Raw genomic sequence first — 144,179 nt, forward strand, 5'->3', positions numbered from 1 at the left:
TGAAAGCTGAGAGTTCGTAAATGTTGTTGTGCCGTGTACCTTTACCAATGAGCTTTCCTTGAAGATCCAAGATCTGTGTACCATTCTTATCGAATTGAACTTTGAGGTCTCGATCCGTGATAACAAAAATGGACAACAAGTTCCTCTTGATATCTGGCATATACAGAACATCAGACAACTGTTTTACAATTCCATCTGACTTGAGAGCAATCATACCTTTTCCTTTTGCTAGACATTTTGCATCATTGCTGACTCCTACCAGGATGTCATTCCCTACCGGCTGTAGAGAGGTATACCAATCCTTCCGACTGGTCATGTGGCATGATGCACCACTGTCAATGATCCAAGGTTCATTCGCAGGTACATGAACTGCCTCTGTGAAAACCTCCTCAATTGCTACGAACAGCTCTATTGGTGCTACCTGCACACTGTTGCTAGACTCTTTCTTCATTCTGCTCTTCTCATCTGCAATCTTCTTACAGCACTCATTCTGCTTGTGCCCTGCCTTGTTGCAATAGAAGCACTTGATCTTCTTCTTTCTCTTTTTATCATCAAAAGAAGATGGGTTACCAGAGTCCTTACCCTTACCTTTCTTTGATCCGGTCCAGAAAGCCGAATCTTCTCTAGTCCTCATCTTTTGATGCATCTCCTCCTTCAGAAGCATCGCGCTAAAATCCTCAAAGTTAAGGGGCAAATTTCTATTCTGCATATTCAACGCCATAACAAGACCATCGTACTTTGGTGGGAGAATCCGTATCCATCTTCGTGCTAGATTCTCACTGGTGATGGTGATGCCAATCGCAGTCATCTGATCGCGTAGATTCTTCACCCTGGTGATGAACTTCTCTACCGCTTCAGACTTAGACAACTTCTCATTCACGAGTTCAGTCTCCAGATTTTGAATCCGCATCTGATTCGTGGTCTCGTACTGATTTTTCAAGATCGTCCATGCCTCCTCCACTATGGTGACATGTTGAATTACTGCCATGATGGAATCACTAACACTGCAGACAATAGAACATAGTGCATCTGCATTTCTTCTTGTCCACACGAGAATCTCATCTGTAGTTGGTACTATCTGTTGTCGTGCATTGGCTGGATCTAGTCTCGCAACCGGCCTCACGTCCACCCCAATAGTAGTGTCCCAAAGCTCATATGCACTTAGGATGGTCTTCATCTTGAACTTCCAGAGTGGATAGTTAGAGCCGTCCAACTTTCCGCTTTCGCTGAACAGTGGGATTCGTAGTCTTGTGGCTTGGGCCATCTCTCACAATCTACTCGCAAATAGAAACACACTACCAAAACTTCTTGCTAGAGTCCAGGCTCTGATACCATGTAAGAAAATAATAATACATCTATGCTCAATAGATAACAGGATCTCATACGCAAGAGAGAAAACAAGAAAGTATGGAGAATCAAAAATTTGATTACTATAGAACTAATACAATAGATGGCGCTGCCTCCCAACCGTGCGCTCCTGTGAAAGAAGCTTCAATGGCATGCTGGAAACAGGAGAAGACGGAGGCTGGATGCTAAGGAATCAGGGTTGCTGTAGCCAGTGATGAAATGGGCTTCACAGGCTTGCTCTTATATAGCCACCAATTGTAGTCGATTAGGCTCAATCGGGTGATTGACCCACTCCGCCCAAAATGGTCGATTGGGGGTCGGTCCTAAAATAGGCCACTGACCATACGATAGAACCGGTGTGCAAAACAGAGTAACTTACCTACGGTAATCGTTCGGCCCAGAGCCATCCGGGATCATCTGAGGCTCCAAATGGGCCCCGCAACTCGAGAGTGGGCTGCCCCGAGAAATGCTCTATCTACCCTCGGTGTGGTCAGTCAAGGGATGCCTTCCCACACTTGCATGTAGCCTAGTTGGTGGTGTGCCAACTCTATCTGAAGCCGTCCAGCCATCAGGCCACACATGGCCTCCATCTGGTGTGCAAACTAGGACCTACCGAATAACCAAGCTACTCAAATGCCTTCTCCTCATATGGGGGGCTTACAAGTAGAGTTAGCTAGTTCCCACGTAGTTACACGAGAGTGGAGCATTGATATCTAACACTCTCTTGGTTGGTCCTCACAACTTTAGTGTCAGCTAAGTCCATTAAATACCTCATGGTACCCTTGGCATGATTTATGCATGGTTGCAAGGATGATGCCATTGTGAAATAAAAATAACTAAAAAACCTAATAAGAAAAACGTCAAAGAACATGAGTGACATGTACATTGAAAAAATTTATCATCACATGGTAGTAAAATTGCAATTGTTGCTCAGAAATGAAAGTAGCACTGTACAGTTAAAACAACTAAAATGTCCAAAGTTGCGGATGCATGTTAAAGAAAATGAAACATACAAAAATATTTAATGTAATAAAAAATACAACTTGAATGCTATAAAACTATAAAAATGTGTACAACTTGGAGAATTTAGAAAACACACATCTTAAAGAGAACTTTTACAAATTTAGTCACAGGCACATGATGTGAAGTCAAGATGGAAAATTTCACAAACATTTCTTAATCGCCTCTATAGGTTGCATTACTATGTCTTCATTAACATGGTGAGTGTGTCATCATGTTAGCATAGCCTCCATTGCAGATCTTTCTTTAGGACTCATCTTACATAGATTACATTAATAATCCATCTTACATAGATTATGTTGATAATCCATCAAAAGCTTGTGCAGAATCCCTTGCATGTGTGAGTGTCATGTGATGCATCTGCACAATCTACGAGGAAGTTGGCCATTTTGCCAAAAAACCAACCCACAACGTAGTACTAACATTTGTGACCATGTGCCCTTATGTTTTGGATGTGCAACAAATCTTGCATATGCCTTAAGGGCAAACCAAGGAAATCTTCCAGGCATTTAAATTTGTGTGTGTGAAACCTTGCTCGTGCATTGCTCTCAATGCACTTACAATAGCAACACCAATTTCCAAAGAATTATGGAGAAAAAATTAGATCATAACTTGGTGAGCGTATCATGCCATTGGAAGTGTGATTCTTCACGAGGATTAGGTCTTCTTATTCATCTGGCATATTGTCCAAAGAAAGGAGGGAGACACATGAACATGTCATGGATACAAACTCATTAGAGAAGGAGTTGGCCAACCAAAGCTGCCTATCGTGTGAATAACCTATTGCTTGAGACATGACTCTACACATCACAATCAAGACTAGATTTGTCTTGAATGACCATGTGCTTATGTGTTTTCATATTTAAGCCCCTTGCTAGCATATGATGCAGATGGTCTCAGACTTGGCACACCTTGAATTTTGACATGATATACCCTTCCTTCCACTCTCCTTCCCAATTCTTCATAATATGTAATGGCTGCTAATGGAAATTGCATAGTGGAAGAACACATAAAAAACAAAACCTACATATATAGTTCAATCTACACCCTACATATAGGATCTACAAGATTAGTAGTGCTTGGCTGTGTCTCACTAGCCATATGAGAATAACGGGTGCTAGTTGTTTCTTTTCCTATTTACCCTTTCTCTCTTTGCTTTTTCCTGCAAATAGAAGAGCAAAATTCCTTCCATTATATTGTTGACCAAATATCTAACTTATGTTCTCCAAGATGAAATTCATTACTCTAGTTAATATTATCAATTGCCCTTTTATATCCCCTAATGCTTGGTGAAAGTAACTATTCCACGATCTCATGCACCTTCAAACTTGACAATTTTCCATGCACTGGGCTAGGTGATATAAAGATTTCAAATATTTGCATAATTTGTCATTTAAAACAAGATAGTATCGAGAATCAAAAATTTGATTACTGTACAACTAATACAATAGATGGCGCTGCCTCCCAACCGTGCGCTCCTGTGAAAGAAGCTTTGATGGTGTGCTGGAAGCTGTAGCTAGTGATGAAATGGGCTTCACGGGCTTGCTCTTATATAGCCACCAGTTGTAGTCAGTTAGGCTCAATTGGGTGACCGACCTAGTTCGCCTAAAACAGTCGACTGGGGGTTGGTCCCGAAATAGGCCACTGACCATACGATAGAACCGGTGCACAAAACAGAGCAACTCACCTATGGTGTCCATTCGGCCCAGAGCCATCCGGGATCATCTGAGGCTCCAAATGGGCCCCGCAATTCGAGAGTGGGCTGCCCCGAGAAATGCTCTGTCTACCCTCGGTGTGGTCAGTCAAGGGATGCCTTCCCGCACTTGCATGTAGCCTAGTTGGCGGTGTGCCAACTCTATCTGAAGCCGTCTAGCCATCAGGCCACACATGGGACCCATCTGGTGTGCAAACTAGGACCTACCGAATAACCGAGCTACTCAAATGCCTTCTCCTCATATGGGGGGCTAGCAAGTAGAGTTAGCTAGTTCTTGCATAGTTACATGAGAGTGGAGCATTGATATCTAACACTCTCTTGGTTGGTCCTCACAACTTTAGTGTCAGCTAAGTCCATTAAATACCTCATGGTACCCTTGGCATGATTTATGCATGGTTGCAAGGATGATGCCATTGTGAAATAAAAAGTACTAAAAAACCTAATAAGAAAAACGTCAAAGAACATGAGTGACATGTACATTGAAAAAATTTATCATCACATGGTAGTAAAATTGCAATTGTTGCTCAAAAATGAAAGTAGCACTGTACAGTTAAAACAACTAAAATGTCCAAAGTTGCGGATGCATGTTAAAGAAAATGAGACATACAAAAATATTTAATGTAATAAAAAATACATCTTGAATGCTATAAAACTATTAAAATGTGTACAACTTGGAGAATTTAAAAAACACACATCTTAAAGAGAACTTTTACAAATTTAGTCAGAATCGTAGGCACATGATGTGAAGTCAAAATGGAAAATTTCACAAACATTTCTTAATCTCCTCTATAGGTTGCATTACTATGTCTTCATTAACATGGTGAGTGTGTAATCATGTTAGCATAGCCTCCATTGCAGATCTTTCTTTAGGACTCATCTTACATAGATTACATTAATAATCCATCTTACATAGATTATGTTGATAATCCATCAAAAGCTTGTGTAGAATCCCTTGCATGTGTGAGTGTCATCTGATGCATCTGCACAATCTACGAGGAAGTTGGCCATTTTGCCAAAAAACCAACCCACAACATAGTACTAACATTTGTGACCATGTGCCCTTATGTTTTGGATGTGCAACAAATCTTGCATATGCCTTAAGGGCAAACCAAGGAAATCTTTCAGGCATTTAAATTTGTGTGTGTGAAACCTTGCTCATGCATTGCTCTCAATGCACTTACAATAGCGACACCAATTTCCAAAGAATTATGGAGAAAAAATTAGATCATAACTTGGTGAGTGTATCATGCCATTGGAAGTGTGATTCTTCACACGAGGATTAGGTCTTCTTATTCATCTGGCATATTGTCCAAAGAAAGGAGGGAGACACATGAACATGTCATGGATACAAACTCATTAGAGAAGGAGTTGGCCAACCAAAGCTGCCTATCATGTGAATAACCTATTGCTTCAGACATGACTCTACACATCACAATCAAGACCAAATTTGTCTTGAATGACCATGCGCTTATGTGTTTTCATATTTAAGCCCCTTGCTAGCATATGACACAAATGGTCTCAGACTCGGCACACCCTGAATTTTGACATGATATATCCTTTCTTCCACTCTCCTTCCCAATTCTTCATAATATGTAACTGCTGCTAATGGAAATTGCATAGTGGAAGAACACATAAAAAACCTACATATATAGTTCAATCTACACCCTACATATAGGCTCTACAGGATTAGTAGTGCTTGGCTGTGTCTCACTAGCCATATGAGAATAACGGGTGCTAGTTGTTTCTTTTCCTATTTACCCTTTCTCTCTTTGGTTTTTCCTGCAAATAGAAGAGCAAAATTCTTTCCATTCGGTTGCTGACCCCATATATAACTTATGTTCTCCAAGATGAAATTCATTACTCTATTTAATATTATCAATTGCCATTTTACATCCCCCAATGCTTGGTGAAAGTAACTATTCCACGATCTCATGCACCTTCAAATTTGACAATTTTCAATGCACTGGGCCAGGCGATATAAAGATTTCAAATATTTGCATAATTTGTCATTTGGTCTAACAAATATTTGGTGGTTGTGACAGCCCTAATCTCCTTGTTGGTCAATCCTACAATATGTTAGATTAATAGTTGATGGACAAGCATCTAAATCTCACACTTCAGCTCCCCCCCCCCCTCTCTCTCTCTCTCTCTCTCTCTCTCTCTCTCTCTCTCTCTCTCTCTCTCCCCCTCCCTCTCCCTCTCTCTCTCTCTCTCTCTCTCTCTCTCTCTCTCTCCCTCTCTCCTCTCTCTCTCTCTCTCTCTCTCTCTCTCTCTCTCTCTCTCTCTCTCTCTCTCTCTCTCTCTCTCTCTCTCTCCCCCCCCCTCCCTCCAAGGGGGTTGTCATGATGAATGGGTGTGTAATGATCTAAACCACACAACAATCATTATGTTAGGAGACCTGTGATCCCATATGTTGGTGTTACATGTTGAACCAACAAAATGAACAAACACTATTCATATAAATTCTCCACAATGAGGCATGGATAGTATTCTAGACTAGGTCACAAAGAGGATACCTATAAGATTCCAAACCAGGTCACAAGGAGGAGACCTATGAAATCCGGATACTGTTTCAAACTAGGCCACAAATAGGAGACCTATGACTTCACAAAGAGAAGTAAGAAGAAAGTGTACAATGTAGCAAAAAAGTTAACCTAGACCAAGAAACCACCGGTTGATAACCATTGAGTTATGTTTGACCATAGCAAAAGGAAAGGCTGTAAATGGAGCTTCCACTTTGAAATCAATGCTCCTCAACTTGTGGTTGCAATAAAACAGTTATACCTACCTACAACAAGCATGTATATTTATGATCCATCATAAACAAAATATTTAAATGATAAAGAGGCTTTATTTGATGATGATCTAGTAAAAATCATGAATAAGACATTGGTACTTATGTATGAGGAGCTTCCTTAGGAAAAGTAGGGTAAGCTCTTCTACATCTTCTTTGTCTTGAATCCTCCCAAGCACCATTGGGGGAGTTTGGTCTGCTATTGGTGGTGGTACTGGATGGATATCCTGGTCCTGGTTGTCTAGGAAGGAAGCATCCTCCTCCAATTGATTACTATAGAACTGATACAATAGATGGCACTGCCTCCCAACCATGCGCTCCTATGAAAGAAGCTTCGATGGCATGCTAGAAACAGTAGAAGATAGAGGCTAGATGCTAAGGAATCAGGGTTGATGTAGCCAGTGATGAAATGGGCTTCACGGGCTTGCTCTTATATAGCCACCAGGCATAGTTGGTTAGGCTCAATTGAGTGATCGACCCAGTCTACCCAAAACGGTCGACTGGGGGTCGGTCCCGAAATAGGCCACCGACCATACGATAGAACCTGTGTGCAAAACAGAACAACTACCCTACGGTATCCATTCGGCCCAGAGCCATTCGAGATCATCTAAGGCTCCAAACAGGCCCCGCAACCCAAGAGTGGGGCTGCCCTGGGAAATGCTCCATCTACCCTCAATGCGGTCAGTCATGGGACGCCTTCTCGCACTTGCATGTAGCCTAGTTGGCGTGTGCCAACTCTATCTGAAGCCGTCCAGCCATCAGGCCACACATGGCCCCCATTTGGTGCCCAAACCAGGACCTACCGGATAACCCAGCTACTCAAATACCTTCTCCTCATATGGGGGGCTTACAAGTAGAGTTAGCTGGTTCCTGTGTAGTTACACGAGAGTGGAGCATTGATATCTAATACACCCCCTCAATGTCCACCTGCAAGTGAACTTACTTTTTCAGCCCAATGCCAAGTCGATGAAGATGCCTCTCTAGCAAGTCTCTTCCAAGAGCCTTCGTGAAGATGTTTGCAACATTCTCTGTAGTTGGACAATACACCAAGTCGACCTCTCCATCCATGATGAGCTTGTGTACAAAGTGATATTGAATCTCAATGTGTTTTGTGCGAGCGTGGAACACCGGATTCTTTGCAATCACCATGCAACTCTGATTGTCACATGATAACTACGTAGGCTTGTTCTGCACTGTACTTATGTCCCCCAAAATCCTCCTCAACCACCCTGCCTCGCAAGAAGAAAAGCATGCAGATTTGTACTCGGCCTCGGTAGAAGAAAGAGCAACTGTGGGTTGCTTCTTGCTAACCCATGACACAACTCTAGAGCCAAGTGAGAAACAGTACCCTATCACTGATCTCTTGCTGTCCATGTCTCCTGACTGATCCGAGTCATAGAATCCAGTCAAGATGTTGCCCTTGGTATAGGTGATGCCATAATCAAGTGTGCCTTTGATGTATTTCAGCACCCACATCCCTGCCCTCCAATGGTTCTCCCGGGGCTTATTGGAAAACCTGCTTAGTACATCAGTCACATAATTGATTTCCGACTGTGTGTTGCACAGGTAAATCAAGCTACTCACAAGCCTTCTGTACTTCGCTTCGTCCACCAGTGGTGATGAATCCTCCTTTGAGAGCTTTGCGTCAACCTCCATAGGGGTACCAACTGTCTTGCACTCAGCCATGCCAAATGCCTTCAATATCTCTCCAGCATATTTCAGCTGTGAAATGAAGATTTTTTTAGCTCCTGCCAAACTTCAAAACCCAAACAGAAATGCATTAGTCCAAGGTCATTTCAAACTCTCTTCCTAGCAAATGCTTCGTCTACGAGATCTTCTCTTCATGGTTCCCTGTTATGACAAGGTCATCCACATAAAGGACCATGATGATACACCTGCCTCCTTCTTTGAAGATATACAAATTTGCATTAGATCGACTCCTCCTGAACCCTTTTTGCAGAAAGTAGGCATCAATTCATTGGTACCACGCGCGTGGGGACTATTTCAGCCCATAAAGTGCCTTCTTCAGTTTGCAGACTTTAACTTCTAAACCGGGGATCTCAAAACCTAGTGGTTGTTCCATGTATACCTCCTCCTTGAGATCTCCATTCAGAAAGGTGGATTTCATATCCATCTGAAACACGAGCCAACTTCCCTGGGTAGCTAAAGCCAAAACACTACAAATTGTGGTTAGTAGAGCTGTGGGAGCAAAAGTATCTTGATAATCAGTCAGACTTGTACTTGGTCTTGTATACACACTTGGTTCCGATTACCTTGCATTTTGGTGGTCGATTCACAAGGTCCCAAGCATTGTTCTTCATTATGGAGCCATACTCCGATTGCATAGCCTCCATCCACCTATCATCGCCCTGTGCCTCTTCAAGACACTTGGGGTCATTAGCACGGATCACTTCTATCATCAAAGCATAGTTGACCAAGTGTTCCTGTGCCCTTCTTTGCTCCTCTAATCTCTTGGACCGGCAGTGTTCAGATGGTTCCTCCTCAATGGCTGGAGGTTCTTTGCCATCCAAAAGCTGCTTTACCCACTTCGAGAATGGGCATTGCCGTTGTGGTTCTGCAAGCTCTTCTTCATCTTCTTTGTCTTGAATCCTCCCAAGCACCATTGGGGGAGATTGGTCTGCTATTGGTGGTGGTACTGGATGGATATCCTGGTCCTGGTTGTCTAGGAAGGAAGCATCCCCCTCCAATTGATGTGGCTGTTTTGAGAAGACCACATCACGACTTACAATTACCTTCTTGGTAACAGGGTTATAGAGATGGTAACCCTTTGCCTCTTCACTATAGCCCAAGAAAATACACTTCCGGCTCTTCGGTTCCCATTTGGTCCTGGTAGCATCAGGGACATGCACAAAATAGTGACATCCAAAATCTCTGAAATATGCATTTGAAGGTTTCTTACTAGAAAAGTCTTGTAGTGGAGTCATCCCACCATTCACAGCCTTCGTGTAGCTACGATTCAGGATGTAACCTACAGTTTACATGCTTCAGCCCAGAAAGACTTTGGCAAATCTTTCCCTTTCATCATACTCTGGCCCATTCCACAGATGACACGCATCTTGCAATCTGCTGCTACATTTTGCTGTGATGTATGTGGCGGGGGTTTCTGCCTCTTGATTCCGTGACTTTTGTAGTAACTCTCAAATTTAGTTGATATGAACTCTCTACCTCTGTCTGATCACAACTTCTTCACCTTCCTCCTCGTTTCTTTCTCGACCATTACATGCCATTCCTTGAACCTATTTAAAGCCTCGTCTTTAGTCTTCAGGAAGTATATCCATATCCTTTTACTGTAGTCGTCGATCAGCGTCATGAAGTAGTAGGAACCACCCAAAGCTTCCGTCTCCATCTTTCCACAGAGGTCCATTTGAATGAGCTCTAGAGGATCCTTTGCTCTTGGGAGCCTTTGCTCTGCTGGCCTCTGTAGGAAAGGGATGCCGATGCTGCTTGCCCATCATGCAAGCTTCACATACATCAGGCAGATCTGAAATTTCTGGTAGGTCTACAATCATTCCACTTTTATGCATCTCCTTCAAAGAACTAAGGTTTAGATGACCAAACCTCTCATGCCTCAGCTTAGTGTTCTTCACATCTGCTCAAGCACTGAAAGCTGAGAGTTCGTAAATGTTGTTGTGCCGTGTACCTTTACCAACAACCTTTCCTTGAAGATCCAGGATCTGTGTACCATTCTTATCGAATTGAACTTTGAGGTCCTGATCCGTGATCGCAGAAACGGACAAAAAGTTTCTCTTTATATCTGGCACAGAAACAACATTGGACAACTATTTTACAACTCCATCTAACTTGAGAGCAATCGGACCTTTTCCTTTTGCGGGACTTTTTGCATCATTGCCGACTGCTACCAGGATGTCATTCCCTATGGGTTGTAGAGAGGTATACCAATACTTCCGACTGGTCATGTGGCACGATGAATCACTGTCAATGATCCAAGGTTCATTCACAGGTACATGAAATGCCTCCATCCAAATCTCCTCAATTGCTATGAACAGCTCTATTGGTGCTACCTGTGTGCTGTTGCTAGACTCTTTCTTTACTTCATTCTTCTCATCTACAATCTTCTTTCGGCACTCATTCTGCTTGTGCCCTGCCTTGTTGCAATAGAAGCACTTGATCTTCTTCTTTCTCTTTTTATCATCATAAGGAGATGGGTTACCAGAGTCCTTACCCTTACCTTTCTTTGATCGAGCGTAGAAAGCTGAATCTTCTCTAGTCCTTGTCTTTTGATGCATCTCCTCCTCTAAAAGCGTTGTGCTGAAATCCTCAAAGTTGAGGGGTAGATTTTTGTTCTGTGTATTTAGCGCCATAACACGAGCATCGTACTTTGGTGGGAGAATCCGTATGCACCTTCGTGCTAGATTCTCGCTAGTGATGGTGATGCCAATGGCAGTCATCTGATCGCACAGATTCTTCACCCTGGTGATGAACTTCTCTACTGCTTCAGACTCTGACAACTTCTCATTTGTGAGTTGAGTCTCCAAATTTTGAATCCGTGTCTGATGATTCGTGGTCTCGTACTGATTTTTCAAGACCATCCATGCCTCCTCCATTGTGGTGACATGTTGAATTACTGCCATGACGAATCACTAACACTGCAGACAATAGAACATAGCGCATCTGCATTTCTTCTTATCCACACGAGAATCTCATCTGTAGTTGGTACTATCTGTTGTCCTGCATTGGCTGGATTCGTGGTCTTGCAACCGGCCTCATGTCCACCCCAGTAGCAGTGTGCCAAAGCTCATATGCACTTAGGATGGTCTTCATCTTGAACTTCCAGAGTGGATAGTTAGAGCCGTCTAACTTTCTGGTTTCCCCGAACGGTGGGATTCACAGTCTTGCAGGCTGGGCCATCTCTTATAATTTGCTCGCAAACAGAAACACACTACCAAATCTTTTTGCTAGAGTTCAGGCTCTAATACCATGTAAGAAAATAATACAACATCTGTGCTCAATAGATAACAGGATCTCGTACGCAAGAGAGGAAACAAGATAGTATGGAGAATCAAAAATTTGATTACTGTAGAATTGATACAATAGATGGCGTTGCCTCCCAACCGTGCGCTCCTGTGAAAGAAGCTTCAATGGCATGCTGGAAAGAGTAGAAGACAGAGGCTGGATGCTAAGGAATCAGGGTTGCTATAGCCAGTGAGGAAATGGGCTTCACGGGCTTGCTCTTATATAGCCAACAGGCATAGTCGGTTAGGCTCAATTGATCAGCCGCCAACTCAAACATATCCACAACGAGAAAATGTCTAGTGTCCACACTGCCTAGAAAATCATACATCAAATGAGTGCCTAGCCCTAAGAGCTAGGATCACTGTACAAGCAAATCCACCGCCAAGGTTGTGGTTCCATATCTGTGTCGTTGGCGGCCATGATGAGCACAGTTGAATCTTCAATATGCGCAACAACCCGCCTCGACCTCAACAATAACAAGCGACACCCATGCTAGTGTACAGGCAACTGACACTTGCACAAGTGTCCCTAGCTCCAAGGCTAAATCCTGTACCAGTTTTGGACACAAGTCCCATAACTACTCAGGAATCCAAATCCACGACCATATCCAAGAGCACCAAACCCAACTCCTCAAGCAGTTCTAATACATCAATTACAAGTCGAGGATGTAGACTCACTATTTGAGTATGAAGCAGAGTACCCAGTGTACTATGTAGAGGGTGTAGAGGGTCTAATACCTATGTATGCAAATCAAGTACGTCCCATAACATATTGCACACCAATCAAGTGCTACGGATGTGGAGAAAATTACCCGACCCAATCCACCCAAAACGGTCGACTGGGGGTCGGTCCCAAAATAGGCCACTGACCATACGATAGAACCGGTGCGCAAAATAAAGCAACTAACCTATGGTATCCATTCGGCCCAGAGCCATCCGGGATCATCTGAGGCTCCAAACGGGTCCCGCAACCCAAGAGTGGGCTGCCTCGAGAAATGCTCTGTCTACCCTCAGTGCAATTAGTCAAGGGATGCCTTCCCGCACTTGCATGTAGCCTAATTGGCGGTGTGCTAACTCTATCTGAAGCCGTCCAGCCATCAGGCCACACATGGCCCCCATCTGGTGTCCAAACCAGGACCTACCGGATAACCGAGCTACTCAAATGCCTTCTCCTCATATGGGGGGGCTACAAGTAGAGTTAGCTGGTTCCCACGTAGTTACATGAGAGTGGAGCATTGATATCTAACAAGACCCTCACACAACTCATACTACTATAGACCTATGAACCCTCTTTCATATTGAAGAAAGAAATCAACTGACAATGTGACAAACTGATACACACTACATCATATAAATCAAAATTTATAAATGTATTATGGATTGTAAACATTATTAAATGATAGAAATGTATGATAAAAAACAATGGACATTAACATTACATAATCAGATACAAGAGCTTTCATCCTCTAAGCATTGCAAAAATCTCCCATATAAGCACATCCTCATAATGCATCAATCAACATCCATAACTAGGATCTAATGAGTGAAGAGATGCACCCAATAGATGGTGTCTCTTAATATTTGAAACTAGTTTTGAACTATCTCCAAATGATTATCGAAGCAGTACTCACATATTTAGTTGTGTATCATTGGCACACCTTATGGATAGGAGCTTGGAACAAGTTTCTAACCTAAAACCACCTTTAAGTCTTTCCAAAAAATTTTATAGTGGAATAGAGGTAAACTCCCTTCATGAGGCAACATTTTCCCAATCCATCACTATGCTGGAATATAGCATGAAGAGCTTGGTGTAGTACCAAGGTTCAAGCTACTGCCATACACAGTTGTGTACAACTAGCCAAAAGAAATCCGCAAAACTAGGATTTATTAAAATTTAAAAACGAGACAAAAAGTAAAACTAATAGTTTTAAGCTTAAAGGAGTGATTTGTTATTGAGAGTAATCCATTGTATTTAAAAACACAATTTGAAATTTCAGCTTTGTCTACACTGAAATTTGATTGCTCCCTAAGAAACCATTCAAGTTGTAGGATTCTTAGGAATAGGAATGGTATTTGTCCAAAGAGTATTCACTGGTAATGCATCTGTCTTCTCAGTGGGTAAAATAGTGTAACATCTATTTTAGGTACGTAACATTGGTACCCGTTTTCAAATTTCCTCAAAAATTCATTATAATTATAACTTTTTAAAAAAAAGCTATATTTGTGTAGTCAAAAACTAAAAACTTACAGAATTCATACAGTTTTCAAACATCATGCCTATAAATTAAAAAGAGGCTCCACTATATTGCAAAATATCTTTTAATTTTCTATATTCTCAAAGTCTTAAAGATTTTCCCTTCCCATTCCCTTTGTATTTTTATCAAAAAATAACTTTTATTATCTTAACTTGTTGCATCTTATAGTATGTTCTACTCATTATTGTCCAAACAAGACTTTCACCCACTTTTTAAATCACATAAAGAAAGAATGGAAAACTTTTATTTGAGTGAGCCAAAACCTTTAAATTATTTGAGGAAAAAAAGTAAAATTTTTATACATTCATATTTTGGTACTTTTGACATCATAATGATCTCGAAAGGCCCTAAAACCCTGAAAACAATTGCAAACATGGATATCTTCCAATGATTTTTTGAAAATCCCAGATGAGAAAGCATACACCCAGGCCTCAGTCGATGATATCATCGTCTTGGTCGACGATATCATCGACCAAACGCGTGCGAGGTCGATGATATCATCGAACTAAAACATGGGCGCGTGCTTTTTCCTCTCGGCTTTTTCAAAAAATCATCAGAAGGTATCCATATTTGCAGTCTTTTTTAGGGTTTTGGGGCATTTAAATCTCATTTCTGATGTCAAAAGTAGCAAAATATGTATCTACCAAAAGTTTAAATTTTTTCCCAAATAATTTAGAGCTTTCAAGGATTTTGGCTCATTCGATCAATGATATCATTGACCAAGCATATAGCTTGGTTGAATAAAGCAAGCAAGGTAGAGATTGGTAGATGATATCATTAACTGAGCAATTGGGTTAGATATTTTGGTATATGCATTTCAATTGAGACAAGCAGGGCAATTGCCAAAGGTGACACAATACATAACATTATTCCAAAAGATTCCAAAGACATTGATTGGATGCAGTGCACAAGTTAAATCCAAGACACGCTATGCAAGAAAGAGGGTGGCATCTCAACTTGGCTAGGTTGACTCAGACAATGTTCTAGTGGATAGTTTGGAGGAGGAAGGATCTCACAACTTTTACCCCACAAAGCCTTAGCTCTAGTGCATTTGAAGGTATAGGATCTGAGTATGAGCACTACTCTTTGTAGAATCAATGTCATGTACATTTGTGAAGCAATGTAATTTCTAGCATGTTAGACTTTTGAAATATGTCATGCCATGGCCCTTTTATTTGTTGGATGCATAGGTCCATATTGTAATGATTTTGAGACATTATTGCATTTTATGTGGATTTTGTATTCTAAGTAAAGGTTTTCATGCATGTTTTTTGAAATACCGTTGTTGAGAATTTTTCAAAAAAACATGAATTTTATGTCTTTTGTCAAAAGACATTGTGCAAAATGGCCATCTTTTTTAAAAATATGTAAAAGTCACATGAAAAGAAGGGAATCTTTGAAAGATTCCCTAAGAATTCTCATTTTGAGGTTACAGTTCTCGAATTAGATGTTACACTATTGTAAGCAAATTCAGGTTTGATGCTATAAAATCATCAGCTTATTTTGTTGAATTATCAGTCACTTTCTCTATCAGAGTTTCCTTGGTATCTGAAATAACCACCTTCTCCACCTTCCCACACACTTTATCTCTATTAAGGCATCTAACATCTTCTCCTCTAACACCTTCTCACACACTTTATCTATTAAGGCATCTAACACCTTCTCCTCTTCCTTTTAAAAAATAATAAACTCTTCTATATCTTTGTTTTATTGATTGTTTGATATTGTTAACTCTTCAAACAACCATTTCTTCCATATTTTCATCTCCCTTAGAATCAGTCGTGATGGGAAAGAGACATGACATCTTATTTTTTGCATCATTTGCTATGATAGAATTTGTATGAGAAACATTAGGAATAGATTTATGATCCCTAGAACTTACCACTTCTTACTCTTGTGGAGCTTTCTCATCCTCTGTAAAATGAAATTTGCCCAATTTTGAAATAGAAATAGAGTCCATACGAACTTGGCTATCTACACATCATAAAGTTTTTTTTGCAATACTTCCAATTTTTCCTGTAGCATGGTAATCCTTAGTGATTCTTCAATCTTTAAGTAGTGTTTGAACCAATGAGTAAGGTTTTTTTATATTTTCTCCTTATCTATCACCACATAACATTCATGTAGGAATTAACTTGCCTTTGCATGTCTTGCACCTCTTGGTTGCTTACAAACTTACCTTCCACGTCAACTGTATCATCATCCATCATGAATTTAATATGAGCTTCCACTGCCTCAAAGCGTTTATTTTGTCTTACAATAATAGATTTTGAGTCTTCAATTCTACATTCTCTGCCATCATCTGGTCTAACTATTTAGAAAGGCTATTCTTCAAATTTGTCAGCCAATTTTACACATCATTCCCCATGCTACTTCTAGTAGTCAACAATTTCTCCAATTACTAGATTTTCTCTTCTCACCTAGTAAGAGCTATTAAGCTCTAGATGCAACCTGTGTGACAACAAAACAAGGGCAAGAGTGTCTTTAAATTTGATTTAGACATGCATGAGCACATCTTGGGGTGTCTTGGAGTGGTGGATGAGGACAAAAAATGAAGTCTCATTGCAAGGAAACAATATTCCACTTATCCTAGAAAATGGAAAATGTACTTTAGACTACACTTCTTTTAGCAAATCCCAAAAGATAATTCCCACACTTGCCTTTATTATATCCCAAACAACCATCACACTTGTTTTAGTATCCCATATCTAATCTACAAATCCTAAATGAATGAATTATATGCCATTTATTCATCTTGTAATAATAGAAGCAAACCACCATGTTGGTGGTGGCAGTTAATATCCTAGTGTGCAACCAACCACCATGTTGGCAACCACTTATCATGTAGCTACTGCCATGCTATCCTAAAATTATTACAAAGTGCTATGCTAAAACAATCCCCTTTAGGCTGGTTCTCTTTATCTATTGTCAAATTTTAGCCACCAGGTTTGTGACCACAAATCCTAAATGAATGAATTGTATCCCATTCATATTGTAATAATATACACAAACCACTATGCTGGTGGTAGTTAATATCCTACTGTGCAACCAACTACCACTTATCCTACACTACCGCCATGCTGCAGCATCTACTTTATTGCTTCTGATAAAGAGCTATAGCAGGTAGGCACATGCTAATGAATGAAAATATAATTTTCTACTTAAAACTCAAATTCTATTGAAAAGCACACTGTATTAGAGGGGTGGTCAACCCCTAAAAAAGACCCGGGTAGTATATATATATAATATTTATTGTTATACAAAAAAATAGAGTAGCTGAAGTTCCAAGCGATCAAGTTCACGCTCTTTGAAGAACTTTATATTTATGCAAGGCTTCCAAGATAGTGGCTCCGAATGACACTCTCAGGTCAATGTTGTGGAATACTAAGTTGCTCCTCCAATAGATTGTACAACGATCTTTGGTTGTTGAGGGACCCATTACAAAATGCCTTAATCTTCTATAGGATAGGCTGAAGAAATATCATTGCTGCCATGCCTTTCCATCTTTGTTCCTTCATTGTTCCTTCATTGGTTTGTATTGAAGAGCATGCAAATTTTAGTGATCTTTTCTACAACATCACTTTGATCACTTTGGAAATATTTATAATATTTGATCACTCCGATCACTTTGGAGCCTATTACAACATCACTTCGAAGCCTATTACAACATCACTTCGGAGCCTATTACAACATCACTTTGATCACTTTGAAAATATCTATAATATTGGATATATACAAACATCATCATAGCAACATCTCTTCCTCTCTCATTAGCATTATCCAACCACTTTATTTCAAACCTTCAACTCAGTTTAATCGAAATCTTTCGTCTCACATTATGGTCCTTGGCCTGTCAAAGGACACTATCTAGTCACATAGCTGAGAAAATATCACATTAATCACTTTAGAAATGTTTTAATATTGGATATATACAAACATCAAGATATATGTAGATATTTGGAATCTTTTGTATGACATTAAAGGACACTATCCAGACTCAAAGCATTCTCCTACCGTACTATGTGCTATCGATCATCAGAGCGACATCTCTTCCTCTCTCCCATGATCCAACCACTTTATTTCAAATCTTCAACTTAGTTTAATTGAAATATTTTGCCTAACATTATGGTCCTTGGCCTGTCAAAGGACACTATCTAGTTACATAGCTAAGAAAATATCACTTCAATCCCTTTAGAAATATTTTAATATTGGATATATATATATATATCTTAACAACCGCAATTACATTGAGAAATATGAAATAAAGAAATAAAGCAAGATACATGAAGAAGTGTAAAGAATGAATTTACATTGAGAAATATTATACTATGCCAATGCTCTCTAAACACATGGTTGGTGGAGACTAGTTAGGAGGTATGTATACAAAATTTTCACCGAATTCCCTTTCAAAAATTGAATGGGGCTTGTTTTGTAAATCCTAATTGATAAATCCCACAATTGTTTTTAGTATATCCCAAACAACCACTGCAATGGTGGTAGTTAATATCCTAGTGTATAACCAACGACTGTGTTGGTGACCACTTATCCTACACTACTACCATGCTATCCTAAAATTGTTGCAAAGTGCTATACTAAAACAATCCCCTTTAGGCTGGCTCTCTTTATCTATTTTCAAATTTCAGCCATCGGGCTGGTGACCACAAATTCTAAATGAATGAATTGTATGCCATTCATCTTGTAATAATAGAAGCAAACTATCGTGCTATTGGTAGTTAATATCCTAGTGTGAAACCAACCTTCAAGTTGCAACAACCAACTAGTGCTATACTAAAACAAATCGCATTGTTGCAAAGTGCTATCCTAAAACAAATACATTCTCTAGGTAAATTTTAGAGAACATTAATAACTCAATAGGTTACATACATATAACATCTCAAAGTCTCCTTTCCTTATGGGGCTGGTTCCACATTGCTTTGCACAAGTCACCTTTTTGAGCTCCTTGATTGTAGGCTCGAGCCTCCTTGCTCCTTTCCTAAAGGAGGCTATTCCCTCCCTTTAGGGGCTGGTTCCACATTTCTTTGAGCAAGGCACCTTTTTTAGCTCCCTAATTACATGCTCAACCCTCCTTGCTCTTTTCCTGAAGGGGGCTGGTTCCTCCCTTCAGGGGCTAGTTCCACATTGCTTTGAGTAGGTTTCCTTTTTAAGCCCTTTGATTGCAAGCTTGGCCCTCCTTGCTTAGTTGATGGAGATGAAAATCTTTCCACTGGTAACATAGATCTATTCCAAGTTTTTACCAAGCTCAAGGAAAAGATAATTGGCTGAACAGTAGCTTTGCTATCCAACAACCTCACGGAGCACATGGTTGGTGAAAGAGAACTTGTCGAGCAACCAATCACATTACTTAGCTTGGTTTGGAGCATTTAATTCCATAACCAAGATAAGAGATCAATTTGTGAACTAAGGAAGATCCTCGAATAATAATTGTAAGTGCACACCTACTCCATGACCTGCTCCAAGCACTCAAGGATTTATTTATATAATATAAGGATGTGTTTACATGGAGTTAAATAGACATATGTTGAGTGCCATCAAAAGTATATCAACACTAGATACCCCTAGTTCCAGATGCCAAGCCCATTTGACAATTGGTATTGAATGAATCTTAACTATGCCAAATAGATCAAAGTTGAGCTAGATATGTTGATTCAAGCAAGGTTTATTTATGCTATTGGTTGGAGTAATTGGCTATTTTTGATAGGTGTGGTGCCAAAGAAGAATGGCAAGCTCTAAGCTCGTGTGGACTGCTAAAATCTCAATGCCCAAACAATGCCATATCTATTTCCAATAGACCGGATCCTTTACCAAGTTACAAGACATGAGATGTACTCATTCATGGATGGCTACAATGGTTATAACTAGATATCTATTGCTACGGAATATCAATCTAAAAGAGCATTCATTATAGAATGGGGTGCTTATGCCACAAAAGTCAGAAGTTTTGGGTTGCAAACTACACCTTTTACATCTCACAAGTTCATGGGTATATAATTCCTATCGTTGGAAAAGCTATTTAAAGATTCTTATGCTAGATGTTCCAAGTGCGATGTGTGCTAGTGAATAGGCTGACTGCTTCCTAAAGATCACTTGCCTTTTCAACCAAGCCCCTTAACCATTCCCACCTTGGGAAGCTTTCCAAAGATGGGGATTAGATTTAATGACTCAATATATGCAAAACAAGTATGTATTGGTGGTGGCTACAAATTTTGCCAAGTGGGTTGAAGCCAAGGTAATGAGAGACAAACCTCCTAAAAAGAAGACCTCCCAAGTGCAAGCTAATGCACCAATGCAACTAAAGATGCAGAACCCATTAGTAACCAAATTTACTGGCAAAGATAAAGAAGACCCTGACAGTCATGTTGGATAGTTTGAGACAAGATGGATAGCCAGTGGATTTGGATAGTTGCCAGATGCTACCAAGAAAGAACGATTTGCAGCTACCTTCAATGGTAAAGCAATGAACTAGTTTATGTAGTACGGTGTTGCTCATTTTGCTGACTATGACAGATTAAAAGTAGCATTGAATAGTTTTAGAAAATAGAAAACTCTAAAGGATATCCTCAAGAAACTGAGAACTATGAAAACAAAAGATCTTATGGTTGAAGATTATTCTCAGATGTTTCGAAACCTCAACAGTAGACTAACAGCAAACCAACAACCCACCCAAGAGCAACTAGGGGATTATTTTTGCAAAGGATCAAACAAAGAATTGAGAGAACTGCAATAGCCAGCCAAAACTAGCTTGGAGGAGCCAATGACTTTAATAATATGGTAGAAGCTGTGAAGATAGTGGGAGAGAAGGAAGGAGTCTCACTTGCGGCTTTCTCACATATACAATGGGGGAATACACACAAAGGTGGAGGCTAAAAATAGTTTTCCTCTTCTTAGTTGTGAAAGCCAAAAGAACTCTAGTACAAAGAAATTGAAGAACCCTATATGTGGGTCTCAAACCAAACTCAACTAACTAAGGTGGCATACTAACTGAGCCACAAACTAGAGTACATAAGGATATCTGTCATCCAGCTATTATTCATGGGTGGCATCGTAGCTAACAAGTCGATGACATAAATGCACAACGGTCACCCTCGCATATCACGAGTGGAGCTCGATATCTCAACACTCCCCCTTGAGCTCAATTCCAACTCCTTGACACCAAGTAGGTCTCTAAACTTGTGTAGCTTCTCTGTGCCCAATGCCTTTGTAAATATGTCAACTACCTGATCCTCTGTGCTAACATAAACTAGATCAACAAGACCTAGTTAAACCTTCTCCCGCACATAGTGATAATGCACCTCAATGTGCTTTGTTCTAGCATGATAGACTGGGTTATTTGCCAAGTGTATACTGCTCATGTTGTCATAATAAATGACAACCGGCCCATCTAATGCATATCATAAAGTAGCTTATGCAACCAAGCTACCTCACATGCAGCCATTGCTGCACCCCTGTACTCAGCCTTTGTGCTCGACAAGGCAACTGTAGACTGTTTCTTGCCGCTCCAAGTGACTGCAGCACTCCCAAAAGAGAACACATATCCATTGGTAGATCGTCTATCAGAAATACTACCAGCCCAATCAGCATCAGTGTATCCATGCAACTATATCTGAACCCCAGTCTCATAAAATAGTCCATACTGCAATGTGGACTTCACATACTTAAGTATGCGTCTAGCCAGATCCAAATGTGATTTCCTTGGAGCTTGCATAAACTAACTTACTAATCCAACAGCATAGCTCAAATCTGGCCTAGTAATAGTCATATAGATCAAACTTCCTACTATGCATCTGTACACAGTAGGGTCCTCTAGAAGCTAACCTGCATCTGCGCTCAGCTTCACACTCTACTCCAAAGGAACTGAAATAGGCTTATAGCCTGTCATCCCATATTTGGACAGCATGTCCAATCCATACTATCTCTGCAAGAGCCATATCCCACTTGGTGATCTGATCACCTCAATGCCCAAGAAATAATACAGTTCTCCCAAATCCTTCATCTCAAACTTCTGCTTTAATAGCATTTTCACATGAAGGATATCTTCATCACTATCACCTGTGATAATCAAATCATCAACATAAATGACAAGCAACATAATACCTTTCTCTGTTTTTCTCACATAAAGTGAGAAATCTACCTTGGAAATCTGAAAGCCAATAGTGACAAGACAATGTCCAAACCATGCTCTAGGTGGTTGCTTTAAATTTGACCTGCAAGCCCTGCTCAACCATTTGACCAACAAAAACTAGGTTCTTGGTGATATTCGGGACATGAAATACATCAGACAAGCATTTCTTTTTCCCATCCTGCATAGACAAAGGAATTTTACCAATCTGCACAATAGGATGTGCAATATCATCACCAGTCTCCACAAATCCTGGGTTTTTAATTTTCCTTGCATCCTGCATCCATTCTGCATGACCTATCATGTGGTTTGATGCAACTGAGTCAACATACCACACATCATTGCTTTCTTCTGCACTTGTCACATAATTGGTCATGTGCTGCACCATAAACAGATGCTCATTTCTGTCATCACCCTGTCTACTAGAAGATGCATAATTCCCTTGCTGCAATTTTCCATTCATGATGTCATTCTGCTTTTTATAGCAATCTTTAGCCATATGACCCATTTTACCACAGTAGTAGCATTTTGGCCTCTCTGCCATCCACCACGACCTCTTTGGCTCCCCCTGCCTCTAGAGTTACCACGTCCTCCTCCATAGGACTGGTTTTCTTGAGTTTGCTACATATTTTGATTTCTACCACAGCCTCCAGATCGGCCTGCTCTACCTCTGCCCCTACCTCTTCTAGCATTTGAGTAGAAGACAATTTCTTTTGAAGTTCCTCCTGAAGAAGATGCACCATCATTTCTCTGCTCTTCAAAAATTAGAAGAGCAAACAACTCCTCAAAATCAGGAAATTTTTCACGGATGGCAATGGATGTCCGGAACTGTGCATAATCCCTTCCTAGACCATTCAAGGTCACAGAAACTAAAATCATCGTCTTCCACTGGCGACCCAATGGAAGCAAGTGCATCTGCAATTTTCTTCACCTTCATGTGGTAGTCATTGATGCTCATATTTTCTCTCTGCACATTGTGCAACTCCTGCCTGAGCTGCATTTTCCTAGCTTGCATATTTGTGCTGTACATTTTTGCTAAAGTATCCCATGCCTCCTTTGGTGTACTTACATCCTGATAGACAGCTAGTACATAACTTTTCTTGCTCTCTCATGCCATCCTTTAAATGCATGCATTTCCTGTTGGTTGGGAACATTAGGAAGAACTGGTTCTTCTTCATTTCCTGTAATGAACTCCCAATAGCCTTTTCCCATAAGGAAATTCGTCATTCTAAATTTCCATGCTTGGAAGTTATTCTTGTCAAGCTTTTTAGTGACAATCTGTGAAAGAGAATCAGACGCCATTATAGAACACTACAAAATATTCTGTCATTGCAAAAACCACAGCTTCTATCTCACAAGGGCAAATCTGCAAAACTGACGAAAGTGGTATTTGACCACACAGTCACTTCCTAATGACGATTTTGCATCAACAGGCAATAAGGATGATTATGTAACTCCCAATATCTCTACACATAGGCATACGATGCAATTTCTACGGTAACTTTTCATCGACCTACAGAGCAGTGGTCGCACAGCAAAAATAGGGCCTTTTTCTCAGTGCTTGCAAAGAAATTCCGCCTCTAAAACGGGCCTCAAAATGGCCTCGAATCAGAAAAATAAAGTCACCAAGGGCTTCGCCCGATCCCGAAGCATATACTGCCCTCTCACCACACCATGAAGGGTGTCTCAATCTAAGACAATGCACTCTTGCACTTTTCGGCTATGCTACGTGCAGAGATTTGCTCCCAAACTAGAAAAAGGAAAGCAACAATGGTCCTCTTACCAAGACACCGCGAACTTGGTTTGCTTTCTTGAGCTCCTTACCACGAACCAGGCTCTAATACCATGTGAAGATAGTGGGAAAGAGGGAAGGAGTCTCACTTGCGGCTTTCTCACATACACAATGGGGGAATACACACAGGTGGAGGCTGAAAACAGTTTTCCTCTTCTTAGTTGTGAAAGCCAAAAGAACTCTAGTACAAAGAAATAGAAGAACCCTATATGTGGGTCTCAAACCAAACTCAGCTAACTAAGGTGGCATACTAACTGAGCCACGAACTAGAGTACATAAGGATAGCTGTCATCCAGCTATTATTCATGGGCGGTGTACCAATCGCATCTGCAGCTAACAAGTCGGTGACATAAATGCACAATGGTCACCCTGGCATATCACGAGTGGAGCTTGATATCTCAACACATCTCGCCTAGGTACTCCTTGAATTTTATGATTTTGAAATTTGATCAATTGGCAGTACCTCAATTAATGTTGTCGATTCTTTAATGTTGAATGTTTCCATGGACAATCACATTGTGCCTTGTAAATATTTTGTAGCTCATGCAAGTACCTTAACGGAAGCCGCAATTCGTGGTACACATTGGATCCAAGACACTTACAAAGGGTTTGTTTGGTGATGAATCAACCCATCAAGTGCTACCAAATAGGCCACATTCAAGCATTAGCATCAACATCAACTTCCACCTCTCAACCTCTGCAACAAGCACCTCACCAACAAAGAAGACAAAGAAGAAGAGAAACCAAGCAAGTGTGGGTCCAAAAGGATCTACTACAATCCCAAGGTACTTTAAAGGTTAATCATATATTTGGGTTCCGACAAAACCTCAACACCAAAAGCCACCCCATCATGTAACCAATAAACCTCGACATCACAGAACAAAATGACACCATCCAACAAGAAAGGCACAATACCATTTGGTTCCCACAAGATTACTAGAGACCCAAGGATATTACACTTGTACTTGGGTACCCAAGGTACTATGTGTAACAAGATCAACTCCATCATCTTCAAGCAACAACGCCAATGTGCTCAATAAACAACAAAAGAAAGAATGGAGGACAAAGCCTCTAAAATCATTATCAACAACAAATCAGAGGCAACCATCAAATTCAGGCTTACCAATTATGAAAAATTAAGGTCATGATTAGAGAGCAAAACCAAAAGAACCTATCTTGAAAAAGGAAGAGCCATAAGAACCTACTTGCATCGACAAGGGAAAAGCACCAATAAAGGAGGATCACACATAAATAACATCCTCTACCTCTTATTGAGTAGTTACACAAGAACTTGTCTCAAAATGGGGGACAATAAGAAAAGAACCTTTTTGCAAGGACAAGGGGAAAGTGCCAATAAAGGAGGATCACACAGAAAGAACATCCTCTTGCTCCTATTGTAGTTACCCAAGAACTTATCTCAAAATGGGAGATAGTAACACAAGAACCTACTTGACCACACCAATCTATCAAAACACCATTGAATTCACTACATCATCGTCAAGGCAAATGAGAGTTACACAAGAACTTGTCTCAAAAAAAGGGTCGGTAACACAAGAACCGGCCAAGACAAAAAGAGAATCTAATTTGGGAGCTATACAAGAACCTTCCTTAGTAAAAAATTGGCATCAATCATCATGGCAACTACACAAGAGCCTCTCCCACCAACCATGCCAGACACAGTGGAAGTCATACAATAACCTTCCATGTGAATGATGAATTATTTTCACCTACAACTTTTTCAAAAGCAGCTTGGGCTCAACAAAAATAGAATATCATCTCTAAGACATTGTGGTCCTACTCACAATTGCTACAAAGAACATATATTAGTTTATTACAGTGATACAATGGAAGCGGAATGAGGGAGAGGATTTCCTATTTCCTTAATAAATGCATAAAAAAGTTGGGATCCCGAAGGAACTACTGCAAGCTCAAGGATATTACAATAACAATGTGGATTCTTAAGTGTAATCATCACAACAGCCCACCTTCCCTTGCTTACATCACGAGCAACTTCACCCCCCTATGGCAATAACAATGAGGGTGGAGACCCTAAAAAAGTTAGAGCCTACAACCCCGACACCAAAGAATAGATTAGTGGTAGCTACACAACAACTTGCTCTTAAAAATGGAGTAGTGACACAAGAACCTTCTACAAGGTTTGCAAAGGACAAGGAAACTATAGTTCAAGGCCTTAATGGGCTTTCCCATGTTCCCATGAAAAAATACAAAACCATTCGTTCTATGTAGTATTTAGTCCAACTCCATAGCAGTATACCCACAAGAACCTACCCCTAAATATGGGGTAAATCCACAAGAACCAACTGCCAATGGAAGATATCTATGACCTTAACAAAGAAACTCCTCACCACCAAAGGTCAGCACCCTATTCACTTCATCAAGGTCTAGAACCCATCAAACTCAAACACATATCAACCACTCATCCACATATGGAACAACAGGTCCTACACCAACAACTACAAGGGATGCATTTTGAGAGAGCTCTCAATGGAAGTAGAACAGAAGATAGTGAGAGAGAGGGAGAGCCACACAAGTTTGGTGGGTGCAAAACACCCTAATCTTCTATGTCATCCATATATTGTACATAACCCAGGTTAAGGTACAATGGCCTTTAACCCCCACAACCTCCCACTTAAAAGCCAATGTGCCTTTAAGGGAGAACAACCAATGGACATACTATCCAATGCCCATCAATACACGACAATACTCAAACCCCTAACTAGGTAGACTCTTCCTCGGCATATATATAGGGAGGGTTATCATCTGTATGAGCCTTGAAAAGCTCTATGCACTTGTCCTTAAGTACCTCCCTGATGAAATGATACCTGACCTTAATGTGTTTGGTCTTTTCATGAAAGATTAGATTCCATGCTAGTAGCTGAATAGCACTCATGGAATCAGTACGCAATGCCTTTAAGGGAGAACAACCAATGGACATGCTATCCAATGCCCATCAATACACGACAATACTCAAACCCCTAACTAGGTAGACTCTTCCTCAACATATTTGTAGGGTTATCATTTGTATGAACCTGGACAAGTTCTATGCGCTTGTCCTCAAGTACCTCCCTGATGAAATGGTACCTGACCTCAATGTGTTTGGTCTTTTCTTTTCATGAAAGATTGGATTCCGTGCTAGTAGCTGAATAGCACTCATGGAATCACTACGCAATGTCGGTATATCTGTATGAATCCCCAAATCTCCCACTAGTCAATCAAGCTGTATAGCCTCCTTGCAACCCTGCAACATACTCGGCCTTTGTGGTAGACAAAGAAATGCACTTCTGTGCATGAGACATCCACGACATAGCACCACCTACAAAGGTGAACACCTAACCAGAAGTGGATCTCTTGCTATCCACATGCCCTGCATAGTCTGACTCTGTATACCAGCCCAAGTACACGCATCTCTCCTCTGCGAAAGCAAATACACATCTTCTTGGTACCCTTCATGTACCTCATGATGCACTTAACTACCTCCCAACACCTCTTTCCTGGATTAGCCATATACTCGCTAACAACTCCCACTGCAAATGCAATGTCAGGTCTAGTAGCTATCATAGCATACATAAGACTCCCAACCGTTGATGAATAAGGAACCTTGGCCCTCTCCTCATCTGATTTGAGACTATCTACTTGACTCAGTTTCACATACGGAGGCAATGGAGTATTTAGTACCTTCCCCCCTCCATATTGAAATGTTGCAACACCTTTTTAACATACTCCTTCTGTGAAAGCCAAAGGAGTTTCCTATTCCGGTCACGCGTGATGTGCATACCAAGAATATGACCTATAGGTCCCAAATCCTTCATGTCAAAGGCCTCATGCAACTTGGCCTTCAATGCATCTAGCTCATAAGTGTTATTGCTAGCCAATAGCATATCATCCACATAAAGTGCTAGGAGTATCAAGCTATTATCCTTAGCCCTTTTAGTGTAGAGGCAGTGATCAATCTCTTCTTCTAACTTCTTCTCACTTCTTCTAACCCTGGGACTGAATGAAGGCATTAAACTTCTGATACCATTCTCTAGGTGCTTTCTTAAGGCCATAGAGACTCTTTTTCAGCTTGCAAACCAAATGCTCTTTGCCCTTTTCTTCAACCCTTCCAGTTGTACCATGTAAGTTTCTCATGCAAATCCCCATGCACGAAATTTGTCTTGACATCCATCTACATAAGCTCCATATCCTCTGCTGCCACAAGTCCAAGTACACATCTAAGTGTGGTCATCTTCACAACCAGAGAGAAGATCTTATCAAAGTCCACACTCTTCTCTTGCTTGAACCCTTTAGCAACCAAATGGGCCTTATACTTAGGCACATCATCACTTGTAGCCTTCATCTTGTAAAACCATTTACATGGCAATGCTTTCTTTCCATGTGGTAAAGAAACAAATTCCCAGGTCTTATTTTTCATGAGTGAATTAATCTCTGACTACACAGCACACTCCCACTTGCGCTGATCCACATGCATCATGCCTCTCTTTAGCAAGAAGGCTCCCTGCAATCAGTAATAAGCATCACATAGTCTGCCCCTATCACAAATCTCTCAGGCGGTCTAGACACTCTAGATGATCTTCTCAAGGCCATTTCAGCTTGTTGTCCCGCCTTCATATCAGGCCACATTTGGCTCATCATTTCCACTAATAGATGATCCATCATCTTCTCTTGATTGTGTAGCTGTGAGAGTACATGGTGGCACCATTTCTTGCACATTTGGTGCATGGACAACTTGCTATCTATTAACATATGCTAGTGGATTCACATCCTGGAAAGTGATTCAACTCATTTTCATATACCTCATGGGTGTCTTATGTATATTCTTCTCATTGAAGACCACATCATGGCTTGATATGATCTTCCCTGCTTCTAGATCCCAGAGACGATAGCCCATCTCTCCACTTTCACCATGACCCAAAAAGATGCATTTCTTAGACTTAGCATCTAGCTTCTTCCGAAGCTCTTTTGGCACATGTGCATATGCCTCACACCCAAATATACATAAATGAGAGTAAGAGGCTTCTTGCCACTCCATGCCTCTTCAAGAATACCACCATCCAAACTCTTACTACGTGATCTATTAATCACATGCACTGCAGTCTTCATTGCCTCATCCCAAAAACCACCAGAAAGACTTGCATTGGAAAGAATACATTGCAACCTTTCTTGAATAGTACGGTTCATCTGTTCTGCAACCAGATTTTGCTTTGGAGTACGAGGGGACATGAGCTCCCTCTTCATCCCACGTGTATCACAGAAATGCTGAAAGTCATGAGAGAGATACTCTCCACCATTGTCAGTGTCTGTAGGCATTTAAGCATTCTACCTGACTGATTTTCAACCAAAGCCAACCATTTTCATAAAAACATGGAACACATCGCTCTTCCTAGTTGCATCATCAATGAATGTCACAAAGTACATGGGATCCTCTTCCATGTCTGAAAAGGAGTTTTTTAGCATTTAAAAGTTTGATGGGACAAACTTTTCTTTGTGGAAAGAACAGATAAGGGATGTGCTTATTCAAAAGATGCAGATTAAACCCCTGGTGGGGATTGAAGCTAAGCCTGCAGACATGTCTGAGGATGATTGGAATGAGTTGGATGCATTAGCAAAGTCTACTGTTAGACTTCACCTTGTAGAGTTAGCTTATTTCACAATATTAAATGAGTAGACTACGGAAGACTTGTGGAAGAAAGTATGTGCCACTTATGAGAAGGAAACTGCCTCTAATAAAGTTTACCTCGTGAAGAGATTGTTTGAGCTACAGATCAAGGAAGGGGTTTCTACTCAATTTCCATTGCTTCTCACTTGAATGAATTTAATATTATTTTTAGCCAGCTTTAGCCTCAGAAGATGTGAAGACTAAGGCAATATTCCTCTTGTGTTCATTGCCATCCTCATGGGATACCTTCCGTTAGCTATCATTAGCTTTTGGAGTATTAAAGTTTGATGATGTTGTGGGTAGCTTGTTGGCCGAGCAGATTACATGGAAGTCTATGGATGGCAACAAGCTGGATGCAACCTTAAATGTGCAAAGGGGTAGATCATAGTTCGGGGGGAATCCCAAGAAAGAACAAAGTCTCGTAGCAAATCCAAGGCACAGAACATTGAGTGTTACTATTGTGGCAAGAAGGGCTGCATGAAAGAAGATTGCTACAAGCTGAAAAGAGAGAAGCTGAAAAGAGAGCAAAAGGATAAGAAAAAGAATGCAAATTGGGGTGCAAATAAGAAGGAAGAGAGTCCAAGGGAGGACAAAGGAAAAAATAAGATCGAGGAGATCAATGCAGTCACTAATAATGACATTCTCTTCATGTCTAGTCTACCCGCTACTACTGTAAACTTGCTTACCACTTCAGATGATGCATCTTCCCAGGATTGGATTTTGGATTCTCGTGCTTCATTCCATGTTACTCCCCAGAGGAAATGATTCTCCACTTATGATAATGGAAAGACAGGTTGTGTGCATCTTGGAAATAACTATGCATGTGACATAGTGGGAGTAGGTAACATAAAGTTTTCTTTTGCAAATGGGTCTACATTTGTTTTGAAAAATGTGAGACATGTGCCTAAGTTGACCAAGAGTCTTATTTCAACGGGTCGACTAGATGATGCTGGTTTTCAGACTACCTTTGGTTTTTCGATTTGGAAAATTCAGAAGGGCTCTACGGTTTTGGTATTTTGGTAAGAGGTGCCAAGTGTAGGACATTGTATCCCTTACATGTATCAGGGGTTTTTGATCATGTTGTTGCAATTTGTTGCTACCCACTTTTTAGCCTCCCAATGTAATCTCAGTTTTAACTTAGTGGACGTTCCTAGAATCCAAGATGCTATAAACCTCCTAAGGTCAATTTGATGCGCATGGTCCTTTTGGTGTATGGCCATTCTAAAAGAATTGAGTTATTCTTAGGTTGATTTGATACTCACACAATCTATGAGTTGGCATGAGATGCTCTAGTACTATATGAGAGCAAGTGTGTAGTAGTTGGTGTACTATAAGAGAGCAAGAGTGTGTGGTAGTTAGTGCTATATGAGAGTAAGGTGTTGTAGTGCTATATGAGAGCAAGAACGCATTGGTAGTCGATGTACTTAAAGAATTGTCGATTTGATGCCCATATTTTCTATCATTTATGGGAGTTTTTAAAAAATTAAAATTGAACTTAGGTTAATTTGATTCTCACAATCTTTGTGGTGTATGGGCATCCTTAAAGAATTGAACTCAAATAAAGCTCGAGATGGTGCCACAACCTTATTGGGCTCAAAAAACTTTTAAGCAAATTCTTCTATGTAATGTTATTCATAAAAATGGATTTCACAAGAGGACTTCCATGCAGAAAAGCAAGACAAATTGTCATGCGCAACTTCTCACTTACAAACATTGCATGTCAAAGACATAGTCTGATGAGAATCCAATATAAGTCTCACTCAAATCAAATATGGGCCTTCAGGAGGAGTATGATAATACACTGGTACTTACTCCACTAGCACTAACACCACTAGGATCTTACATCAACCCCTACTAACACCTTCTTCTTTCTAACTTATACCTTAGATTTTTCTTCTTCTTCTTCTTTCTTTGAAACATCACAAGTACTCAGCTTGGATCACTCCATCCAACGTCTAGCCAATGCAAAATTGCCCATGCCATGAGGTGCCAATTACAGTGGAATTGCTTGATCAATACTTCCAGTAGCAAGTCTAGAACACAAGATCCATTGAAGACCTATGAAGCACTACGAATGGAAAAAATTCACACAAGTGCAACAAGGAATGATCTTCATCGACAAAACTCCAACAGCCATGCCCTTTGCACGATCAGAACAAGAAGGGGGCCATGTTAACTACATTGATTCGCAATTTCATTTGATATATGATGGCAAGTCCGTAGAGCTAGGATTGTGCCTTGGAGCTGGATAGGCCCAAGATGATCGTAAAAGAATGAGGAAAGAGAGTGGTATAAGGAGTATAGGTTTGGCCCTCTTCAAAAGGTGGCATGTATAAAAAGCCAAATGGTTGACTTTGGTCTTCACTTGTTGGTTGCATACATTGGAATACAAGCTCTCTTTCTCCTTTATGGAGTTGTCTCTTATTCCCCTTTCGTGAATGCCATGTTCTCTTCTCGTCTTCCCTTCTTCTCCCCCTCTCCCTTCTCCACTTCCCTCTCCCCTCCCTCTTCTTCTCCTTATGGATCCACGATTGGATTCATGATTGCAACAAGCTGAGAGTCACTAGTGTGACACTAGTGGATGGCATTTGCATGAACCTAGAGTAGCTTGGAGGAGTACTACATCCACATTCTTGCAAGATCCCCACGACACGGGAATCACCGCCGAACTACACAAGTTCTTACAGCATTTCTCTCTGTTGATGAATGTTTTCTCTATTGATGAATGATCTCGATGCGAGGAAAGTTTTCTCTTTGTTGATGAATGTTCTCGATGTGAGGGAAGATTTGAAATCATCAACATTTCTCTCTGCTGATGAATATTCTCGATGTGAGGGAAGATTCGGAATCATCAATGAGTTCAAAGTAAGATCGAATAATCATTGTTTTTGCTAGAGTTTACAAATTCAAAACAAACATCATACTTTGGACAAATACATTCTTTATGTAACAATTTGGAATGGATGTTCAAAAAAAACAATGTTTAAACATTAGAAAATAGACATCAAATGAGATTTTTTTTCATCATCGTGTCAATTATCACGCACTTCGAAACTTGCAATCAAACGAATAGAGGTGACCTACATGTTTACATACTACTCATGTCTAGTAACCTCAGTACGACTCATGCGCATATTTGCATTCGACCTGGTCAAGAATTCTAGTTTTTTCTCGTTTTTGTGAGTCTTGTCTTCTACTCTGGTTTAGAGGTGGCCTATTTTGTCTGAGAGTAATAGGTAGAAGAAGAAGACGAGGTGCCTCCCCGCATGTGTTAGCAGGGCTATCCCAGCCCCACTAGCAGCTTACTTTCACGTCCCCATGAGGTTGGACTTCATTTATTGCTTGCTGGACTTAGCGTTTACCTGCCACTCCAGCCTTGCCGAAATTACCATCTCCAGCTGCGTGGTGATGGATGCTTAGTGGGCAGCCCTCAGGAGCGCGAGTGTGGGCGAGGGGTGGGTAGAAATCAACCAGGGTTGGGTTAGAGTCAAAGTGGAGGGTTGACTGGAGACCGGTTGAAGGGAGACGGTTGGAACGACCAAAGACTCTTCTTCTTCATGGCGTTGTTGGGCAATTTCTCATTTCCCTGGCCATCTTCTTCGTAGCTTACTATGTTCTTCATCGCCATAGCCATCTTCTTAGCTCACTGTCTCCTTCATCGCCATAGCCATTACCTCCTTAGTTCTTAGCCATCTCGCTGCCTTGCACGTGTACCTTTCCTCTTTTGCCGCTTTCCTCCCCCAATTTCCCACTTTCCTGACCTAGCCCGCTCGGGTCTCGCCTCCTTCATTGCCGCTTCCGCCGGGAAATTCTCGTCTCGCTGCGGACCATTTTACCCCCCAGCTAGCTCTTTTTCGTGGGCTCCTTGTCGCTTGGAAGTGAACTTTAAGTGGGAGAGACAGGCCGGAGACGGCTCACAACTTGCCTTGCATTTCTTCGCTAATAGCTCGCGCCTCCAAAGTATTTTCCAGATTCTCGAATTAGTGAACTTGTAGTCGTTGGAGCTACAGAACGATGGACAGCGGCCGTTGGAAGCTGTCCGACTTAGGCACATGGATGAATTTATGCCCTGATCTTTGTCGAAAGGATGATCGATTGTGACACGCTAGACGAGGTGGACATGGAGACCGGCCTGCCAGAAGCTGGTGACCGATCCAAAGACGAAACTTATTTTGGAGGAGCAGACGAGGGTGTACAACTAAGGAAAAGCTATCTAGACACAAAGTTTGGATCGGTGTCAGACAATCTGTTGGTCCAGGAAGATGAGACTAAACTCGATGAAGATCCTTCGTTACCAGCCATGAAGACAGAAGAGGCGAACGGGCAACAGCAGGATTATGGGTTCCAGTCACAGGAGAAGTCTTCCATTGAAGAGCTCATGGACGCGTCCAATGACAATAACGACTTGAAACAAGTATTGGGGACAGACAGAGAGAATGCGACCAAAGAGAAAATGAGTACCGAACGGATCTTTGAGAGGGATGACATGCTCCAAAGGAATGACGATGGCAGAGAGGAAATTGTTGAAGCTAATCGCGCTTCAACCGATGGTTTTGAAGCTCAGGGAGGCGGTGATGCCACAGAGAGCGAAAAGACCGATGGACTTCTAACAACACATTTTCCGAAACATCTAAGGGACCCTCTGATTTCCTATGTCCGGGTCAATGAAGGTCATGACACAGCGCTGCTCATACAAGGAATTCAGCAATCTTCTGCTTTGATCTCCTCCCCTTTGAGCTCGCTGCAGACTTCATCTTTAGCAAGTGATACTTGGTTACGGCATGTGGGCTCGAGCTCTTCCCAAAAGCTTGTGGAAGTAGTTGTAGATGAATCCATGCACTGTGGATACAGACCCGGAGATGGTTTTCTTAGAGATTCAATGGTTGACCCTAGACAAATTGGTGGCATCTTAGCTGTAGGTGTAACCAAGGAGGCGCTTCTATCTACAATGGACAGCTCTCTGCAAGAGCCCTGCCAAGTGCAAAGTTCTCATTTTGAGGGGTTGCATTCCATGGCTTATAAAGACTCTACCGATTTGATCGATTCAGCTGGCGGTCGGCAGTTCACATCACAAAACTTCCGAGCTGTTGGAATGGAGGATCCTGTTCATGAAAACAAGCCCCTGAACAACGATAATTCTCTACGGCGTGTTCTTTCAGATTCCTTCACGTAAGATTGTAATTTTCTCTCTTTGTATTTCGAGCTTCACCTGTTGCTTCCTTTTAATATTGTCACTGTATCACTTTGTATTTCTATGTATTTCAAGGTTGGCCTGTTGTCTTCTTTTCTCTCTTAATGCCATACTTCTGTAGATTGTGGATCGTTTGGCACATGCATTTAAAATGCATTTCTAAGCAATTGTGTTACTTCTTATTGAGAATTTTGATATCACTATACATGCTTCTATGTGCGGAGCAGAGCTTGTGAAAGGAAAGGTTTATTAATTCTATAAGATGGAGGTTCAGAATTTTTTAAAGATATAACAAGGTTACACTGTCGTACATTTTAGGCAGATTTACTGTGTGTAGAAAATTTATCCCTGTTAGAAGCGATACATGACTGGATAATTCACTAATCTTGCAAACTGTAGATGGATTATTTGATCTCTGCGAACTTGGAACTGAACTCCAAACAATTCAGTGATGAGGGCTAAATGGAAGTATATATTTTTGGAGTAAAAGACCTCACGTATGTCAGTTGTTATTAGAACCTGTGTACATAGAGTTTGATATTATAAGTTGTGTATAGAACATTGCTGTCTGAAAACCATTACTTTTTCATCTTGAAGAAAATTTCAGTTGCTTCACATCTTGGCAGGAAACCCTTAAATTCGTCAAGCGTCCAGGGCAATGAATCACCACCCTCCGAGGAGCCTTTCTGATCTGATCACTAGGAGGCCCAAACTCATGCGAATTCCTAGAGATCAAATTCCCCGATCATGTGGGTTCGCTGCTACACCCTGAGGTTTCTTTCCAGGATCACACAGCCTTTTAAGACGAATCGTCAAAGCTCATAGATGTGTTTTGAAAATCCCCAACCTTTACCAAATATGGGCTAGGCGTTCTATGTACAGCCTTTGCGAAATCTGGGCAGAAGCTCTCAGTTGCTAATGGGCCAAGCATAGGCTAATCTGCGGTCCACCATGCTTTCGTTCCACAATTATTCAGGCTCTTGAGCTGAATATGGAACACCTAGGAGTCAGCTTGATTTCCAGGTTTAGTTACAACTCCTCAGCAGCCAAGGCTACTCTTATCTACGGACAGGGTCAACCATCTGTAATCTACATATCCGCTCAAGCTCTAAAGGTTTTCAGGAATAAGCTTTTTAGACTCTTGTCTCTTCTTCAATAACGCTTCCTAGATTGCATATGCATTCACCAGATTCTCATTCGCTGGTTTTAGTTCCAATGTTATGTTCCATATCTGGAGTGACCATCTTGAGTAAGAATCTGACTATGCTGCTCCATAGCTTAAACACGCCTTGCCAGGACCTGCAGAGGAGAAGAAAACACAGCACATGAGTCCAACAATGAGAATTCCACCAACAGAGGATATGCTCTGTCACAAGAAACCATAAGGTGGAGGGTTAGCGCCTCACCACCCATTCATAGGTTTGAGATATGAGAACCACAACAGAACCTGAGGTCTAGACCACAACAAAGATAGTCCGTCTGAGGGTTAGGTCATGTGTCCCATACCACGTGCCCCAACCTCCAGTTTACTACTTCTAAGGCCAACTTGTCATACAGTATCTCGGAAATGCGTCTCCTAGCATTTTATGGTCTGAGCCCTTGGCTTGTATTGAGGCTTCCATCCAGATCCTCATTGCGCTGTGATAGCTCCAGAGGCAGTGCGGGATTGTCTCCAGAAAACCATCAGAGCAGCAGTGACACTGCCCCTCCACCCGCATCTGCTCCAGCCATGGGCCTATGGGCAACCCTCCGTGGGCGGCCAGCAAAAAGAAGTAGGAGATCTTAACTAGACCATAGACGCGTCCAAAATCTGGAATGGACCTCCTGGGGCACCCTCTGGGCTACCCAATGCCTCTTCCTCGAAGGGGTCCAAGTTGAAAAGGCCATCTGAAGCCTCCTGCCAGTCCAAGTGGTGTATGAAAAGAAGGGCAACTCGTCCCACCTACTTGGCGAGGCCAATCTTGGAACGCCAGAACCACTCTCCCGGATCCCACTGGACCTCCCTCAGGGGCCTGCCTTCCCAAAGCAAGAGGCGCCATCTAGGGGCATCTTGCTCTGGGATGCTGGGAGGATCAATGTGCCACTCCTTCCCAAATCGGCCCACCACTCTGATAATTTGCCAATGAATCCCATCCAGGCTCCCGTCCATCTCTGGGTCTCTCTCAGTGAGTGCCTGTAGTAGGCCGCCAGGCCCGACACGGAAGAAGCCAGGCTGCATGCTGCCTTGCTGAATCATCATCCTCAAGGGGACCCCAGTCCGAGAAAACACTGACCTAACCATCTGCTGTCCATCCACACGTGGAGTCCCTTATGCCAAGACTCAGGGATGGCTAGGTCAATCTCCCTCATCCGCCGCCCTGCCTCTCGTATATGTGCTATGCTCCAAGCCTCGCCTCTGCCTCCATGGGTAATCTGCTCTATCTGCCAAAGGAACATGCCAGGCCACTGTCCCATTGTGCCCATCCAATGTGAGTCCGCTGTCTGAGCATACGTAAATCCTGATCCTTGATCTTCGGGTGCCATATGAGGGGCTGGTGCTCGAACTCCTCTCTGCAACAGGCCTGAGCCCGGATGAGGCCCCCTGCGAATCTCTGCCAGACCCTATGGAGGCTTCTCATCATGGGGGAAGGTTCCCTGTAAGGGGGGCCTCTGAAAAGATCATTTGTGTGAATGTTGCCACTGCCGCCCAGTGCGTGGGGTGTTCCTGAGAAGCCCGAGTCGCTGCAAGAGTAGCTTCTAGGGCTCTGCGCCACCGGTGAGGCTGTGCACAGCCCAAGAGGGCTCTGCTCTGCATCTCCAGATCTATGATGCCCAAGCCTCCCAATGCCTGCGGCATGATCACCATCTGCCAAGCGACCCAAGCTCTGGTATTCCTTGTGCTATCTGATCCTGTCCAGAGGAAATTCTGAACTAAACGTCGGAGCTATCCAATGCACCCTCTGTGAAGCGATGTACGAGGCCGTGGCAAGAAGGACCTGGTTTGCCACTAAGGCACGGCCCGCTAGGGAGAGTTTGGCCGAGTTCCGGTAGAGAAGCTTGCGAACACTCTTGAGGACCGGGGCGATCTGTTGCTTTGTTGTAATATCAATACCCAAGTGGCATCCAAGGTATCTCGTTGTGTGGCCCCGCGGAATCCAGCGGAAGCTAAAGGCACTCGCCCACTCTCGAATCTCCTGTGTCTCCTCAGAGCCTGTGAAGAAACCAATGGATTTTGTCTAGTTGATCCGTGCGCCCGAGGCCTTGTTAGAATTATTGGCATATTCTAGGCAGTGACCAATGTAATCCATAAGTGAGTTAGGGGCACTTTCCCCTCACTAGAGGTTTTTCCCTCTAACCACGATTAGTGGGTTAGTGTGGTTTTGTCACTTAGACAAAACCACCTCCTCACTTGTAGACTCTCTATCTTATCTATTCAAGCATTCTACGTTTTGCTCTGCTCTCTTGCTTCTCACTCCCAATTCAACATTTGGTATCAGAGCCTTGTCAAGCTCCTGCCTCCAGTCCAAGCTCCTGACGTTCGAGCCTGCTGCTCGTGCTCGTGCTGCTGCTGCTGCTGTTTGTTCGTACACCTACAGCTTGACGTACAGCGTGTACGCTCGTCGAAAGAGAAATTGGGGCTTCTGAGTACTTTGCATGCACATTGCACCGGAGTGCTTTTGTGCAATTTTTGGTCAGACATTGCAAGCAGATTGTAGTTTGTCCAAAAATTTGGGGCTTTTGCAGGCAAAGTTCAATTTGTGCAACATTTGGGGCTTTTGGTCAATTTGCCCTCTTTCAGTTGCAATTTCTTGCAGGAATTTGGGGCTTTTGCATTTTGGATGTAATTTGGCAGTGGGCAGATAATTTGGGAGCTTTGCAAGCATTTTCGGACTCAGTTTGAGTCATATTGCAAACATTTGCCATTTTTTGCAGACAGATTTTGCAGATTTTGGGCATTTGCAGAGCATTTTGGTGCATTTTAAGCCTTTGATAGGCTGTGACAGCAAATTGTCATTTTGGGCAGATTTTTTGCAGACTTTGGTTGTGCATCTTACATCCCAGGAAGGGATTTCACGTGTTTGGTTTGCTGCATTTTTTGAGTTGTCATTATGTCAAACAACCTCCTGGATTTGAACTTTCGGGCAATGCACTTCAAGTTTGCAAGCTGAATAAAGCTTTATATGGGCTGAAACAAGCCCCACGTGCATGGTATGCCAAGATTGATGCCTTCCTGGGTGGCAAGTGAGGGGTTACACAATAGTCCCACAGAAAGCACCCTCTACATCAAGAAGGATGGGAGGGATATTTTGGTCATCATTCTTTATGTAGATGACATGCTGCTCACAGGGTCAAATGAGGACATAATTGCAGATTTCAAAGCTGAATTGAAAGCTGAATTTGACATGACAGATTTGAAATTTCTATCTAGGGATCGAGTTGTATTTGTTTCTTATTGGGCAAAGCTTGCATGTCTTGGCTAAGCAAGAAAAAATCTATAGTGGCTACTTCCTCATGTGAAGCTGAGTACAGGGCAGCTTTCACAGTGGCGGTCGAATGTGTTTGGCTGCATTGTGTGTTTGCTGATCTTCATCTCTTATTGGAGTGTCCTTCTCCAATTTTCACTGATAGTCAGAGTGCTATAGTAGTGGCAAAGAATCCTGTGTTTCATTTTTGCACGAAGGAATCTCCTGTGGATCGGTGTGCATAATGTCCTATGGATCCCATAAACGTTGCAACTGTGTGCCTGCCGATCGAGGTCCAGTGGTATGAAAGAACTGCTTCGTTATCCTGTCCCCCTGCTTTACCCAATGTGCCTGGGTGGAGTGGTAGGAGAACTCAGCCCGCCGAACCTCCATGTCATGGAGCTCAAGGGGCGCACTCTCATATCTGTCTCTAAGCCACTGGGATGCTAGGTCTTGCTCCCTGAGTCTCTCAATGGAGGCGAGGTCTCGTCGCAGTGCATGCTTGCGCTTCTGAAGAGCCCTCCTCCGTCCAAGGGCGTGAGACTGCAACTCCCCACTGCCCCTTTGAATCGCATCTACCACCCACGAAGCCCAACCCTCGTGAGGTGCTGACTTTGGCTGTTACCAAATCTCTGCCCTAACTTGCTGAATCTCTTCATCCTCACCCTGATCGTAGACCTCTGGGGCTACCGTCTGGGAGACCGAGATGCAGACCCCTCCGCTCCGTCCTACGGTAGAAGACCACACCTTCGGGCCTCTCCCAGGAAGAAGGTGATGGTGCTGTCAGATGTTTGATGCTGAGTATATGTGCTCCTGTATAAAAAGGAAGTCCACTACTCGCCCTACCATTGCCCTCTGCAAATCCTACTGAATGCAGCGGTTGACTACGTGCACGGTTGTGGAGCCCGTGCACGTTCCAACTCATTGGACGGGGAAACATGAAACAAGGCTCGCATGTGAGTGGGTGCCTATTCTAGAAAAACTGCCTTTTGTGACTTTGAGGGGGTTTGGAGGGTGAGTAGTCCGTGTCCGTGCGGCGGCGTACTACGGCGGACACCGGCTCTATGCCAATCTTCCGTGCCCACTGCAGCATGAAGGAGATGTCCACTCCAAACATCTCAACACACTTCTAGAGTGGCTAGTAATGTGCCAGATCAATCCTTGCCTCATGCGGCAATGTGATAACCTCTACTGTCAAACCATAGATCGGCTTCTCCCGCGTGAAGCTCAACCGGAAGTTCACTTCATCACCATGAGCGTGCCAAAGATCAAGTCCCAGTGGACCCATCCACTCGTCCATCATGCGTGAGATCTGATTCCCCATCATAGCATCAAATACCCTTGGGGTCCACGTCTCCAACCTTGTGGAGGCGAACTGGAATCGCCAATCTGGATGAGTCTGGGAGTGTACTACGCTGATCGAACCCCCTTTCCGGGAGCTGCAAGATCATGAGTGTCACCTCCAGTGGTAGAGGGTAGGAGTCCGAGATGTCCAGGTAGTTTCAGGGCCCCAATCTCCAAAGGTCTCTCGGGAGAGGGTGCCTAGTTTGAAGTTTGGGAGTTGCTGATCGGGAGGACAAGCCTCTTCCCTCTGAATCCCCCCCAGAATAGGATGGCTGAGAAGGGAGGGGGACATGCTACTGAGACCAAGAGGCAGAGGGGAATGCGGTTGTGCCCTTGTCTACTGGTAGGGGAGCCGAGGCAGGGCTGATAGGGGGGTGGGAGGGGGTGGAGGCTGAAGAAGCTGCTATTGGGGGGAGGCCGGGATTGGGGGGAGGGGGGGAGGTGAGGAGGCGGGGGGTGGATGGTGAGGATGACCATGGCAGGAGTGGTGAGGGGGGGGAGGAGGGGGAGGGGGGAGCTCGAAAGAAGGGGGAGGGCGTGGAGAGGAAGAGGGTTCCGGAGGGGGAAGGGGGCGGGAGGGAATAGGGGTAGTCTCAGGCCCTCCCTGTTGATCAGGCACACCTGAGCTCTGTGAGAGAAGAGGGAGCAGAATGCAAGAGTGAGCAAAACGTTTGAATAGATGAGTTGTGAAAATACAAGAGACAAAACCTTATCCTATCCACTAACCGTAGTTAGGGATCTAATTGTGGTTAGGGGGAAAAACCTTAATGAGGGAAAAGTGCTCTAACCTACTTGTTACATTACATAGTGGGGTAGAGCTTCTTATTTTTCAGTTGAATACGTAGAATTACCTTCGTAAATTACATTAAAAATTCTCTCACTCCACTATTTTTGCTTTTTGTAGCCATCTCATTGACATTGGAAAGCGACATAGGGCATTTGTGAATGTAGACAAACGAGCATGCAAGTTTCAACAGACATAAAGCGAGTGTTATCCAATTGAAAGAAAAAGAGAGAGATTATCCTATCAATTTTTGATATTTTGTTACTTCGGTTTCATGTAGTTACATCTTTGCATTGAATGCAATGTTTTTTTCCCAATAATTCAGATGCCCTTTTAAAAAAAGTCTCAAAGAAATAGAGAAAAAAAAAGCAAGAAGGGTAGCCAAATGAGTGCAAGCCGTAAAAAAGACACAGCAGCCTGCCCAGCTGACCTCCTCCTGCTGCAATCTGCTGCTGAACTGATCCTCCAATTGGATGATGTGAATGAGGCACTAGGCCTCCCTTTTATAGGTCCAAGGGCCCCCTGAAATACCCGACCAGTCTGCCCATAAATGGCCGACTTGATCAGGCCCACAACCGACCCCACTAGCTCCCTATTTGGAGTTGTGGGCTGCCCACTCTTGGGTTGTAGGCTGGCCGACCTGGTTGGCGAGCCGCCTAGCCTTCCGGGCCTTATATAAGGGCAGGGTGCTTCCCATTGCAGCCCCTCCGTTGCCTGCCACATTTTGCCCATTGCTGTGCTACTGCCAGGCCCTCCTGCAGCCTTTAAAAGTGTTTGAAATGCATAAACACATCTGTTTTTTTTTTCCAGTCCATAGACCCAAGTATAATTGGTGTAGTCATCTATGAATGTAACATAATAGAGATAACTACCAAAAGCAAGTGTCCTCATGAGACCGCAGATATCACTATGTATGAGCTGTAATTTACGAGTAGCTCTTACTGCACCATCCTTCTTAAAAGGAAATCTATGCATCTTGCCAAGGATGCATCCCTCACATGCATGAGGAGGAGGTGACTCCAAAGGAGGCAATGCATCAGCCATAGCATGCTTTTGAAGTATCATCAAGCTGCCATAGCTCATGTGCCCACATCTGGCATGCCATAACTCCGCATTCTGCATCGCAGCAGTGGGAGTGCTCATTGAAAGTGCAAGATTGGATCTTTTTTCATAAATGTCAAGCTAGAAAAGACCCTGATACAAAGTGCCAGACAACATCAAAGCATAGTCATTCTCTTTGTCCCGGACTGCATACTTAGCATCATCAAATATGACCTGAAATCCTCCTTGATTGAGAGAGAACACTGAAAGCAAATTCTTCTTTATACCTGGCACATAAAAAACATATGTAATTCTGAAATCTGTGCCATCCGTGGATGTGAGTATGACATCACCCACTCCATACACTGAATAAGAAGAATTGTTTGCACATGTCACCTTCTTTTTAGCAGGTGGTGCATGCAGAGATGCAAAAAGACTCTTCCTAGAAGTGATGTGCTTAGAATCACCACTATCAAAATACCAAGTGTTCAGTGTCTCATTGACATTGAAAAAGCATGCATCCTTTGAAGGGTCTGTTGGAATGGTCACCTCCCCATCTGTAAGCCCCCATATGAGGAGAGGGTGGGGGAGGGAGACCTAGGGCAGAAGATGCCCAGAGAGAAGAGAGGGAGGGGGCTGCCACATGGGCAGCACCTCACAACCAAGAGAGGAGGATCCTTGCAGGAACAGTATGGGACAGCATCGTGGCTGTAGGGACTGTGAAGATCCTTGGAGGCACTGACATCAGCAGGGTGTATGGAACTGTACGGCGCTGGAGAAGGGCTTGGAAGAGGCGCTTGATGGGGTCCTTGGCAAGGTATATGGGCAGGTCTATGGCCTGCAAGCAGGGCTGGCAGGTGGCAGGACAGCAGCAGCAAAGGGGCTGGGCCCTGCATGGAACAAAGGGCCAGCAAAGGGCCCTAAATAGGGCTGGATAGGCAGCCAACCAGCCAACCAACTGGTCGGTTGGTTAGGGCTGCTACAGACAGCCAGTCGGCCCATTTAGGGCTGGCTGGTCGGTTGGTTCAAGGGGGCCTTGAGCCCTATAAAAGGAGAGGCCTCAGGCCTCATTCCATATCCAACATCCAGCAAGTTTAGGAGCAGATAGGAGCAGCCAGAAGCCACTCCCGTGGGCCTCACACTGGGGGTGAAGGAGAGTGGAAGGTGAACTGCAGACTGAGTTCCTTAGAGGCTGGACCTTGGCTGTCTTCTAGGGCAGCAATGTGTTGTGATCATCATACCTTCTGGAGCAGCCATTCACAAGCAGGTTGGAGCAGTGGAACATCTATCTTGGGGCCTACATTCAGGAGGACCAAGGGGACCTGTGTGCTGCAGACAAAGCTTGGCAGGGGCTGCTCACCTAGGCTGATTCACAGGCAGTAAGGTGGAGAAGAACACACTAGACGGAAAGTCTACAGACGCTCTAGGTGGAGCATGCGGGCTCGAGTCTAGAGACAGCTAACAGATAGGAGAAGTACCTTGTGGTAAGATCAGAGGACCACACCATTGGTGGGGCTCTGGATCTATCTCTTTTGTATTGTGTCCATAGCTTTGGACATAAATATATTATTTTGGTGGTTTCTCTATCTGGCTGGTTCATTGTCTATTGATGAGTCTGCACATCTATTTTATGCACATAAGTTAAGAAGTTTGTGATTCCACAACCCACACCACACTGTGTGAGCTCCTAGGCATTACTATTAGTCTTCCGCTGTGTGTACCCTCTGTTGGGTAATTTCTAACAGGGTCATAGCTGCAAGTCAAGAAAGCATATGGGTCATCCTCAAGAGTGGCTGTAGTATCTGGACTAGCCACTGGAAATGTGAAATGCAAGATAAAAAGGCCTAGTGCTCTTCCACAAAGTTGGCTGTAACATCCCCTCCATCATGTGCATTAGAAGCTGATGCATCTGAGACAGCCATACCTGAATCCCTTTTCTTTTCCTTAGCTATTCGCTTCTTGCATTCATTAATGTAATGACCTGGCTTCTTGTAGTAATGACAAATGCCCTTCCTTTTAGGCTTATTTGCATCACGTTTAGCCTTATAAGAGGGCTGTCCTGAATCAGCTTTATGCGGATGTGTGGGCTGATTTCCATGTTGCTTTTGCTGTCCTTTCCCTTTGGGCTTGAACTTAGAAAGCATGGCCTGCGTGCCAGCCCGTGTTGCCATGTTCTTTCTTCTCTGCTCTTCCTGCAACAAGAGTCCTACCAACTCGTGAAAAGAGAGAGGATTGTTGCCCCCCCTCAATGACAAATTCAGCGAGGTGTGGAAACTGAGATAAGACTCAGGAAGAGAATTCAGAGTGGTGGTAATCATCTCTGAATCTGGAATAACCTCATCTATATTCAGCAACTGTTCTTTCAAATACTGAAGTTTTGTGAGGTGAGCATTCATGGAATCTCCCTCATGCATCTATGTATGAGATAGCTCTCTCTTCAGGAAGGAAACTGTGGCATCATTTCTTGCTGCAAACATGCTCTCTAAAATTTTTCGAGGTCTTATATGACCGAATGTGAGAAATAATAAACCTCTTAACAGAAAGAGAAATAAGTGAAAGAGCTTGTGCATCCCTAGAATCCCACCTTTTCTGTTCTGATGTGGGAGCCACTGGAGTAGCAAATGCTGCTCCAATCATTTGTCCTACATTTTGACCTCTACCCCTGCCTCCACTTGTAGGAGTGACAGGTGTAGCCACAGTTTTTGGCCTTGTCTCATCTCCATTGACATAATCCTAGAGATGTTTGCCAACCAAGATGTTGCGAACCATAAAACTCCACAAGGAGTAGTTGGTGCTATCCAACTTATCCTCCTGTGTGAGGACTCCAAACACCTCACCAAACACCTCATTGGGGTTGCTTTGAGCCATTTCTGCCAGAAAGCTAAAAAATGCAACAAACTAGACAAGTAAAATCCCTTTTTAGGATGTAAAATGCACAACCAAAGTCTGCTAAAAAATTCTGCCAACAATGACAAATGCTGTCACAGCCTATCAAAGGCTTGAGATGCACCACAATGCTCTGCAAATGCCCAAAAATCTGCAGAGTATATCTGCAAAAAGTGGCAAATGTCTGCAATATGACTCAAACTGAGTCCAAAACTGCTTGCAAAGCTCCCAAATGATCTTTCCACTGCCAAATTGCATCCGAAATGCAAAAGCCCCAAATTCTTGCAAGAAATTACACCTGAAAGGGGGCAAATCAACCAAAAGCCCCAAATTTTGCAATTATCTGCAAGACTGCAAGCAGAACAAAAAAAAGCTTGAGTCTGCTTTTTAGCCTATCAGGGTTGGAGGTCTTTTGATGCAGGGATCAGATTCAGAGTGGTTCCTCGACCCAGACCCCCGGCTACTCTCCACCGGGTCTTGGAGGCTTTGGCTCTACGGGGGAGTTCCCATTAGGTATTTGCAGTGGGACCCTGGAGAGTGGGAGTGGATTGACGCAGGGCAGCGAGAGAAGAGCCTCCCTTTCTTTCGTTACACGGTCAGTAATGCCAGGAGATTTCAGCTCAGTAGTAGAGGTTGGAGACCTTCTAGAGTTCCTCATTGGGAGACATTTGATATCACTGCGGATCTGCAGAGGTGCTTCTGAAGGAGACTCTGGAAAACCCACAGGAATAGAAAGATCACTCTCTTCTTTTGGCTTTCTATCCATGGTGGGATTGCAGTGAACCTTTGGAGATCCAGGTTCGGAGCCAACCCTACTTGCCCTCGTTGCCTCTCTGCTTCGGAGACTATTCAGCATTGTTTATGGGATTGCAGACATGCGAGGATGATTTGGATGGGGGTAGCCAGGATTTTCAGTCACTTGGCCCACTCCCCATTCTTTATGACATGGGGCTCAGTGGCTTAGCTTTCTCTTACAGGGCCTCAGGTATTCTATGAGAGACTTGACTCCTTTCGGGCCATTTTGGATAGACGTCATCAGATTGAGTCCTGTTCATTGGATGTGGTACCGCACCTTCCTTTTACAGATGTACATGCCTCTGTAGATACTTCTTGGGAGATTTTAGCGAGCATAGCATCGTGGCATATTTGGAGAGCCAGATGCACAGAGGCTATGGAGGGTACTCATGTTCATCCCTTGCACACTTTGGCTAGTATCTGGACAGACCCCGTACATACTTTGATGACCGTATGGATGAGTATATAGGGAGACTCCCGTGCACCCTCAGCTAGGAGGGCTTCTTTCTTCAGGGAATGGAAGGATTCTCCTTTCTTCTCTGAGACTCCTACAGGGTTGAGGTGGCACTTTCAGCCTCAGCCTTGGTTGTTCTCCACCTCACTTTGAGGGGGTTTTATTTATCCTCATGATTTCATGATGTTGTATTTCCGCTCAGAGCTTGCTCTGGCGAGTTTCTTTCTTACTTAATAGAAGTCTCTTTTTTGCCAAAAAAAAAAAGGAACAAAAAAAAGCACTAAAGTTGTGAAGCAGGTTTTGTAACCTGACTGCAATGCCTGCAAAAAAACAGGATGCCCCAAATGTGCTTCTAGAAAACTAAGCCAAACAATGGCTGTCTGCAAGAATGCGCCTTCCAAAGATCACCTGCAAAGAAAAACTACTCGAAGTATGGATGCCTTCAGACTATACGGAACTGACAGTACGGCAAGGCACAGTGTACGGCCTGTACGGACGGAATCCTTATACCCGTATGAAAATGTACGGCGTGGATGTACAAATCTGAGATGCAGTCAATGTACAGAATTAGTACAAGGTAATGACGATTGACGGATGTATGGCGAGCTGGTATAGATGGCACAAATGTACAAAACGACCTGTTAGCTGCAGATGTATGGCGAGCTGGTACGAATGGCGCCTGCTGTACGGCGACCTACAATAGTACGGTGACTTGCAGATGTACGACGACAGAAATCTGTACAATCGTACGGACTGTATGGACTAGTAAGAATGTGGGTTGGAGCTCGAGCTTGCAGGCAAGGAGCAGTATCGGGAGCAACTTGTTGTGATACCAAATGTGAGAGAAGAGGGAGAAGAATGCAAGAGTGAGTAAAACGTTTGAATAGATGAGTTGTGAAAATACAAGAGAGTGTGAGGTTTTGTCTAAGTGACAAAACCTTATCTTATTCACTAACCGTAGTTAGGGATCTAACTGCGGTTAGGGAGAAAAACCTCAATGAGGGAAAAGTGCCCCTAATCTACTTATTACATTACATTGGCCACTGCCTAGAATATACCAATAATTCTAACAAGCTCTGGGTCCCCTTCTCCTCGACTGCTGCCTGGCTACCCTCTGCAGCTTCTACCATCACAACGTTAGGGACTCCTGAGGGTCTCCAACCAGAGGCTCCTTCTGTTGCTCCTCCGTGGGTGCCTCTCGTCCTACTCCCTCTCTCTCCTTGCATCTAGCCCGTTGTTTGCGGCGCTTTTCAGCCAATTTGCTTCATTTCTTTTTCTTTTTCCCCACCTAAGTCCACTCTCCCTGTGAAGGTGTCACCCAGGGGGTTTGGGACTCATGCTGCTCCTGGTTGGAGGGGTGCCGGGCTCTGGCTTGCTGACTCTGCCTGTCTTGCGGGGGAGGGGAGAGGAGTCCATCCCTGACCACAAGGGCAGTTTTGGGCTAGATGGCCCATTTGCTTGCAACGAAGACGTTGTCTTGGTAAGCCGAAGATCTCTACTCTCTGATGAAGTGTACCCCCTTCGAGGGTCTTGAGGAGGATCAGCTCTAGGAGGGACCCTTGGCTCTCAACCACTAATCTGATCCTGGAGACCCCGTTGTCTGCTACCATTGAAGTTGCCGAATTTGGCGGGGACTTCAGCACCATGCCAAATGCTCTACCAATGGAGGAAAGGATGGCTCTGCATTCCTTTGGAAGCCTTGGGAAGTGGAGCATCACCGGGAATCGGGAGCCTTCTGACCGGACAAGTGTCACCACCAAGCTTACTTTCTCCGAGGTGTAAGCCAATTAACCCGAAGCTATGTAGAAGGAAGAGGAGGGGTGGAAAAAGGGGGAATAAGAAGGATTAAAGGGGGAGGAGGAAAATGAGGGGTGGGAGGGAGATGAGCTGGCGGGGGAGGAGAGGAGAGTTCATCCGCAGCGGCCCACGCGGGGGGGGGGGGGCAAAGGCAGAGGGGGGTTAGAGGTGGGAAGGGAGCAGGGCGGTGGATGGAGAAGGAGCGGGGGTGGAGGAGAAGGTGTGGGTGAGGGATGGCCGGAGGAGGAGAAGCATGGAGGTGGAAGAAAAGGTGCGGGGGGGGGGGGGGGTAGGAGGAGGAGCAGGGGCGGACGAGGAGGAGGTGGGGGGGTAGAAGGAGCTGCGGGTGGGGCAGAAGGAGGCGCGGGAGAGCGAAAGAGTGCGATGGGAGGAGTCGTCGCGGGGGTGCGGGCAAGGAGTGGCGAGGAAGGCAGAGGCGGGCTGGAGGGGAGCTAGAGAGGAGGCTATGGCGGAGCAGCTTCGGGAGTAGGGAGCAGCAGTCTTATGCTCAATTGTGGGCAGACCTCAGCTGTACTTGCTTGGGGAGGATGTTTTCTAAGGAACTCACACTTCAGATGGTGACTGAAGTACACAACCTGAGGGGTGCAAGGACAGAAGTAGGAGCAGTACATTGCTCACCAGAGAGCATCTAGGGTAGCAGATTGCTACATGTTTTGGGATCTTTGTGAGAGCGTTCGCTAAGAAGTGTTTGGCTCAGTTTTGTGCAATATACTTTGAGATATTTTGGATTGTTCTAATGTTGTCTATTCTCCACAATTCGTGCTTGTGAGCTCTCTCTTGTGGACACATCAAAGGATAAAGCATTCCCTTCACTGGTCTTGTGATTCTTCCATTGCATATGCCATATCCATTCCTATTTTCGCTGCAAGGAGAAACTAGCTAGGTAGTTCGGTTTCTTTTAACATGATATTACAGCTTAGTTGTCTATATGGAGAGCCATAGACGGGGGGGTGCTTGGAAGAGAAGTTCTAAGAGACTAGGGTTTCAAAGGATGGCAAAATCTGAAGTTAGGAGGTATATGCCTTGGTTATCAACCCATCCAGCTAGAGATTGACTTCTATAATAGAAAGTGGTAGGCTATTCAGATCAATAGAGGTTTGACAATAAGGTCGATGCGATTATAAGTACACAATGAACTATCTGATCTGGAAGATCAAGATTCAAAGTCACATGGTTGCACATAGATTGTGGAGATAATTGAAGGACGGGAATTAAATGAGAAGATTGAAAAGATGCATCAGGAAAGATAGCCTGACATGGCAAATCCAGGTGCCACCAAGAACGGATGGAGAAAGATATTGATGCATTATTAATGATGATCGGGACAACTGTAGATTCAAGGCTTCCACACATTCAACTGGCAGATACTTCGCCTGAGGCATGGATGATTCTTAAGGATGTTCTCGAGGCAGCAAATTCCAGTCGCTATTCATGCTGCAGTTGGAGGAAGATAGGTCAGTGATCATCGAGTCATTTTTAAAAGATCAACTGGCCGCTGTGGATCAGAGAGTGGACAACAATCAATTGGTCACTCTCGTGCTTGGTAAATTGCCAAGGAGCTTCACTGGGGTAGTGACAACCGTGATAGTTGGAGAGAGCTCAAAGCTGTTGATTTTCAAGTTTCTTGGTCCGTGTTCAATGTTGATACCAAAAATAAAGAACAGCAAGCAAGAGAAAGGCAAGCCCAGTAAGAAAAGCATGAACGTTTCTGTTACATAAAGAGAGAGTAGGAGAGTCAAAGAGCTGAACGTAAGTTTGCAATAGATGTGAGTAATACAAGGTTTTGTCTAAGTGACAAAACCTTATCCTTCACTAACCGTAGTTAGTGAACTAACTATGGTTAGGGGAAAAACCTCTAAAGAGGGAAAAGTGCCCCTAACCTACTTATTACATTACATTGGTCACTGCTAGAATATAATAATAATTCTAACACCCCCCTGCAGTGCCAATGTCATGTACAAGGAAATGATCAATCACCAAAAGGAGATAAGTTCAGGGCACTGCGAAATGCCTCAAACTTTTCACGTGGAAGTGCTTTGGTGAAGATGTCTGCAACATTGTCATGTGTTGACACATAGATCATACTGATCTCTCCTGTATGCAACTTCTCTTTGACATAGTGATCGTGAACCTCAATGTGCTTTGTGCGAGCATGAAACACAGGATTCTTTGCCACTGCTATAGCACTCAGACTATCAGTGAGAATCGGAGAAGGACCCTCCAATGAAAGATGAAGATCAGCAAACAAACGACGCAGCCAAACACATTCAACTGTCGTTGTGAAAGCTGCCCTGTACTCAGCTTCACATGAGGAGGTAGCCACTGTAGATTGTTTCTGGCTCAACCAAGAAATGCAAGCATGTCCTAGAAAGAAACAATTCCCAGTGGTGGACTGCCTAGTATCATAGTCTCCAGCCCAATCTGAGTCACTATAAGCATGCATCTGCAAGTCACCCCCCCTTGGAAACATCAAGCCAAAAGACTTTGTACCTTGCAAGTAACGGAAGATGCGTTTTACAGCCTGCCAATGCATAATCTTTGGGCTGTGCATATACTTGCTCACCTGAGAAACTGAAAACTGAATATCAGGTTGTGTATTGCAGAGATAAATGAGGCATCCAACAGCCTGGCTATAGAGTGTGACATCAATTGATTGTTGGTAAGCTGAAAGGAAAGGAAAGAGTGGACACAAACTCAGAATACTTGCATTACTTGCTTGTAGAATGAAGAAGAGTGAGGTCCTTAAGTAGGCACCTCATACATGCTCACTGACATCACTGATGACTTCAGAGCTCCACAATCATCTCCTCAATCTGCTCCTAGATTCTCTCAATCATCCTATGTGGCTCTCCACCAGCTCACTGTGCTTATGGGCACCTAACTGTGCCTCTAGCACTCACACATAGAAACCCAGGTGTGCCTGAGGCATACACCTTGAGATATCCCATCAAACCCCCCCTCAAGGGAATGCCTCAGGCTATGTCAAGGATACATCTAGTCTCATAGTTTCTCATGCCATCTCATGGTGGTCAAGGATAAATCTATGGCTAGGTTCTCGTGCTAGCAAGGGTTCCCTTGGATGTAAGGTAAACAAAAGGGATACAAAAAGACCTTCCAATGGTTATCTCCCCTGCATGTACATGCACACAATGTCTGCAGGAGGTACCATGGAGCAAAACATACACATGGCGTACATCATAAGGTGACCAGAGGTGTTTACAAAACACACAAAACACAATAGTTTATTTTCATTCATTTTGGAGGACTATCCAGGCTGAGTACCTTGACATAAAAAGAGAGATCTGGAGCATACATAGAAATGTTTTAGAATGCATAATCTTCAAAGGATGCCTCATCTTGTGGAGGCTCATTAACTGAAAGTAGATTTGCATTTTCTGTCTTTGCTTTGGCTTTGCAAAACTTCTCATTATGGTTGTTCTTGCCACAGTGCTTGCATGGATTAATTTTGAAGCAGTCCTTTGAAAGGTGATTTGTCTTTCCACAGTGATTGCAAGGGGTATACTTGCCCTTCTGGACTTTTACAGCATAAACAGTGTCATTGCCTTTCCTGAGCTCCATATGCCTTTCTTCTTCTTGGAGAGCAGAGATAATACCTTCAAGATTAGGATTAGGAAGATTTTTCAAAGTGCTAACTATGTGATCATAATCTTCAGGCATACTCTTAAGTAACACTGCCATAGCATCATCTGGAGTAATAGGAGAGTTGATAGAAGCTAATTGAGTCATAAGACTCCGCATATAGTTGACATGAGCTGCTAAAGTAGTACCACTAGCCATCTTCAATTCAAAGAAAGAGATTTTAAGTGATAGTTTAGAGATGTGAGAGCTAGCACCAAAAATCATGTCAAGCTTCTGCCAAGCTTCCGAAGGAGACTCCAAGTCAGAGATATGGTGAATATAATCATCTCCTAAAGCAAGAGCAATGATACCGTATGCTTTTTCTTCTCTGGCTGGATCCCTTGCCGGTCGTGTCGGAGTTGAGGATTCTCCAGCATTGGACGCCGTAGAAGAAGCGGTAGGAGTCGGTTTGACAAGTCCCCATAAGTTCTCCCTCATCAATGCAAATTTCACCTTCATCTGCCATGTGTGGAAGCCCTTTCCATTGAACTTCTCTAGATTCAATAGGGTAGCCATGAGAGGGTCTAACCCAGATATTGGGCAGTGTCTATCTCTCTTACAAGGCAAAAAATAATTGAAAGACTTCCAAAATATGAGCACTTGATGTAGCAAAGACTAGTGACCAATATTCAATCAATGATGCTTCTTCTTACATGCTTCATAGAAGTGGCTAAAATGAATACTTTCCAATCAAAATCAGGTCTAGTAATTCAAAACAAAACTGAAGCCACACTTGTACTAAAGTTATTGAAAGTTTCAAAAAACCAGAAATGCTAGAGTAGCATTTTATGTAGCATCATCTTCAAAAGCTTGTCCAAAACTGTCAAAACCAAAAGGCTGAACTTGGAGGGCTTGTAGCTCACTCTTCAAAGCAAGGAAAAGAGGGCTTTCTGAAGCAAAAGAAAGCTCATATACCAGAGAGGGTCCAGCACAGAGGTTGGACGAAATGGTGCGCACTTTTGCCCAGGAGAGTTGCTACAGGCTGAACCTGAGTTTTGACGATTTCTCCCTCGTTACTGAACCAAATGACCTGAAAAATGGCTCAAAATCTTCGTCTTGAGGTCGCCCATCTACTTCTAAGAGGGCTCAGGCAATGGCGGAGCAGGCAGGGAGTATTGAGCAGTAGAAGAAATGGCGAAAAATACGCTGTTTAGGGAATGGCAGCCACCACAGACGTTTTTTTTTTCAATTGCTTGCAGGTAGAAGTTCGCCCATACTAGAGGAGTTTCCAGCTCAGAGGGTTTGGGCAATGGTTGTTTGTAGGTGGAGAACCAAGCTCTCAAAGATTTTGGGAAGAAAGAGGAAAATGGAGAAGAAGAAGATGAAGAAGAAGATGATGATGTGGCAGAAATGGGCTCAAGGGGGATCAAAGGGCTCTGATACCATGTTGGTAAGCTGAAAGGAAAGGAAAGAGTGGACACAAACTCAGAATACTTGCATTACTTGCTTGTAGAATGAAGAAGAGTGAGGTCATTAAGTAGGCACCTCATACATGCTCACTGACATCACTGATGACTTCAGAGCTCCACAATCATCTCCTCAATCTGCTCCTAGATTCTCTCAATCATCCTATGTGGCTCTCCACCAGCTAACTGTGCTTATGGGCACCTAACTGTGCCTCTAGCACTCACACATAGAAACCAAGGTGTGCCTGAGGCATACACCTTGAGATATCCCATCATTGATTCACCCGCATCATGCATTGTAAGCTTCAGCCCCGGCTCCATGGGAGTGGACATAGGCTTGCAATCATGCATGTTGAATCTGTCCAAGAGCTTTTGAACATACTTGGACTGAGACATAACAATGCCACGTTTCTCTTGAATAAATTGGATCCCCAAAAAGAAATGTAACAAGCCCAAGTCTGACATATCAAATGTAGCTTTCAATTGGACTTTGAAATCTGCAATTACTTCCTCATTTGATCTGGTGAGCAGCATGTCATCTACATAAAGAATGATGACCAAAATATCCCACCCATCCTTCTTGATGTAGAGGGTGCTTTAGTTGGACTATTGTGCAGCCCCTTGCTGGTTAGAAAGGCATCAATTTTTGCATACCATGCACGTGGGGCTTGTTTCAGCCCATACAAAGCTTTATTCAGCTTGCATACCTGATGTGCATTTCCTGAAATTTCAAAGCCCGGAGGTTGTTCGACATAAATCTCTTCCAACAAGTCTCCATTAAGGAAAGCTGTTTTAATGTCCAACTGATGAACATTCCATTCAAAATTTGCAGCCATTGCTATAACTGACCTGATGGTGGTCATCCTGGATGTAGGAGCAAAAGTCTCCTCATAATCTATGCCCTTTTTCTGAGCATATCCTTTTGCAACCAGCCTTGCCTTGTACCGATCAATGGACTCATCTGGGTTTCTTTTAGACTTTGAAAACCCAACGTGTACCTATGGCATTCTTACCTGGTGGCAAATCCACGACATCCCAAGTCTGATTTTTATGAATGGACGGCAATTCATCGTGCATGGCATTCATCCAATGCACATTATCCTTTGCTTCTTCAAATGTCTCAGGTTCTTCCTCATCAAGAAGAGTACTTGCATAAGCTGATTCAACTGAAAGAGCCCCCCCTGTGTGCCTTACTGCACTACGAGTCCTGCCAGGCAATGGAGCCTCAAGCTTACTCTTCTTGAGAGTCTGAAGCAACCAATTCGGGACTGTTTTGGCTGCGTGTATCTCTTGAATTTCTTGCTTGACAACTTCATCCACACCCTGTACTAAATCAGCTGGAGGCTGAATCTGTACATGTGGATTTGGCGGAGGTTGCTGTAAATTCTGAGTTTCAGCGGGGGAACCAAATGCTATAGGAAGCATCCCCTCAAACACATTATTTGAAGAGGCTGGAATCTGAAATTCAGCATGTGTATGTGCAGAATTTTCAGAGAATATAACTTCTCTACTAACAAAAATCTTGCGTGTAGCAGGATTGTAGAGATGATAGCCTTTGCTTTGTGAACTATATCCCACAAAAATGCATTTAAGTGCCTTATCTGACAACTTGTGTCTGAACTCCACAGGCACGTGGGCATATGCAACACAACCAAAAACTCTTAAATGGTCCATTGAAGGCTTTCTCCCATGCCATGCCTCATAGGGAGTGATTGTCTTCAAAGCCTTTGTAGGAGCCCGATTTAAAATATAGTTGGCACACATGAGGCCTTCTAGCCAAAACTTGTGAGGCAACTTCTTACTTGTGAGCATGCATCTAGGCAGTGCGATTCTTCCGCTCAGCTTTGCCATTTTGTTGAGGTGTAAGCCTCACTATAAGCTGATGCATGGTGCCTTTTTCTTTCAAAAAAGTCTCAAATTCATGAGACATATACTCCCCCCCTCTATCTGTTCGAAGTGTCTGCACCTTGAGTCTTGTCTCATTCTCAACCATAGCCACAAAGTGTTTGAAATGCATAAACACTTTTGATTTTGCCTTGAGACCATAGACCCAAGTGTAGTTGGTAAAGTCATCTATGAATGTAACAAAATAGAGATAACCCCCAAAAGCAGGTGTCCTCATGGGACCGCAGACATCACTGTGAATAACCTGTAATTTTCGTGTAGCTTTCACTGCACCATTCTTTTTGAAGGGAAGTCTATGCATTTTGCTAAGAATGTAGCTTTCACATGCATGAGGAGGAGGCGACTCCAAAGGAGGCAATGCATCAACCATATCATGTCTTTGAAGTGTCACTAAGCTGCCATCGCTCATGTGCCCATATCTGGCATGCCATAACTCCGCATTTTGCATCGCAGCAGTGGGAGTGCTAATTGATAATGCAAGATGGGATCTTTTTTCATATAGATTAAGCTGAAAAAGACCCCAATACAAAGTGCGAGACAACATCAAAGCATAGTCATTCTCTTTGTCTCTGATTGCACACTTGTCATCATAAAAAACAATCTGAAATCCTCCTCTATTGAGTGAGGACACTAAAAGCAAATTCTTCTTTATCCCTGCCACATAGAGAACATCTGAAATTCTGAAATCTGTGCCATCAGTGGATGTGAGAATAATGTCTTCCACTCCACACACTGAATAAGAAGAATTATTTGCACAAGTTACCTTCTTTTTGGTGGGTGAAGAATGCAGAGTTACAAACAGGCTCTTCTTGGAAGTGATGTGCTTTGAAGCACCACTGTCAAAATAGCAAGTATGAAGTGCCTCATCAACGCTAAAAGTGTTGGAGGGACACGCAGCAAATGGCACGTGTCACCTCAAAAAACACGCCGGATGCAGGGGTCCCAAACCCCGTCCCATAGCCACGTGCAAGAAGCCTCTCTCTCCTCCCAAAAAGTCCCGGGAGGGATTAGAGAGAGGGGTTGAATCAAGGCATTATATACAAGGTTCTCCAAGGGCCACAAGTGATTATGGGATGGTTATCCCCCTTTTTTGTACACGTGTCAACAACGCGGGGTATTCCCCCTTTTTTCCACACATGCACATGAGGGTGAAGGCCATTACCTCCAACACTCCCCCATGGACGAACCCGAAGCATTAAATCTAAGCACACACAAAGGCTGACACGTTGCAAACAGCACGGGGGTAGACGCAAATCAAAGCTGCCCCAAAGTGCATTCAAAGCCCACGCGTCAAACCAAACCAGTCGACAGACAGACAGCCGCCGGTGCCAGTAGCAGCCACCCTACCGTAATAATGTCGCACTTTCAATATCCGCCATAGATCACGACACTCTGTAGCCGAGGTCCTATCAGAAAGGCGTAGTACTACTACGTGTCGCCACAGCACGCAGCAGCACCACCAAACCTGGCTCTGATACCATGTTGGAGGGACACGTAGCAAATGGCATGTGTCACCTCGAAAAACACGTCGGGTGCAGGGGTCCCAAACCCCGCCCCATAGCCACGTGCAAGAAGCCTCTCTCTCCTCCCAAAAAGTCCCAAGAGGGATTAGAGAGAGGGGTTGAATCAAGGCATTATATACAAGGTTTTCCAAGGGCCACAAGTGATTATGGGATGGTATCCCCCTTTTTTGTACACGTGTCAACAACGCGGGGTATTCCCCCTTTTTTCCACACATGCACATGAGGGTGAAGGCCATAACCTCCAACAAAAAGAGCATTCATCCTTTGAAGGATCATAACTGCAAGTCAAGAAAGCATATGGGTTATCATCATTAGTGGCTGTCATATCAGAACTACCCACAGAAAAATCTGAAGTGCAAGACAGAAAGGCATAGTGCTCTTCAACAAAGTTGGTTGCAACATCTCTTCCATCATGAGAATGTGGAATTGATGCATTTGACACAGCCATACTGGAATCCCTTTTCTATGCGCTTCTTGCACTCTACAATATAATGACCTCGCTTGTTGCAATAATGACAGATGCCCTTCTTTTTCTGCTTATTTGTATCACCCTTTGCCTTATAAGAAGGCTGTCCAGAATCAGCTTTATGCTGATGTGTGGGCTGATTGGCATGTGGCTTTTGCTGCCCTTTACCCTTGGGCTCGAACTTGGAGAGCATAGCATGCTCGCCAGCCCGGGTTGCCATATTTCAGCAGCAAGTTTGTTCCTCCTGCAACAGAAGTCCTACCAACTCGTGAAAGGAGAGAGGATTTCTACCCCCCCTCAATGACAAATTCAGCGAGGTGTGGAAACCGAGATAGGACTTAGGAAGAGAGTTTAGAATGGTGGTGATCATCTCTGAATCCGGAATGACTTCATCAATATTCAGCAATTGTTTTCTGAGGTCCTGAAGCTTTGTGAGGTGAGAATTCATGGAATCCTCCTCCTCCATATGTGTATGGGAAGTTCTCGCTTCAGAAAGGAAACCCTGGCATCATTTCTTGCTACAAACATACTCTCTAGTATCTCCCAAGCTGCCACAGATGTCTTGCATGACCGAATATGAGGTATAATGAACCTCTTGACAGGAAGAGAAATTACAGAAAGAGAAATTACTGCTTTGCTGTGGGAGCTCTTGGAGCGGCTGCTCGAACAACTTGTGCTGCATTTGTACCTCTACCCCTGCCTCCAGCTGTAGGAGTGACAGGTGTAGTCGCTGTATCTGGTCTTGCTTCATCTCCATTGACATAATCCCAAAGATGTCTGCCAACCAAGATATTGCAAACCATGAAACTCCAGGAGGAGTAGTTGGTGCCTTCCAACTTATCCTTCTGTGTGAGAACCCCGAACACCTCATTTGAGTTGTTCTGAGCCATTTTCACCAGATAATCTCAAAAAATACAGCAGAGTGACCAAGTGAAATCCCTTCCTGGGATAAAATGCACAAGTAAAATCTACAAAGAAAAATCTACCCACAGTGACAAACACTGTCACAGCCTGTCAAAGGCTCAGAATGCACTTCAATTATCCTACAAATGCTCTCCAATGTCACTCGAAAATACTTGCAACAGTCCCAAAATGCTTGTACACTGCCAAATTGCATCAGAATGCCAAAAGCCCCAATTTCTTCAGGGAAATTGCATCCAAAAGAGGGCAAATTGCCTGAAAGCCCCAAAAATGCAAGAAATTGCTGTGTAAAGCAGAAAGCCCCAAATTTTTGCAAGAAATTGCAACTCAAAAAGGGGCAAATTGTGTGAAAGCCCCAATTTGCAATTTATCTGCAAAGAAGTAAATTCTACTGCCAATGTGTCCAAATGAAAACTCCCAAGTGCTCAGATGTGACTCAAACTGAGTCCAAAAGAAACTGCAAAAATCCCAAGCTGCTTGTCAGATGACGTCAGGTGTCCTAAGGTTTGCTATCGTATGAGGTGGGCTCTTGCCTCTCTGCACTCGGTATCAAACCAAGGGTTTTGAGGCATCTTCCCATGTTGGACTCGTGTGGATTGGGGTTGTGGGAAAGGATCTGGTGGCAGTGTCCTGTACCACTGAAACAAGGCCGTCCGAGGTGCGTGTGAGGTCTATGTCATCATCGAGTAGGGTTGGGTGTGCCCTAGCTAAGTGACTCACGTACACTAGGTCGAGGGCATGATCAAAGTGGATCTGGACACGTTAGGCGTGATGGGGGCTCTCCTTGTGGCTAGCATAGTAGCAGAGACATGGAGGGCCAGGAATGAGTGGTCGGCTCCGAATGGGGGCGGGCGAGGGTACAATGAAATCGTGTATCCTTGAGACAAAGCCTAGTAGGTAGTCCACTGTACTTGACCCACCTTCCATGTGGGAAGGTGAGTCCTCCAGACAATGGCCATCTCTGAAGACCATTCTAGATGATCAAGCCATGGACTGCCCCAAGTCAAGTAGATGTGGTCCATATCTTGTCACTTGTGGGGCATCTGCAAAGTGTCTCAATATCCGTAGCTCAGTTGCATCTAGCTCTAGGACTTTGGGGGTCTCTGTCATCTGTGAAGTCAAGCAGACCCACCTGTCTATCTCCTGTCCGTGCATTGAAGTCCCCTAGGAGGAGGGTGTCTCCTTGTCTAGAGACCTCCGTGATGTCATCATGGATCGTCTCATATGGGCTGTGTCCCTCTGCGGAGAGAGAGAGAGAGTAGAAACAGTAATATATTCTTGTCCAAGGATGGACCAAAGCATATGGGACAGGGTGCCACCCTCTATCAGCAGGATGTGGAACCCTGTGACACCCAAGAACTGCTCTCATACCTCCTCGTGGCGCCTTCAAACACTCAACCTGCGTCGCTCTCCTAGAGCTTGTGTGGGCTTTTTAACGGTACCCTGCAAACACACCTTTTGCTGCTCCGATCCGCAGCACTCTGTAAGGCAAAGTTTACTCTGTTGGACCTTGACCTCCTTGCAGCTGTATAGGCAGCCCTTGGTGAGGCACAAGACTCCACTGATTTCGTCTTCCCTTGCTGCTGTGTAGGCAGCCTCTTGTGAAGACCTTTTGCTGTAGTTCTGGACCTCCCTGGCAGCGAAGTTGAGGCACCAGTGGTTTGGAAAACTGGAATAGTGAATGCTCCCTTTGGCGGCCGTTTATAGGCTGGAGTCTGTGGAAAGCTGCCGGGCACCTAGGCCCTAACTGCCACCTGGCAGATCTGCTACATGCGACTCTGATCTGCACTGGCCTGACCCTATCTGGGTGACCCGACCGGCTCTTGTAGCTCCCAGAAGCCTCTGCTACCTGTGCCTTTTGCTCCTGGCTGCTGTGCAGCCCTCTGCTCTGTTTGCTGCCTGCAGGCTAGCTCTAATCCATCCCAGAAACAGTTGCCTGACAGCCATGTGTCGGTCCAGTTCCAGCTGACTTCGTTCCGCATGATCTGACCTGATTTTTGTGGCCTGATCAGCTCTGCAGTGCTCTGGAAGGTACCTGTGTATTGCAGTCTTCCATTGCTTGCTGCAGCCTCCATTTCAGGTACTCCCATTTCTTTTTCTGAGCAACCTTTGCCGCTGTTCTGGTCACATGTTTCCCCCATGGTCCGGGCCCTTCTGGTGCACCTCCCCAATGCTCTCCACATGTGGGGTCTCACAGGTGGGGAGGTGACCTACCAAACTCCAATACTTAGAGACTATTTAGTTGTTATGGTGATCCTAGAACTCATCTACATCTTCTAGAGGGAAGTACCTATTCTCCCTCCGAGTGGTCTCCTAGACCATTTGGATTATATAGACATGGTGATATAATCTTTCCTTTTCTAGACACCCACCTACCCTCCCATCCACCCACCAACTGACACGCTCTTATGCGTGCACGTACATACACACACATATTGGTGCGTTGGAATGCTATAGCCCATATGAAATAAATGAAATTCAGCTACTTTTTAACCTTTTTTTTTTGGGGGGGGGGATCTCAAGATATGTTTGGCTCTTTGTCCTTATGATTTCTGTGCTCATCCTATGCGCGTTGGAATTGTAGGGGCCTACTCATGGATGATGCAGTGGTGGCTCAGTGTGGTCATTCGTTTGGCAAAAGTGGCCTTCATCGTGTGATGGAAACGGTTTGTACCAATGTGATAGTTACAGTCCTGTGCATTTGAGTGGTATAAAATTTTATCAATAAAAATAATCTCTTTGGATATGTGATATTTTCTTGGCAACAATAAATTTATCAATGAGACAACTTAACATAGCTCAAGAAAGCATTCTTGTAACTCTATAAATCTGTCCCAGATAGAATTGAATTATTCGGGTGAACTTTATAATGGTTAAGGTTGTTGGTTATGTTTGCATGTTTGAGTGCACATGGTTGTACAATGATATATAAACACCATAGGATTGTCACTGTAATGAAGTCAGAATCGGTGAAGACTAAACCCTTGTCTTGACAGCTGCAATGTTCGTTTTTGTTTACAAAATTGAGTTTGAGCATTTTTCATGAATAAGCTGGACGTCTTGTTAGCTCCATGGTATACACTACGGGAGTAGCCTACATCCCAAGCCTCCACAAAAACCCAAAAAATCATGAGGTGGGAGATAAAATCACTCTCAAACCCTCAATACATATCCCAAAAGCAAAAACCCAAAGCAAAAAAACTGCTCAAGCCTGTGAAAGGGGTGGGGGGGACCTGTTTCTTTCTAGGGGCAATGCCTACTTTCCTCCAACGAGAAAACCTGCACAAAAGCCTGAGATGAGGACCCATCTGGTAACTCGACCGTCGAACCTGCTTGGAGGGAGAAAAGGGAAGGGAGCGAACCAAATGCGGAAGAAAATGTATTTTGCAATGGAACCATGCACCCATGAAGCACTCCCCAAAGTCCACCCAATGTAATGACGAGAGTGGTGTGCCCTCCGTTGTCGCAGCCCAAGAGGGGCTGATTGGCTGGATCGAGACAGCAGCTTCAAGACTAGCGAGGGCTGACCAAATCATCTGATGAGCCAGGGCCTAGGAGAAAGGAAAAAAAGGGCTGGGGTGGTGGTGGTGCTCAGCAAGAAGCTCAACACTGCCCCAGCTTGAAGGAGAAGCTAAGAGGAGGCGGGCCGATGGTGCATGGTTAGGGTAGGGAGCGACGAGCAGTCACCCATACTCAGTTTGAAATAGACAATGAGATGTAGCAACCAAAAGATGAAGAAAAATGTCCACTGAGAGGACCAAAACATAGATACAAAGTGCACTCACAACCTACATAAACGTGACAAACTGCTGTCCAATCTTCCGCTCAATCATTCTGCTGCATGCCTCTCAAGTGAGGTCTTAAGTGAATTAAAGAGGAGCCCCAAAATGCCTAAGTCAGCCCCCCTGATCTGTTCACCGGATGATCTCTTCACATGAGCTGAAGGTTGCTGAATATGCTGGTGTCTTTGCTGTATCCTGCTGGGACTGCGCCTTTGGTCCCCCTTCTCTGGTATACTGTCTGACTAATGTGCCATTGCTGCTAACTAATCTGCCTTTTCTAGTGTGTTTCTGTGAGCTGGATTGCAGTCTGCAATGAGCAGTTCTGATGAGTTCCATCCCCACATGGGGGCCTTTTATAGGGCTGAAATACCCTCTGTTTTGGCCGACTGTCCCTGCTGCAGGCCGACCCAATTGGGTTTGGCCGACCTGTTATTGCCAACCTCTTTAGGGTTTGGCTAACCGCTCCTGCTGACTGCAGACCAGCCTTTGCTGGCTGACAAGGGTTATCAGACAGCTCACCTTTGGGGCTATACAAGCCCTCATATGGCAGCCCTATTTGCTGGGCTTCCCAGCCATATAGCCACTCCATGGGTGTCAGCTGAACAATGTCTCAGCCTATGACCCCTCCCTAGAGGCCCAATGGCAGCCCAAATGAAGGGCAGCCTCATGGCAGCCCGTTGAGGACAGTTGATCATCCTGTGGTGTTTCCAAACAAATGCAAGAAGGATTTCTGTTAACCGCCCATGTGACAGCCTGTGCTGCCCACATGGGAGCCTCTCTCCCCTCCATAGTCCCCCTATCCTGCTATAGGTGTCACTCGCCCATGGTTCCCTCAGTTAGGGGCTTAGAAGTGGGAGTTGACCCTTTTTTTCTGACAATCTCAAGGATTTGAACTCTATGTTGGAATTTGGAACTGCAGCTCTCTGTCTTTAGGGTTGTTTGTGCCATTGTTTTTCTTTTAGTCTTTTATTTGAAGTGTACTTTGCGCCAATGATGCAATTTGTCCTGATGTTTTTTTTTTTGGGGGGGGTGGGTGGGGTCGTTGCATTAGCCTCCCCAAGGGTCTCAGCAAGTTTCGTTGGGCTAGAGCTTTTTAATGGCATGTTTTTGAAAATTTAACGAAAATATTAATGCATATGCCCAGCATACACAAATGCAAGAAGCATTTAGAGAAAAAGTTTGCATCTTACAGCACACTTGTGAATGCAATCTTTCGAATATATCTAAATTGATGGTTTGATTATGACAAATTAGCCAATATGATTGTTTTCACAGAACCTGTGCTTGAGCTGTGGGGCGCCTGTACCTCCTGGGTCATTGATTCCAAACTATGGTATGCAGAATCATATCATATGCGTAGTAGTTGAAACAAATCATAATTAAGGTAGTCTTATAGCTGAAATGATGATGGTACATTTTTTTCTTTGGTGTGTGGCTAGGTCAATGTAGACCGTTAAATGTGAGGTTATTAATTCTTAAGGCGTTTTCCTCTTTGTATTTGAGCTTGACACCATGAAGCTTGATGGCTCTTTTGACTAGCTTTTGTGTATATGCTTTTTCCAATAGTCCACATTGGGGATATGTGACCTTGGACTCCTGCCTTGATGTGCATGAACTCGCAGCTCACATGATGCATGTGTTGGGTTTCAGCTCTTCGTGCTGCTGTTCAGGCTTACAAAAGAGAGGAACATTTCTGGCCAAACTCACTCAAAGGGCCAAAAAGGAGAAGAGACCATTTGGAGCAGCCAGAGAGCTCTGAAGGGAAGAAGACGAATCGGGTAAGCAATTTTCCATTTGTTGACTATAAGAGACATGGTATATATGTGCAAGTGGATGTGGCAACTGAATTTCTATATTTGTAATTATTATGCAAACTAAGTCTATATTCTTTCCAACTAAGACACTTCAAAGAAGGTTTTTTCACATCACAAACATACATCAGCATGATGCCTCATCACCCTGAGAATAATAATTTACAAGCCATTGTACATCAGCACAAGGCCTTATTAGCCTGATCATTTTATAAACAATTTACAAAGTGGCTTTATTCCCTTTTTACTTTCTAAAGATTTAGGGAAAACCTGATATGTTGTTGTTACGGATGAGGTACGGAGGGCGTACGGAGGACGGACGGCGTACGGAGGGCGACCGACGTACGGAGGACGGACGGCGTACGGACGACGCTGTACGGAAAGCAGGTACGTTGATGCAGGAGCGACAGCAGGAGCGGGTGCAAGACTGCGCAGATCTGGGGTGACAGCAGGTGTTGGAGTGACAGCAGGACTGCGCAGATCTGGCGCTCAGATCTGTGGCTGAATTGCGCAGATCTGGAGCGCAGATCTGGAGCGGGAATACACACAGATCTGGCGCGCAGATCTGGAGCGCAATGGCGGGGCAGAAAGAGGGGGAAATATGAGAAGAGGGGCAGATCTGCAGCGGGAGAGAGATCTGAGAAAAGGCAGACTGAGGGGAGAGAAGAGGGAGAAGAGGGATCAACCTAGCTCTGATACCATGTTGGAATATGGAAGCAAGAACTAGAACTAGAAACTGGAAATGAAATAACAAGACTGAAATTGAGAAGAGTGTAGACAAGACACAAGCTAGACTGATAGATTGCAATGATGTGACCCATGAATATATGGGCCAAAGTACAAGACATAAAGCAAGAGTGCTTATGGGATAATTGTAGAAGTGCCACATGGCACACGCTCAAGACATAAAGACTAGACTAAGACTTTAGACTTAGAAAATAGTACACTTAGTGTGCACTTATCTTCAACACAAAATACTACGCCTCTCTTTGGGCAGACACCCACATGGAAGCCCTCTCTCCCTAAGTGACAGCCAGGAGATGACTAACTCTAACAGTAGGCTGCTACTTCCTTCATGGAAGAGTCAATGGAATGGCCTTTTGATCTTATAATATGGAGCTATCTCAAAACCTGAGGTCCTTGGTGCTGGTCTTTGGAAGTGCACACCAAGCATATCCGTTGGTTTCATGGGAGAATCCTGAGGTGTGTCGATTCTTAGTCTAAGGACAATACCGTGAGCTGTGCTACGAAATCCTAGATGCATGGGACAAATGCATCTGATGATATCCAGTGTCTCTTTACTGCCCTTTGGGTCTGAAAAATGATATGCAGTCTGATGATCTGATTCCTCTCGTACCTCGGTAGGTGCATGGTGTAGAATCACGTGGGATAGAATAGATGCATCTTGGAAGAGGAGTGAGAGCACAAGATGAAACCAAAATGTTGTTCCCTCTATAGATTGTGAGAGAGGTGACTCTCTCTTATAGAAAGGGGGAGAAGGTAACACCTTCCCTACATAAGTGGCAATCAGTCCCTACATCAGTGGGAATCAGTCCCTACATCAATGGGACTGGCCTAAATCAAAGGAACCTCCCATGTGGGGGCCTTTGGGTTACATCATCACTTAGGTCACACACTAGACACATCATAGCACTTGATGTGCCTCTACAACACACACAAACACACATGTGACTCCCCTAGATGCACATATGCACCATAGAGCAAGCCCTTGATCACACTTATCCCAACATACCCCCCCTCAAGGGGTTGCCTCTTGCAATGTTAAGGATACATCTAGTCTCATAGTTTCTCATGCCATCTCATGGTGGTCAAGGATAAATCTATGTCTAGGATCTCATGCTAGCAAGGGTTCCCAAGGGTGAGAGGTTCACAAAAATGGGATAGACCCCTCCAAATGGTTATCTCTCTTGCATGTACAAGGATAATCATAGGCCTTTGTGTGGACCTAGTTTCTCATGTCTGGCAAGAGGTACCATGGGATCAAACACACATCACAGGGCCTACATCATATGGTGACCAGAGGTGATTTACAAAAGACAAAACATATGACATTCTTTTTAGAGTACTACTCCAGGCAGAGAACCTCAAAATTTGACCAAGTGATGATAAACAAAAATTCAAAAGACAAAGTGCTCAAAAAGCATAGTTTTTATCTTCAAAGTTTGATTCTTCATTTGCTGATGGAGTTCTTCCTTCAGCCAGATTTGCTTTGTTGTTGAAGTAGCCCTTCTTGTCTTTGATCAACCAATTATCTTCTTTTTTTGTAGACTTCTTTTCCTTTCCATTCACAACATTCCATATCCTCTTTTTCATAAGTACAAACTTAGCTTTTGTTTGCCAAGTATGGAAACTAGTTCCATCAAACTTATCAAAAAAGTCTTAGCTTCCATGGCAAGGTCTTACCCGAGGGCAGTGTCTAGTGCCTTACAAGTGAAATATGAGCAATAAAAAATAATCCTTCAAAGAGTGACGACTTGAATACTTTGACTTGGATTTCTCTATGTGACTTAAGTAATGAGGCAATTAGTCAGAAAAACATTTATGCAAGATGTCCAAGCAAAGATGACCAAGAACATGCTAGAAAATGAGCATAGCAAACTGAAAATAAGTCTTGGTCAAACTACCAGTCAAACTTTGACTGCCCAAAGTCAAACTTAGACTAGCATGGTCAAGCTTTCATGGCCAAAGAGGCAGCTCGAAAATCTTCTCCAAATCGATATGTAGAGGCCGAAACTCAGAGGGATTTTGCAGTGGAGAGGAAGGAAAACATGTAGGGCTTCACCCTCAAAGAGGAATTTCGCAAATGATAAGCACGTCGGTCAGCACTGTAGAAGAACCCCGAACTGTTTTTTTGATGAATTCGACCTGAATCTTGCTCCAAATGAGCTCAGACTTGATGAGCAACAAGGTAGTAATGTCGCCCAGCTCCCTCTGGAAGGGATTTAACAATGTTGCTCTCCATAGTGAGAACCAAGAAGAAGGTCGATGCAGCTTCCTGAGGCAATGCCGCCCCAAAAATGGCAAGATAGCGTGTATAGCTTATTCTGTAGATTCGCCCTGGCCTTGGGAAGACTCTCCTGAAAGATGAGAGGCTGAGAATGCGAGCTTGAAGAGAAATCTCAATTCCAAAATTGACTTTGGCAAGGGAAGGTGGAAGATGGAGGTGAGGAAAGAGATGATGATGTGGCACCTAACTAGGGCTTAGGCTAGAGAGAGCATCTAATGCTAGGCTAGGCTAGATCTAGAACCTAAAGCTCTGATACCAAGTGTAGAATCACGTGGGATAGAATAGATGCATCTTGGAAGAGGAGTGAGAGCACAAGATGAAACCAAAATGTTGTTCTCTCTATAGATTGTGAGAGAGGTGACTCTCTCTTATAGAAAGGGGGAGAAGGTAACACCTTCCCTACATAAGTGGCAATCAGCCCCTACATCAGTGGGAATCAGTCCCTACATCAGTGGGACTGGCCTAAATCAAAGGAACCTCCCATGTGGGGGCCTTTGGGTTACATCATCACTTAGGTCACACACTAGACACATCATAGCACTTGATGTGCCTCTACAACACACACAAACACACATGTGACTCCCCTAGATGCACATATGCACCATAGAGCAAGCCCTTGATGACACTTATCCCAACACATGGCTGGGGCATTGGGCTATGCTTTGAGGGGTAAAGGGTATGGACCATCTTGTTACTGCTGTTTCGCTCCTGTTTTAGGCGAGCTGGAGGATGATGTGTACAAGTGACCAGTTTGACTAATTTTGACTATTTTTAACCTTAATGGAACAACTCGTGCAGACCTGTGAGCTATTCAAGTGAATATGATGCTGTATATTTTATCTTTTTCCTGTCCCATAGATCTCATTTATATGCTGTAGTTGATAATAACATGCTAAAGTTTAAAATTTCTCCCTTTGTTTCGCTTGGCTATTGTCTCTTCTCTGGGTTGATTTATTGGTTAGCCTTCTTTTGGCTTAGTTGTATTAACAGCCTGGCCCACCCAGCTAAGTGCGAAATTGTTGTGCGCACATGTACATATGTGCCCAATGGCCCTGCACACCATTGTATATGTATGTTGGTCCCATTTTTTTGGTAATTGTCTTTGAAGCATGTTTGCTCATCAAATGTTATTGGGATATCGAATGCAGGTTCTAGCAGGCTCCACTGAAAATACAGGAGCGGATGGTTCTCGACCTAAAGGAGTCCAATTCCCGTTTGTAGTCAATGACCGAGTATTAATCAAGGTAATATTGTTGTTCTACTTGGTCATGGGATTCAGAATCAGTTTAAAATAGTGCCTCAGAAGCTAGTTTCCCAAAAGAAAGGCGAAAGCACAGTGGATATTGAGTGCTGGTGTTGGATTCATAGCTGGTAGTGTCTTGAAATGTAGTTGAGGATGTTGCTGTGGTTGTTTGTGTGTCTTGTCTACCAGGGCAATAAACGTACTCCAGAACGTTTTGTTGGCAGAGAGGCAATTATCACTACTCAATGCTTGAATGGATGGTAAGAAACACTTGCCGGCTTTGATTTTAGATTGGCTGACTTGAGAGTATGAGGAAGATTAGTGAAGCTATCATGGATCCTCGAGGTGCAGGAATTGATATTCTGTACACTCTCAAATTTCAGCAGCACTAAATTCCAGTGTTTCACAGTTGCATAAATGGGACTAATTATGAAGCTTAAGATGTGAAATATAAGACATCATTGGAAGGAAAAGACGACTGGTACCACTTATCTTCTCCTTTGTGCTGATGGGAGTGTAGGTATTTGGTGAGGACGTTGGACAATGGAGAAAGTGTTCGGTTGCAATATCGCTCTCTACAAAAACTGGGAGGTCAGCAGTCTTCCAATCTATCCCAAATGAGAGATTGCCTTGGAGTCGCCTGGCTGTGAACTCTTGATCTCACATGATAGGCAACATGATTCTGAAACAGCAGCTAGGTGAGCTTTCCGTAGATAATATTAATTAACAAAGAACACAGATGAATAAAGAAGCATTCCAAACTTCATCTCCTTCTCTTAAATCACCTTAACGAATTTTTTAGGGCAATTGAGAAATGTATTGGGAATCTTGTGATTCTAACAACCATTCCTCATTAGGGTCATCATACAAGCGCTTAATCAGTTATTTTCTAAGTCTGCTGATTTGTACCGATCAATCCTCATTAGAGCCATTCTACAAGGGCCCCAATCAGTTTGGAAAGGTGCCTATTCACCAAGTCTCTTCTGAGATAAACTAAGCTTAAAGAACTTCTAAGTAGCTTATATCAATTTGCCTGATATTTCAAACCTTCAAGTCTAAAGATTTTTCTTTCAATTCTCATGGTTTTTCCGTAACGTACAATATTCAACTGAATTTTTTGGCTTGAAAGCCCACAAAATTGCCGCCTTGCAATTTTAAAGAATTTGATCGTGTTTTGCACAAAAATGCAGGCATATCTCAATCATCTCGAAGTTTGCTTTGATAGCAACTAAAGCAACATCAAAAGGCTAGACTTCAAACCTGACCTTTGGATTGTCCTTTGAGTGAGAAGAATTCCAAGATAGATAACTCACAAAATACACATTAGATAATAGGGGAACTCACCACCAGCCACTGACTTCATATGTTAAGCCACCCCAACCCTAAGATTTAGACCATCCTAGAGCGAATGCATTCTAGTAGTAGTAACTTGCACACCATACCATAAGCCTTCATCTTGAGGGTAATGTTGCCAAGGTCTTTGCCCTAAGCCCACTTTGCCCAAAGCAAGGGCATTAGGTGATAGGTCATAAAGTATAGGGATGATACGTTAGGGCAATGACTCAGTCGACTTGTATTCTAACAAGATTATCTAGGCATTGTCACATTCAAGATGTTCTTTATGCGTAGGCTACTTTGTTTGCAGCACGAGGTTTTATCAATGCAAGTTGACTGTTTTTTGTGTTCACACTCGTTGTCCCAACAGGGTATTAGAGCAATGTGGGACAGAGTTGGAGCTGTAATTGTGAAGAAATCACACAAAAAAGCTGACTTTTTGTCTTGGAGTGCAGTTGCAAGTGGGACAAGCAATTGTACATCATTTGCAAGCAATAGGCAGCTTTCAGCTCTTTCTGTAAAAATCATGCAATTCTTTAGCATAGTTTTGCATTTATACATGGCTTCCCATAGTAGAAGCATGGTCCCTTTGACTGCATTGCCTTTTTGCCTTTCACAAATAAGGGCTCTGTCATTGCCTCTTTCCATGCAATTGATACTTTCTGTCCAAATCATCTACAGTTTGTGCTTGAAGAAAAGTATCACCTTTTTTGTTATTCTGAAGAAGAATAACACGTACCTTTTCCATGTCCCAAAGGTCTAGTCTATGCAACAAGCAATTACAACCATATTTAACATCATTTTTTTCTTTAGGAGATGGTCCATGAATTTCTTCACCAGCATACCTCTGTCATGAGTCTATCTGCTTCTACCTCCAGGTGCAGTTTTGCCTCTGCCTCTGCCTGCAGAAGTGCCTTCACCCACATCGGGTTCCTTTTCCCACAAATTCTTGCTCAGTGTATTTTGGAGCCTCATGCCATCTGACACCCAAGAAAGATTGGTCCACTCATTTGAATATTGATATTCATGTGGAATACTTTTTGATTAGCCTTCTCCTTTAGTGCTAGCCTTTGTCACTCATGGCTGAGTCTGGTGAGCTCAGACACATACACAATGTGTATTATGTTACAGTTTCATGCATTAATTCACTATCTGTAAGTTCAATTTTAGATCAGCAAATGAACATGAATTTTGAGATTTATGAGTTTGTAATCCTGTACAAATAAGTGAACTGAAGGTCATTGCCGACGGTGTGAGACAGGGTTTAACTTGTATAAACTGTACGGCAACGTTTTGATAGCAAATGCAATTGACATTGAAAAGTGTGAAACGAGTTGCCTATGGCATAGAAGATTTGGTCACATCAACTTTGAAGCCTGGCAAAGTTACACAAAGAACCGAGGGTGTACGGGCTGCCTCATGTAGCTGAAGAAGGAAAAAAGGGTATGTTAGCCATGGTGCTATGGAAAGCAACATGGGGATGCATTCCCTAAAGGTCGAGCACATAGAGCAAAGGATGTGCCAGAACTAGTGCATACACATATTGTGGGATCTTTTGAGGTCAGGTCTTTGGGTAATGCATGTTACTCCACATTGTAGAACGGATTTGTGTATATCATGTCGCACAAATAAGATGCATTGTAATATTTTAAAATGTTCAAACCACAGGTGGAGAATTAGTCTGGTAAGAAAATTGAAATTTTCATGTCAGTGTGGTGGGTAGTACAAATCTGAAGAGTTCATTCAGTCATTATATATTTACAGTATGAAAACTACTAGGAAATTATGTGAGTTACCCTAGGGAAATATGCAATAGGCACTAAATGGGTGTACAGGACCAAGAGAGATCCTAAGGTCAAAATTAAGAAATATAAAGCTAGGCTAGTAGCAACGGGCTATGGTTGGATTAAGGTATTACTTATTTTGTTTTGAAACCTCTACACCAGTGGCAAAATTTAATACAATTAGAGCTGTTCGTTCTATTGCTGCACAAAAAGGCTCCTATCTTCCAAATGGATTGTAAATATGCATTTTTAAATCGTTACTTGCAAGAGGAGGTGTATTGAATAGATGTACCAAGATGAGTCACATTGGAAAGAAGCCAAAAAGATTTTAAGGTATTTAAAAGGTCCCATGCGTTACGGGCTTGTTTATCCAACATCTACTGATGCAGATTGGGCAGGCTCAGTGGATGAGAGTAATTCTACAACAGCCCATGTTTTTTTCTTGGCTCAGGTGCAACTACTTGGAGAAGCAAAAAGCAACTAACAATTAAGTTAAGCAGAATACAAACCACCAGCATGGCAGTTTGCAAGGCTACTTGGTTGAGACTTCAGATAGAGTACAGTTTCATATATCTGAGAAAAAATTGCATTATAGGACATGAATCTTATCTTCTGTACAACAAATCAGCAAGAAATTTGAATTGCTGCAAGATATATCAAGCATTAAGGGAACAGTTCACGGATGTGATTTTTGGACCAACTAATGGTCATTTTTAAAATCTGAAATCAATTAAGCTCAGGTAGGGCAGGTTATAAGTACAATGGGTCAATAATTTTCTTGACCTGCCACTGCCAAGGGTCTAGAAACCCTAAAATTGTAGCTACATGGAGTAGTTGTGTTTTGTTGTGTGCATATCTCACAACCACCTTGTATGTCGTCCCTCTTTGATTGTGCGATTTTATCAATACATGCCAGCTGGTTTTGTGTTAGCACTTTCTTCTTGTTGTCACAACACCAAGGAGATCTTCTCTTGTGAATAGGCCTGTGAGCTAGGGGCCATGTGTAGCAATGAGTCTAGATTGCTGTCAGCCACCTCATGTACAAAGAGTGTTGCACACAGCTGATAGGGTGTCGAGATGAAAGGATTCATGACCACATGGCCATGAGTAAACAAAGGATTCATGACCACATGGCCATGAGTAAACAAAAAGTGGGGAGCTGAATAGCCCGTTTTTCTTTTAGTTTCAAAAGAGAGTTTGTTTGAGTATGCTTGTGCTTTCTAAGTTAGAATTGTATGTTTGACTCTTTGTAGGAAACAATACATAAGTGTAAAGGACCATTTAGCTTTTTATGTTTTAAATAAGAGTGAGTGAGAGAGAGAGAGAGAGAGAGAGAGAGAGATTCCAGTTTTTTGGAAGATTTTGTTTCTTGACTTGCTTGTTTATTTTTGCTTAGTCACCTGCTTCCTTTCTTCTTTATTTCTTGTTTTCTTTCTCTTTTGTTTATTTGACGTATTTTAGTAAGCATTGCGTTTGCCCAAGAGACTCCGCGGGTCTTTAGAAACCCAGTATAGCTGCTTATGCTTGGGCATTGATGACGACATAAGTGTTGCTTTGCTTGCTAAGTATGTCTTCCTTTTGCTTTTCTTAAAAGTTTTTGTTTACCTCTTTTTTCTTCTCTTTCATATTCTCTTTTATTTTCTCTTTTATTTTCTGTGTAGATTTTTGATCTTTAGAACAACAAAAAATCTAAATTTGTATGATTGGACTTATTCTAGTCTTACAAAGGTATATATATAAAGGATTGGAATCCACTTCTTATAGTATCTGAGGCATCCCATTGGTACATGCTCCTTAGTCTCTACCTCTTCCAGATCATTGGGGTTACATAATCTCAAGTCTTGATGATGTCATGCGGCTATGATCTCACATCCTAGCTCTATGTGAAATCTATGAGATGACATTTTGAGCTAACCGATTGCTGTATGTAGTGTGTGGGACAGATGAACCTATAGGTATTCTGATGCTTGGATGAAACCATTCTTGCTCAAATGGAGGGATTGCTCTTTGTAGAAGGCCATCTTTGTTGCATGTGGGTGTGATCCCCCACATGCCCATAGGATCTTGATTGGGAAGTTTTGGGTGTCCTCGCACTAATTGTGTATTGAGTCAGGATGTGTAGAGGGCATTCCACATGAGAGACGTCTTTGCACCTTATGTGATATGTAGGAGGGCACTTCGCCTTTAGATGCTTCGTGTACTATGAGATGTGCCTGCGTCCTGTCAATGAGTTCATCCCTCGATGACGCCGGCCGTCACCAGATCCATTGGTCATTGAGATTATTTTTGATATCCTCCCTTGCCTGGTGGCCCTGGCCCCCCATCCGGTGTACAGAGGACGTGACACATACGTGGAGAGATGACTGATTGGCTCCGGAGTAGTGATCTTGTATGGCCTCTTGTAGACTGATTTGATTTGCTGCATGTATCCTTCTGCAAAGACATCACGGTCTATATCTGTTCTGTCTCCTTTTCTTTATTGGGGATACATATCAGTCTTAGGTATGGATGCCTACTTAGTGGATCCATCCATCAATTTTTCTTATTGTATCTGGTTCTTTAGTCATAGACCCTTTGGCCTTACGAAGACTATAATAAACTTTATTTTTTTGGTTTTCTAATGAAGTGATGGTGAAGACCAATCTGTTTGATATAGACAGGGAACACTGGATTCCTTACAATCTGTTTTACTTTCTAATGAAGTGATGCTGAATACCAATGTGTTTGGTATAGACAGGGAACACTGGATTTCTTACTAATGCAATACAACTCTGACTATCACAAATAATCTGTGTAGGGCTGAATTGTTGAAATCCCAAATCAATGTCAGCGTGGATTGTCTTTGCTGGACCATCTTCTCCAAGAGTGTAGCTTTGACCTCTTTGTTTGCACATCTCCACACCAATCTGAGTCACATGATTTCCCATGTAGTAGTCCCATATGCAATTTACCTTCCACATATCTTAGAATTCTTTTTGCAGCTTTCCAATGAACTGCTTTTGGCTGAGTCATTTGTTGACTTACTACTCCCACTACATGTGAGATATTTAGTTTGGTGGTAGTCAAGTAAATAAGGCTGCCCGCAAGTTACTTATAAATAGTGGCGTCTCCACCTTCATCATCTGCTAGTCTCTTGTAGCTTGTTATACCCAAGAAATAATGCAATAAGCCTAGATTTGACATGTCAAACCTTTGTGAAAGCTTCTCTTGTATGGATTAACCGGCTTTTTCATTGTTGCATGTTATGATTAAGTTATAGCAGAAAGCACTACTATCACAAAGCTGTCTTGATCTCAAGTACTTAAAAACTTGGATCAGATTGGCTTTTCTTCATTTGTATGCTTTCAAAGAAACCATAATTTTGGAAAACCAAGTCCTTGGTGCCTGTTTGAACACATATAATGATTTAATCAACTTGCAGGCCTTGTATTCTTGTCCTTGCTTCACATAACCTGTTGGCACTCCCATCTGCTTGTAAGTCACCATTTAAGAATACAGAGTTAATATCCATTTAATGAAGATTCCAGTCATGTTGTGCTGCTAAAGCAATTATCACTTTCAGTGTTATTCTTTGCTGCAGGTGCGAATGTCTCAAAGTTCTTTGTACTATCTATGCTGCCATCTACTTTGTATTACCATTTGCATCCAACAACATTTTGACCTGCTGGTAGGTTTGTAAGTTCCCAAGTATTATTTTTCACAATGGCATCATATTCAGCTTGCATTGCATCCAACCACTTTTCTGATTTGAAAGTCTTAGGCTATTCTCATCCAAGTTCCTGCATATGATTGCTTTGTTCACACGACCCCTTTTTTTGCTGACTTGGTGACACTCTTTGAGCTGCTCTCAGATAGATTCTCAACCTTTTGTGTCTTCAAGTACCACCTAGGAACTCTGTCCGTTTTTCTCTGGTTTCTCCTGCAATTGCTGCTATCCAAAACAGCTTGTTGTACTTCTCATTCAGACTCATTATCATAATGCAGACTGATCTGTTCAAACTTTTTGATATGGCATCTTCTTCAGCTGCTTGCTTAGGTGCCTCTTCTCCTTCACCATCACTTTGTGGCTTTTTTTTGCATGATTATACAGCTTTGGTTGTTGCAATTGAGAGTGGTTGAGTCATCCTATATCATCCAAGATCAATTTTAGTTCTTTGCCAAAAAAAGAAAGAGAAAATTATTTCAGCCGTACTGTTTCATATTGAATGCACGTAGCCCTATATTTTACTTGCATTGGAGAAAGTGCAACCATGGGTTGCTTCTCGCTTAGCCAAGAGACACCGCTTCCTCCCAACAGGAAACGATAATGGGAGGTCAATCTACGGTTGTCTCTCTGAAATTCCACTAGAGGGTATCCGGCAGTGGATGACTGATAGATGGGAATAGATGGGCCCTTATACATCTCCCTCAATGTTGTCCAAGCCTCGAAAGAAGAGTTTGCCATGTGAATATGCGGCAGCACCACATCTGCTGTTGTACTCTCAATGATAGCCAAGGCTTCCGCATCCCGGATTTGCCATGCTCTCACTAATATAGGGTTCGCTGGCGTCAGCACCGCTGTCGAGGTTGGAATTGTTACGTTGTTGTGAGGCAAGAGCTCTGTCCTCGTCGCAATCCCCCACGACTCCCTCAACACAAAGTGGCTCCAAAAAGCTTTGATAGCGAGTAATTGGTCCAGTCGAGCTTGCCTGTCTCACCGAAATATGGGATCTGGTATCTATTGGCCACAATAATGGACTGAAAGAGGTAAATAGTTTAGAGTGTCGTACACCTATTTGAACCTGAGCCTTCCACTTGGGTACAATCCTTCAGACACGTGCCTGAACTTGAGCCTTCCGCCTGGGTACAATCCTTTACACACCGACGCTAATTCCTTTCCTCCGAGCAATGAATCAAGGCAGCAAGGTCCTTGCCTTCATGCTCCACTTCTTGAGAACTTCCGTCAGGGCTCTGATACCATGTTAGAAAATGAAATCCCACTAGAGGGTATCCCGCAGTAGCGGAAGACTGATAGATGGTCCCAAGAATTACATGTGGAAGTGTTTCACTATGTAATCAAGCTTCATCAACATGTGTGTACTTCACAACCATTCATGTGTGTGCAAGCCATCAAATAGATTGTGCAAGCTAGCAAATAGACTGTGCATCAAGACAAATATAGAAGCAACACATATATTTCTGTCTATCCACAAACTGGACACAATACAATACCAACATGTTCTCCTACTATATGCCTGGCACCTCTAGATCTCTGAGCCTGCGTGCTACACTGAGCTTATGTAGGCTCTTTGTCCAAACGATCCCTTCCACCTTGCTGTCCAGAAAGCTAGCCTAGGTGGGCTGCCACTCGAGCTTAGTCTGCAGCTTCTTCTGTTCAACTCATGAGTATAGGCCCAATGTTGCCTGATTGCTGATCCTATCTGCTGTCTTGAGGGCTGCTCGAGAATGGAGGCCTTTAGGGCCCCCTTTTATAGGGCTGTTTGCCCTTTCCAAATTGGGCCGACTTTTTAGGCCCTAGCAGTTGAGTCAAGTCCCCCCTACCAGCCGACTGGGTAGAGGAGCCTATAAATGCCCCTACAGGCCTCATTTGCACGCTTTCGTTGGCCTTGCCTAGCCACATGGCATCTAGCCATTGCCCAAGCAGTCCAAGATCTGCCCTCCATGGATGCTCTCCTTTGTTAGGGATCTCTCTCTCTCTGTCTCTCTGTCTCTGTCTATCTCTCTCTCTCTCTCTCTCTCTCTCTCTCAGACATCACTCCTGGATTTCCACTCAGATCCGGTCCTATTACCTGAGATGGACACAGAGGACTCGGGCTTCCCTCGCTCCTCGGCCGATAGTCGCGCTCCCGTTACTGGGTATGGGCAGGCTCTTTTGGACCTTGGACGTATACATGATCTGGTCATCTACAATGGACTAGATCGATGGCCTGCCTCCTCTGGTTTCACATGTTTCCCACATGGCGGAGGAGCCAGTGTCGTCGACTATATTCTGGGATCTCCTGCTTTAGCCCCACAGATCACTGACTTCCGCACTGCACCCTTACCCCCAGGAGCCGATCACACTTACCTTTTCTTTCATATACTTGCGTCCCGAGCCCCTCCCAGCCACACCCCGCACTATACTACCTATCATGATATACACTTCGATCATAACCTCTCACCTGATTACTCAGCCCACCTAGCCTCCCTCCTCAGACACATAGGCATCATACCCTCTCTAGATCACCGAGCCACCCTTATCACCCACTCCCTTCACAATGCAGCCCGCCACATCTTTCCTTCCACTGCTCGGTCCACCCGCCCTCCACCCGCTGGCTCTACCCCTTGCAACAGATGGTATGATGACTAGTGCAAAGCATTACGCCGCACACTCCGACTCACAACCCAGCGAAACGCTAGGGCCAACCCACGTCTCACCAGGGATTATCGTCGACTAGTCCGTCGCAAGAAGCTAGCCTTCCTGCGCCAGAATGAGGATACGCTACTGAACATTCTGTTTAGTAGCAACTCCAAGGATTTCTGGAGGAAATTCCTAGAACGCCGATCCCCCTCCCCCCTCACGGACACTTCCCTCTGGCACACCTACGCACGCACACTCTATGATATCCCTAATCAGCCCCCCCGACCTCTCAGCCACCCCCCGCCCCGCTTCTTGTATCCTCTTCACAACCCAGGGAGTCACCCACGCAACACATAAGCTTCATAACGGTCGAGCTAAGGATCATGAGGGCCTATGCACAGAGTTTGTTGCCTACGGCATCAAAACTCTAGCCCCCATCCTGGCAACGCTGTTCAATGAAGCTGTCTGTCACGGGTTCCCCAGAGCCTGGACCCTGAACACTATCACACCCATCCACAAAGCAGGAGATCCCATGGATCCAGGGAATTACAGGACCATCATGGTTGGACATGTTATGTCCAAGATCTATGCATCAGTGTTAGATGGCGAGGTCAGTGCTCGCGCAGAGATACAGGGGCTCAGGGCATCCGGACAGGCCGGCTTCAGGATGGATCACTCGACTTACGATCACATTTTTACACTTAGAGGGATTATTGAGGAGGCCAGACACAGGAGACAGAGAGTATATTGTTGCTTTGTGGATTTCCGCAAGGCATTCGACACCGTTCCCTGCGCCCGACTCATCAGACGTCTGCAGGAGTTAGGCTACGACTCGGTGATTATCTGGGCAGTAGTAGCTCTCTATGAGCGGGTGACGGGGCAGGTCAGGATTGGCACCAGCTGGACCCCAGAGATCACGAGCACTATCGGACTCTGTCACCGACTCTATTTGGCCTCTACATCGACGAGCTCGAGACCACCATCAGGACACTCGGAGGTGCAGGCTGCTCTCTTGCGGGGACTGCCATCCAGATTCTCCTATACGCAGACGATGTAGTACTACTATCCTCTTCTGCTACTGGTCTTCAACGACACTTGGATGGACTTCAGGCCTTCTGTGATACACATGACTTGAAGGTCAACCTTGGGAAAACCAAGGTGATGATCTTCAACACTTCCAGACCCGCTATGCATCGAGAGCAGTTCCTCTTCGCCGGCGACCCTGTTGAGATAGTTGACTCCTACACATACTTGGGCGTTGTCTTCTCAGGCCCGATCTTCACGATGTGCCCGACCATGCAGGCCAGGATCAACCGGGGATACACCGCTCTTGCCAGGCTGGAGCGACAGTGCTACCACTCCCACTTCCAGGACCCGCGGACCAAGTCTCTCGTTTTTGATTCTTTGGTCCGCCCAGCAGGCATGTATGGTAGCCCTTGGTGGGGAGTCGACCTTTCAGACACAGAGTGGGCTCGAGTTGAGCGCCTGCAGATACTGATGTTTGCTCGGATGATCCGTAGCAAACCATCGGTACCACACCAGATCATTCTAGCAGAGTTCGGTGACTCACCCCTACAGCTTGATGCGGCTTTTCAGGCTATCACCTACCTCCACAGAGTCAGGGATTTTGGCTCCTCCGTTGACGGTCGCCTCCGCCTACCTTGGTTAGCCCTATCCTCCTCTATGGCCTTATCTGTTGATGGGGACCAGCGATGCTGGTATAGTCGTCTCTCCAGTTGGTTCACCCGACTGGGCCTCGACTTAGACCGGTTGCCTCCTTTTCAGTACAGCCTCGACGCTCCACCATCTCCCCTCTCCCCCACTGACCAGGAGGTCAACCGGCTCATTTGGGCGGATCTGCTCCAGCTCCACACCTGGCGGACATGGTTTCTTCACTCCGAGCTTCCTGTGAAGCTCGACTTCTACCGCCGACACTGCCTCCAGATCTCACAGGAGGGCTTCATCACACCTCCGGGTTACACACAACTTCATCTACCACATGCGCTCCGGATCTCCCTCGGTCAGTTTAGGGTCTCGTCACACCGATTACGGATTGAGAGTGGACGCGCAGAGGGTATCCCACGAGAGGACCGCCTTTGCCCACTTTGCGACTTACAGGAGATCGAGTCGGAGGAGCATTTTGCTTTGAGATGTCCTATCTATTATGCCATTCGAGGTCGATACCACTGCCTCTTCCGCAACGGATTCGGCTCCCTCTCACACATGCTACAATTCCTGGATCAGCGGTGCCTTGCCGCTTTCTTACATGAGATGACCCGCCACCGAGATACTTCTCTCCGAGCACGGCGACACGAGTAGCACACACAGCGTGAGGATATCCAGCGGCCTATCACTGACTTCTTTCAGCCATAGGATACCTCTTCTCAGTCTAGCCGACGACGCAGACGTGAGCGAGAGCCAGAGTCACGACAGCTGCGTCAGCGGACAGATTCACACATCCAGGTCCATGACATCTCGTCTCTGCTCTCGGCCCGTCCCACTGGGGTTACCGTTGCCCTCATCCACAGGGCCACCCGCCGCCCCCGACGACCGAGCTCGACTAGGCCGCGTGACGTCAGAGGCCAATCATCTATCGCAGGGTTTTTTCCGACTTCCCATTTGATGGCCCCTCTATGATTGGTCTCTGGCGATCACCACCTGCACATGTATACTGTATCTCCCCCCTCTGCCCCACTTTTTTGTGCCCCCCCCTTCTTCTTCTTTGTATCATCTGGAGGTAGACACATATTTTTTGTATCAGGACTAGACACATAGTCCTTCATAACCTCTTTTTTTGTAGAAACGGTTGGTTGGCCCGTTTTGAGACCACCATCGTTATGCTCATTGTATCAGTTATCTTTAGTCTCATAGACCTTCACGGTCTCCCGAAGACTTTAATAAACTTTCTTTCTTTCTTTCTTTCTCTCTTTCTCTCTCTCTCTCGTTGTGCTGCCCACACAGGTGGGGAGGTGACCAACCTTATTCCACTAGTCTGGATCCCCCACCCAATCTTATGAGTATGTTTCCTGATCTGTGCTTGACAACACATGTTGAGTAGGCTGTGATATACATAAGGACCACACATGGCAGCCAATTAGTTGTTTTCCTTGGTTTTGTGGAAAATCGACTAAGCGATCTGATTGCAAAGCTGATGTCGAGTCTCGTATTGGAAAGATAGATGAGGCTGCCTATGGAACTTGTGATGTCCACCAGTGGGGATGAGTGTTCCTTGGTTAACTTGGTATTACTTCCAAAATCTCTCAAGAATACTTCTTTGGTGAAATAAAGATGCCATCCTTCTCTCGAAGCATTATTACCTGAAATGGTTTCAGTTTTGAAATGAATGGTTTCCAAAATGGCAAGATTGAAACGGTGTCAAGATTTGCCTATTGTAATGGCAAGTTAGGGTGATGATAGTATGGACGGAGGGTCTTGTAGAATTGAAGGCTGGTGAGGGAAGGGGGAGGGGCTAGACAATGAATTGGGGGGGAGGGGGGTCTATAGGGAGGAGGGAAGGGCTAGCTTCTTCTGCTAGTGCCTATAACCGTCTTTGTGGCGCAAACCGTCTTTTGTGTTGGAGCGTGAGTAGGCATGTATTGCTCCTCAAATTGTGTGGGTAGGTTGGCTTCTGTGGGGGATCCTTGGCTACTTGATCCTAATGTGGTTTCTCAACAGGCTCAAAAGGAAGAAAGGAAAGGTGAAGGAAGGGGTAACTGGAAGGGGCTTAGCTTGGTAGAACTGGGGAAGTAGAAAGAAAATTGGGGCTGCTAGAAGAGATCAAAGGGGATACGCTGAGGGAAGAAAAAAGGAGACAAGAAGGGGGGGTGAAGACAAGGAGGTTGGGAAGGCTTGAGGGCTGAGGTGCCCCCAAGCCCTAGTTACTACCAGTTAGAGCAAGGCTATTTGAGGACAGCCCAAAGAACCCACAGAGGGCATGGAGCTGTAGCCCTTCCCCCTGGAGGGCTGCATGAGACCTAGGGGGCAGAAGGCCCCAAAGCAGGTCCCAGGCAGAAAAGCTCCCCCAAATTGCCTGCCCTTCTTTTTTGGGAGGGGGGGGGGGTTGTGGAGCTGCAAAAAAGCAGGCAGCCCAGAGGCTGCCTTAGGCATCCCAGAAGCCTCTTAAAGGCTGGTGGAGCTAAAGAAGAGACTGTTCGAGGGAAAGTGTATGTGCGACAACCTGCAGCAGGTGGGAGAAGTCAGAGAAGCAGAGGGGAGAGGGAAGGGTGGGCAGGTGGAAGGGCTGCCAGGCTGTGCTGCCACAGCATCTAGGGCAAGTTAAGTAAGAGAAGAGGGAAGAGGCGAAGCAGGACAGAGGGGTCGGCGAGCATGGGCAGACAGGGTGGTGAGCTAGCAGGCCAACCAGCAAGTCAAAGCAGGACTCGATATGGTCTCATCTCATGGATAAATACTCTTTTGGAATCAGTCATTGCATGTAATTGTCCAAGATATTATGACCTCATCTTCAAGCCTGCAGAGGATAATGCAAAATTATTCCTGCTGATTCAAAAAATGCACGATGTTTATGTGGCCATTATTGAAATCTAGCCATGGTGGCACCATTGGTGGTCCAGTGTCTATGAAATCTAACCATGGTGTCACCATTAGTGGTCCAGTGTCTATGAAATGTAACTATTGTGGCGCCATTGGTGGTAGTGTCTATGAGGTGCGTGTCATGGTCGCGAAGTATAAAATGATCTTGTTGTGAAGTTAGGGGATTTGCTTGCTAGTTATCTCTATTGCATCCATTTTTTAAATTGTTTTAGAGGTATGGGGAAGATCCTTGATTATTGTGAGGATAGGACACTCTGTTAATGATAACCTTGTTGTGAAACCTGCTCAGACAAGGAGCCAACAGGATTGGATGCTGGAATTGAATTTGGACAGTCTGGTGACACAGTAGGCGGTGCAGAAGGTTCCAGAGGCCAATCTTCCACTTCTGTTCCTACTTCCTTATCTGATGATGGGAAAGAAGATGGATCTCCATCAAACCTGGATGACAGGATGACAGTCACTTCATTTCCTTCCACAGTTTTCAAAGGTATGCGGTCAGATTTTTCGAGCAGAACCAATCATGGCATTCGAAGAGGGAGTTCAATGAGAGCTGCTGACATAGCGGGAGCTAGTTGGCATAATGGGGGGACATCTAGCAATTCTTCTCAAGAACTGCATGGAGAACAGGTTATAATGTTAATTTTGCAGAGAGAATCCTTTTTTTGTTGTTGGAGATGGTGCGGTAGAAAAGGTAGACATAACATTTTTTTCAGTTTCCATTATTTGACTTCACATAAAACTTTTCAGATACATTAGATAATGTTTATGAAATAATCGAGGTTGCAGGATAAGGTAATTCCTGATGCTGAGCTTACAACTTTTCCACAGGTTGAAGAGAAGCTGGTAAAGGCACATATGCTTGAAGGCCATGGCAAAAGTGTACATGAGTTTGGGACCAGTGACGATAGTGGACATGAAGGTCTGAAAGCGTCCAACACTGCTGTGAGGCTTGGGATGATCGATGTTGAGATTGAAGATTCTTCTTTTGAAACAGGTTGCCCTCCATATTTAAAAGGTACAAAGGGCTGTGAGATGTGGCATGAAGCAGAAGGTTCAGCTGAAGCCAAAGTCTCAAGAAAGGGAAAAACTCGTAGTGCAGGTAGATTCTTTCTTTCTTTATTTCAGAGTTTTGCTTTCACTTCTGTAAAAGTTTCCAGCTTTGTTAAAGAGCTCCGATCTGCTTATCCTGTTGTACGTCATCCAACTGAAATGATAATAACTGATTGTTGGATAAAGTGATGAAATATGGAGTTGTTCATTAAGTTACCCTTGGGGTAGTCTTTGGGTTAGGATAAAACAAAGTGGTAGGCAGACCGTAGGTCATGGGTGAGAGATTTTTAAGGGGCCACAGGATGTGTGTGCCACATAGGATGGGCTGAAGGCGTGGCTTCTGTGAGAAGTTACCGAGAGGCTTCTCCCTCTCCCTCACAACTCATCACCTCCTTAGTTAGGGTTAGGTATATGATGGGTTTGTTGGTCATTTGTTGCTGCATACTCATTTGTTAGCATTCTAGCCAGTGTTAGCAATCCCTATTGGATGAAAAGCATATGATGGATTGATACAATGATATGAGCATGCATACCCTAAGGCATGTAAATTGGAGATGAGATGATTGTCAAGAAAGACACAGCCAAGTTAGAAAATGAGGAGCTTAAAAAGCTTCTCAAAGAGATAGGAATCAGAGGACCTCCTGCCAAAGGAGAAGTTTCAGCGGGTAAAGAGGATGGACATACCAGCAACAAATGTTGGGCAGGACGATGCTGAAACATCTACAATCGTTTGGGCCGCACGACCAAGGTTGAAATGGAGGGTTGAAGGCAATATCAAATAGACAAGTCTAGGAATGCCAACACCACATGTTTCCGCTGCGGGAAGGAAGGTTACCATAAGGACTGTAGACAGTGGAAAAGCACTAAATATGCTATGTGACTTGGAAGAGCAGGCACCAACTGCACTTGACAGAAATGGAAATGAATGTGGTCATGAGGTCACAAGAAGCGCATGTTCCTCGAGGGAGACCAAGAACTCTTCTAGACTGTAAGAATGTATTCGCATGGGAATACATGGACCTGAAGGGAATACCACTGAATTTGATTCAATACCGCATTCTCTCATTCCCGATGATGTAAAGCCAATTCGTCAGAAAAGGTACGGAATCAATCCCAAGCCAAAGCAACAAATAAGCTAGTGGTGAATGAGCACCGACATCATTGGGACCACAAGCTCCACATGACACTATGGGCCTACGAAATGGTATTCACAGTTACGACTAAGCACACCCCATTCTAATTGGCATTCAATCTAGGAGCCGTGGTATCAGTGGAATTTCCTGTGCCGTCTAAGGGTCTCTGTTCAGCATATAATTACAAAAAGAAGCCATTCAGAAATGACTTGGATGAATCATCCAAGATCTACTTATTGCGATCGAGGGCAACTTGGTCACAAAGCATAATCTAGCGGAGAAGAAAGGCCTCGCATGTCTGTCACATCAAGAAAAGAGCATTCAAAGAAGTCATGCTAGTGCTGTTGTACAATGCACCCTTGGGAGCAATGAAGCAAAACCTCCAGCAGTATCGAGTGGCCATACCAAATCAAGAAGTGTTTTGATAATGGCATCGTCACCTTGAAGACCTCAAAAGGAACGACTAATTGAATTCACGGGACGAAGATCAAGATGTTTTGTTCACAAGAACAATACACGGGTAGCCACGATGAGCCACCAAAGGGGTACAAATTCCAAGGGATTGTTACATGTCAAATCAGAATTAATAAGGGAGATCATGATTGGAGGATGGGCCAAATCGGTCCACAGATTCTCAGAAATGGATTTTTAGAAATGTGCAGCATTAAATGAGTCCACTGATGCCTACAAAGGTGCAGTATTAAATGGCTGCGATTCCAACACAAGGGGAATCTCATGATGAGAATGACAAGTGTAAAGAAGACAATGCGTTGGCAATTAACAGGCTGACGCAAGGATTTTAGAGGATGAGTTTGGGAATGTTCCTGGATTCATCTAGGTATATGACGCAAGGAGGAACCCTAAGCGCCCCACTACAGAAGCCTTCCATAAATTTTGAGCTCACTTTTAGCACTATTGAAGCGTAAACCTCTCTTGCATCCATGGCACCCAAATCCCCTCTGATACTCTCAGGAAGTGGTTGTGATAGAACCGGGTCTTGGTGGGGAGTTCCTGGTCCTCCCCCCAAGTCCGGGATGTGTGAAGCTGGAGGAGGTCTAACCGTATAATACGGTTGATCTCATCTCGTGTAATCAACTCAAGAGGTGCATCCATGTTGTACTGAAAGGGGGGAAGCCTATCCATCTGGATACCGTGCCTGGCAAGCCATATAGATATGCATGCATACCATGTGTCTGCCTCGCTCTCTATGAGTCGTCTGGAGGACTCTAGGGCCAACCTCGGAAGTCTCCAATGGGTAAGTCCCACACCCTGTGGATGAAAGTCATTGTCTGAAAGATGGCATCAACCTGGAGAGATGCACAAGCTCTTTCAGTGATTTCTCTCTTTGTCAAGAGGTTCATTATACCTCACATTCGGTCATGCAAGACATCTATGGCAGCTTGGGAGATACTAGAGAGTATGTTTGCAGCAAGAAATGATGCCAAAGTTTCCTTTTTGAAGCGAGAGCTTTCCCATACGCATATGGATGAGGGAGATTCCATGAATTCTCACCTCACTAAGCTTCAGGATTTGAGGGAATAATTGTTGAATATTGATGAAGTCATTCTGGATTCAGAGATGATCATTACCACTCTGAATTCTCTTCCTGAGTCCTATCTCAGTTTCCACACCTCGCTGAATTTGTCATTGAGGGGGGGCAGCAATCCTCTCTTTTCACGAACTGGTAGGACTTCTGTTGCAGGAGGAGCAGACTTGCATAAACATGGCAACCCGGGCTGGTGAGCATGCCATGCTTTCCAAGTTCAAGCCCAAGGGTAAAGGGCAGCAAAAGCCACATGCCAATCAGCCCGCACATCAGCATAAAGCTGATTTGGGACAGCCCTCTTGTAAGGCAAAGGGTGATGCAGATAAGCAGAAAAAGAAGGGCATTTGTCATTATTGCAAGAAGTTAGGTCATTATATTGGAGAATGCAAGAAGCGCATAGCCAAAGAGAAGAAAAGGGATTCAGGTATGGCTGTGTCAGATGCATAAGCTCGACATTCTCATGATGGGGGAGATGTTGCAGCCAACTTTGTGGAAGAGCACTATGCCTTTCTGTCCTGCACTTCAGATTTTTCAGTGGGTAGTTCATATGCTACGGCCACTAATAATGATGACCCTTATGCTTTTTTGACTTGCAGCTATGATCCTTTAAAGGATGCATGCTCTCTTAGTGTCAATGAGACACTAAATACTTGGTATTTTGATAGCGGTGGTTCAAAGCACATCACTTCCAAGAAGAGTCTTTTTGCATCTCTGCACCCACCACCTACAAAAAAGAAGGTGACTTGTGCAAATAATTCTTCTTATTCAGTGTGCGGAGTGGGAGACATTATTTCACATCCACTGATGGCATAGATTTCAGAATTTCAGATGTTCTCTATGTGCCAGGCATAAAGAAGAATTTGCTTTCAGTGTCCTCACTCAATAGAGGAGGATTTTAGGTTGTTTTTGATGATGATAAGTGTGCAGTCAGAGACAAAGAGAATGACTATGCTTTGATGTTGTCTGGCACTTTGTATCAGGGTCTTCTTCAGCTTGATTTATATGAAAAAAGATCCGAACTTGCATTATCAGTAAGCACTCCCACTGCTGCGATGCAGAATGTGGAGTTATGGCATGCCAGGTATGGGCACATGAGCTATGGCAGCTTAATGACAGTTCAGAGGCATGATATGGTTGATGCATTGCCTCCTTTAGAGTCGCCTCCTCCTCATGCATGTGAAGGTTGCATCCTTGGCGAGATGCATGGACTTCCTTTCAAGAAGGATGGTGCAATGAAAGCTACACGGAAATTACAGCTTATTCACAGTGATGTCTGTGGTCCCATGAGGACACCTGCTTTTGGGGGTTATCTTTATTTTGTTACATTCATAGATGACTTTACCAACTACACTTGGGTCTATGGTCTCAAGGCAAAATCAAAAGTGTTTATGCATTTCAAACACTTTGTGGCTATGGTTGAGAATGAGACAGGACTCAAGGTGCAGACACTTCACACAGATCGAGGGGGAGAGTATATGTCTCATGAATTTGAGGCATTTTTGAAGGAGAAAGGTATCACGCATCAGCTTACAGTGAGGCTTACACCTCAACAGAATGGCAAAGTTGAGTGGAAGAATCGCACTGCCATGGAGATGGATAGATGCATGCTTACAAGTAAGAGGTTGCCTCACAGATTTTGGCTTGAAGGCCTCATGTGTGCCAACTATATTTTGAATCGGGCTCCTACAAAGGCTTTGAAGACAATCACTCCCTATGAGAAAGCCTTCAGTGGACCATTTCAGAGTTTTCGGTTGTGTTGCATATGCCCACGTGCCTGTGGAATTTCGACACAAGTTGTCAGATAAAGCACTTAAATGCATTTTTGTGGGATATAGTTCACAAAGCAAAGTCTATCGTCTCTACAATCCTAGTACACGCAAGATTTTTGTTCGTAGAGATGTTATATTCTCTGAAAATTCAGCACATACACTTGCTGAATTTCAAATTCTAGCTTCTTCAGATGATGTGTTTGAGGGGATGCTCCCTATAGCATTTGGTTCCCCCGCTGAAAATCAGAATTTACAGCAACCTCCTCCCGATCCACATTCCCCGCTTTGGGTGTGGATGAAGTTGTCAGGCAAGAGATTCAAGAGATACACGAAGCCAAAACAGTCCCGAATTGGTTCTACGGACTCTCAGGGAGAGTAGTCTTGAGGTCCCATTGCTTGGCAGAAGTCGTAGTGCAGTAAGACACGCAGGGGGGGTTCTTTCAGTTAAGACAGCTTATGCAGGGACTCTTCTTGATGAAGAAGAGCTTGACTCTTTTGAAGAAGCAAAGGATAATGTGCATTGGATGTATGCCATGCACAATGAGTTGCAGTCCATAGAGAAAAATCAGACTTGGGATGTTGTGGATTTGCCACCAGGTAAGCATGCCATTGGTATCAAGTGGGTTTTCAAGGTAAAAAGGAAGCCAGATGGGTCTATTGATAGGTACAAGGCAAGGCTGGTTGGCAAAGGCTATGCACAAAAGAAGGGCATAGATTATGAAGAGACTTTTGCTCCTACATCTCGGTTGACCACCATATGGTCAGTTATTGCCATAGCTGCAAATTTTGTGTGGAATGTCCATCAGTTGGACATCAAAACAGCTTTCCTTAATGGAGACTTGCAGGAAGAGGTTTATGTCAAACAACCTCCTGGTTTTTAACTTTCTGGCAATGCACTTCAGTTTAGATGTATTCTTGGCAAGTAAGGGATTACACAATAGTCCCACGAAAGCACCCCTCTACATCAAGAAGGATGGGGGGGATTTGTTAGTCATCATTCTTTATGTAGATGACATTATGCTCACAGGGTCAAATGAGGATATAATTGCAGATTTCAAAGCTGAGTTGAAAGCTGAATTTGACATGACATATTTGGGCATGTTAAATTTTTATTTGGGGATCTAGTTTATACAAGACAAGCGTGGCATCGTTATGTCTCAATCCAAGTATGTGCAAAAGCTCTTGGATAGGTTCAACATGCATGATTGTAAGCCTATTGCCACTCCCATGGAGCTGGGGCTGAAGCTTACTATGTATGATGCTGGTGAGTTAGTGGATGTCACACTTTACAGCCATGCTGTTGGATGCCTCATATACTTGTGCAATAACAAGCCCAATATTCAGTATGCAATATATATGCATAGCCCAAAGACAACACATTGGCAAGCTGTAAAACGCATCTTTAGATATTTGCAAGGCACAAAGTCTTTTGGCTTGATGTTTCCCAGGGGGGTTTGCAGATGCATGCTTACAGTGATTCAGATTGGGCTGGAGACTATGATACCAGGCAGTCCACTAGTGGTAATTGTTTCTTTTTGGGCAAAGCTTGCATTTCTTGGTTGAGCAAGAAGCAATCTACAGTGGCTACTTCCTCATGTGAAGCTGAGTACAGGGCAGCTTTCATAGCGACAGTTGAGTGTGTTTGGCTGTGACGTTTGTTTGCTGATCTCAAAGAATCCGGTGTTTCATGCTCGCACGAAGCACATTGAGGTTCATTGTCATTATGTTAGAGAGAAGTTGCATGCAAGGGAGATCAGTATGATCTATGTGTCAACACATGACAAGGTTGCAGACATCTTCACCAAAGCACTTCCACGTGAAAAGTTAGAGGCATTTCGTAGTGTCCTAAACGTATCTCCTTTTGGTGATTGATTACTACCTTGTACACCACATTGGCACTGCAGGGGGGTGTTACAATTATTATTATATTCTAGGCAGTGGCCAATGTAATGTAATAAGTGGGTTAGGGGCACTTTTTCCTCTTAGAGGTTGTTTCTCCTAACCACGGTCTAATCTCTAACTACGGTTAGTGATTAGATAGGGTTTTGTCACTTAGACAAAACCCTCATCTTTTTCTTTGTACTTCACTTTAGTCACTTCAGTTCAGTACACTTTGGGCAGTGAACTATGTTCAGCTCACTCTCTCTTTGCACACTGTTGCATCCATTCTGTTTTCTCACAAGTCCTTTATCTGCTCAGGAGTCTTCCATCTCCGAGCACAGTTCAGTGGATATTTTGCAGCTGGGTTTACAAATCCAAGGGACCATTCAATTTTCACAGTAGCTACATGTAGTGCCTTAGTGTCTTCCACCCATGGGGCTAGTGCAACCATTTCCACAGCGTGCTCTGAGGGGTCTTCCATCCTTGGGGCCAGCTCAGCTCATTCTGCACGCCCAAATGATGAGACTCACGGGGATCATCAGCTTATTCTCTTGGAATTTCCACCTGAGAGAATCAGTCTGTTCGTGCAGTTACGTCGGATGGGCCTTTTACTCGTCCGGCTGCTTATCATGTCCAGGTAGTTCCTCAAGGACTTCCACCCCTGAACTCAGTCAATTGGATCAGCTTTAGCAGGGGAGTAGATGGTTTTCACACCTGTGAGGGATGGGTGTTGCATCCTTGGAGATATCTCAGACGCATCAACAGTTGCCATAGATGAGCCTCTTGGGTCCACTGCCCGAGGGGGTTGTCTATTTCCCAGAGTTAGTTCTCTTGGGGCTTCCACCCAAGGGAACTCCCCAGATGCAGCAGATAGGTGTGATGGGTCTTCCATCTACAGGCCTCTTCATCAGCTCCGGTCAGCTCCAACGGGCTTCCACCCTTGAAGCTCAGTTGACCACATCAGTTTTAGTTGATTTCACCTTCTCACCAGGAGTGTTCAGGACTAGGGGGCTTAGTTTCTAGTCCCACTGGTCATGATGCTCAGCAGGAGAGTGTTGGAAAGGTCACCTCCTCATCTGTAAGTCCCCATATGAGGAGAGCATGGGGGGGGGGGGGGGTGAACCTAGTACCTGAGAGAAAGCCACATGGGCAGCACTATGGGTGCCATGGGGGCAGAGATCAGAGAAACAAAGAAGAACCTGGAGGAGCCATGGTGGCTGCAACAAATGGACAGAAAGTTAGCTGTGGAGGTATAGCTTGGATCTGGCCTGTCAGAGGCTTGTTTGGAGCAGCACCAAATGGCGGAGAATACCTAGGAGAAAGGCGAGCCACGTGGCATTGCTTGTGGGCAGGTATATGACCTGCAACAAAGCTTGCAATTGCCGCAGCAGAGATGGCAGGTGGACAGCAGAGGAAAAGGCCTGACTAGAGAGGCTGGTTGGGCTGAATACAGCTAGCCAACCAGGCGTGGTTGAAGGGCCAAACCAAGGCTGGAATCTGCATGAAGAAATGGGGCAGTCAGCCCCAGTTTTGGAGCCCTTATAGGGCTGGTTTTGCAGCAGACTGGTCGGCCTGTTAAGGTCGGCCATAATGATGCTGCTGGTCGGTTTTTTGCAGCCCTTGAAGGGCCTATAAAAGGAGGGCATCCAGCTCTCATTTATCATCACCTGTATCAAGCTTTGAGGAGCAGAAAGGAGCAGCACCAGCAGCAGCAGTTGGGCCTCATTCTGGAGGTGAACCTGGCTGGAGACCTGCAGACTTAGCTCACTTAGAGGCTGCCCACCTAGGCTGGTTTACAGACAGCAAGGTGGAAGAGATCTGGACGGAAAGTCTACTTACGTTCAAGGTGGAGCACGCGGGCTCCAGTCTAGAGATAGCCAACAGGTAAGAGGAGTACCTTGTGGTAAGATCAGAGGACCACACCTTGGTGGGACTCTGGATCTATCTCTATTGTATTGTGTCCATAGCTTTGGATGGAAATATATTATTTTGGTGGTTTCTCTATTTGGCTGGTTCATTGTCTATTGATGAGTTTGCACATCTATGCTATGCACATAAGTTTAAGAAGTTTGTGATTCCACACCCCCCACACACACAGTGTGAGCTCCTGGGCTATTCTATCAGTCTTCCGCTGTGCGTACCCTCTGTTGGGTCATTTCTAACAAAGAGGGCGTCTTAGGAATTTGCCAGACCAATGTCAGGCCTGGTAGAAGGGAGTGAGGAGGGAGCATAATTGGAGTCACATGTGTAGCTATTACTAATAGGGAGGTTGATGTTTTCTTGGCAGTCCGTGAGGATAGTCATCTAGTTCCCTTTGCAACTCCCCTTCCTCAGTTTTTAGGGAGGCAGCAGTTGCAGTACCAGTCAGCAGAGAGATTGACGAGGCCTTCCCATTATTGTGTCCTTCACTCCGGGAGGTTAGTCATACAATGTCCTCTCCATTAGATTGCGAGCCACCAGTAGTAGCAGTGACCTGTAGGCCGTCTACACCGGCAGTTCGCTTGGTGATGACAACAGTTAGGTTGATTCATCAATTGTGTGCTCATCAGCCTTAGTCCTTCCTTAGTATCTCAGGGGGACATGCTCAGTCGTAGTATCCCGTCAGGAAGAAGCTATGCCAACCATCTCTAGAGGCATACGAGTCATTCATGATAGATCACGTGTTCTCAGCAGTTTTGGACATCTCGTAGATCTTTCAGGTAGCATCCCATTCGAGGGGTGCCTAGCAGCTCTTCCGTTCCTTTTGGAGAGCATCCAGAACAGTGCTCGGCAGTGCCAGTCACCGCTCAACTCCTTGGAGAGTTAGCCACAGTTTCATCCCTCTTGGAGTTTCTCAGAGAGACAGCTACAGTTTCCACAGCTCCCAGCGTCACGCAAGTTCTTTGGGAGACGTTTCCATCCACAGTTCCAGATTCCAGGAGGGTGGCAGAGTTTTTACCCTCAGCAGTTATCATGCCAACAGAGGAGGCATGTGATTTCCAGCTTTCCCTCACAGTAGTCATGCAGACATGCAGTACCTGTGCCCAGAAGTGCATGTGAGTATTCTAGAGTTTTCACTTTTTCAGTTTTGGCTGCCTAGCTTCAACGGCTTTGTCATCACCCCAACAGTTCCTAGAGTAGCACTAACATTTCTATGTCGGCGGATCTTCTATGGGAGGGTGCATGTCAGCAGTTGATAGCCAAGTTCATGCCATTAGCCTTCCAGAGTGCAGTGCCTCCGCACAGTAGCCTAGTCAGTCCTCAGCAGTTCACGATGACAACATGTAGTTCATTATTTCAAGGAGCCTATCGGAGTGCCATACCACCTGCGGAACAATTCGCAGCAGTAGCGTGGTGGGATGGTTGGCCTCACCAGTTCGGCTTCCAGTCTTCGTGGCGATACCGGTTCTCAGGAGTTTTATTGAGCCGTCGTGTTATCATAGTAGAGCATTCGTTCCTCAGCCTCTGGGAGCGGTACCGGATCAATCCCAGTGCCAGACTGTTATTCCCCAGTTCTTTGGGTGGATAGTCAAGTTTCGAGTAGCCGTCGGTGACCGGGTCATCAAGATCACGTTCGTTTGGCAGATTCATTGTCCCTCAGCAGCTATCATCATCCAGAATTCAAGCAAGAGGGAATGTCACATGCACACTACACTTGGGAGCATGGTGACACACAGTTTGACCCATTTGTCGTATGCCGTGACCTCGTTGTGAGCCCTGGACGAGTCAGGCATGATGAGCTACGAGGGTCCAATTCCTAAGCCACGGCGGAGCAATTTGGTTCGCCAGGGCAAAGCGTTGCGAGTTGGGAACATGGTGCCACACAGTTTGACCATTTGTTGTATGCCGTGACCCTGTTGTGAGCCCTAGTCCAGGGACGAGTTTGGCAGGAGCTACGGGGGTCCATTCCTAGTTCCCAAATCACAAGCCACGGCGGAGCAATTCGGTTTGCCAGGGCAAAGCGTTGTGAGGTATCCACCTAGCAACAAGTTCAGAAGATGGGAATGTCACATGCACCAGTGCCAGGCATGGGTAGCAATGACAATGGGCTGCCTGGTCAGCAAATCGCAGCATATCTGGCAAGTTTTGGGCGTTTCCAAGGGCAACACACTGTTGACGGAGGGAAGGAGGGGCACTCTACATAGGCAGCCCCAAGGCCTTCCTTAAATGGCCAAAAGGGCCGGGTTTAATAGGTAAAAGGCCAGCAGCTTGGTCGGCCAAAACCGACCAGCCAGTCAGTTTTGCTGGCCCAAGGTTGGCTGGTTCCCAGCCCTATAAAAAGGGCCTTCAGCCCCCCTTTTCCCTCACTCAGCTTACCTCATTTAAGTATCTAGCTCCCAGCCTCCAGCAGCCCATTTCAGCCATCCTATGGGCGATGTTTGGGTGTCCATTTTCCACAGCATAGCTTCATCTCCCACATGTCGTAGTTAGGCGAGTGGTCTCAGCACAGTTTTGTATGCCGATTGGCCACCATGTATAAATAAAGCAGTGTACTATAGCTAGGTAGATCTCTTGTATCTCTCATGCTTGAGTTCTTCTCGTATGTTAATCTATTTTCCACACAGCGTGTCCCCGCATGTTACACCACGGCTATCAAGGAACGAACCCACATAGTTTACCAGTGTCACGCTCTGTGACATATTCCTTTCTCTATTTATAGACTTATGGATGGTTTGATGAATGGACACTTGTGGAAGGGTATGCCCTTTCGACGGGACACTTCCTACGAGGCACAACCCTGTGCCCTTTCGACGGGACACTTCCTATGAGGCACAACCCTTCACAAGAGACATTCTATTGAAGAGACATTCGTATTGTAATGTACCCTCTCATCAAGGGTCACACCCTTCACAAGGGGTACACACCTCTTCATGCACATACACTTTGGAGTACACACCTTTTCATGTGTGACTCTTCACTCTCTATACAAGAGAGGCCCAATTGTATGGATGACACACTACAGCTACACTACAGACACTCAAGCAATACAATTATTCCTTGTTCTCTGCTATTTCAGTCTCCTTTCTGTTCCTTAGCACATTTCTAAATATAGTAAATCTAGGATTTCTTACAGTGGTATCAGAGCAAATTTTGCTCCTGCCTGTAGGAAATGCCCCCCACCTTCTAGCGCCTATCTGATACATCTTTTTCCGCTAGAAGGATATCCGTGCACATTGTGCATGGAAGAGATGGAGAGAATGAGCGTAAAAATTTTTAGCGCCAACCCTGCCTAAAGTCATCAATGGCCTCTCCATCTCCCACACATCACGAGTTGATGTGAATGGACACGACAAAGATCGTGTCTTTTCATGTGCTTGGGCTGTCCCAAAACCAAGGGACGCACCTTTTTCACCATCGGACACACCTTTTGATGAAGAGTCTTGACTCCTCACCCAAGGGACACACCCCATCGTGGAAAAAAGGACACACCTCTTCATGTGGGGACACCCGTTTTAAAAACAGGGACACATCCCTTCATGAAAAGGTGCACCTATTCCAAGGGTGACACCCCTTCGAATAGGCACACCTTTTGGCACCAAGCACTTACAAAAAGGGTACCTAGAGGGGTTAAAAAGGAAAACCCAGCCCCAAACCTTAGGTCTACCCTAGATTACCCAAGGGTTAAATAAACCCACCCTTTAATTTTTTGGGCAACCACCCAACCTAAGGCAGCACAAACGAAAAAAGGGCGCACCTTTTCAACGCCCATACAGATTTTCGTCAAGGAGGTCAGCCTCCCTACGCAGCCCCTACCCTCGCCGGTTGGCTGCTCCTGCCCCCTCGCGGTTTGCTGCCCTGCTCCCCTCGCCATATGCAGCCCCTAGCCTCGCCCGTTTACGGCCGGGGTTTCCTGCCAGCCTGCAGCGTTAGAACAGCGCCAGCCAGCCATTTCTGCCGCAAATCAGCCTGCAGCCTTGGAAGCCAGCCATTTCTGCCACGATCCAGCCTGCAACCAGTTTTCGCCATTGACAGCCTGCCTCCCCCCTTCTGTTTTGCCAGTCTTTATTGACATCCGCAGCCCTGTGCGCCAGCCCCCTATTGCGATCTAGAATTGGGTACCTGCAGCCTGTTGCGCCATCGACAGCCTGCCCCCCCCTTTGATTCGCCACCTTCTCTGCCAGTTCAGCAGCGTTCAGCCCTCCTCTCGCAATGAAGACAGCCTGTTAATTGCGCCTTGTTCCTTTTCCAATCCGGACCAGCCAGGCACAGATCTGCTCCTCGCCAACCACTGCAACATGGACCTCTGGACAGAAATCTGCAGGCCTCTCCTACGCAACAAATTGGCAGATTAAATCAATGCCAGGTGGATTCTTTCCATTCTACTCCTAAGGATTCTCTTGTCATTATCAAATTACAGCAAATGAAAGATGCTTCCTTAAAGCATGGAAACCCTTGGTAATTCACCAGTCATTTCAAGGACACCTCAGGCATCATCTACCACACAATATGGTGTTCAGATTGCACAACCAGCCCATTTCGGAGCTTTGGCATCGTGGGTCTTCTGTGTCACGTGCCCTCCTAGTGATTTGGACCACATCCTATACCTTCTGCGTGAGGCACCTCAGTTACATTACTTCCTCAGCACAGTTCAGGTTGTGTTCCACGAGACACGAACATACCCAGAACCCGATATTCCTCAAGAGTTTGCTGTCCATCTTTGGAGAGAATTTTACCCCTCACCTTCGGCATCTCCAGGGTACTCTCCACCTCCTTCAGCTCCCAGATATCCTCCTCTACAGGTTGTACCTTCCCCAAGACAGTATTTACACTCTGAAGGCACTCCTTCTCCTGGATATCCTCCACTTCCGACAGCAGCTCCTTATCCCTTCTCAGATCCGTGGACTCTGCAACCTACTCCTGTACTCTCACGAGCAGTAACACCCATTTCGGCATCACCAGTGTTACCTCGGACAGGACCTCCTTTACCAGATTTCCACGGGTGGTTCCATCCTGCCTCGCCTGCCCCCTCCAACATGAGCAACCTCAGGGAGCAGCCCGAATCTTCTTCCAGGATTGGTACAAACTAGAGTGCAGGTTCGTGCTTTTCTCACGGGGACCTCAGATATGTCGCAACGCTCGCGTGCAGTCTCTTTAGAGATCAAAGACTCAAGTTCAAAAAAGACCCCTGAAGTCAACATACAAGGCGAAACACTACTGTAACTTCAAATTTCCCAGCTTTAGGACAGCATCTCCGACTTGGTGCAGAAAGTCCAACAACTTCAAGATTCTCGCAGTACCACCCATATAGAGGATGACGTGACGCAACCAGATGACTATGCGGATTCATTCCCACTTGAGGTAGAAAACACTGAACTACGTGCCCTCTACGGTTTACTTCAAGCTTCCAAAACTAAAAGACTTGACATCAAACTTCCGGAAGCCTACACTGGTCAACGCAATCGCCGAACAGTTGACCAATGGCTCGCAAAAATGCGCATGTATTTTGATACTGTTGACCTCACTGAAGGCAAAAAGATCGCCTTGGCAGCCTCCCTCCTCAAGGATACAGCTTTTCTATGGTGGCAAAGACGCTTAAAGGACAGCAAAAGTGTGTTAACATAGGAATGTTTTGAACACGTGCTTCGTAAGCAGTTCATACCTGCCAATACGGACTTCCAAGCACGATCAAAACTCCGACAGTTGGAGCAAACATGCTCCCTGTCTTCCTACATCTCTCAGCTCACCACATTGGTGCTGGAGATTGATGGTTTAACTGAGGATGATCGCCTTCATGCTTTCATCTCAGGCCTAAATCCCTCGTTACGCATTGATGTCCTTAAAGCTAACATCACCACCACGGCTGGCGCTATTGCTTACGCAGAGCGCATTACAGATTTCCAAAACACAGGGAAGCAGAGTGCTAATCGCACACAGAATTCTACTATGGCCAAAGGTGCTCGCCCTCAAGATAACACCAGGTTTCGAAAAAACTCCGGTAATCAAGGTCAGCGACAGTCTCAAGATCCCCAGAAGTCTCAGAAATCGTATGCTGGATTCCAACAGAAGCACTCCTCCAAGGATCGCGCCTCTTCTTCTTCACAAAGTCATTACCGTCATCCCCAACATAAAGGTATGGCCACTGACAAGAAGAATAACTCCAGTACAAAAGGACTTTGTACCATCTGTACAGGCGACCATAGATGGTTCGATTGTCCCAAGCGACCAAAGCAACCTAGCACTTCCCAGACAGGAAATGCTACCCCAGCACAAGACAAGAAAGGCAAAGCTGTTCGAATGGCGAATACCATCCACCTGAGCCTTGCCAGCAACCCCGAACCTTCCCTGGCCACTCAAGTACTTTGTGCTCAAGGATCGATTCGTGGAACAATGGTCACTATCCTCATCGATAGTGGCTGCTCTCATAACTTCCTAGCTAGTTCTATGGTCGACAAACTTCGATTGACCACCAGTCCTAGTCTCATGGACTATCAGATTGAACTCGCAAATGGAACTACCTTCTTGTGCAACACCAGAATCAAAAACTTGTCTTTTCGCATCCAACACTATATGGACAAGTTGAACTTCGACATCATGCCTCTTTCTCGGTACGATGTCATACTCGGACAACAGTGGCTCTACGACTATGATCCATTAATCAGTTTTCGCAGCTATACTATCCAGTTTGTCCACCAGGGAAAACTTATTGAGCTAACTGGTTTAAGGGACTCTCCTTCAACCCCAGTTGCCTCTGTCCTACAAGTAAAGAAGCGGGTTCGTAAACGTCAAGTAAAGACTTCACTTCTGTTGGTTACGGCAGTAGCGGAGACACCAACAAAGGATCCTCTTGAATACTTCAACCAACCTTTTTTCCAGCCCTACCTGGATATTTTTCCACAGGAATTGCCAAAGCAGTTACCACCTCGGCGACTAGTGGATCACCCAATCGAACTTATTCCCGGCAGTAATCCATCGTCGAAACCTCCTTATCGGGTTTCTTACACTCAAAATGAAGAAATCCAAAGACAGGTGACCGAACTACTCGACAAAGGTCACATTCGACCCAGTCGCAGCCCTTTCGGATCTCCTGTACTACTAGTGGAAAAAAAGAATAAGTCAATGCGCCTCTGCATCGACTACCGAGCCCTCAACAAGCTCACTATAAAAAACAAGTATCCATTGCCTCGCATCGATGACCTCTTCGATCAACTTCTACATACAACACAATTTTCAAAGATTGATCTTCGTTTAGGTTATCATCAAATTCGCATACGAGAAGGCGATGAGTACAAGACAGCTTTTCGAACAAAGTATGGACACTATGAATGTTTGGTCATGCCTTTTGGGTTAAACAATGCCCCGGCCACATTCATGATACTGATGAACGACATCTTCAGGCCTTTCCTCGATAAGTTCGTCATGGTTTACCTCGATGACATCCTCGTTTTCAGCAGATCCCTACATGAGCACAAACAACATCTTCACCAAGTTTTTGAAGTTCTCCGCGCAAATTCTCTCTACATCAACATTGAGAAGAGTGAGTTCTTCAAGACCCAACTCGAATATTTGGGACATGTTATTTCCGCTCAAGGCATCTCTGTGGATCTCAAGAAGGTCGAGGTAATGCGAAACTGGCCTACTCCTAAGAATGTTCATGATGTCTGCTCTTTTCTCGGATTGGCAAACTTCTACCATACAAAGGTCTATCAGTTTTTGGAAATCGCAGCTCCTATGTCCGAATTATTGAAAAGCACAGCAGTTTTTCAGTGGCTTCCCGCAACAGAGTATAGTTTCCAACAACTCAAGCAAGCACTCACTACCACACCAGTTATGGCGATTGCTGACCCAAACCTTCCGTTTGAGGTCATGACCGACGCTTTCGATATCGCTACAGGAGCAGTCTTGATGCAAGAAGGCAGAGTTATTGCTTTTGACAGCCATAAACATTCTGATATCCAAACCCGATACCCGGTTTATGATAAGGAGTTTCTTGCCATTGTACATGCTTATCGCTCTTGGAAACATTATCTCATGGGAGCCAACTCGGTGGTCAAGACAGACCATCACTCTCTAAAGTATATCTTTACTTAGCCAGTCATGAACGCTCGGTCGACAAGCACGCTGGGTTGAGTTTGTGGCCAACTTTCACATGACCATTGAGTGCATTCCAGGACTACGCAATGTAGTTGCAGATGCTCTCAGCAGGTTAACTCTAGCATCAGCTACTTGGCAATGTGATGAAGACTTACAACAGTACCCTAACATTTTATAGCAGTATTTTCAGAATTTACCGTGATATTTCCTACATCAGTTCATTATCTCCACCAGGGTCTTATTTTGAGTGGGAGGGGATGTCACGACCTGTGACGTATTCCTTTCTCTATTTCTAGACTTATGGATGGTTTGATGAATGGACACTTGTGGAAGGGTATGCGCTTTCGACGGGACACTTCCTATGAGGCACAACCCTTCACAAGAGACATTCTATTGAAGAGACATTCCTATTGTAATGTACCCTCTCATCAAGGGTCACACCCTTCACAAGGGGTACACACCTCTTCATGCACATACACTTTGGAGTACACACCTTTTCATGTGTGACTCTTCACTCTCTATATAAGAGAGGCGCAATTGTATGGATGACACACTACAGCTACACTACACACTACAGCTACACTACAGACACTCAAGCAATACAATTATTCCTTGTTCTCTGCTATTTCAGTCTTCTTTCTGTTCCTTAGCACATTTCTAAATATAGTAAATCTAGGATTTCTTACAACCAGGCCGATGAAGTGAAGTGCGAATTAGAGGTGCTCAAAGATGAAGTCAAGAAGCCAAAGCATGCAAGTAGGAACATAAATTATGCAGCTGAATTCGCAATGGCAAATTTGTACAGAGTTGAGAAAGAAAATGTGAAGCTCAATTCCCACGTCCAAATCCTTGGAAGCCTAGGTGGACCCACCCTCTAACAACGTAATCGTATCAGAGCAAAGCTTACAGAAGTTCGGATGAAGTTCACGAGCGAAGGGTCATCGATCTTTGAGGGGATTCATGGACAATGAGACGAACTATAGGAGATAGAAGAATTGCTCCAACTCTTGACAAAGCTGATGGGACCAACCAGACCGAAGCCCTGAAGAGATGATGACACCGAATTAGGCGCAAGAGGGGCATTCACTGTAACAACCACGATGATGTCCATGGTTAAGGACAGCCCTATCAAGTAGACATCCACAAGCACTCACCATAGCCAAGGTGGGGGGAAAGAGCAAAGAAAGCATCCGAGTAGTGCAAAAGGTGCTTCTATTGGCACAAGAAAGAATAAGGTTCTGCAAGAACATGAACGAAGGTGGGTCGTCGACCTCACTAAAGTAGAGTCCAAGGAAAATTTTTTTTTTTTTCAAAAAAGAGACTTCTATTAAGTAAGAAAGAAACCCGCTAGAGCAAGCTCTGTGCGGAAATACACCATGCTAAGCATGTAATAAAAACACCTCAGAGGAAGGTAGAAAGAAACCAAGGCTGAGGCTGAAAATGCCATCTCAACCCTGTAGAAGTCTTAGCAAAGAAGGGAGAGTCTCTCCAATCTCTGAGAAAAGTAACTCTCCTGGAGGAGGTTGCTCGAGATGATCCTTGCATGGTCGCCCAAATGGCCATCAGAGTGTGTATCGTATCTGTCCAAGTATCTGTCCAAGTACTGGCCAAGATCTGAGAAGGGTGAACCTGAGAACCCTCCAAAGCCTCAGTGCATCTGGCTCTCCAAATGTGCCATGCTGCAATGCTAGCTAGGATCTCCCATGGAGAGTCGACCGAGGAGTGAGCAGCCCTGAAAAGAGTGGCCGGAACATCCTCTAGAGAGCACGATTCCACAAGGTGTTGTTGGATGTGAAGAGCCCAAGAGGAGTCAAGTCTCTCAAAAAATACATGGGGCCCTGAAAGAGTAAGCCAAGCCATTGATCCCCAGGTCATATAGAAAGGTAGGCGAACAAAAGTGCTGAAAAGTCTTGCAATCCCCTTCCATATGATTCTCGCCTGTCTGCAATCCCATAGGCAGTGCTGTATTGTCTCCAAAGCAGAAAGGCAGCGAGGGCAAGAAGGGTCAGCTCCGAACTTGGATCTCCAATGTTTCACTGCTATCCCACCGTGAATAAAAAGCCAAAAGAAGAGAGTGATTTTTCTATTTCGGTGGGATTTCCAGAGCCTCTGCCAAAAAATTCTTTGCAAGTCAGCAGAAATCTGAAAGTTCTCCCAATGAGGAGCTCTGGTAGGCTTCCAACCCCTAGAGCTGAGCTGGAATTTCCTGGCATTACTGACCGTGTAACGAAAGAAGGGGATGCCCTTCTCTCGGTGCCCTTCATCTATCCATTAGTCCAAGGAATTTGGTCCACCAACTATGCCCATTTCCTCGAGGACCTAAAAGCATGCATTGCTCGTAGCCCATCATTCTGGACACTGGGAAGTACAGATGAGGGAGTTGGGTCTCACTAATTTCCCTTGAGCATTCCTCAGAATAGTGAGCAACTTGGAGAAGGATCATTCGGAGATTGCGAAAGCTCAGAAGATCCAGGAGGTAACAACCAACCATCGAAGTACACTCTTGACTATCAAGAAGTTAGCAAGTCCACAAACCCAGCGCAATGTTATAGTCTATTGAAAGATCGTGAAGGATCTGTTAGAGGATGCACCACATCTTGGAAGTTAAAGCATCTGCTGTACGATATGGAGAGCCTTCACATATATCCATCATGGATAAGGGGATGGGTTATATATGGAAATATAGTGGTCTATCTCATTTGGCTTTGCCACGTGTCATAGAGGCATTGCACTCACTATGTCACACTGTAGGGCAGCCAAGCCGGAGCAAGTATTGCCTCTAGTTGGTATGTTTGATGCATTCTGATTGGTGGGCACTCTATGTCAGTATGTGTCATCTGATGGGGCTGAAGCCTTGGCTTCTATGAGAAGCTACCCAGAGACTTCTCCTTCACACCTCCTCACCTCCTTAGTTAGGGTTCGCTGTATGATGGGTTCGTTTGTCATTTTTCTGTAGTTGTTGCACAGTCATTTGTATGCTTTCATTCTGGCCAGTGTTGGCATTTCCTATTGCAAGAATGTGTGTGTGCATCTTCCTGTGTAATTGTGGGAGGGCATCACAGTGTGGTGAGCCTCTGTTTTTCTTTCTGGAATTGGTGACATACTGTTTGTAGTGAAGACAATGCTATTTATGTATCCTTTTTTTAATAGAGAAAGTTATTTATGTATTTTAAATCGAAGAGAGCTGAAACTGAGACAAACCTATGCATGGACTTCCATTTATAGGAAAGAAGGTCGAGAATGATGTTGACAGAAGCAAAGTTTCAGGGCGGTTATAGATCTAAGTAAGGTAGACCGGGGAAAATTTGTGAAGACACGATATTCCATATTTTGGTAGAACCTGCATACCTTGTTTGATAAAGTAATATCTTTCTATTTTCCTTAGATATCATGTGAAAACAAAAACAAATGAAAACCTTTGCAGAGTAGGATTTCCTCCTGTTTCTGAGATACACTGAATGAAATATGGAAATCTGCAATTGGGATAGATGGGCCCTGTGACATGTAGCAGGGGAAAGTAAAATGGGATTGAGAGCGGGGGACATTGTTAACTGTGACTCCAGGGCATGCAGATAAGCACTTTCCTATCTGTGACTCGTTACTGAACACATGCATACAAATGATATCCAAGCTGGCCTCTCGAGAATTCTGCTTTGTTATGTTTTGGCTTGATACCCAATGTGAAAATATAAAATGGTGAAAGTGAAAACTTTGCTGCTTTCTGTCTCTGGATTCGTAAAATCCAGTCTTGGTGCTATACAAGTGCTCCTTTTCATAACTGGTTTCCAAGGATTGGTACTTGTAAAACCTGACTTGGCAACTAAATTTGACCTTTTATGCTACAAATTTATAGGATCCAGACAATTGTAGGTGTAAAAGATGATATCGTGTGGTAAGCAATGCTAACATAATCAAACTGAAGCTATTGATACACTCTACTCAATTTGTAGGCTTTGTTGTACTTGACTCCTTGTGATACTTTGAGTTGAACTGTCGAAAATGCCCCTTTCTCTTTTTGTGCAAGTCCTCTACAGAGTTTGGTAACCATGGTACACATTCTTCACGTATTAAATGTAATAGTGAGGGAAGGATGTACATTTCATGCTTCATATGAATTTGCAGTGACCATTTATTTATGAACCTGAAATTTGAATTGATACTCCTACACATACTCTCTGATGAAGCCATCTAATTTAAATAAGCTCCCAAGGTATCATTAAGTTCTCTAGTGAACAACTGCATGTGCTGGGAGGCAAAGAAAGTGTGTTCATTATTCATTTAATTTTGTGAATGTATGCTTAAATTAAGCATGTGGTCATAGCATCTCAAATTGGCAAACTGATTGAATAGGAGGAGAGACAATGGATGGAAGCACATTTACAGCAAGCAATGAAGGGGCAAATTCACTAGTCAGGTCAAAACAGGATGTTCTGCAGGTACAAAGCACGTTATTGACAGGTGCCACCACACATCTGCCAGAGTCAGATCCTTACAAGAAGGTGACAAACTCTTTTGTCATGCAAAATTGTAAATTTATGGCTTATCCATATTGTTTGCTGTTCAGGATATCGTATTTGACTTTGGATGATGCTTTCCAGGTGTATGTGTCAGGATCTCGCAGACGTGGTGTTGGTGATGATCGTACATCTATGAGCCTGAAGCAGTCTGCATCGGCATCATTGAATACAAACATAGCCCATGTGGGGATCTCATCTTTAAAAGAGCACCATCAAGAGGTCGAAGGAAAAGTTACTAGAGAGTCGATTAGCATGCAACATGCTTGTGAAGAAACAAAAGAAGGAATGCTCAATTTAGAGAGTGAAATTCCCTGGAGCTGTATGCGAGACAGTTGGAAAAGGTGCCGATTAGACTGGCTTAGAATGTTGCAAGACAGCAAAACTGCAAAGGTAATAGTCTCTGTAGACATATGGGTACATGTAGATTTTACATATACGTCTACATATACATGCATTTAGGTATAGAAATATAGAAGGATAGAAAGAAGGAAAGTTTTTCAAAGTCATCTATGAGATTGAAAAAAGAAGATACAATGAGCTGGATAGGTGGAGCCTTTAAGAGGACATCTGCACCCAAGACTATTACAACATAAACATAAATACTAGTACAAAGTGTCTAAGCCAATGCAGAGGACGGAAGCTGTGGTGTGGCGTCATTGTGGCGGTCCTCTATATGTTGTCTAAGAAACCACATCAATGTGGTGATTGAGGATGTATATGATAGAAGAGGCTCTAGTGGTATATGGGGCCGCGATGGTCGCATAAAACCCATGATAGAGCGCTAGAGTCGACGGTGGTTTATTGTGGTCTCCTAGCCGTGGCTCTGCATCGAACAAAGTGCCACTGTCACACATGTTGGTCGTGCTTTTGGTCTAGTGAACTTGGAGGGAAGGTCCCCAAGTCTAATCTGTGCCGCGATGACACGATGACGAGTCTGTCACATCTACGGCTCTTGTTTGGGCTATCCGACTGGAAAACTATGTCGTACTGTCTCATGGATGAAAGTCGCAAATCACATGAGACAAGAAGTTGGAGAGGGGCCTTGAATCCATTGCTGAAAAGACAAGATGCTGGAGAGGGGTCCTAATCCATCCTTGAAAAGACATTGGTGACGATCTCGAATCACAGGGCATCTGAAAGCACAGTTCTCCTCTGACTCACCCTTCTATAGATCACATAGAGTACAAATGCAATTCTCTCCAGGTATGCCCTCAATCTGTCCACTCTCAATGCGTAGTTTGTGTGATGAAACACGGAGCTGCCTGATTGAACTTCTCAAAGACAACAAGAAGTGGATCCATGTGTAGCTTAGCAGATTGATGAAGCTCTCCTCTGATATATGGAAACAATGGTCTTTGTAGAGGCTGAGGTTCAGAGGAAGATCACTAGTGGCTAACTAGGTCCTAAATGTGTGTAGCTGTAGGAGATGCTCTTGAACAACCAAGGTTAGCCTCACAGTAGGTGAGCGGAACAGAGGGGGATATATTGAAAGGAGGGTAATCCATCCAATTTAAGTCCGAGGCTCTCAAACCATCTGCACACACCTTTGATCACCTCAACTACTATATCATGGATGCGGATAAGGCAAGCCATGGTAACGTGCGTCAGCCTGAGGTCGAGAAGCTATCATCTTAGACTCCATTAAGATATGTGACCACCTGGAATGCTTCTTCAAGCTGTAGTGGCGGTTACCCTAAACCCAACCAAAATGATATGGTGTGGCTTATTGCGGATCATTTATTACAATAAGAGAACTATCTCCCCATCTATAAGCTCCCATATGAGGAGAGCATGGGGGAGGGAGACATAGGGCATTTGCCCTGAGAAAAGAGTGAAAAGAAGGGGCTGCCACATGGACAGTGTTAGAATTATTATTATATTCTAGCAGTGACCAATGTAATGTAATAAGTAGGTTAGGGGCACTTTTCCCTCATTTGAGGTTTTTCCCCCTAACCACAGTTAGTTCACTAACCACGGTTAGAAAAGGATAAGGTTTTGTCACTTAGACAAAATCTTTCCTTTTTGTTGTATTACTTCACTTCATCTATTGCAAGCACTACGTTCAGCTGTCTTGCTCTCACACTCTCTTTTCTAACATTTGGTATCAGAGCAAGATCCCGTTCTTTGCTTCCTAGCCCGCAAGCTCCCTGCTCCCTGCTCCTAGCTCCTCCTTGCCCGCAAGACCTTCAGTTCAGCAGCCCACGCTTCAGTTCTCGAGGTGCCGTACACCTTGTGCCGTACGTACTTGCAACGCCGTCAGGTCCGTACAGTCGTACAAGCCCATGGAGCTCCCGTAGTCCGTACACCTGCCGTACAGTCGTCGTCGTACACTTGATGTACTATTTTCGTACATTCGTCGTACGACGTCCGTACCTGCACGTGTGGACCGCCGTACTGCTTTCGTACACTTACCGTACAGCGCCGTGCTGTTGTCGTACAATGTCACTGTACATTCCGTACAATCGTATGGAATGGTTCCGTACAAATACACAGTCCGTACCCGTTTCGCACGTGTGACCGTACTTCTGTACAGCTCTTCGAAGTTTTGTACACCGCACACCGTATGCACGGATTTTCGTACATTTTGCAGCTCGTGTACTTTTGGTTGGCATCTGCATTTCTGTTCAGGTACTTGTTTGCAGATAGCCATTTTTTGGCTTAGATCTTGCAAACATTTGGGGCATTCCGTATTTGTGGATAGACATTGCAGTTGGGTTGCAAGTTGTCCAAGAAATTGGGGCTTTTGCAATTACATTGCAATTTTGCAGTGAAATTTGGGGCTTTTGCAGGCAGAGTGCAATTTGTGCAACATTTGGAGCTTTCAGACCTTTTGCTCTCTTTTGTATGCAATTTCCAGCAAGAAATTGGGGCTTTTGCATTTGGGTTGCAATTTTGCAGGTAAAAGAGCATTTTGGAAGTTTGCAAACAGTTTTGGACTCAGTGTGAGTCAATTTGCAGACTTTTGCCACTTTTTGCAGATTCTATTTGCAGTTTTTTTTGGGCATTGAGCAGAGCATTGTGGTGCATTTTGAGCCTTTGATAGGCTGTGACAATATTTGTCATTGAGGGCAGATTTTCTTTGGCAGATTTTATTTGTGCATCTTGCATCCCAGGAAGGGATTTTACTTTTTCAGTTTGTTGTATGTCTGAGTTTATCTGGCAAAAATGGCACAGAACAACTCAAATGAGGTGTTCGGGGTTCTCACACAGGAGGATAAGTTGGATGGCACCAACTACTCCTTGTGGAGTTTCATGGTTCGCAATATCTTGGTTGGCAGAAATCTTTGGGATTATGTCAAGGGAGATGAAGAAAGACCAGATACAACACCTATACTTGTCACTCCTACTGCTGGAGGCAGGGGTAGAGGTACAAATACAGCATAGGTGATTGGAGCAGCCGCTCTCCCACAGCAGAGCAGAAAAGATGGGACTCTAGAGATGCACAAGCTCTTTCAGTAATATCTCTTTCTGTCAAGAGGTTCATTATACCTCATATTCGGTCATGCAAGACATCTATGGCAGCTTGGGTAATACTTGAGAGTATGTTTGCAGCAAGAAATGATGCTAGGGTTTCCTTTCTGAAGCGAGAACTTTCCCCTACAAATATGGAGGAGGGAGATTCCATGAACTCTCACCTCACAAAGCTTCAGGATCTTAGGGAACAATTGTTGAATATTGATGAAGTCATTATGGCTTCAGAGATGATCACTACCACTCTGAACTCTCTTCCTGAGACCTATCTCGGTTTCCACACCTCGCTGAATTTGTCATTGAGGGGAGGCAGCAATCCTCTCTCCTTTCACGAGTTGGTAGGACTTCTGTTGCAGGAGGAACAAACACGCGGAAATATGGCAACCCGGGCTGGCGAGCATGCTATGCTCTTCAAGTTCAAAGCCAAGGGTAAAGGGCAGCATAAGCCACATGCCAATCAGCCCACACATCAGCATAAAGCTGATTCTGGACAGCCTTCTTATAAGGCACAGGGTGATACAAATAAGCAGAAAAAGAAGGGCATCTGTCATTATTGCAAGAAGCCAAGTCATTATATTGGAGAGTGCAAGAAGCGCATAGCCAAAGAGAAGAAAAGGGATTCCGGTATGGCTGTGTTAGATGCATCAGTTCGACATTCTCATGATGGAGGAGATGTTGCAGCCAACTTGGTTGAAGAGCACTATGCCTTTGTGTTAGATGCATCAGTTCCACATTCTCATGATGGAGGAGATGTTGCAGCCAACTTGGTTGAAGAGCACTATGCCTTTTTGTTTTGCACTTCAGATTTTTCAGTGGGTAGTTCAGATACTACAGCCACTAATGATGATGACCCATATGCTTTCTTGACTTGCAGTTACGATCCTTCAAAGGATGAATGCTCTTTTAGTGTTGATGAGACACTACGTGCTTGGTATTTTGACAGTGGTGCTTCAAAGCACATCACTTCCAAGAAGAGTTTGTTTGTAACTTTGCATTCTTCACCCACCAAGAAGAAGGTAACTTGTGCAAATAATTCTTCTTATTCAGTGTGTGGAGTGGGAGGCATTATTCTCACATCCACTGATGGCACAGATTTCAGAATTTCAGATCAACTCTTTGTGCTAGGCATTAAGAAGAATTTGCTTTCAGTGTCCTCCCCCAATAGAGGAGGATTTCAGGTTGTTTTTGATGATGACAAGTGTGTAGTCAGAGATAAAGAAAATGACTATGCTTTGATGTTGTCTGGCACTTTGTATCGGGGTCTTTCTCAGCTTGATCTATATGAAAAAAGATCCCATTTTGCATTATCAGTTAGCACTCCCACTGCTGCGATGCAGAATGTGGAGTTATGGCATGCGAGGTATGGGCACATGAGCAATGGCAGCTTAATGACACTTCAGAGGCATGATATGGTTGATGCATTACCTCCTTTGGAGTCGCCTCCTCCTCATGCATGTGAAGGTTGCATTCTTGGCAAAATGCATAGGCTTCCCTTCAAAAAGGATGGTGCAGTAAAAGCTACAAGAAAATTGCAGCTTATTCACAGTGATGTCTGCGGTTCCATGAGGACACCTGCTTTTGGGGGTTATCTCTATTTTTTTACATTCATAGATGACTTTACCAACTACACTTGGGTCTATGGTGTCAAGGCAAAATCAGAAGTGTTTATGCATTTCAAACACTTTGTGGCTATGGTTGAGAATGAGACAGGACTCACGGTGCAGACACTTCGAACAGATCGAGGGGGGGAGTATATGTCTCATGAATTTGAGACATTTTTGAAAGAAAAAGGCATCATGCATCAGCTTACAGTGAGGCTTACACCTCAACAGAATGGCAAAGCTGAGCGGAAGAATCGCACTGCCATGGAAATGGATAGATGCATGCTCACAAGTAAGAAGTTGCCTCACAGGTTTTCGCTGGAAGGCCTCATGTGTGCCAACTATATTTTAAATCGGGCTCCTACAAAGGCTTTGGTCCCTAGGAAGCATGGCATGGGAGAAATCCTTCAGTGGACCACTTCAGAGTTTTTGGTTGTGTTGCATATGCCCACGTGCCTGTGGAGTTCAGGCACAAGTTGTCAGATAAGGCACTCAAATGCATTTTTGTGGGATATAGTTCACAAAGCAAAGGCTATCGTCTCTACAATCCTGCTACACGCAAGATTTTTGTTAGTAGAGATGTTATATTCTCTGAAAATTCTGCACATACACATGCTAAATTTCAGATTCCGGCCTCTTCAGATGATGTGTTTGAGGGGATGCTTCCTATAGCATTTGGTTCCCCCACTGAAAATCAGAATTTACAGCAACCTCCGCCAGCTCCACAGGTACAGATTCAGCCCCCAGCTGAATTGGTACAACCTCAGGGTGTGGATGAAGTTGTCAGGCAAGAAATTCAAGAGATACATGCAGCCAAAACAGTCTCGCATTGGTTGCTTCAGACTCTCAGGGAGAGTAGGCTTGAAGCTCCATTGCCTGGCAGAACTCGTAGTGCAGTAAGGCACATGGAGGGAGCTCATTTAGTTGAATCAGCTTATGCTGGTACTCTTCTTGATGAGGAGGAGCCTGAGACATTTGAAGAAGCAAAAAATGATGTGCATTGGATGAATGCCATGCACGATGAGTTGCAGTCCATTCATAAAAATCAGACTTGGGATGTTGTGGATTTGCCACTAGGTAAGAATGCCATAGGTACACGGTGGGTTTTCAAAGTCAAAAGAAAGCGAGATGGATCCATTGATCAGTACAAGGCAAGGCTGGTTGGAAAAGGATATGCTCAGAAAAAGGGCATAGATTATGAGGAGACTTTTGCTCCTACATCCAGGATGACCACCATCAGGTCAGTTATAGCAATGGCTGCAAATTTTGAATGGAATGTTCATCAGTTGGACATTAAAACAGCTTTCCTTGATGGAGACTTGTTGGAAGAGGTTTATGTCAAACAACCTCCGGGTTTTGAAATTTCAGGAAATGCACATTAAGTATAAAAGCTGAATAAAGCTTTGTATGGGTTGAAACAAGCCCCACGTGCTTGGTATGCCAAAATTGATGCCTTTCTAACCAGCAAGGGGCTGCACAATAGTCTAACCGACAGCACCCTCTACATCAAGAAGGATGGGGGGGAATATTTTGGTCATCGATCTTTATGTAGATGACATGCTGCTCACCGGATCAAATGAGGAAGTAATTGCAGATTTCAAAGTCCAATTGAAAGCTACATTTGATATGTCAGACTTGGGCTTGTTACATTTCTTTTTGGGGATCCAGTTTATTCAAGAGAAACGTGGCATTGTTATGTCTCAGTCAAGTATGTTCAAAAACTTTTGGACAGATTCAACATGCATGATTGCAAGCCTATGTCCACTCCCATGGAGCCGGGGCTGAAGCTTACAATGCATGATGCGGGTGAATCAATTGATGTCACACTCTACAGTCAGGTTGTTGGATGCCTCATTTATCGCTGCAATACACGACCTGATATTCAGTTTTGAGTTTCTCAGGTGAGGAGGTATATGCACAGCCCAAAGATTATGCATTGGCAGGCTGTAAAACGCATCTTCGGTTACTTGCAAGATACAAAGTCTTTTGGCTTGATGTTCCCCAGGGGGGGTGACTTGCAAATGCATGCTTACAGTGACTTAGATTGGGCTGGAGACTATGATACTAGGCAGTCCACCAGTGGGAATTGTTTCTTTCTAGGACATGCTTGCATTTCTTGGTTGAGCAAGAAACAATCTATAGTGGCTACCTCCTCATGTGAAGCTGAGTACAGGGCAGCTTTCACAGCGACAGTTGAATGTGTTTGGCTGCGTCGTTTGTTTGCTGATCTTCATCTTTCATTGGAGGGTCCTTCTCCGATTCTCACTGATAGTCAGAGTGCTATAGCAGTGGCAAAGAATCCTGTGTTTCATGCTCGCACGAAGCACATTGAGGTTCACTATCACTATGTGAGAGAGAAGTTGCATGCAGGAGAGATCAGTATGATCTATGCGTCAACACATGACAATGTTGCAGACATCTTCACCGAAGCACTTCCACGTGAAAAGTTTGCGGCATTTCGCAGTGCCCTGAACTTATCTCCTTTTGGTGATTAATCATTTCCTTGTACATGACATTAACACTGCAGGGGGGTGTTAGAATTATTATTATATTCTAGCAGTGACCAATGTAATGTAATAAGTAGGTTAGGGGCACTTTTCCCTCATTTGAGGTTTTTTTCCCTAACCACAGTTAGTTCACTAACTACGGTTAGTGAAGGATAAGGTTTTGTGACTTAGACAAAACCTTTCCTTTTTGTTGTATTACTTCACTTCATCTATTGCAAGCACGACGTTCAGCTCTCTTGCTCTCGCACTCTCTTTTCTAACAGACAGCATGATGGCTGTCATGTGGGCAGCACATATGAAGAGATACCTGGCAATGGAAGGGCTTCTTGGAGGGCAGATCTGGCAGAAGGAGATCCAGAGGCTGTCCACATGGAGAGAGGATCTGATTGTGCAGGAGAAACAGGGCTGGCACTTGATGATGACATGTAAGCAGGCCGTACGGATGTTGAGAGAGCAGTTTCATGGCTTGTGCCCTCATAACACATCTTCTGGAGTAGCAAGCAGGAGCAGCACAGACCAGCACCCTTGGAGCCTATTCCTGGAGGACCAAGAAGAGTTGGAAGGCTGCAGACCTAGCTCAGCAAGGCGCTGCCCACCTAGACTGATTCATAGGCAATAAGGTGGAGAAGACCATTGTGGACAGAGAGTCTACTACGCTCGAGGTGGAGCACACGGGCTCAAGTCTAGAGATATCCGGCAGAAGTAGAAGTACCTTGTGATAAGATCAAAGGACCACGCTCTGGTGGGACTTTGGATCTATATCTCTTTTGTATTGTGTCCATAGCTTTGGACGGAAATATATATTCTTTTGGTAGCTTCTATATCTGGCTGGATCATTGTCTATTGATGAGTCTGCACATCTATTTGATGCACATAAGTTAAAAAGAAGTTTGTGATTCACTCCCACTCACACACAATGTGAGCTAGCGGATCGGGAGTCTCAACCCGGTTAGGCCCACTAGGTGGAATGCAAAACATAGCCCAGTGCCTCTGCCACTAAAAGATAGGAAAGGAGCGAGGGGGCAGCCTTGCTGCATTGATCGAGAAAGCGTAAAGGCCTCCCTCATGTGACCTCCTATAAGCATTTGATTGGCATTGCTTGCATACAAGGCTGAAACCCCTTGAGTCCATCTATCTGAGAAGCCCAAGTTCTGCATAGTGCCCTCTAGAAAAGACCACTCCACCTTGTCATAAGACTTCTCGAAATCCAAGAGAAGGATTGCGACAGGATGAGACTCCTCTCGAGCCCAATCCATTGCCTTCCAAAAGGTGAAGATGTTATCCGAAGTACTATGCTCTTGAACAAAATGTGTCTCTGTGTTGTGTGAGGCCGCAACCTTAAGCTCAAGACCTTAGCGAAGATCTTGCAAGTGGAGTCGAGCAAGTTAATCGGTCTCCATTGTCGAATGTCAGATCTATCCACCCTTTTTGGTATCAAACAAATCTCAATGACTAAGGAAGCGAGCAAGAGTCAAAAATTTCCAAAAAAGCCAAATGGAAGGGGGGAAGCACCTAAAGGACGGTGTCAATCCATCTTCCCCTAGGCACTTCTACAAAGAGATGCCCTTGAGGGCCTCCTCAAGCTCCTCATTGCCTCGTTGCACCCAACGTGCCTTGGAGGAGTGGTAAGAGAAGTTAGCTCAATGAATCTCCGTTGTTTGAAGGGACTTGCATTTGCTCTGATAACGGTTTGGGAGCCACTAAGGGGGTTGTTCCTGTTTGAGCTGCTCTATATCACGTCCCAATGCTCGCTCTAGCTCATGAAGGGAGTAATAACGATTAAGAGCCTCAGCTCAAAGCTCCTCACTGCTCCTCTGAATGGTGTCCGCAACCTAGGAAGCCCATCCTTCCGTAGGACTTCTCTTTGGCTCCTGCAAGATTGCTGTCACGGCCTACTGTACCTCTTCCTCTTGTAACAAAGCATTAGGAGTTTGGACCTTCTTTTGAGGTAGTCCATGACGGGGCTTCTCTAGGTGAAGCACAATCGGGGAGTGATTTGATATTGTTGTCTCTACCAAAATACTTGTGGCTCCACCCTTATGCATCAATCTCCAATGTACAGTCGCTCTATCAGGGCATCATGCCTCTTCTAGCCGAAGGAGAAACAGAAACTATTGGGAAGTTTGGAAAACTCCGCCTCTGTCGAAGGCCCGTAACCATTGACTGTGAAGATGAACTGCTCCGAAGTGCTTCGCTCGGCTGCAGGCATCTTGAGAAAGAGGCTTCGCCTTGCTTGTCCTTCTCGAACTCTAGGTTATTGAAGTCACCTTCAACAACCCAAGAATCAACATCTAGAAGACTATATTTAAGCTGCCTCGGGAAAGAGGGGTGATGCTGTCTGCATGTTAGGGCGTAAACATTCTGGTCCCGATTGTAGAGTCACACCATCTGTAGGCCAATCCACACTAGTCTTCTTGTAATAAGCTCACCCTGGTCAAAAACACGCGTAGCTAGGGCATGAGATACAGATATGAAGACCCCTACACTCCTACCTACTACAGGGGACGGCACCTCTGAGTCTCTTCCTAGGAGAAGAAGGCATCGACGTCTGATGTCTACTTCTAAAAACATGTGCTCCTAAATCAAGAGAATATCTCTTGTCTGTCCCATGATCCATCACATCCCTTTGCAACTCTTGTCGAAGTATCTGTTGCTATGGTTGTTGCTTTTTCACACGATCAGGAACTCCATACTAGTTCCAACCCACCATGGTCCAACTCATGGGGAGGGGAGCGAACAAGGCCCTCCTATGCGTGGAGGTCTGTGTGACGACTATGGACTTGTGAGTTTTGGGGGGGGACTTGGACGGTGAGTAATTTGTGTTTGTGCGGTGGCGCACTAAAGGCGTGACTAGCTCAATGCCTGCCTTTAGTGCCTACTGCATCAACCAAGAGGTTTGCACACCTGGCCGGCTAGCACATTGGTTCAGTGGGCGAGTGTGATGCTTTTTTGAGCTGCATATCTAGCTACACGCCAACACTGTTGCTAGGCCCACACTCCTCTTGGCAAGATCAAAAGCTAGCTAGAAAGTAGTTGTGTCTCCATGTGTGATCCACAACTCTTTCCCTTTCTGCCCCAACCAATCCTCCATCATCCTAAACGTTTGATTTCTCATCATCAAATCGAAAAAAATGGAAGTACATTTCTCCTTGCATGTGGCCAGGAAGTTGAAGCAATAAAGGTCGGGTTGGGCTTCCAACTGTAGCAATGGTGTCCCCTTTACGAGGCTACAAAATCAAGACTAACACCTCATGTGTTAGCAGGTAGTCATTTGGAATATCTAGATAGTTTTAGAGCCCCTTCCGCCAGAACTCCAGTGGAAGTGGTTGTTCTGGACAAGGCTTAGCCTGTAGTCCTTGGGAAAAGGCCGGACTCTAGCTCCGAAGGAGTCGTTCCCCGACCCTAGGAGCAAAAGGGGGCTTATTAGGGTTAGTGATTCCTAATTGCTTCATGTAGGGTCCTCTTTAGACCTGCACACATTTGCGCTTCAACAACTGTCTCATGACTAAACTGGGCAGGAAGGGCCAAGTTGAAGGCTTAATAAGTTTGCTAAGATCTTGTGCCAGTCCATAAGAGGGTGAATGCAGATGGAGGGAGGAGCCTTCTTCCGTTGGGATGAAGTGTGACATGTTACAAGTGAGGTCCCAGTGCTCTCTAAAAAAGCCTTTGGAGAGTCTATCCTAGTAGGGGCAATCAAGGTGCAAAGGGCTTCTAACATATCTTGCTCAGGGGAAGGTCTCTCCAACGAAGAAGTCATCTTCATCCTCGTGACTGAGGTAAGATAGATTACTACATAGTACAGAAGGTACAAATTAACCCTTAATGAGGTTTTACAGATTATACAGGAGCTTGCCAATGAGATAGCTGGTCAATCTTAGCTACATCCTTCTAACATGGAGGTCAACTTGTCTTAGAAATTATAGCAATACATGTCATTATTTAGAACGTCATAGATGCCTGAGGATGACTTCTTCAACTATCGGTGGCATGCTTCCAGTTTCTGTGTTTAGGAAAACAAAGTAGCTGAAGATTGGGGGAGGTTTTAAAGGACCTCACACATCTTATTAGATACTTTAAAAGTTAACATTTCGTTGATCATCAGAATTGTGTAAAAAAATCCCTTTACTGAACATTGCGTCAAAAATTACATTGATCGTATTTATCAGAGATTACTGATTCAAACAATCTTTATCTTGTATCCTTATGTTTGATTTATGTTAATCTCATGAGAAATTGGGCCACTTTTTTGAGTATTGCAGGATCTTGGCGAAAGACTGCAAGATCTTCGGGATGCTTTGCTTTTAACAAAAGCTGGTAATATGACTGATGAAGAATGGAACAAACAGCTAACTGCTGCTTTGCAATCAGATGCAATGGATGTCATAGACTTTCTGTGGGGTAGGATCTGTGAAGATGTTTCCAAATGGATGGAGTCAAAGCCAAAACGGAACAGGAAACCTTTAAGCATTAAAGGTGAAATTATCGACTTGGGGGATCTCAAGAAGCTTTTTCCACAGCTATGTGTTGGGGGCTTGTCACGCGCTGGCATAAGCGCTGCAACAAGTGTGGTTGCTGCAGAATCTTTTGCGGATGGACAGCAAGATATGGAGGTAGCATTTTGAATCTTTCTGGACAATAAGGTCTTTTATGCTAAGTAGCATTTGTAATAGAGCTCAAGCACACAACCACTTTTCAGAGGATCCAAATCTCACCCTACATTCCCCCCCCCCCCCCCCCATTTTCTTACATAATTTGCACTGCAGGTAGCATTGGGGGGTTTTCCTTATATGAGACTGCCCTATACCGACTGAAAATTTTTAATTCTTTTATGAAATATAAAATTTGTGCTGTCACCCTTTTATGTTGTACCCTAGCCACTCCAGAGGAAGCTGGAAGATCTGGCAATTATCAGTTGTAAAACTGAAAGAATATCCTTTATTTTGTATGATTTACTATATTAGGACGTCTCTCAGTCTTATCATTATGCTGCTACCATTAGTATGCAAGGTGAGGAATCTGGAAGACTACATCATGTGTTATAAGCTGACACTTCTAGGCACAACCAATTGCCCTGTTTGGAGATATGTGCAAGAAGTGGTGAGGAGTACCCAGTGAAAAAAGACCATGCAATTGGTAAATCTTTTGATCGTCCAATGAAGACACTTCAACAAAGAAAACAACGTAGAAGGCCCACCAAGAAAATGTGGGTCCAAAAGGGATCTCTAAGGATACTTTATGGTTTTCAACCTTATGAGTGACTATCATGAGATTGAAACTGCACTATGTCGTGTGTTTAGAGGATGAGTTTGGGCACGTTCTTGGACTCATCTAGGTATATACTTTATTGTCATTCATTGGCTTGGGTAAGTTTCCATCTTTCACTGAAAATTGCATTTTGTTTTGTGTGCCATTTCTCGATTAGGAGAGTGGAGTATATCAGCCACTTCATAAGTTCAAAGATAAACATGTCAGGCTGCTGTATCTAAATTTCAGCTATAGGCACCTTTCATGAGGGTTACTTAACCTATAATGATATAAAAGAGAGTCATAGGACATTGGGATAAACTACCTCCAATTGTAAGATCATATAATATAATCAAGAAATGACATGCCAATATATTTCCTTGAGGTGCCAAAACTGCTCAGGTAGGAGATTCTTTTTCTTTTTCAAGGTCATGTGCGGTTTATAGTACTCCTTGGAAGTTGTCTTTTCTTGTCAGCACACATAGCATGGATTTTGTAGGAACTTCACTGGAATAGACAAAAGATAATCTAGTATGACTTAGTATGCAGCCGCACACAGGCGCACATGCACTGCCTAAGAAGGTTGTTGCAAATAACACCATATCTTTTATAAGACCTCACAGACTTGTGAGAGGGTTTGGGTCAAGTTTTCAAGTGCAAGATCTGTCACAATTGATTCTGTCTGAAGAGGTTGGTGCAGGAATTGCCTTCAAAAGTTCTGTGCAGTTTTCTGTGGTATGTTTGATTGTTAAAGAGAAAGATAAGATTACTTTTGGCTCTGCAGGATTTGATGGGATGGATTTTCTGGGAATCCTTGCTTCTTGTCCAATATGCAGAGAATGAGACGGTATGCTGGGTGGCATATTCTCCAGATTCCATACAGGGATTGAGTTTACACAAGTGCTTCATGTAGCCCAAAGGATGTGCAGGAGGTGTGATAACAATGCATGTTGGTAGTCTTTTACAGTGGTACTTAAGTACTATAAGAAAAATTTGAATGCATTCAACTCAGATGTTTCAGTGTTCTCACTTTAAGACAAACGAGTTGAGGGAGTTCAATTTACCAGCTTGATTCAGGATAATTGATTTCCTAGTGGCCTTTATGCCACAGTGAACTAATCGAGCCCCGATATCCAAGCATCTTCTTTCCTTCAGTTCAAGTGATTCTCTGTGCAATATATGTTTCTCTCATCCATTGCAGATGAAACCACCTGTCCCTGGAAATATGTTACTACTTAACTCTTCTAAGTGTGCACCCTGCTTTCATTTTATGTTTCATGCGCATGAGAAGCTACACTCAGGAGTCAGGCCCTTTCTGTCTTTAAAGAGAACAATACATGGGACTGTGTAGACTTAAAGGTTTGAAAAATGCTCATGCATAAAACCTTCAAAACATTTAGTTATGTTATACATGTTGAGTATGGGTGAGCGCTTTCCACCTCTTTTTTTCATATCACTGCTTTCAATTAGAACACATGAAAAATACATGGATAGAGAGAGGGCTTCTATTTTTACAAAGGGCTACTCACGGTGTCAACAGCCGAGTTGTGGTCAGGTCTTTATCATAATGCCTAAAGGAATGTTATACTTCTATGACTGTCATGATCATTTCATTGTATTTTGGGGGGTTTTGCAGGCATTGCTAGCAGTCCCAATGAGACTGATTCGTGAGCACAGCAAGGAAGATCTACTTGCTGTAAGGGAAGCAATAGAACGGGAGAAGCGTCACATAGATGCCAAGCTCATACAGCTAGAAGCCTCTGTTATTGCTAAAGAGGATTCCAAGGATGAAGCAATAGAGGTTGGCTTGCTGATAGAGAATCCAAAGCAACTTCCTGCTTCACCGGCATTGCTAAGTGTTGATGCACCTTATACAGCCATGCTCACCAATGATATAAGCATCATTCGAAGTGAACAATGCATCGATTATGTTGAAGCCCCACAATCTCGGGATGGAGGACAGCTCAGGGTTGTTCCAGTGGATGAAACAGATGGAGAAGCCACTGACTTGTCAGATTCTGACTAGTTGTTTTCCCATCTACATCCCAAAAGATTATGTTGAAGCCCCCAATGTCACGAGGGAGGACAGCTCGTTCCAGTGGAGGAAATATATGGAGAAGCGACGGACTTGTGACTAGTTCTCCCATGTACATCCCAACGCAGCAAAGGATAGGAACAATAATACGTTGTCCTTGATCCTAAACATGATGTGATGCTATACGTCAATTTATCTTGCTTGCAATGTTGAATGTATAGGCCATAGGGAAATAATCTCCAGGTTTTAGAATGTATAATTATGCTCAGTCACTTGTTTCACCATCAAATTAATATATATGGAAACCCAATTGTATACGGGTTAGTCAAGGTATGGGTCACTCTTTTTATGGTGCTGTTATAACCTTATAACAGCTGCTTTCTACCCTGCATTATTGTGGAGCTTGTTTCAAATGCTTCACAATGGACTGTAAAAAATATGTGTATATATAGGCCCAGTTCACATATATGACCATTAACTTAAAATGGGACACTGTTGTATATACCTAATGGCAGTCTACAATGAATATTACCCTTTTTATGGTGCTGCCGCATGGATGACCAGGTCTTGTCTCTATGTGGTTTATTCTGTAGTTACTGTTGTGCTTTTTTTACAGATGGTGAATCTATAATGTTGAGAATCCAACTTGTATACACTTTTGGGAGATTCCTGTTTCAGTATTATTTGTGGAAAGCTGATCTTTCTCTAAAGGTCTGCCTTTATCCTCCCCCATGTTCCTCTTGGATTTGGGTCGACTGTGAGGAAAAAATGGCAGAACAAATGTGGAATTAAGTGTTTTCCCCCTTTTCCCCCTTCGTGTTTTTACCTTTTTGAATCACAGTGTTTTTACCTTTTTGAATCACAATTGATGGATCTCAATAAAATCTATGGTTATTTCATTGAAAGCATATAATCGGATGCTTTCCCGTGATTCTTCCCCCTTTTCCCCCTTCGTGTTTTTCCCTTTTTGAATTACAATTAATGAATCTCAATAAAATCTAAGGCTATTTCATTGAAAGCATAATCACTTCCTGTGGTTGCATGAAGCTCTGCATTTTGTTTTCTTTTGATACTCACCATTCAAGGAAATGTGTAGTTAATCTTACCTGCTCCATGAGCTCAGGATAGCTTCGGCTTAGATCTTGTAGAACATCAGAAGAAAACAATGTCTTTCCAACTGAGATTTGGAAAATTTGATGTTCTACTTTAGAAATTGTACGCATGATGCGATCCTAATGATTCTTCATGCTTTGATTTGATGTACTTCTATGATTGTTCCTTGTGAGTTCTCTTATTAAGATGCAAAGACTCATACTGATTGTTGTTCCTTGTGAGTTCTCTTATTAAGATACAAAGACTCACACTGATTGTTTGTTGTCCTACAATCGTAAATCTTGAAAGTCTCAGCGGTTCCTTAAAACCCTGCTGAGGCAGAGGACTTTGCCTATCCTCACACTTTTTAATTTAAAGAGTTTTTGTGATTTAAAATTTTTGAAAGGATTTTTGAGTGCCACATTTTGCAAAGGATCCCTATTTGAAGCATCAAAATTCATAAATATAGCTCACATTACATGTAGTAAAAGCCCATATTTCACATGTTGAAAACCCAAGTCTTCTAAAAAAATAAAATCATCTAAGATTTTGGACATCATTTCAAGGTCCAAAGTTTGCATTAATTTTTGTCACTTCAAGTAAAAATCATCATATCTTTGTGCACATTGAATTGCATGCAATTTTCACAAAAATGTTTAGGCAATCAAAGGCTCTATAATAATTTTGAATATTTGGGCTATTTAACTCGAGGGACACATATTCAATAACAATTGACATCATTTATCATCATTCTCAAGTGAACAAAGTCAATATCAAGGCAATTCAAGATTGTGGGTTAGTACTCAAAGCTCATTCCTATCTCAATTTAAGGAATTGAAAAGGACATCACTTATGCACTATTTGGCTAAAATTGTTCAGTATTTCCTTTCTCAAGAACATCTCTAGCTAAAGTTGAGAAGATGATTTAGGATTTTTTTGGTAGCAACGGGTGCACTCTATTGCAAAGGAGGAAGGGAGAATGATAGTTTGATGGTTGTTGCTAAGGTTTTAGAAAGCATTGATGTCTCATGCCGAGACAAGATCTTGTATCTTTTTCTTGCTATTAAATAAATTATGTTGTCCACAAAAGGAAAAACTTTGCAATACCATTAATAGTTAAGATATTGTAAAAAGATAAGGGAAATGCAAATGACAACTCTACAGTTGCTACCAAACAGTTTTAAGATTTTAACATCTATCATTTCAAGAATGGCACATTCAATTAAGAAAGTTAAAACATCAACAATATTTTGCAATCATAACAAATTTTCATTGATCACAAGGGGAAATGGAAATGACAAGTCTACAATTGGTACCAAACAGTTTTAAGAATATACTACCCATTTATGTTTTATGTACAACCATCAACTTGTATACACATCAAATTTAGTTTATGCAAAAAAGAAGTAGAAATATATGCTATGCTAATTAGGATATCTAGAGTAACAAAATATCATTCCAATAGATCACTCTATTAATCTCTTCATCAAGGTACCAAAACCAAGTCTTTTCTTTAATCTTCTTCAAACTTCTTCTAACAATCAAAGTTTCTAATATATGTGGAAGTAAGCTTCTATTAGACAAGAAACCATGTCAACTTCATTTTTTCTCACGAATGGCAAGCCACAATTAGTGAGACAAAAGGCTTGGGTTGTCCTGTATTAGAGAGATTCACATGTATTAGGTTAGTTAAAGAGATTCACATGTATTAGGTTAGTTAAAATAAACCCCTAGTTGGGAACAATTAAACTAAGCGTTTGGAAGGGAGCAACTCCAATAACAAAATGGGTATGCCTCCACGTGTGAGCACCATCATTATAACAATTTAGATACACCTTAAACAAGAAGCCCCAACATGTCGCATAAGCCTCTTACAAAGAGCATTGCATTCAACAATTGGTAAGTGTTTGGCAAATGTGATATAGATGCCAATACCAAGTGAATTCTTTAATCTTCTTTAGTTCCATCGATCAATCAAAGTTTCTAATATATGTGGAAGTAAGCTTCTATTAGGGAAGAAATCCCGTTAAGTTAATTTTTTCTTGTGAATGGTAAGCCACAATTAGTAAGCACCTATATCAACACAAGAAAACATTCACAAAAGGGTTTGGGTTAGCCTCTATGAGAGGGTACCACATATATAAGGTTGGATAAGATACCTCCTAATTGGGAACTATCATGCCATAATTAATCAAAGTAAGCCTTTGGAAGGGAGTGACTCTAGTAATAAAATGGGTATATACCTCCTCCATGTGTAATATCATAACAACCTGGATATGCCTTCAACGAGAATCCCCAACATGTCATGTAATCCTCTTGCAACAAAGAGCATTGCACTCAATAGTTGGGAATCATGAATAAAATGATATTCCACTTCAAAATCCTGCTGCATATGCCACTACCAACATCGCCAAAACAAAATATGAAAGAAAAAAATAGCAAGTTTCAATAAAGAGCTAAAATTTGATAAGATATGGGAAGATTATTCAAAAGAAGAGATTCAAGTACAACAATCAAACACTTATGAAAAGAATTTTCAGATGGTTATAAAGCCTATGTAGCGTCTCAAAACTATTCAGAAGAGGAAATCAACCTTATTCTGATAGCAATGGGATTTAGTTCAAAAAGGGATTCTAGTTTAGATGAAGACAAGTTAGAAGAAGTCACTATTGTGTAATATGCAATCATATTTCTCAACTAAAAATCATAAATCTGACAATGCAACAAATAATACACTGGTCATGCTCAATCCATAACCCCTTGTTCATAATAATTTTGACACTCCAATTTTTGACAACTATTGCAATCAGTACAAATTTGAAAATCACTTAGATGCAATACCAACAACAATGCAATCAATTTTTAGTCTTGGAAATCCTCAGTGCTATTGGAACACAAATTGAGAATTTCAAACACGCATAATCATCAAGCAATGAAATCTAGGCAGTAATTATAGAAGCATATCTAGAATTTTCCATTGAGAATTTCAAGCGAGAAAGCTAGGTAGCAAATGTAGAAGCACGATCTTCATAGCTAATCAACAAAGATATTTTCCATTGTGATAATCAACAACATGAATATTTTAAAGCAAATGAGGCACACTTTCTACTACAATATATTTAGCTTAAGGGTGAATATTTGCCGAATGGCTCATCTAGAAGCCTCCTAGAAGCTTCTCCAAGCTGGGGGAACTAATATTGAAAGCTTCCTATTTAGTAAATTCACCCAAAAATTAACATAAATTCCTCATATAAGGTCTAAATTTTGCCCTCCAAGTACCTAGAGCTTCCTCCAAATTTCCTCATCTAGAGCCATCTATAAGGATAGAATTTGTAAATTGTAGCTTATAAAAAATTTGTGTGTATGAACTTTGAGTATACTTAAACAATATAAGCCTTGAAAATAGTAGCATGGGCTCATATTTTTAACTCTACCTTGCAAAAGATTTGCCCAATGCCCTATACTTCCATAATTGTGTTCCCCTCTTAAAAGTTACCTTGCCTAGAAGCAAGCAATGTGATGGTTTTGATGTGGGCTGAACTATAATTGAAACCTTAGTCATGCTTTTGATGATCTTGAGGGAAAACTATGACAGGCTTGAAGTGTCTAAACTTAGACTGACAAACTACTTTGCAATGAACATTTTCTCACAAAATATTGTGTCATAGCAATAGCTATGGTTTTAATGGATTTTGCAAAATAACTCAATAGCATAGCTCTATAATAGCTTTGTTGTTGAACTTTAGGGGTTTTTAAGTGTAATTTCCTTGCCTTTTCTATTCAATGAGATTTGAGTGAGGAGTCCCTCAAAGCATTCAGTGTGTCTTCCATCGAAAACCACTAATTGATGAGTTCAGCTCTAAAATTGATTCTTTTAGTGGTCACTTTGACAAAAACTTTGTGACAAGACGTGAATCTTAGCAGAGAAATAGTTTATTGTGCCTAATTGATTTAAATCGCAAGCTTGGAGATCAGACCTTGCACTGAGGGGTACCAATTTTAAAGTATTGCCCCAAGCTCTTAACATTGAAGATAAGAAGTTTCGTCAACTGTTGATGGTGAATTACCAATCTTTTGGTTTAGACTGTGGGATTTGACTTTTTTTTTTTGGGGACGTAAAAATAGCGTCACCATACAAGGTGACCAAGTACTATAAGATTGGTCTTACCTAATGAACTTAGCAAGCTTGAAGATTACATTGCAGGATTTGTCTTGCCTAACGGATTTAGCAAGCTTGGGGATTAGACATTGCATCGCGGTTGCTATAAGTCATGGCTCGAAACCTTGATGATAAGAAAGGTATTGATCGAGAAGTTGCTCTGATACCACTTGTCACGAACTTAAATGCAAGACGCTCATGTGTGGGAGAATGAGAGTTCTGATAGACACGTAGTACGAAGTTGTAGGCTAACATTTGTTGCAAAGTTGGCCATTGAACTCGGTGACTCATTGGAATGCAATTATTGAATCTGGCACCAATATTTATTTTATTTCCTTGAGAAAAACAATAAGGCACAATATTGCCTCCTAGTATAGTGCTAAATCAAGCGCTTTTGGATGCAAAAGAGAAAGTGCTCAAATTTTTAAAGGGAATTGGGCTATTAAAGGACAATTTTGGCAAGATCATCTCCATAAATGGCAATTCTAAAGACACAAATTAATTAATTTTTTCTAAATTGCAGGTGAAAATTCGTAGAGGGAAAATGCTCCACTATAGCATTGCCTCCTCTAGGAGGCAGTGTTAAAAAGAAAACATAAATTAAGAAAAAAGGTGTTACAAAGGAAAAAAAAGCAACTAAATCAGCTATACGCCAAAATACAAAAAACCTCTAACTTCATTGAATAGAACTAAAAAATGCAAAAAATTGAGAGCTAAGTGTCCTATAGAAGAGTGCCGACATCTTCATATGGTGAAAGGCTGGAGCATTTCTAAGCTTCCATAGGTGATGTTGTAGCTCGAGTAAGAATTCATATCCTATATTGGATGTCATACGTAGGGCACTTGCCCTAAGTAAAATTAACTTCCACTTCAGGGGGGTGAAAACTTACACTTTCATAATCCATTGGTGGATTTTTGGCCACAATGTGTTCACAACCTGATAGGCCTAAATCAATGAAAATGGCTTTCCACGTCCATGTTTTCGAGGGGACACATGAGAGAAATATCCTTCTAGTCGGATAAGTGATCTTTTTTTGATAACTTGCAAATCAAGACCTGCTAGAGGACGAAGTTCAATCGTTGGGATGAGGTAGCTTTCCAGGTGTGTATGTTTTCCAGATGCTTTGAGGATCTCGAGATATATTAACTATGGAAGGAAATTGAAAATTGTTGAGACATAAGCGATGAAAATCTTTGCCTACCAAATTTCTTCATCCACGTAAATTTGGGAACCAACTGATTACAAGGCTAGTAGGCCATAGGGGCAAAGGTAGCACAAATAAATCTTTGCCAAATTTCTTTATCCATGTAAATTTGGAAACCATTTGAATATGGGGCTAGTAAATTTGGGAACTAACTGATTATGGGACTCTGGGATTATGTTTACATTTTCACTTTAAGTTAATGGGTTATTAGCGTTCGTTACACTTTAAAGTACTGTGAAAACAACGTGATCACGTTTTCACCTTTGCGTTAATGGGTTATTAGCGTTCGTTACACTTAAAGTAGTGTGAAAACATGGAAAAAATCATCGAAAAACCGGGTAAAACTATTGCTATTGGTAGTATTCATATAATTGACGGTAATATGTACATTACCGATAATAATATGAATACTACCGGTGGTTATTATTATTTTTGGTATTATAACTGACAATAATACTATATTACCAGTGGTGTTTTTCATACTACTGCCGGTAGTAGCTTATGTTAGAGAGTGGGAGAGAATAGATGCATCATGACAAGAGGGAGTGAGAACACAAATGAGTCAAAAGATTGTGTGTTCTATTGATTGAGAGGGAAGCCTCTCTTTTATAGAATGAGAGAGAGGGTGGCCTAGATCATAGGCACCTCTCCTACATCATAGGCACCTCCTCAAGTGGGCCTTGTATTACATCACCACTTGTGTTATGGTCCATAGCACTAAGTGTGCTTCTCTACACACACACACACACACACACACACACACATAATCATACGACTACTACTAGAGCAATCCCTTGATCACACATATCCCAACATACCCCTGCCCCCTCAAGGGTCTGCCTCATGCTATGTCAAGGATATATATAGTCACATGGTTTCACATGCCATCTCATGTTGGTCATGGATAAATCTATGGCTAGGATCTCATGCTAGCAAAGGTGCCCAAGGGTCAAGGTTTACAAAATGGGATAGAACCCCCCTAAATGGTTATCCCCCTTGCATGTACAAGGATTAATCTTAGGCCTTTGTGTGGACGTAGTTTCTCATGTTTGCAAGAGGTACCATGGAGGCAAACAGATATCACATGGCCTGTTGAGAGTTGTGGTGCCATGAGCACATAATTAGAGGCTAAGAAATGTGATAAGGAATGTATTAAAGTGGCCACCCTAGGATGTGGACTACATGATGTGGAGATGTGGATTGAGTATCCACAAGGAGATCCCACATGTGTTGATAATTCAAAGGGCACTCTCTATATAAGAGGCCTATCATGTATTGTTGAGTAGAGAGAAATGCACACTCACTCAAGATTCTGTTTATGAGTCCAAGCTTATCTATCTTGGAACCTAATTGACTTGAGGTACATGTCATGAGCATTCTCTTCACCATGTTTCCACATAGGTTCCATCCACCTTAGAGCGCTTCATAGATCCTGAGGCACACATGTTTTATCATGGTATTAGAGCTTAGGTTAGCCCATTATTTGAGAGTGATTGAATACTAGAAGATTCCCATGTGACGTTCCCCTTAGTTTTTTAGGTCTTAATGTTTGAGAGTGGTGGATGTTCTTATCTGCCATTTTGCAAGCTTGCAGTAAAGCTTGTGATTGAGAGAAGGCTATGCAACAACCTGAAAGAGTAGAGCATAGATATGACTTGCTCATAGCCAAAGCTATCGGTCAACAAGACAAGCCAGTATTAAGCTCGTAGCAAAGCCACTGACTAGCCACATTAGCAAAGAACGAGACAAAGATGCCAAGTAAAATAAGAAATCAAAAAGGTAATGTACAAAGGTAGCAATCATGCCATGAAGACGAAGTAGAAACAAAGAGAAGAAGCTGAGTATTAAGAGCTGCTTGAAAACCTCGAACCCATCTGCAAAGGCAACCAAGCCTGCCTTTTGAGCTCTTCATCAACGACCATGAGCATGAAGCAATGACAAGCACAACCCATCTGCAAAGCAACCAAGCCTACTTTTTGACCGGCTCCAAAAAAAAAAAAAGAAGATAATCTCAGTCTGCACCTCATCAACAATCTATGACTCCTACAGTGCCAGATCTCCTACACCAAAAGCTCGAGACGCTCTGATGTTGCTGTCGCTTCTCTTCATCCGCCTCCATAAAATTTGAGGGATCCCGACCCTTCTTTATCTTCTGCTACGGATACAAGAGCATCAACCCTACAGCTCCACAGAGCCATAGCTCATGCGCTCCTACGACCTCCTTCTTCAATGCCAACGGCGTCTCCACTACAACCTCACAGGCCAAACGATGGCTCCTTCAATCTGCCTCTATGACCAGACTTGGCGACTCAGTAAATAGAGCCTCCAATGCCCTCAACGTAGTCACTTGACTCCAAACGATCTCCAACAGCCCAACTAGCTCTGCGCATCCACGACTTCAACAAAGCGATGCTTCAAGCAAGCCTCTGCATACTGGCTCCATAGAGCTCACACAGACTCAGTAGCCCCTCATGGCTCTCTGCCAGCACCTCTCCAGCGAGCCAATGAAGCAAGCTCCTGAGGCGTAGCCCAAGGCTAGCAAAAGCAGCAGCGGCTCTGGTGACAGAGGCGAAATGCGCCATTGAGCCAAGCTCCCAATGTCGCATCAATAGCTCCCACGACGGATGACACCACCACATACACTCTGGTCGACTCGGGTTGCCTAGCTCTCCATCTCGCAAACGAAGAATAGCGCCCTCTACATCACTCCTACAAATGCCTTGTTGTTGTAATTCTTCATCTTGCCCGAGTTTGAGCTCCTGCAGCTTCCGTCACCGCCATCACGCTCAGGCTTAAGAAATTTCTTCAAAGTTTTTTCAAGGTTTCTAAGGTTCCCACAAAAAGCCACGTGGTAAGATAGAATATTGGGAGTGGTTAATTCTTTGCCACTTGGCACAAAGTTGGTCAAATTAACTGTCGTGAAGTTGAACCATGGTTAAAGGCTTAAGGTTAGGTTCAATTGCTTGGACCATGGTCAAGTTTGCTTAGACGTGGGTTAAGTCAGTTCAGTTAAGAGATTGCCACATGGCATAGTGCCACCTAAGCACATAGCCCCTACCAAGCACAGTTTGGAATTCAGCATATGAACTCCTGTGCCACATCATCAAAAGCCCTCTTCTTCAGAAAAACTTCGATAAGGCGTAACTTGCAATCCAGGAGGAATTTGCACACGCTCCAAAAAGGAAAAGTGATCATCTTTTTGAGCTCTATGTGCTTGTCAAATCAGAATCATTGTTAGCAATTAGACACTGCCAATATTGAAAGAAATCAATTGGTAAGACCTTTGCAACAAATGCAAAAGTAAAGCATGAATGCACATATCGTTGTCATAAGCATGCCGAAAGCACAAGTGCATGAGATGACCATAGCACAAAGCATGGCATCCACACATAAAGCATTAAGGCACATGGTAGAACAAAGCATGATGCATCAAGCTACGTTAAGAGAAGAAGCGAATGCCATTGACATAAAGCATTGAAAAGCAAAATCCTTGCCACCTTCAGCCCATATGTTTTGTAATCAAGCCCAACCACCTGAGAGTAGCTATGAAAGCACTCAGGGGAGGTATTGACATGTAAAAACCACACTTGACTACCTTAAGTAGCAATGCATGCATTAAGGGGAGGTGATGGATTTGTAACTCACATCTGACCACCTTGCAATAGCCAAAGGATCATGGCACCAAGGGGAGGTGTTGAGAATTGTGGTGCCATGGCACATAATTAGAGGCTAAGGTATGTGATAAGGAATGTATTAAAGTAGCCACCCTAGGATGTGGACTACATGATGTGGAGATGTGGATTGAGAATATCCACAAGGAGAATTCACATGCATTGACTATTCAAAGGGCACTCTCTATATAAGAGGCCTATCATGTATTGTTGAGTAGAGAGAAATGCACCCTCACTCAAGATTCTGTTTATGAGTCCAAGCTAATCTATCTTGGAACCTAATTGACTTGAGGTACATGTCCTGAGCATTCTCTTCATTATGTTTCCACATAGGTTCCATCCACCTCAGAGCGCTTCGTAGATCCTGAGGCACACATGTTTTATCATGGCCTACATCATATGGTGACAAGAGGTGATCTACAAAGACATAAGGACTAAAAAACATAACCTTTTTGGAGTACTATTCCAGGCAGAGAACCTCAAAATTGACTACATGACCAAGTGATGACAAAAGTTCAAAGACGTTGCACTTTACAAGGTCCAACCTTTATCTTCCTCAAAATTTGTTTCTTCATTTGCTAATGCTACCATAAAATTTGTGACTTCATTTGCTGATCGAGTTATTTCTTCAATCATATTTTTCTTGACTTTCTTCTTCTCATTGTAAAACTTCTTAGAGTGATTGCTTTTGCCATAATAAGTCTATGGATTGATCCTATAGCAATATTTTCAAGATGATTGGTCTTTCCACAATGCTTGTGTGATTTGCACTTGCCTTTTGATGAGAACTTCACTGTAAGTGCTTGAGTTTGATCTTCTAACTTTGTTGAATTCTTCTTTCTCTCTTCTTCTTATAGAGCACCGATGATGCTCTCTAGTGTTGGTTGAGAAATATTATTCAAAGCAGTCACAACATAGTCAAAATCCTGAGGCATACTCTTCAAGAGCACAAACAGTGCATCATCTTCAACAACTAGAGAATTGACTGAGGCCAATTGTGTCATAAGACTCCTCATAGTGTTGACATGAGTTTCAATAGAGTCTCCATCCATTTTAAGTTCAAAGAACTTAATCTTCAAAGTCAATTTAGAGTTATGAGAGCTAGCACCAAATAGTACATCTAACTTATGCCATGCCTCAGAAGGAGATTCCAAATCTGAAATATCATGCACATAATCATCTTAAGCTCAAAGAACTTAATCTTTAAAGTCAATTTAGAGTTATGAGAGCTAGCACCAAATAGTACATCTAACTTATGCCAAGCCTCGGAAGGAGATTCCAGATCTGAAATATGATGCACATAATGATCTCCCAAACCTAATGCAATAATTGCATAGGATTTCTCTACCTTTTAGCATCTGCTGATGTTGTTGAAGTAGAGTCACTTGGCTTCCCTTTTCCTTTAGTTGTGGTGGATTCACCCTCTTTTGATGACTGATTCCCTGGCTTGACTAAATCCCACAGATTCTCTTTCATAAGGACAAATGCAATTTTCATTTACTAAGTATGGAAGCCTTGGCCATTGCATCTGGGAGAAAAGCGCCAACTCCGAATCACCCAATTATGGTGTTGAGAGTTCATGCTCAACATCATGTGATCATGTGTGCATAGCACCATCACGTGATCATATGTGCATAGCACTAACCTTATAGAGTGCTATAAAGGAAAGGGTTAGATCCCCTAACCCTAACCCTAAAAGGGTTTGTATATATTCTATTTTTTCAACTAATTCTAGTGTACAGTTAGTCATTTGTGGTGTGCTCTCTAGCTGTGCCCTCTCTCCTCATCTCCACTCTTCTCCTCTCCCCTCTTCATATTTTGTCATGGTATCAGAGCTTCCTTGTCTTCCGTTGAGACATTGAGATTCTTGAGAGTGTGAGAGAGATTGTGAGATTGAGAGTTCTCTTGAGTGATTGTGAGCATCCTTTCACTTCCATTGAGTGATAGAGAAATTTCCGTCCATCTGAGAGGAATTTCCGTCCATGAGAGATTTCCGTTAATCTCCTTCCATTTTATTCATTGTTTCATTGAGAGAAAGTTCCATTGTGAGATGTTTGGTTTAGAGAGATACTCATAAGAAGTCAAGTGAGAGTCTTCTATTCCTGAGAGAACGTAGGGAAATAGATCTTTGTGAGAGCACCTTCAAGTCAGCTACAAAGCAAGCTACTCCTACACAGTTTGGCTTTCCAACTGCCACCGCAAGCAAGGCAGTGCACATGCTCTAACGATTTCTGTACATCTTTACGAGCTGCTTGCCATCCATGGGCCACGACTCATCTGCAGCTCTTTGTAGCCAACCGACAGCAGCGACTACAGCATAGAGACCGTCGTTGGGGTTTCTTGACTCTTACGAATAGCTCTTGCGACTCCTCCCGCCGGCCATCAGCTGCAACGACCCTCCAGCGAAACGTCGATCACCTCTCCAACAGCCAAACGGGCTCCAACGAGCTTGCACGTAGCGAAGCTCCTAAGCAGCCAATTCTCTTCAACTCCAACGAGCGCGACTGCAGCTTCCAACGACGGTCAACCATAGCGAGCCTCGTAGTCTCCAACGAAGAGCAGCGACGACTCCCGAGCGGCAACGAAGAATCTACAGCCAGCGACCTCCTTTAGCACGCTCCCTCGATGAGCCTCCCAAAGGCGCTATCCAACAACGGCGCAGAAAGGGGGGCTATGGCGACAGGAAGCTCTAGCTCTGGCTATGGCGACCGAAAGCTGCTGAGGTGCAGCTTGTGACGGCTGAGGCAACTCTAATAGCTCCGTCGGAAGCCGTGCGCCTCCATCGATCCGCTCCTCCACCGAACAACCGTCTAGCAAGCTCGCAACATCGAACGAGCGCCTCCAAACGCGCACATTCCCGTTTCCAAAGCTCCATTGACGGAGAAGACGACGGAATCTAGAAGATTCCGTCCGAATCTTTCTAGATTCCGGCTTCCCACAGCGTGACACGTGGCCCGTGCGCCACGTCATCTAATCTGCCACGTGTCAACCTTATCTGCCACGTGTCAATCTTATCTGCCACGTCAGCTGACACGTCACCTTTGCCACGTCAGCTACCACGTCACCTTTTCCACGTCAGCTGCCATGTCACCACTGCCACGTCAGCACTGCCACATCATCTGCCACGTCACTTGTGCCACGTCATCTGTGCCACATCATCTGCCACGTCATCTGGCCATGTCATCTGTGCCACATCATCTGCCACGTCACTTGTGCCATGTCATCTGTGCCACGTCATCTGCCATGTCATCTGGCCACGTCATCTGTGCCACATCATCTGCCACGTCACTTGTGCCACATCATCTGTGCCACGTCATCATTGCCACGTCATCAGTGACACCTCAGCACTGCCACCTCATCACAGAGCTTCACTGGCACATCTCTTGCTAAGCACAGTGCCACATCATCAGTGCATGTGACTCACAGTGACACATCATCATTGAGCACCATTTGCACTCCTTTTGCCCCTCCACCTAGATCAAGTCATATCTCTTGATCCAGGAAGAATTTGAGGGTGCTCCAAAAAGGAAAGTCGCTTGATTTTTTGTGCTCTACGCGCTCGTTACATCACGCGCACATTTCGGTGCAAGTTACACTCACATTTGAGCCTCGCCGACAAAACCACTTTCTTCACGCACATTTGCCTCTACATCGACGCATCTGACCCAGCACTTAAAAAGAACAAAAGAAAAGGAATTATTTGCTGCTCTTTCATCGATCGACGGTTGGTTTAGATCTAGATCAGAGTAGACTAGATCGCCATAGAGGGGACGCTTTGAATTCCCCAAGTTGCCAATCTAAGCCATGCCCGAAATTCCCGACTAGTACCTACTCGGAGTCAGTCCATACGCTCACATCCGATTTCACATCATTACATTACCTGAAACCTTACGTTCATTAGTTCAGTGAGCAGACTTCAGAGTTCAGAGGCATTGCAGATTGATTCAGTGGGCAGATAGCACTTGATTTCACACACACATGCCACCATTGTAAAGCCTATTTGGCTATCTCACGGCATCGTGCACAACATTTTTTCAGCCTTGTAAAGCCTCTTGGCTATTCCCGGCATCATTGCCACAAGCCTTGTAATATAGGTCAGATCTTATTTACTGCAGTTCTATCTTCACCGACGGTACAGAGATTTCACTTGGCATCTTCAGTGTATTTGCAGTTGATTCATACAGAGTTTTCCAGGACACTTTTTGAGTACATTGTTTGCACCATGTCGACTAGCAACCTCAATCTGGAGGCATCTGCTAAGTTAGACAACTCCAATTACGGTACATGGAAATACCGAATGGAGACCATTCTTGTGCTTCAGGACAAATGGGAGTATGTCGATGGATCCATACCTAGACCATTGGCAGATCCAGCCACCAGTAGCTCTACTCCATCTGTTGTCACAGCACCAGCAACGGGATCTACATCGGGATCTACATCTACACAAACAGTTTCCGCATCAGTAGCAGATCCTGCCATTGCCCGAGCTCAAGCAGAATGGGATAAGAAAGACAAGTATGCCTATCACCTGATCAAGCAGAATGTGCAAGATGTCATGCTAGGACAGCTCAACACAGTCAAGACATCAAAAGAAGCATGGGATATGTTCGCAGCTCTCTACGAGTCCAAGAACACATCCAGGATTCTCACCTTGAGAAACCAGATCAACCAGAGTTTCCGCAATAGCAATGAAACCGGTCATGCTTATGTACTCCGCATCAAAGACTACAACAATCAACTTGCAGCAGCAGGAGAAACTATGAATCCCGCAGAAATGGTTCAAGTAATCCTGAATGGACTAGGAGAAGGATATGAGAATCTAGTCCAGGTATTGCCATCCACCAACGGCAAATTCCAACACTGGAAGAACTTCAGTCAGTTCTACTTGGTGAAGAACTCAGGACTCATTCAAGCACGTAAAGGTCATTCTAATGATCAGGCATTCACCGCTTCAGACAGAAGCAGAGGCAAAGGCAAAAACAGAGGTAGATCATATCAGAAAAGTGGTCAAAATCAAAGTCAGAATCAGCATCAGCATCAGCAGCATCCTCAGCAACATCAAAATCAGCAAAGAGGAAATCATTCCAACAGAGGAAGATTCCAAGGACGAGGGAATGCATCCACCAATGTGTCAAACATTCAATGCAACTATTGTCACAAGTTTGGACACTATGAAAGAGATTGCCGTAAGAAGCAGAATGACCAAGGCGGTCAATCCAGCAGTAATCGAGGGAATTCCCAAGGAAGAGGAAATCATCGTGGTGGACATTCTAGTCACAGTCATTTTGCAAATGAACATGGCAATATGTTTCTTGCAAGTGAGGAATTGCATCAGACTGATACAATGCACCTAGACACTGATTTCAATCCCAAAGAGGATTTCAGCTATCAAGTCGACCAAGTGGAACAAGATCCTTGGTACATCGACAGCGGTGCATCATCTCATATGACAAATCATCAGGAATGGTTCACAGAAATGAAGCCATTAGAAGGTCAAAAGAATGTCATCTATACAGCAGACAATACACCGAATCCGGTTCAAGGGACAGGTGTTATCCCTATGAACAATTTCACTGGTACAAAAGGATTAGTCAAAGATGTGCTCTATGTTCCGAAGCTCAGCAAGAACCTTTTGTCAGTAGGTCAAATGACGGAACACAACTACAAAGTCATCTTCGACGGTGATGAATGCACTATCAGAGACAAATCCAAAAGAGGTCAGCTAGTAGCAAAAGGTGTCAAGGAAGGACGCTTATACAGGATGCTAGCTACAGTACCAGATAAGCATGCCATTTCAGCTCAAATGCAACAGATGCCACTCTCTGCAAAATGGCATAAGAGATATGGTCATGTCAACTTCAAGTACTTGTTAGATCTAAGGAATCAAAATATGGCAATTGGGATTCCGAAGCTACAGTTTCTTGGAAAAGTTTGTGAAGCATGCTGCTTCGGCAAACAAAAGCGAACCAACTTTGTCAGAAGTACCTCTCGTGCACGAGGTATTCTTGATTTGATTCATACAGATGTATGGGGTTATGCCCAGACCCGCAGCATCAATGGTTCACTTTATTACTTAACCTTCATCGACGACTACAGCAGATATTGTTGGGTCTACTTTCTGAAAGAGAAATCTGAAGTGTTTGCCAGATTTCAAGAATTCAAAGCCATGGTAGAAAACCAAACAGGCAGAAAGATCAAGGTCATGAGATCAGACAGAGGAGGTGAATACATGTCTTCAGCCTTCATGAACTTTTGCAAAACTCACTGCATTCGAAGACAATTCACATGTGCAGATACTCCTCAGCAAAATGCAATAGTTGAAAGGAAGAATGGGACTTTAGTAGACAGTGCTAGAGCAATGCTTAGTGAAAAGCATCTTCCGAATCAGTATTGGGCAGAAGCAATAGCTACAGCTAACTACTTGCTTAATCGGCTTCCTACCGAACCGATACAAGGAATGACTCCTTATGAAGCATTCACTGGATACAAGCCACGCATTGGGCATCTCCGCATATTTGGTTGCATAGCATATGCCCACATACATGATGATCATCGCAGGAAATTGGATGCGAAGTCACGCAAATGCATCATGGTAGGCTACAGTGAAGAAAGTAAAGCATACAAATTGTATGATCCCATCAACCGCAAAGTCATTATCTCCAGAGATGTAATCTTCGATGAGGAATCAGAATGGAAAACCTCACCTACACAAGAGATAGAAGCCTCGACTTCACAGTCATCTATAAAACAGGTTGATGAAGAAGAGCAAGAATTGCCAGCAACACCCCAATCAGCGTCACAGCAGCTCAGACGGTCTACTAGGGAAAGCAGACCACCAGCCAGATTGACATATGCTCAGAAAGGCAAAGCAATTCAGGTGGAAACCACCAACTATGCTCTTATGACTACCATCATGGCTACAGAAGAGCCAGTGTACTTCGAAGACGCAGTAGATAAGCCAGAATGGCAAACTGCAATGAATGAAGAAATGGATGCTTTGTATAAAAATAACACTTGGGAATTATGCGACCTTCCACCAGGAAAGAAGGCCATAGCCAACAAATGGGTATACAAAGTGAAGTACAATCCAGATGGCAGTATTCAGAGATACAAAGCCAGATTAGTTGCAAAAGGATTTGCACAACAATATGGCCAAGATTATGATGAGACTTATGCTCCAGTAGCAAAGATGGATTCCATACGGTTCTTGATATCACTAGCGACACTCAATAAATGGAATGTGTATCAGCTCGATGTCAAGAATGCATTTCTCAATGGTTATCTAGACGAGGAAGTCTACATGCAACAACCAGCCGGTTATGTTGAACCAGGACAGGAGAACAAGGTTTGCCATCTCAAGAAAAGTCTCTATGGCTTAAAGCAAGCACCTAGAAGTTGGTACAGCAGAATTGACAAATATTTTGCTGATCTGGGATACATGAAGTCCAATGCAGATCATACTCTCTACTACAAAGTTCAAGGGGAAGATATTACTATTGCACTTTTGTACGTAGATGATCTGATTGTGACAGGAAGCAAGGATAGCTTCATCAGAAAGCTAAAACAAGACTTATCTGCAGAGTTCGACATGAAAGATCTTGGACTTATGCACTATTGTCTTGGAATTGAGTTCTGGAGAGATTCAGATAGCACATTCATGAGTCAGCTCAAATATGTTGACAGTCTCCTGAAGAAGTTTCATATGGCAGATTGCAAGATTGCAGCCACTCCCATGGAACAGAGTTTGAAACTTACTAAAGATTCAGAAAAGCCTACAGTCAATGACAGATACTACAGGCAACTCATTGGATCTCTTATATATCTGACAATCACACGGCCAGATATTTGTTATGCAGTAAGCTCACTAGCACAGTTTATGGCAAATCCAAAACAGTCTCACTGGAATGCAGCCAAAAGAGTCTTGAGATACATCAGAGGTACAAGACAATTTGGGATAGAATACAGAGGAAGTCATCCACGGTTGCATGGATACTGTGACAGTGACTATGCTGGAGATCATGAGACCAGGAGATCGACACAGGGATATGCATTTTTCCTTGGTCAGGGTGACGAACTACTGATACGGTGGGAGGATTTTGACTTTACTTCTACTCATTGTGCGGTGATCGAACTACTTGCTGCTTCAGAGGTAATCAAAACGGTTTCCTTCTTCGAAGGGTGGGATGTTCCCCAAGCTTGGGGGGAGATTTGGCGCATCTGCTTGTTGATTCTTGTGGAAAAGCTCGTCCTGAATGGTTATTTCACAATCTCATTACAAAGGTTTCTAGGCCTTGGCTATGGTTGGTAATGTTTCGACCAAGGAATCCATTTGTACCTAATCAGCCTTTTGTGCCTCATTTCGAGCTTCAAATTGTAATTCTTTTTGGGCTTAAGATAAACTATCAACAAAGAATTGCAAGTTTATTTGGTGCTGAACGTTTGGCTCAAGTGTTGAATTCTCCCCACCCTCTCCTCCTACCTATCTTGGACTACCGAGAAACTTGGGATGTCCGAATTCTCGTCTTGGTGTGATGACATCTTGGATTCTTCAATTTGATGGAGCTTACAAACCTTCGACCAAGGCGGCTGGCGTGGGTGTGTGCTCACTTCACCGAGTGGTGAAGTTACAGCAAGTCTTCGCCCGCAAGTACTTGCAATCAAGCTGAGTACTCGGCGCTCATTTTTGGGCTACAAAAGGCACAAGAACATCATGCCAAGCAATTGGAGGTGCAAGGAGATTCTCAACTAGTGTGTGAACAAGTTAGTGGAAGGTGGAAGGTGCGGAGCAAAGGCTTGGTTCCACGACATCAACAAGCCTTGGAACTTTGCAACCAATTTGAAGAGGTAAAAATTCAGCATATCCCTCGAGCTCGAAATCGTGTTGCTGATTTCTTGGCACGTGAAGCTTGTATTTCAATCACGCATGACGCGAGTGGAAGCGCCACCCCAACCAAGCCGCAAGCCACGAAGGAGGGTGATCATTTGTAAGGAATGCAAAGGTTGTGGTCATCATGAAACTAAGTGTTGGGCCTACTTGATACGAGTTCACCGACTTCGGCAGACCATCAGGAGGGTTCTCAAGGATATTGCTCAAAAGAAGGATGCCAGACCGCACACCCCTTGAAGAAATAGAATGGCGACTACAAGAACTGGAAGAAGCTGAAGGTGATGTGCAAGCTCTCCAACTATTGACATTTGTCATGGCATTCTTGTTTGCCTTGATGAACAACCTCATGCGATGCCGCACCTCTAACCCTCGCGTGTAATGATCAAAGTGATATCATGAGGATTGGTCCTTTTAAGATTGTCTATGTGCTATTCTATGCTGAAGATTCTTCTCGTGTAATATTTCACACTACACCAGTGACACCTTACCCTGCCTATGTGTGCTTTTTGGATGTATCTTCACCCGATTTTCAGTTCAAGCTTCCTCTTACTATTGTTCGTCCATAGATAAGCCCTCTTTCCCATCTTCCAAGCATGGCTGACATTCTCGTGTTTTGTGGACGGGTAGAAGAAAATCCAAATGAGTATCTTCTGGCTTTCAAGCGCCGTTGTGTTTCTCTCAACTTTCTTACTGAAGACAGATGGCTATTGGTTCTCCCCACATTTCTAGAAGGTTTGGCACAAGTTTGGTATGAGAACTAAACCGAAGATGTTCGCCAAAGCTGGCCAAGGTTGACAGCAGCAATGATTGAGTATTTTGGCAAAGAAGAGGAGCCGGAGAATGTGTACCTGCAGGTGGCAAATTTGAAGTAGTCAGAAGGTGAGACGGCGCGTCGATATGTGGATCGAGCGGCCGTGCTCCTGGACCGTTTGATTGCCACACAGGAGGACAATGCCGGGTTTCGAGCTGGAATGACTCAGCATGTGCTGGGCTACCTTGTAGCAGGAGCGAGTGATGAATTCCGCCTCAAGCTTAAATGGGAGAATCCAGAAACTATGGTGCTAGCACATGAGATTGCTCAAAAGTTTGACAAAGTTCAGTCTGACCCCGCTTCAAAGAAGACGATTGTCCCTCCACATCCCCCTCCATTCCTGCAACAACAACCTGGGGGGTCTAACTCAGGGGCATACCCCCACCCCTCAGGTATGTATCCACCGCCTCCACCTCAGATGTATGGTCCTCCCTTAGCTGCTTACCCTCAACAAGATGGATATCCTCATCCTCCGCCTCGAAGATTTCCCCAGCCTCACCCACGAGCTCCCCTCCTCTCTACTCCCGTGGCCCCTCCAACTAAAGAGGCCCCCCCTGCAACAGAACCTGGAGTCAATGACCTAGCCAAGGCCCTGAATGATCTTCGGCTTGAGATGGTGGGCATCAGAAATCAAGCCAACCGCCCTCCAAGAGATCGTGCTAATGTTGTATGCTACGAGTGCCACCAGAAGGGTCATTATCGCACAGAATGCCCCAATATTCCAAGGGTGAATCTTCTAAGTGAATCGGGCACTGAGGATTCTGATGTGGAGATTCTTGATCTCAGGAAAAGAACTCGTGCTACCTCGGACCCCTCTCTAAACCGTGGACCGGGCCGCCCCAGGAAGAAGGTGTCCTTCTCAGAGCCCTTAGACGCTGAGATGGCAGACCCACCAACAGAGAAGACTAAAAGATCTCGCAGGAGTAAGTGGTCACCCTCGGATTTTCCCATCGGCTCAGGGCAAGAGGACTATTCGGTCGTTCAAGACCTTGCTCATCGTTCTTTGAGCATCACACTCCCTCAACTAATAGCATTAAGCCCTAAGGTGAGACGTGAGCTGCAGCAAGGTCTCTCAACAAGGAAGAGTAAGAAAAAGGGAAAGGTACGAGAGGTATCTTCTATCTCTGAAGAAATTGATCGGCACCCACACACAGTAGATGTCATCATAGATAATTGCCGTGTCAAAAATGTGTGTGTTGATGGGGGAGCTGCATGTAATATCATGGTGCCCCGCATCATGAAGAAATTGAATTTGAAATGTACAAGGCATTCCTCCACTCGAATCAAGGTCGCAGATGGTCGACGACTCGCCACCATGGGAGTCATTGAGGATTTGCCCATCACTGTCAACGGGCTGACCACCACTGTCAATTTCTATGTAGTGGACATTGAAGATACAGGCAGAAGTTACCCTGCCATACTCGGGAGACCATGGTTGAGAAAAAGTGATGCAGTCAGCTATTGGAAGACAGGACACATGTCTTTTGGTGCTTCCAAGGAGAAAATCCCTGTGCAACCTGGCGCCATGGAACCGGAAGAAGAAGAGGAGCATGACAGTGATACTCTCTCATCTTCAGTGTCTGAGTCCATGGAAAAATCAGACGGGGGGGAGGAATTCTCAGAGGAGGAAGTTTACATGATGGGGGTGTCTCCGACCCTGCCCCCTACAGAAAAGATAACAGCTAGTCCACAACAGCTCGAATCAATGCTTTCTCCAGACCTCACTCCGGGTGAGAAAGATGAGTTTCTTGAAATGTTCAAAGATTTCCCTGACCTCTTTGCAACTAGCTACCACCACCTTCGCCATGTGACTGCCATAGAGCACAAGATAGAGCTGAAGCCTGATGCAAAGCCTGTGGCTCAAAAGTATCGGAGATTAGGGCCCCTACAAACCGACGCTTTGCGATCAGAGTTGCAAAAGCTTGTAGAGGCTGGGTTTATTGTTCCGGTTCACAATACTGAATGGGTTTCACCAGTAGTAGTCATCCCAAAGAAAAACAACAAGTGGCGGGTCTGCATCGACTATAAGAAGCTCAATGCTGCCACCAAGAGGGATCATCATCCTCTACCCTTTCAAGACCTCATTCTTGAGAAGGTAAGTGGACATGAGATGTATACTTTCTGTGATGGTTATTCTGGGTTTTATCAAATCAGAATTGCCGAGGAAGATGTGCTTAAAACCACATTTGCCACACCCTGGGGGACATTTGCATTCAAAGTAATGCCATTTGGCCTCACCAATGCTCCTGCCACCTTTCAAAGATTCATGCAGATGGTGTTTGCTCCTTATTTGGGGGATTTCTTGGAGGTGTTTTTAGATGATTTCTGTATATTCTCATCACGTAAGGAGCACATCATGAAGGTTAGATTGGCCTTCCAAAGGGTCAATGATGCAAATGGCAGTCTCAACCCTGAGAAATGCACCATTGGAGCCACTCAAGGGAGGTTATTGGGACATGTTGTCTCATCCGAGGGCATCAAGCCTGACCCCGAGAAGGTAGAAGCCATCCTCAAGCTCTCCCCACCTACAACCAAACGTCAGAGACGCTCATTTGTCAATCTAGCAGGATACTATCGCCGCTTCATTGATCAGTATGCTGCTTTGACACGGCCCATGACTATGCTATTAAAAGATGGGGTTGATTTCTCTTGGAATGAGGATTGTGATCATGGGTTTGCACAAATCAAGACTGCTCTGGCTTCAGAACCCATTCTACGCAATCCAGACTGGTCAAAGACCTTCTATATCAATCCTGGGTTTGGAGAGCACACTCTGGCAGGTATTCTTCTCCAGCAAGGGGAGGATCGGTTCATGTATCCCGTTCGATTTGCTTCTCGACAATTGCTCGACACTGAGCGACGCTATTCCGAGGCCGACAAGCATGCCTTGTCTTTGGTGTTTTGCATTGAGAAATTTAAGCATTATGTGGCTGGAAGGTCCTTCTTTATACTCACTGACACTGGTCTTGCAAAGCAGGTTCTTCAATCACCAAATCCCATGGGCCGGTTGGCCAAATGGTTGGCAGTTCTACAAGAATATGATTTTTCTTTCAAAATTGTAAAAGGGGGTTGTTCCAACTTGAAGAATGCTTTGATTGATTTAGAGGAGTGCCTTGATGTAACCCTGGTAGCAGCCATAGAAGTTGGGGATCCTTGGTATGGTGGTATATATAAGTTTTTGACCGCTTTCTCCTTTCCGTCAGAAAGTACAAGCTATGAGAGAAAGAAGATCCGTAGAGATAGTAGGCGCTACACCCTCCTTGATGGGGTGTTGTACCGTCAAGGCATGGATGGGGTACTCAGACGGGCCATTGATGCAGATGAAGTGCCTAAGGTATTGAAGCATTATCATGATGGGTTTTGTGGAGGCCACTATGCCAGTGACTATACAGCTAAGAAGATTTTACATGCTGGATACTATTGGCCGACATTGTTCAAGGATGTCACTTTGTATTGCAAAACCTGTGAACCATGTCAATTCTTCGGTAGGAAGGATTTGCGTCCCGGGCAGCATCACCCAGTGATGTCCATCCATCCGTTTCAAAAGTGGGGAATAGATTTTGTCGGGCCCTTGCCCATGACTGCCCGCAAAAAGAAGTATCTTTTGGTAGCCACTCAATATGTCACTAAGTGGGCTGAAGCTATCGCTCTCTCTGCTGCAAATGGCAAGGCAGTTTCAAGTTTCATATTTGAACGTATCTGCACAAGGTTTGGGACACCCATGGAGATAGTCTCTGACCATGGGAGTCCATTCTTAAATGAAGCAGTGGAGTTACTCATGGATCGCATGGGCATTGATCATCACACTTCTAGCATCTATTATCCAGCATCCATGGGTCAAACAGAGCGGACCAATGGCCTCCTCTGTAAAACCATAGGAAAAATGGCCGCAGGGAATAGGAGCCAATGGGATCAGAAGGTCATTGAAGCAGTGTGGGCTTACAACATCACTCATAAAACATCTACAGGTCACACCCCTTTTGAGTTGGTGTATGGGACTGAGGCAGTTTTACCACTTGAGATAGAGATTCTAGCCTTGAGATTGGCGCAAGAACAGAGGATGATAGAAGATGAACATGTAGAGGCCAGATTGGTACAACTTGAGAAGTTAGATGAGACCCGACGCCTTGCACTACACCAAACAGAGATCCAAAAGAATCGACAAAAGGCCCGATTGGATGCTAAGATTCGCAAGGGATGGGTAAGACACTTTGCTGAGGGGGATGTTGTGCTATGCTTTGATAACAGATTGGACCACCAAATGGATAAGAAGTTTCTGCCACTGTGGGCTGGTCCATACAAAGTCATCAAAGAACGTAGCAATGGGTCTGTACAAGTTCAGGAGCTGCATGAACCATATGGCAAGAAGGTGATCAACAAGCGCTACCTCAAGCCTTTCTTTGTGCGTGATGGTCCTAGGCATGGAAATGCGGTGCATTCCCTGCCTGGGGGGGGGAACTGTTATGGATAAAATTGTCTAAGGAAAAAGGCATTATTATGTATGTGTGATTGTATATGTGGCAATAGTATAATCAAATATGTTGTGCATAGGGCCCAAGGTTGAGGTGGCAAGGCATGACCATGTGCCACCCTTCCATGTAAGAGGACCCATAAGGTGTGTTGTACATAATCCATAATAGTAATATTATAAAATGCAAGGTGGTATGGCTCCTCCATGTGCCACCCCTCCACCTAGGATGCAATAATTGAGATAAGGCTCAAAGTCCAAGGGAGAAGCAATATAAAATGGGTGGAGATGGCTATTATATTGAGTTATTCCCTCCATATGGGATAGGCCCATGTGGGGGAGGTATAGAAGGACAAAGAGAGCTAGTTAAATAATGGGGAAAGTAGGACGAGGTGGCAAGATTCCTTGTGCCAACCCTCCACTTGTCCTCCTAGAGGTTTGAACCTATTATAAAATTGGAAGAGACCTAGGGAGTATCATAAACTTGAGATATGGGGCTTGATTTATGCGGAAAAATTGAGGGCAAAGGGTTGTCGCATACAATTGAGAGTGCGTACCCACCTAGCCCACATGGGAGACTTTTCCACACACACCATGCATGTGGGAGGATACATTAATGTGGAGAGACCCCCTCTTTTGGCTATAAAAGGAAGGGGGAATTCCTTGATGGGACACGCTCATTCTTGTAAAGCCACCTAGCTAGTATTTTGATATTTCCCTCTCATCCCTCCTTTCCAATAAAGTATGGTTCACTTCCCTTGATGTCTACATCTCAACATTCCTCTTCCTATCATGTACTTGCTTCTCTTCCCACTCTCCCTTTCCCCTTGTGTCATAGTCTCCCTTTTCCTTCCCTCCACTTCTAATTCATTATTCACCCCTATGACATCCCTTCGCCCTCG

General features: G+C 43.9%; 1 protein-coding gene across 3 annotated transcripts; it reads left to right on the plus strand.

Annotated features, from left to right (window-relative positions):
- Positions 1-33,301: 33,301 nt before the first annotated feature.
- On the plus strand, positions 33,302-119,653 carry LOC147904314 (uncharacterized). Of its 3 annotated transcripts, XM_087385805.1 has the most exons (14): positions 33,302-34,899; positions 60,930-61,011; positions 63,403-63,460; positions 63,778-63,905; positions 68,115-68,210; positions 68,399-68,469; positions 68,730-68,800; positions 82,509-82,846; positions 83,048-83,138; positions 83,214-83,318; positions 103,960-104,108; positions 104,208-104,516; positions 115,965-116,315; positions 118,586-119,653. In XM_087385805.1, exons 1-14 carry the CDS (start codon positions 33,818-33,820, stop codon positions 118,973-118,975), a joined length of 3,321 nt encoding a protein of 1,106 aa, XP_087241931.1. In that variant the 5' UTR covers positions 33,302-33,817; the 3' UTR covers positions 118,976-119,653. The 3 variants fall into 3 exon arrangements, with proteins under 3 accessions (XP_087241931.1, XP_087241915.1, XP_087241922.1); XM_087385789.1 differs by having other exon boundaries at positions 83,048-83,318; XM_087385796.1 differs by having other exon boundaries at positions 82,566-82,846; positions 83,048-83,318.
- The last annotated feature ends 24,526 nt before the right edge of the window (positions 119,654-144,179 follow it).

Source organism: Dipteris shenzhenensis, chromosome 2 (assembly GCF_047967505.1).
Source record: "Dipteris shenzhenensis isolate YYH24624 ecotype China chromosome 2, Dip_SZ_1.0, whole genome shotgun sequence".
NCBI classification, from domain to species: domain Eukaryota; kingdom Viridiplantae; phylum Streptophyta; class Polypodiopsida; order Gleicheniales; family Dipteridaceae; genus Dipteris; species Dipteris shenzhenensis.

Bases quoted from the DNA above. Each gene is read 5' to 3' on its own strand.
- LOC147904314 (XM_087385789.1), top strand. From the start codon at position 33,818: ATGATCGATTGTGACACGCTAGACGAGGTGGACATGGAGACCGGCCTG. The intron at 68,470-68,729 runs GTAAGAAACACT...ATGGGAGTGTAG, and splicing joins ACTCAATGCTTGAATGGATG to GTATTTGGTGAGGACGTTGG. The intron at 116,316-118,585 runs GTAGCATTTTGA...GGGGTTTTGCAG, and splicing joins ATGGACAGCAAGATATGGAG to GCATTGCTAGCAGTCCCAAT.